This window comes from Pongo pygmaeus, chromosome 7 (assembly GCF_028885625.2).
Source record: "Pongo pygmaeus isolate AG05252 chromosome 7, NHGRI_mPonPyg2-v2.0_pri, whole genome shotgun sequence".
NCBI classification, from domain to species: domain Eukaryota; kingdom Metazoa; phylum Chordata; class Mammalia; order Primates; family Hominidae; genus Pongo; species Pongo pygmaeus.
In genome coordinates this window covers 43,996,959-44,141,137 of record NC_072380.2, presented here as the reverse complement: position 1 = coordinate 44,141,137, position 144,179 = coordinate 43,996,959, and the positions used below count along the sequence as shown (strand labels likewise).

General features: G+C 43.7%; 1 non-coding gene and 1 pseudogene across 1 annotated transcript; both read right to left on the bottom strand.

Annotated features, from left to right (window-relative positions):
- Positions 1-91,683: 91,683 nt before the first annotated feature.
- LOC129042064 (POTE ankyrin domain family member A-like) lies at positions 91,684-140,273 on the bottom strand (annotated as a pseudogene).
- On the bottom strand, positions 129,729-129,832 carry LOC129043255 (U6 spliceosomal RNA). Its single transcript, XR_008504360.1, has one exon. It is a non-coding gene; the product is annotated as a U6 spliceosomal RNA (small nuclear RNA).
- Positions 140,274-144,179: the final 3,906 nt, after the last annotated feature.

The following is a 144,179-nucleotide window of genomic DNA, read 5'->3' as shown; positions in this document are numbered from 1 at the left end:
TTGAATCAAAAGAAAGATTTATCTCTGTGAGATGAATCAACACATCACAAAGCAGTTTCACACCTAACTTTTTTCTAGTTTTTATTTGGGGATATTCTGTTTTTCAACATAAGACTTAATGGGCTCCCAAAAGTTTCTTTGCAGAATCTACACAAAGAGAGTTTCCAGCTAGATGAATCAAAACAAAGTTTTAACTCTGTAAGATGAATGAATGCATCACAGAGAAGCTTCACATATAGCTTCTTTCTAGTTTTTATGTGGCAATATTCTGTTTCTTATCTTAAACCTCAATGGGCTCCCAAATATTTCTTTGCAGATTATACAAAAAGAGAGTTTCCAACTAGATGAGTCAACATAAAGTTTTAACTGTGTAATATGAATTCACACATCACAGAACAGCTTCACATATAGCTTCTTTCCGTTTTTATCTGGGGATATTCTGCTTCTTATCCTATGCCTCAATGGGTTCCCATACATCTCTTTGCAGATTCAACAAAAAGAGTGTTTCCAACCTGCTGGATAAAAAGAAAGGTTTAAATCTCTTAGATGAATCCACACATCAAAGCAGTTTCCCAGATACCTTCTTTCTAGTTTTTACCAAGGGATGTTCAGTTTTCACCAAAGGCCTCAATGTGCTCCAAAATGTGTTTTTGAAGATGCTACAAAAGAACATAGTCATCCTGCTGAATCAGAAGAAAGATTTAACCCTGTGAGATGAATCTACACATCACAAAGCAGTTTCCCAGATAGTTTCTTTCTTGTTTTTATCTAGGGATATATGGTTTCTCATTTTAGGCTTCAATGGGCCCCCAGATGTTCCTTGGCAGATTCTACAAAAAGAGTGTTTCCAACCTGCTGAATCAAAAGAAAGGTTTAACACTGTGAGATGAATCCACACATCACAGATAGCTTCTTTCTAGTATTTATCTGGAGATATTTTGTTTTTCACCATAGGCCTCAATGGACTCGCAAATGTCCCTTCACAGATTCTACAAAAATAGTGTTTCCAACCTGCTGAATTAGAAGAAACTTTTAACTCTGTGAGATGAATCCACACATCACAAAGTAGTTTCACAAATATCTTCTTTCTAGTTTTTATCTAGGGATATTCTGTTTTACATCCTAGGCTTCAGTGGTCTTCCAAATGTCCCTTAGCAGATTCTACAATAAGAGTGTTTCCAACCTCCTGATTCATAACAAAGTTTTAAATCTGTAAGATGAATTCACACATCACAAAGCAGTTTCACAGATAGTTTCTTTCTAGTTTTTAACTTTTGATATTCAATTTTTTATTTTAGGCCACTTTGGGCTCTCAAATATCCCTTAGCAGATTCTACAAAAACAGTGTTTCCAACCTGTTGAATGAAAAGAAAGGTTTAATTCTGTGAAGTGATTTCACACATCACAAAGCAGTTTCACAGATAGCTTCTTTCTAGTTTTCATCTGGGAATATTCCGTTTTTCTCCATAGGCCTCAATGGACTCACAAATGTCCCTTCACAGATTCTACAAAAAAAAGTGTTTCCAACCTGCTGAATTTAAAGAAAGGTTTAACTCTGTGAGATAAATTGGCACATCACAAAGCCATTTCACATATAGCTGCTTTCTGGTTTTTTAGTGGAGATGTTCATTTTTTCACCATAGTTCTCAGTGGGATCTGAAATTTCCCTTCGCAGATCCTACAGAAGGAGTGTTTCCAACTCTGCTGTATCAAAAGAAAGGTTTAACTCTGTGAGATGATTCCACCCATCACAAAGCAGTTTCACAGATAGCTTCTTTCTAGTTTTTATCAGGGGATATTCAGTTTTTCACCATAGGCTTCAATGGGTACCCAAAGTTTCCTTCACAAATTCTACAAAAAGAAAGATTCCAACCAGCTGAATGAAAAGAAAGTAATCCTGCTGAATTTAAAGAAAGGTTTAAGTCTGTGAGATGAATCCACACATAACAAAGCCGTTTCACAGATAGCTTCTTTCTAGTTTTTATATATGGATATTCAATTTTTCATTCTAGGCCTCAATGGGACATGAAACATTTCTTCACAGATCCTACAAAAAGAGTGTTTTCAACTTGCTGATTGCAGAGAAAGGTATACAGATAGCTTCTTCCTAGCTTTCTTTTTTCTAGTTTTTCTCTGGGAATATTTGGTTTTTTATAAGAGGCCTCAATGGGCTCCCGAATGTTCCTTCACAGATTCTAGAAAAAAATGTTTCCAACCTGCTGAATCACAAGAAAGTTTTAACTGTATGAGATGAATCCACACATCACAAACTGTTCAAAGATAGCTTCTTTCTAGTTTTTAACAGGCAATATTCGATTTTTCATCCAGGGCTCATTGGGCTCCAGAATCTCACTTCGCAGATGCTACAAAAAGAGTGTTTTCAATTTGCTGAATCAAAAGTAAGGTTTAACTCTGTGAGCTGAATACACACATCACAAAGCGGTTTCACAGATAGCTTCTTTTTCGTTTTTATCTGGGGATATTTGGTTTTTCAAAATAAGCCTCAGTGGGCTTACAAGTGTCCCTCACAGATACTACAAAAAGAGTGTTTCCAACCTGCTGAACTAAAAGGAAGTCTTGACTCTGTAACATGAATCCACACATCATAAAGCAGTTTCACAGATAGCTTCTTTCTAGTTGTTATCTGGAAATATTGTGTTTTTCACCCTAGGCTTATATGGGGTCCAAAATGTCCCTTCATAGATTCTACAAAAAGAATGTTTCCCACCTGCTGAATCAAAAGAAAAGTTTACTTCTGTGAGATGAATCCACACATCAAAAAGCAGTTTGACTGATAGTTTCTTTCTAGTTTTTATCTGGGAATATTCGGGTTTTTTTTTTTTTACCATAAGCCTCAATGTGCTTCAAAATGACACTGCAGATTCTAGAAATAAAAGTTTCCAACTCGCTGAATCAAAAGAAGTTTTTACTCTGTAAGACCAATCCACACATCAGAAAGCAGATTCACAGATACCTTCTTTCTCGTTTTTATCTGGGGATATTCTGTTTTTCATAATAAGCTTCAATAAGCTTGCAAATGTCCCTTCACAGATACTATAAAAAGAGTGTTTTCAACCTGCTGAATCAAAAGAAAGGTTTAAATCTGTGACGTGAATCCTCACATCATAAAGCAGTTTCACAAAGAGCTTCTTTCTAGTTTTTATCTGCAGATATTCTGTTTTTTCACACTAGGCCTGAGTGGGCTTCCAAATGTCCCTTCACACATTCTACAAAGAGTGTTTCCAACCTGCTGAATCAAAAGAAAGTTTTTACTCTGTTAGATGAATCCAAACATCAAAAAGCAGTTTCACTGAAAGCTTCTTCCTAGTTTTTATTTGGGGATAAATTGTTTTTTTACCATAGGCCTCAATGGTCTTCCAAATGACCCTTCACAGATTCTAGATAAAGAATGTTTCCAACCTGCTGAATCAAAAGAATGTTTTAACTCTGTAAGGTGAATCCACTCATCAGAAAGCAGTTTTACAGATAGCTTCTTTCTAGTTTTTATCTGGGGATGTTCTGTTTTTCACTATAGGCCTCAATGGGCTCCCAAATGTCCCTTTGCAGATTCTACAAAAAAAGTGTTTCTAACCTGCTGAATAAGAGGAAAGGTTTATCTCTGTGAGATGAATTGGCACATCACAAAGCCATTTCACATATGACTTCTTTCTGTTTTTTATCTGGAGATATTCTTTTTTTAGCATAGGACTCAATGGGAACCGAAATTTCCCTTCACAGATTGTACAAAAGGAGTGTTTCCAACTCTGCTAATCAAAATAAAGGTTTAACTCTGTGAGATTAATCCACCCATCACAAAGCAGTTTCACAGATAGCTTTTTTTCTAATTTTTATCAGGGGATATTTGGTTTTTCACCAAAGGCTTCAATGGGCCCCCAAATACCTCTTCCCAGATTCTACAAAAAGAGATTTTCCAACCAGCTGAATAAAAAGAAAGGTTTAATTCTGTGAGATGAATCCACACATAAGAAAACCGTTTCATAGAGAGGTTTTTTCTAGTTTTTATATGGGGATATTCTGTTTTTCATTCCAGGCCTCAATGGGACCTGAAATGTTACTTTGCAGATTCTACAAAAAGAGTGTGTCCAACATCCTGAATGAAAAGAAAGGTTTAACTATTTGAGATGATTCCACACATGACAAGTCAGCTTCACAGATTTAGTATTTCTCTGGGGATATTTGGTTTTTCACCATAGGCCTTAATCCACTCCCAAATGTTGCTTCACAGATTCTACAAAAAAAGTGTTTCCAACCTGATGAATCAAAATAAAGGTTTAACTTTGTAGATGAATCCACCCATAACAAAGCAGTTTTGCAGATAGCTTCTTTCTAGTTTTTAACAAGGGTGTTCAGTTTTTCACTGTAGGCCTCAATGGGAACACAAATGTCCCTTCCGATTCTACAAAAAGAGTGTTTCCAAACTACTGAATCAAAAGAAAGGTTTAACTCTCTGAGATGAATCCACACATCACAAAGCAGTTTCAAAGATAGTTTCTTTCTAGTTTTTAATCTGGGAATATTCAGTTTTTCATTATAGGTTTCAATGGTCTCTCAAATTTCCCTTTGCAGGTTCCACAAAAAGAGTATTTCCAAACTGCTGAATCAAAAGAAAGATTTACCTTTGTGAGGTGAATCCACACATCACAAAGCAGTTTCACACATAGCTTCCTTCTAGTTTTTATCTGGGGATATTCTGTTTTACATCCTAGGCCTCAATGGGCTCCCAAATGTCCCTTTGCAGATTCTACAAAAAGAGTGTTTTCAACCTGTTGAATTAAAAGAAAGGCTTAACTCTGTAGATAAGTCCGCACATCACAAAGCAGTTTTACAGATAGCTTCTTTCTAGTTGTTGTCTGGGAATGTTCAGTTTTTCACTATAGACCTCAATGGGATTCCAAATATCCCTTTACATATTCTACAAAAAGTGATACCAACCTGCTGAATCAAAAGAAGGGGTTAACTCCATGAGATGAATCCAACCATCACAATGCAGTTTCAAACATAGCTTCTTTCTAGTTTTTATCTGGGGATATTCAGTTTTTCATTATAGGCCTCAATGGTTTCCCAAATTTCCCTTTGCTGATTCTACAAAAAAGTGTTTCCAACCTGTTGAATAAAAAGAAACGTTTAACTCTGTGAGGTTAATCCACACATCATAAAGCACTTTCATAAACAGCTTCTTTCTAGTTTTCATCTGTGGACGTTTGGTTTTTCACCATTCACCTCAATGGGCTCCCAAATGTCCCTTCACAGATGCTACAAAAAGAGTGTTTCCAAACTGCTGAATTAAAAGAAACTTTTAACTCTGTAAGATTAATCCACACATGTTAGAGCAGTTTCACAGATAGCTTCTTTCTAGTTTTTATCTAGAAATATTTGGTTTCCCACCATAGGCTTCCATGGGCTTCAAAATGTCCCTTCACAGATTCTACAAAACAAGTGTTTCCAACCTGCTTATTCAAAAAAAATTTGAACTCTTTGAGATGAATCCACACATCATAGAACACTTTTGCAGGTACCTTCTTTCTAGTTTTTATCTGGGAATAGTCAGTTTTTCACCATAAGCCTCACTGGGATGTCAAATGTCCCTACAGAGATTTTACAAAAAGAGTGTTTCCAACCTATGAATCCAAAAAAGAAAAAGGTTAAAATGTGAGTTGAATCCACATATTGCAAAGCAGCTTCAAAGATAGCTTCTTTCTAGTTTTTGTCAGGGGGTATTCTGGTTTTTATTATAGGCCTCAATGGTCTCCCAAATGTTTCTTGGCAGATTCTACAGAACAAGTGTTTCCAAAGTGCTGAATCAAAGGAAAGTTAAACTCTATGAGATAAATTCTCACTTGTGAATAGAAAGAAAGGTTTAATTCTGTGAGATTAATCCACACACCACAAAGCACTTTCACATATTGCTTCTTTCTAATTTTCATCTGTGGATGTTCCATTTTTCACCATAGGCCTCAATGGGCTTTGAAATGTCCCTTTGAAGATCCTGCTAAAAGAGTGTTTCCAAACGGCAGAATTAAAAGAAATATTTATCTCTGTGAGATCAATCCACACATCATAGAGTAGTTTCAAAGATAGTTTCTTTCTACTTTTTCTCTGGGGTTATTCAGTTTTTCACCATAGGCCTCCATGCACTCACAAATGTCCCTTCACAGAGTCTACAGAATAAGTTTTTCCACACTGCTGAATCAAAAGAAAGGTTAAACTCTATGAGATGAATTCTCACATCAAAAAGTAGTTTCACAGATAGTTTCCTTCTAGTTTTCATCTGGGGATATTCAGTTTTTCAGCATAGCCCTCAAGGGTCCCCTCAGTGTTCCTTTGCACATTCTACAGAGTGTTTCCAACATGCTCAATCAAAATAAATGTTTAAGTCTGTGACATGAATCCACACATTACAAAGCAGTTTCACAAATAACTTCTTTCTAGTTTTTATGTGTGGATATTCAGTTTTTCACCTTGGGTCTCAATGGGCTCCCAAATGTCCCTTTGCACATTTTATAAAAAAAGGTGTTTCCAACCTGCTGAATCAAAAGCAAGGTTTAACTCTGTGAGATAAATGCAAGCATCACAAGGTAGTTTCACAGATAGCTTCTTTCTAGTTTTTATCTGGGGATATTTAGTTTTCCTCAATGGGCTAAAAAATGTTTCTTCACAGATTCTACAATGAAAGTGTTTCCAACCTGGGATTCAAAACAAAAATTTAACTCTGTGAGATAAATACACACATCACAAGGCACTTTTGCAGATAGCTTCTTTCCTATTTTTATATAAAAATAGTTTTTCACCAGAGGCCTCAATAGGCTCTCAATGACCCTTTGCAGAATCTACAAAAAGAGTGTTTCCAACCAGCTGAATCAAAAGAAATGTTTACCTCTATGAGACGAGTCCACACATCCCAAAGCAGTTTCACACATAGCTTCTTTCTAGTTTTTATCTGTGGATATTCAGTTTTTCACCAGACCACAATGGGCTCCTAAATGTCCCTTCACAGATTCTACAAAAAGAGTTGTTCCAACCTGCTGAATGAAGAGAAAGCTTTAATTCTGTGAGATGAATCCACATATGACCGTACAGTTTCACAGATGGCTTCTTTCTAGTTTTATCTGTGGTTATTTCATCTTTCTTCATAGGCCTCAGTGGGCTCCCAAACTTTTCTTTGCAGATTCTAGAAAAAGAGTGTTTCCAACCTGCTGAATCAAAAGAAATGTTTAACTCTGTGAGATGAATCCACACATCAAAAGCATTTTCACAGATAGCTGCTTTCTAGTTTGTGTCTGGAAATATTCAGTTTTTCACCATAGGCTTCTATAGGCTCCAAAATATGCCTTCACAGATTTTACAAAAAGAATGTTTCTAACCTGCCAAATCAAAAGTAAAGTTTAACTCTGTTACATTAACCCACTCATCAAAATGCAGTTTTGCAGAAACATCCTTCCAATTTTTTTTTTCTGTTTCTTTTTGGTTTTTCACAACAGGTCTCAATGGACTCCAAAATGTCCCTTCACAGATTCTACCAAAAGAATGTTTCCAACCTGCTGAATCAAAAGAAAAGTTTAATTCTATGAGATGAATCCACACATCACAAAGCAATTTCACAGATAGCTTCTTTCTAGTTTTTATCTGGGGATATTCTGTTTTTCACTATAGGCCCCAAGGGTTCCCAATTGTCCCTTTGCAGATTCTACAACAAGAGAGTTTCCAACCTGCTAAATCAAAAGAAAGGTTTCACTCTATGTGGTTAATCCACACTTCCCAAACCAGCTTCACAGATAACTTCTTTCTAGTTTTTTCTGTTGCTATCCGATTTTTTACCATAGGACGCACTGGGCTTTCAAATGTCCCTTCACAGGTTCTACAAAAAGAGTGTTCCCAACCTCTTGAATCAAGAGAAAGTTTAGTCTCTGTGAGATGAATCAACACATCAAAAAGCAGTTTCACAGATAGCTTCTTTCTGTTTTTATCTGGTGATATTCTTTTTTTCACCATAGGCCAAATGTCCCTTGGTGGTTTCTACAAAAAGAATGTTTACAATCTGCTGAATCAAAGTAAATGTTTAACTCCGTGAACTAAATTGAAACATCATAAAGCAATTTCACAGATAGATTCTTTCTAGCTTTTATCTAAGGATATTCAGTTTTTCAACATTGACCTCAATGGGCTTCCCAATGTCCCCTCACAGATTCTACAAAAAGAGTGTTTCCAACATGCTGAATCAAAACAAATGTTTAGCTTTGTGAAATGAATCCACACATCACAAACCAGTTCCCAGATAACTTCTTTCTAGTTTTTATCTGGGGAGATTTGGTTTTTTAACATAGGCCTCAATGGGCTCCCAGGTATATTTTCTCAGATTCTATAAAAGAGTGTTTCCAACCTGCTGAATCAAAAGAAAGGGTTAACTTGGTGACACAACACAAAGCAATTTCACAGATAGCTTCTTTCTCGTTTTTATCTGAAGATATTCAGATTTCCACCCTCTATGGGCTCCCAAATGCCCCTTCACAGATTCTACAAAAGAGTTTTTCCAACGTGCTGAAACAAAAGAAATGTTGAACTCTCAGATGAATCCACAAATCACAAAGCACTTTTACAGATAGCTTCTTTCTAGTTTTTATCTGGGGATATTCTGTTTTTCACCATAGGCCTCACTGGGCTCCCAAATGTGCCTTCACAAATTCTACAAAAATGGTGTTTTCAACCTGCTGAATCAAAGGAAAAGTTTAACTCTGTGAGCTGAACTCACACATCACAAAGCTGTTTCACGGACAGGTTCTTTCAAGTTTTTATCTGAAGATATTCAATTTTTCACCATAGGCCTCAATGGGCTCCCAAATGCCTTTTCACAGATTCTACAAAAAGAGTGTTTCTAACCTGCTCAATCAAAAGAAAGTTTTAACTTTGTAAGATGAGTCCACTTGTCACAAATCAGTTTTATTGATAGTTTCTTTCTTGTTTTTATCCAGGGACATTCAGTTTTTCACCATAGGCCTCAATATTTCCCAAATGTCTTTTTGCACAGTCTATAAAAAGATTGTTTCCAACCTGTTGAATAAAAAGAAAGCTTCAACTCTGAGATGAATCCACACATCACAAAGCACTTTCACAGGTAGCTTCTTTCTAGTTTTTATCTGGGGATTTTCAGTTTTTCACCTTAGTTCTCAATAAGCTCTCAAATGTCCATTCACAGAGCCTACAAGGAGAGTGTTACTAACCTTATGAATCAAAAGAAAGTTTTAACTTTGTAAAGTGAATCCACACATCACAAAGCAGTTTCACAGATACCTTCTTCTCAGTTTTTATCTGGGAGTATCAGTTTTTCACCATAGGCATCAATGGGCTCCCAAATGTCCCTTTGCAGATTCTACAAATACAGTGTTTCCAACCTGTTGAATCAAAAGAAAGTTTCAATTCTGTGAGATGAATCCACAGGTCACAATACATTTTCACAGTTAACTTCTTTTTAGTTTCCATCTGGGGACATTCAGTTTTTCACCATATACCTCCAAGGGCTCCCAAATGTCCCTTCAAAGATTCTACAAAAGGAGTGTTTCCAACCTGCTGAATCAAAAGAAAGGTTTGCTTCTGTGTGGTGAGTCCACACATCACAAAGTAGTTTCACAGATAGGTTCTTTCTACTGTTTATTTGGGGATATATGATTTTTCAATATAGGCCTCAATGGGCTCTCAAATATCCCATCACAGATACCACAAAAAGAGTGTTTCCAACATACTGAATTAAAAGAAAGGTTTAATTCTTTGCATTGTATTTACACATCACAAATCCGTTTCACAGATAACTTCTTTCTAGTTTTTATCTGGGAATATTCAGTTTTTCAGCATAGGCTTCAATGGGCTTCTAAATGTCCCTATGTACATTGTACAAACAGAGTGTGTTAAACCTGCTGCATCAAAAGAAATGTTTCACTCCATGTGGTGAATCTACATATCACAGAGCAGTTTCACATATACATTTCTTCTAGTTTTTATCTTGGGCTCTTCTGTTTTTCACCATAGGCCTCAAAAGGCTCTCAAATGTTTCATCACAAATTCTACAAAAAGAGTGTTTCCAACCTGTGGAATAAAAACAAACTTTTAAATCTGTGAGATAAATCCACAAATCACAAACCAGTTTCACTGATAGCTTCTTTCTAGTTTTTACATAGGGATATTCAATTTTTCAACATAGGCATCAATGGGCTCCAAAATGTCCCTTTGCAGATTCTACAAAAAGAGTGTTTACAACCTGCTTAATAAAAAGAAAGGTTCAACTCTGTGGCATGAATTGACACATCACAACACAGTTTCACAGAAAGATTCTTTCTAGGTTTTAATTGGAGATATTCAGTTTTTCACCATTGGCCTCAAAGAGCTCCCAATGTCCCTTCACAGATTCTACAAAAAAAGTGTTTCCAACATGCTGAATGAAAGGAAACGTTGATCTCTGTGAGATCAATCCACACTTCACAAAGCAGTTTCACAAATGGCTTCTTTCTTGTTTTTACCTGGGGAGATTCAGTTTTTAACTGTAGGCCTCAATGAGCTCCAAAATGTCCCATCAGACAGTGTACAAAAACAGTGTTTCCAACGTGCTGAATCAAAAGAAAGATTTATCTATGGGAGATGAATCCACACGACACAAAGCAGTTTCACAGATAAGTTTTTTCTAGTTATTACCTGGGGATATTCAGTTTTTCACCATAAGCCTCAATGGGCTCCCAAATGTCCCTTTGCAGATTCTACAAAAAGAGTGTTTTCAACCTGCTGAATGAAAAGAAAGGTTTAACTCTGTTAGATGAATCCACACATCACAAAGCAGTTTCATGAATAACTTTCTAGTTTTTATCTTGAGATATTTGGTTTTTCACCATAGGCCTTAATGAGCTCCCAAATGTCCCCTCACAGAGCGTACAAAAACAGTGTTTCCAACCTTCTGAATCAAAAGAAATGTTTAAGTCTGTGTAATGAATCCACACATTGGAAAGCAGGTTCACAGAGCATTTCTTTCTAGTTTTTACGTGGGGATATTCAGTTTTTTACCACAGGCCTCAAAACATTCCCAAAAGTCCCATTGCCACTTGTATAAAGAGTTTTCCCAACAGGCTGAATCAAAAGAAAAGTTTAACTGTGTGAGATGAATCCACACATCACAAAGCAGTTTCACAGATGGCATCTTTCCAGTTTTTTTCTGGGAATATTCGGCTTTTCACCGCAGGCCCCAATTGGCTCCCAAATGTTCCTTCACAGATTCTACAAAAAGAGTGTTTCCCATGTGTTTAATCTAAAGAAAGTTTCAACTTTGTGAGATGAATCTCACACCTTACAAAGCAGTTTCACAAGTAGTGTCTTTCTAGTTTTTATCTGGAAATATTTGGTTTTTCACCATAGGCCTCAATGGGCTCCCAAATGTCTCTTCACAAATTCTACATGCAGAGTGTTTCCAACGTGCTGATTCAAAAGAAAGTTTTAACTGTGTGAGATGAATCCACACATCACAAACCAATTTCACACATAGCTTGTTTCTAGTTTTTATCTAGGGAAATTAGGTTTTTCACAATAGCCCTCAATAGGCTCCCAAATGTCCCTCGCAGATGCTACAAAAACAGTGTTTCCAACCTTCTGAAAAAAAAGTTTTAACTTTGTGAGATGAATCCACATATCACAAAGCAGTTTCATAGGTAGCTGCATTCTAGTTTTCATCTGTTTATATTAGGTTTTTTAACCATAAACCACATAGGGCTCCCAAATATCCCTTTGCAGATTCTACCAAAAAAAAGTGTTTTCAACCTGCTGAATGAAAAGAAAGGTTTAACTCTGTGATATAAATCCACACATCACAAAGCAGTTTCACAAATAACTTCTTTCTAGTTTTTATCTGGGGATATTCCATTTTTCCCCATAGGCCAAAATGGGCTCCAAAATGTCCCTTCACAGGTTCTACAAAAAGAATGTTTTCAAAGTTCTGAACTAAAAAAAAAAAGCTTAACTCTGTGAGAGGAATCCACACACAACAAAGAACATTCACTGATAGATTCTATCTAGTTTTTATCTGAAGAAATTGGTTTTGCACCAGAGGCCTCAATGGGCTTTCAAGTGTCCCTTCACAGATACTGCAAAAAGAGTGTTTACTACCTGCTGAGTAAAAAGAAAGATTTAACTCTGTGAGATGAATCAACACATCACAAAGCAGTTTCACAAATAGAATCTTTCTAGTTTTTAATTGGGGAAATTCAGTTCTTCACCATAGACCTCAATGAGCTCCCAAATGTCTCTTCATAGATTATACAAAAAGAGTGTGTCCAACCTGCTGAATGAAAAGAAAAATTTAACTCTGGGAGATGAATCCACACAACATAAAGCAGTTTCAAAATAAGTTATTTCCAGTTTTTCTCTAAGGATATTCAGTTTTTCACTGTAGGCCTCAATGGGTTCTCAAATGTCTTTTCACAGATTCTACAAAAAGAGTGTTTTCAACTTACTAAATTAAAAATTGTTTAACTCTGTGAGATGAATCCACACATCAAAAAGCAGTTTCACAAATAACTTTTTTCTAGTTTTTATCTGGGGATATTCAGTTTTTCACCAAAGGCCTCAATGGGCTCCCAAATGTTTTTTTGAAGATTCTACAAAAAAGTGTTTCCAACCTGCTGAATCAAAAGATTGTTTTAACTCTGTGAGATAAATCCAACATCACAAAGAAATTTCACAGACAGCTTCTTTTTCTTTGTATCTGGGAATTTTCTGTTTCTCAACATAGGCCTCAATGGGACCCCAAAGTCCCTTCACAGAATCTACAAAAAGAGTTTTTCCAACCTGCTGAATCAAAAGAAAGCTTTAACTCTGTCAGATGAATGCACATATCACAAAGCAGTTTCACAGATAGCTTTTTTCTAATTTTTATTTGGAAATATTCGGTTTTTCACCTTAGGCCTCAATGAGCTCCAAAATGTCCCTTTGCAAATTCTACAAGGAGAGTGTTACCAACCAGATGAATCGAAAGAAAGGTTTAACTCTGTAAGGTGAATCCACACATCACAAAGCAGTTTAACAGATAGCTTATTTCTAGTTTTGATCTGGGGATATTCAGTTTTTCACCTTAGGCCTTAATGAGCTCCAAAATGTCCCTTTGCAAATTCTACAAGGAGAGTATTACCAACCAGATGAATCAAAAGAAAGGTTTAACTCTGTAAGGTGAATCCACACATCACAAAGCAGTTTAACAGATAGCTTATTTCTAGTTTTGATCTGGGGATATTCAGTTTTTCACCTTAGGCCTCAATAGGCTCAAAAATGTCCCTTAGTAGATTCTATAAAAATCTTCCAACTTGCTGAATCAAAAAAATGGTTTAACTCAATGAGTTGAATCCACACATCATAAAGCAGTTTTACAGATAGGTTTGTTCGAGTTTTTATCTAAGGATACTCGGTTTTTCACCATAGGCATCAATGGGATCCCAAATGTCCCTTTGCAGATTCTGGAAAAAGAGTGTTTCCAACCTTTTGAATCAAAAGAAAGATTTAATTCTGTGACTTGAATCCACACAACACAAAGCTGTTTCACGAATAGCTCTTTCTTGTTTTTAATCTAGGGATATTCTGTTTTTCACCTTAGCCCTCAATGAGCTCCCAAAGGTCCCTTCACTGATTCTACAGGATGAGTGTTACCAACCTGATGAATCAAAAAAAGGTTTAAATTTTATGATGAATCCACACATCACAAAGTACTTTCACAGACAGCTTCTTCCTAGTTTTTCTCTGGGGATATTCAGCTTTTCACTGTAGGCCTCAACGGGCTCCCAAATGTCCCTTAGCAGATACTACAAATAGAATGTTTCAGGAAAGGTTTATCTCTGTGGTGAATCCACACATCACAAGGCAGTTTCACAGATAGCTTTTTTCTAGTTTTTTTTTTTTCAGGAAATATTTTGTTTTTCACCATAGACATCAATGGACTTACAAATGTACCTGCACAGATTCTACAAAAAGAGGGTTTGCAACGTGCTGAATAAAAAAAAAGTTTAACTCTGTGAGATAAATCCACACTTCACAAAGCAGTTTCACAGATAGCTTGTTTCTAGTTTTTATCTAAAGATTTTCCGTTTTTCATGATAGGTCTCAATAGGCTCCCACATGTCTCTTTGCAGATTCTACAAAAAGACCATTTCCAATCTCCTGAAATAAATGAAAGGTTTAACTCTGTGAGATGAATCCACACATCACAAACAACTTCACAGATGGCTTCATTCTAGTTTTTATCTTTTGATATTTGGTTTTTTAACTATAGCCCTCAAAGGGCCCCCAAATGTCTTTTTGCTGAGTCTACAAAAAGAGTGTTTCCAACTGCTAAATCTAAAGAAAGGTTTAATTTTGTGAGATGAATCCATTTAAACCAAAGCAGTTTTTCAGGTAGCCTCTTTCTAGTTTTTATTTAGGGATATTTTGGTTTTCATTATAGGCCTCAATGGGGTCCCAAATGTCCCTTCACAGATTCTACAGAAAGAGTATTTTCAACCTGCTGACTCAAAAGATTGGTGAATCCACACATCACAAAGCAGTTTAACAGATAACTTCTTTCTAGTTTTTATCAGGGAATATTTGGTTCACCATAGGCATGAACGTCTTTCCAAATATCACTTCACACATTCTGCAAAAAGAATGTTTCCTATCGTGCTAAATCAAAAGAAACATTTAACTCTGTGATATGAATCCAAGCATCACAAGGCTGTTTCACAAATAGCTTCCTTCTCATTTTCATCTAGTGATATCTGGTTTTCCACTGTAGGCCTCAATGGGCTTCCTATTGTCACTTCACAGATTCTACCAAAAGAGTGTTTCCAACCTATTGAATCAAAAAAAAAGTTAATTCTGTGAGAGGAATCCACACATTACAAACCCGTTTCACAGAGAGCTTCTTTCTACTTTTTAACAGTGGATATCATTTTTTTCACCATAGTCCTCAATGGGCTCCAAAATGTTTCTTCACAGATTCCACAAAACAAGAGTCTCCAACTGGCTGAACCAAAAGAAAGGTTTAACTCTGTGAGATGAATCCACACATCATGAAGCACTTCCGCAGATAGCTTCTTTCTAGTTTTTATCTGGGGAGATTCAGTTTTTCACCCTAGGCCTCAATGGGCTCCCATCTAATGTCCCTTTGCAGATTCTACAAAATAGGGTTTCCAACCTGCTGAATCAAAAGACATGTTTAATTCTGTGAGATGAATCCAAACAACACAAAGCAGTTTCACACAAAACTTCTTCCTACTTTTTATGTATGGATATTCAGTTTTTCACTAAAGGCCTCAATGGGCTCCCAAATGTCCCTTTGCAGATTCTGCAAAAGGAGAGTTTCCAATCTGCTGAATGCACACATCAAAAAGCAGTTTCACAGATAGCTTCTTTTTAGTTTTAATCTGGGGATATTCTGTTTTTCACTGTAGGTTTAAATTGTCTCCCAAACATCCCATCACAGATTCTACAAAAAGAATGTTACCAACCTGATGAATTGCAAGAAAATTTTACTCTGTGAGATGAATTGACACATCACAAAGCAGTTTCACAGATGGCTTTTTTCCAGTTTTTATCTGGAGATACTCAGTTTTTCACCATAGGCCCCAGTGGACTCCAAAATGACCCTTCGCAAATTCTACAAAAAGAATGATTCCAACCTGCAGAATCTAAAGAAACGTTTAACTCTGTGACATGAATCCACACATCACAAAGCAGATTCTTTGATAACTTCTTTCTAGTTTTTATCTAGTGATATCCATTTTTCAATGTAGGCCTCAATGGGCCCCCAAATGTCCCTTTGCAAATTCTACAAAAAGAGTCTTTCCCATTTGCTGAATAAAAAGAAAGGTTTAACTCTGTAACATCAATCCACACAGCCTAAAACAGTTTCACAGATAGCTACCTTCTCATTTTTATCTGGAATATTTGATTTTTCACCATTGGCCCCAATAGGCTCTGAAAAGTCCCTTTGCAGATTCTACAAGAAGAGTATTTCCAACCTTCTAAATCAAAAGTAAGAATTAACTCTGTAAGATGAATCCACACATCACAAAGCAGTTTCACTGGTAGCTTCTTTCTAGTTTTTCCCTGGAAATATTTTTTTTTTACCATAGGCCTCAGTGGGCTTCCAAATGTCCCCTCAGAGATTCTACAGAAGAAGTGTTTCCAAACTGATGAATTAAAAGAAAGGTTTAACTCTGTGAGATGGATCCACACATCACAAAGGAGTTTCACAGACAGTTCTTTCCAGTGTTTATCTGGGGATATTCAGTTTTTCACAATAGACCTCAACATGCTCCCAAATGTCTCTTCACTGATTCTACAAAAAGAATGTTCCAAATCTGCTGAAATGAACAAAAGGTTTAACTCTGTTAGATGAATACAGGCATCACAAAACAGTTTCACATATAGCTTCATTCTAGATTTTGTCTGTTGATATTGGGTTTTTCAACCATAAGCATTAAAAAGCTCCCAGATATCCCTTCATGGATTCTACAAAAAGAGTGTTTCCAATCTCCCAAACCAAAAGAAAGGTTGAACTCTGAGAGATAAACCCACACATCACAAAGCAATTTTACAGGTGTCTTCTTTCTAGTTTTTATCTGCGGATATTCAGTTTTTCACAGTAGGCCTCAAGGGGCTCACAAATGTCCCTTCACAAATTCTACAGGAGAGTGTTCCCAACTTGCTGAATCAAAAGAAAGGTTTAACTCTGGATAAAAATCCACACATCACAATATGGTTTCACAGATGGCTTCTTTTTAGTTTTTATCTGCAGATATTTGGTTTTTCTCTCTATGCTTCAATTGGCTCCCAAATGTCCCTTCATGGTTTCTACCAAAAAAAAAGTTTCTGAACTGCTGAATCAAAAGAAAGACTTAACTCTGGGAGATGAGTCCACATATCCCAAAGTGGTTTCACAGATAACTTCTTTCTAGTTTTCATTCACAGATATTCAGTTTTTCTCTCTATACCTCAATGGGCTTCCAAATGTCCTTTCATGGTTTCTACAAAAAAAGTGTTTCTGAACTGCTGAGTCAAAAGAAAGACTTAACTCTGGGATATGAGTCCACATATTGCAAAGTGGTTTCACAGATAGCTTCTTTCTAGTTTTTATTCGTGGATATTTTGTTTTTCACTATAGACCTCAATGGGCTCCCAGATGTCCCTTTGCAAATTCTACAAAAAGAGTATTTTCAACCTGCTGAATCAATGGAAAGGTTTAACTCTCTGAGATTAATCCACGTGTCACAAAGTGGTTTCACAGATAGCTTCTTTCTAGTTTTTATATGGTGATATTCAGTTTTCCTGTAAAGCCCTCAATGGGCTTCTATTTGTTCCTTAGCAGCTTCGACAAAAAGAGTGTTTCCTACCTTAGTGAATCAAAGGAAAGTTTTAACTCTGTGGGAAGAATCCACACATTGCAAAGCAATTTCACTGATAGATTTATCCTAGCTTTTATCTGTGGATATTTGATTTTTCATTATAGGCCTAATGGGTAACAAATGTCCATTCCCAGATTCTATAAAAAAGAGCATTTCCAACCTGAGGATTCAAAAGAAAGGTTTACCTCTCTGGAATAAATCAACACATCACAAAGTAGTTTCACAGATAGCTTCTTTCCAGTATTTATTGGGGGGTAATCAGTTTTTCACTATAGGCCTCAGTGGGCTCCCAAAAGTCCCTTTACAGTTTCTACAAAAGGAGTGTTTCCAACCTGCTGAATCAAAAGAAAGTTTTAACTCCATGAGATGAATCCACACATCATAAAGTGGTTTCACTGTTAGCTTCCTTCTATTTTTTTCTGCAGATATTCAGTTATTCATTCTAGGCCTCAATGGGTTCCCAAATGTCTCTTATCAGATTCTACAAAAAGAATATTTCCATCCTGCTGAATTAAAAGAAAGGTTTAACTCTCTGAGAAGCATCCACACATCAGAAAGCAGTTTCACAGATAGCTTTTTTCTGGTTTTTATCTGTGAATAATTAGTTTTTCAGTATAAGTCTGAATGTTCTCCAAAATGCCCCTTCTCAGTTTCTACCTTCTGAATCAAAAGAAAGGTTTAACGCTGTGCAATGAATCCACACATCACAAGGTGGTTTCTCAGAGAGGTTCTTCTAGTTTTTATCCAAGCATATGTCATTTTTCACTATAGGACTCAATTTGCTCCCAAATGCCCCTTCACAGGATTTACTTGTGAAATCAAAAGAAAGGTTTAACTCTGTGAGATAAATCCACACATCACAAAGCAGTTTCACAGACTCCTTCTTTGTATTTTTTTTTGAGAGGGATACTCAGTCTTTTCACTGTGGACCTCAATGGGTGCCAGGATTTTCTTTTGCAGTTTCTTAAAAAAGTATGTTTCCAACTTGCTATATCAAAAGAATGATTTACCTCTGGGAAATGAATCCACACATCACAAAGTGGTTTCACAGATAGCTTCATTCTAGTTTTATCTGGAAATATCTCATTTTTCTCTATAGGTTTTAATGAACTTTCAAATGTCCCTTCATAGATTCTACAAAAAAAGTGTTTCTAAGGTGTTGAATAAAAAGAAAGGTTAAACTCTGTGAGATGAATCCACGCATCACAAAGCAGTTTCACAGATAGCTTTTTTCTAGTTTTGATCTGGGAATATTCTGCTTTTTTCCCATAGGCCTCAATGGGCTCTGAAATATCCCTTTGCAAATTCTACAAAAAGACGGTTTTTAATCTGGAGCATAAAAAAATTATACTTTTGTGAGATGATTCCACACATCACAAAGTGGTTTCACTGAAAGTTTAATTCTAGTTTTTACCTGCAGATATTCAGTTTTTTACTTTAGGCCTCAGTGGTCTCCCAAAGGGTTTGTAAAACCCTTTGCAGGTTTTACAAAAAGAGTGTTTCCAATCTGCTTAGTCAAAAAAAGGTTTATCTCTGTGAGATGACTCCACACATTGCAAAGCACTTTCACAGATAGATTCTTTCTAGTTTTTATGTAGGAATATTCAGTATTTCAGTATAGGCATGATTGGGCTTCCAATGTCCCTTCACATATTCTACAAAAAGAGTGTTTCAACCTGCTGAATGGGTAGAAAAGTGTAACTCTGTGAGGTGAATACACACATCATAAAGTGGTTTAACAGACTGCTTCTTTCTAGTTTTTATTCACGATTATTCTGTTTTTCACTATAGGAATCAATGGGCTTCCAAATGTCTATTCACAATTTCTACAAATGGAGAGTTTCAAACCTGCTGAATCAAAAGAAAGATTTAAGTCTGGGAGATGAATCCACATATCACAAAAATGTTTCATAGATTGCTTCTTTATAGTTTTTATCTAGGAACATTCAGCTTTTTACTACAGGCCTCAGTGGGCTTCCAACTGTCCTTTCACAGATTCTACAAAGAGAGTGTCTCCAACTTGTGAAATCAAAGAAAAGTTTTAAGTCTGTGAGATGCATCCACACATCACAAAGCAGTTTCACAGATGCCTTCTTTCTACATTTTATCCTTGGATATTTGGATTTTCACTATAGGCCTCAATGAGCTCCCAAATATCCCTTTGCAGATTCCACAAAAAAAGTTATTCCAACCTGCTGAATCAAAATAAGATTTAACACTATGAGATGAATACACACATCACAGAGCAGTTTCACAGATAGCTTCTTTTGAGGTTTTATTGGAAGGTATATGGGTTTTCACAATAAGCCACAATGGGGTCCCAAATGTCCCTTTACAGTTTCTACAAAAAGAGTGTTTCCAACCTATTGAATCAAAAGAAAGGCTTAAATCTGTAAGGTGAATCCACACATAGCAAAGCCCTTTCACAGATAGCTTCTTTCTAGTTTTTATCCATGGATATTTGGTTTTTCACTATAGGTCTCATTGGACTCCCAAACGTCCCTTTGCAGATTCTACAAAAATGGTGTTTCCAACCTGAGGAATCAAAAGAAAGGTTTAACTTTCTGAGATAAATACACATATCACAAAGCAGTTTCAAAGACAGTTTCTTTCTAGTTTTTTTCTGGGGATATTCAGTTTTTCACTACAGGCCTCAGTGATCTCCCAAATGCCTTTTTGCAGTTTCCACAGAAAAAAAAAGTGTTTCCAACCTGAGAAATCAAAAGAAAGTTTTTACACTCTGAGATTAACACACAGATCACAAAGCAGTTTCACAATAGCTTCTTTCTGTTTTTATCAGTGGATATTCTGTTTTTTATTATAGAAATCAAAGGGCTCCCAAATGTCTCTTTGCAGTTTCTACAAAAAAGAGTGGTTTTAACAAGTGGAATCAAAAGAAAGTTTTATGTCTGTGAGATGACTACACACATACCAAAGCAGTTTCACACAGTTTCTTTCTAGTTTTTATTGGCAAATATTCGGTTTTTCACTATAGGCCTCAGTGGGCTCCCAAATGTCCCTTCGTAGTTTCTACAAATAGTGTTTACATCCTGCTGAATCAAAAGAAAGGTTTAACTCTGTGAGATGAATCCACACATCACAAAACAGTTTCACAATACTTTCTTGCTAGTTTTTACATGGGTTTTTTCAGCTTGTCAGTATAAGCCTCAATGGGCTTCCAAATATACCTTTGCAGATTCTACAAAAAAACTGTTTAAAACCCACTGAAACAAATAAAGGTTTAACTCTGTGAGATGAAACCACACATTCCAAAGCAGTTTCACAGACAGGTTTTTTCTATTTTTTATTTGCAGATATTGGGTTTTTCACTCTAGACCACAATGGGCTCCCAAATATTCCTTTGCAGATTCTACAAAAAAAGTGTTTCCAACCTGCTGAATGAAAATAAAGTTTTCACCCTGTGAGATGAATCCACACGTTGCATATTGGCTTCACAGATAGCTTCTTACTTGTTTTAAACTGGCAATAATCAGTTATTCACTATAGTCCTCCATGGACTCCCAAAAGTCCCTTTGCACTTTCTACAAAAACAGTGTTTCCAACTTCTGAATCAAAAGAAAGATTTAAATCTAGGAGATGAATCCACTTTTTCTAAGGTGGTTTCAGAGATAGCTACTATCTGGTTTGTATCTGAGACTATTCGGTTTTTCACTATTGGCCTCAATGAGCTCCCAAATGTCACTTTACAGATTCTACAAAAAGAGTGTTTCCAACCTGCAGAATCAAAAAAATGTTTAACTCTCTGAGATGAATCCACACATCACAAAGCAGTTTCACAAATAGCTTCTTTCTAATTTTTGTCATGGGATATTCAGTTATTCACCATAGGCCTCTATCAGATTCCAAATGTCGATTCACAGATTCTGCTAAAAGAGTGTTTCCAACCTGCTGAATCAAAAGACAGGTTTAATTCTGTCAGATGAATCCACACATCACAAAGTGCATTCACAGATAGCTTTTTTCCAGTTTTTATCCACAGATATTCAGTTTTTCACTATAGGTTTCAATGGGCTCTTAAATGTCCCTTCGCAGTTTCTACAAAAAGAGTGTTTTTCACCTGTTGAATCAAAAGAAAATTTTAGGTCTGTGAGATTAATCCACACATTGCAAAGTGGTTACACAAATGCATTCTTTCTAGTTTTTATTTGTAGATATTCAGTTTTTCACTCTAGGCCTCAATGGGCTCCCCAATGTCCCTTTGTAATTTCTGCAAAAAGAGTGTTCCCAACCACTGAAACAAAAGAAAGAAAGGTTATCTCTGTGATATGAATCTGCACATCGCAAATTGCTTTCAAAGGTAGCTTCTTTCTAGTTTTTATTCGAGGATATTCAGTTTTTCAATCTAGGCCTCAATGGGCTTCCAAATGTCCCTTTACAGTTTCTACAAAAAGAGTGATTCTAACTCCTGAATCAAAAGAAAGATTTAACTCTGGTAGATGTATCTACCCATTGCAAAGCAGTTTCAGAGATAGCTACTATCTGATTTCTATCTGGGATTATTCAGTTTTTCACTGTAGGCCTCAAAGAGCTCCCAAATGTCACTTTGCAGATTCTACAAAAAGAGTGTTTCCAACCTGTTCAATCAAAAGAAAAGTTTAACTCTGTGAGATGAATCCACACATCACAAATTGGTTTCAAAGGTAGCTTCTTTCTAGTTTTTATCTGCACATATTCAGTTTTTCACTCTAGACCTCAATGGGCTCCCAAATGTTCCTTTGCAGTTTCTACAAAAACAGTGTTTCCAACTTCTGAATCAAAAGAAAAATTTAACTCTGGGAGATGAATCCATCTTTTGCAAAGCAGTTCCAGAGATAGCTACTATCTGGTTTCTATCTGGGAATATTCAGTTTTTCACTATAGGCCTCAATGAGCTCCAAAATGTCCCTTTGCTGATTCTACAAAAATAGTGTTTCCAACCTGCTGAATCAAAAGAAAGGTTTAATTGTCTTAGATGAATCCACACATCACAAAGCAGTTTCACAGATAGATTCTTTCTAATTTTTATCAGGGGATATTCACTATAGGCCTTAATGGGCCCCTAAATGTCCCTTCGCAATTTCTAAAAAAGAATGTTTCCAACCTGCTGAATCAAAAGAATAGTTTAACTATGTGAGATGAATCTAGACATTTCAAAGACATTTCACAGGTAGTTTGTTTCCAATTTTTATTTGGAGATGTTAAATTTTCTTACTATAAGCCTCAATGAGCTCCCAAATGTAACTTCACAGATCTTACAAAAAGAGTGTTTCCAATCTGTTTAATCAATGGAAAGGTTTAACACTGTGAGATAAATCCACACATGTTAAAACCATTTCACAGATAGCTTCTTTCTTGTTTTTATCTGTGGATATTCAGTTTTTCACTATAGGCTTCAATGGACTCCCAAATGTGCCTTCACAGATTCTTCAAAAAGAGTGTTCCCAAACTGCAGAATCAAAAGAAATGTTTAACTCTCTGAGATGAATCCACATATCACAAAGCAGTTTCACAGATAGCTTCTTTCTAGCTTTTATCAAGGAATATTCGGTTATTCACTATAAGGCCTGAATGGGCTCCCAAATGTCTTTTTGCAGCTTCCACAAAAAGAATGTTACCAACCTGCTGAATCAAAAGAAAAGTTTAATTCTGTGAGATGAATCCACACATCACAATGCAGTTTCACAGACAGCTTCTTTCTAGTTTTCATCTGCGTATATTCTTTTTTCACTATAGGCCTCAATGGGCTCCCAAATGTCCCACAGCAGATTCTACAGAAAAGGTGTTTCCAATCTGCTGAATCAAAATGAAGGTTTAACTCTCTGAGATGAATCCAGACATCATAAAGCAATTCCACAAATAGCTTCTTTCTAGTTTTTATTGAGGTATATTCAGTTTTTCACTATAGGCCTCAATAGGCTTCCAAATGTCCCTCTGCAGTTTCTAAAAAAGAGTACTTTCAATTGCTGAATCAAAAGAAAGGTTTAGTTCTCTGAGATGAATCCACACATCATAAAGCGGTTTCACAGATAGCTTCTTTCTAGTTTACATCGGGGATATTCAATTTTTCATTATAGGCCTCAATGGGCTCCCAAAAGTCCCTTCACAGTGTCTACAGAAATAGTATTTCCAACCTGCTGAATAAAGAGAAAGGTTTAACTTTGTGAGATGATTCTACACATCACAAAGACGTTTCTCAAATAGCTTCTTTCCAATATTTATCTGGAGATATTACTTTTTTTTTTTTTTACTATAGGCCTCAATGAGCTTCCAAATGTCCCTTTGCAGATTCTACAAAAAGAGTGTTTCCAAACTTTTCAGTCAAAAGAAGTGTTGAACTCTGTGAGTTAAATCCACACATGCAAGGTGGTTTCACAAATAGCTTCTTTCTAGTTTTTATTGGTGGATATTTGGTGTTTCCCAATAGGCTCCCAAATGTTTCCTTGCAGTTTCTACAAAAAGAGAGTTTCCAACTTGCTGAATCAAAAGACAGTTTTAACTCTGTGCAATGAATCCACCCATCACAAAGCAGTTTCACAGATAGCTTCTATCTAGTTTGTATCTGGGGACATTCTGTTTTTCACTGTAGGCCTCAATGAGCTCCCACCTGTAACTTCACAAATTCTACAAGAAATGTTTTCAACCTCCTGAATCAAAACAAAGGTTTAATTCTGTGAAATGAATAAACACATAAGAAAGCTGTTTCACAGATAGCTTCTTTCTAGTTTTTATCTGGGGATATTTGATTTTTCACTATAGGCATCGATGATTTTTCAAATGTCTTTTCGCAGATTCTACAAAGAGTTTTTCCAGCCTGCTGAATCAAGAGAAAGTTTTAACTGTGTGAGATGAATTCACACCTCACAAAGCGGCAAAAAGTCCCCCAGGGAATGGGGACAGGTGGCCAGACCTTAAGAGGGAGGTTGAAGAACGCCTGGGAAAATAGTGGTGAGGCTGAAAATGAGGCCAAGGTCCCCCAACTGAGATCAGTGCTTTCCCTGTGTCCCCCAGGCCAGAATCAAGGGGGACGTGGAGTCTCTGGCTTCCAACCAGGGTGTATGTCTCTCCCACTGGGGACACTCCAATGAGGCAAGAATTCCCTAGTGTGATGGGGACAGCCTGTCTGGAGTTCAAGAGGAGGTTAAGGGAGGCCTGGGAAAAAGGTGGCAAGGCCAAAGAGGAGGCCAGGTTCCCCTGCCAGAGATCTGTCTTCCAGGCAGCACCTGTTCCCAAACCAGGGGAGTCGTGGAGTCCCTGGTTCCCACTCAGGGTGCTTGTCTGCCCCCCGGGGGCACCCTAAAGCAGCAAGAAGTCCCCTGGGGGAATGGGACAGGCAGCCAGACTTTTAGGGGGAGGTTGAAGCAGGTGCATGAAGAAAGTGGCGAAGCCAAAATGGAGGCTGGGATCCCCTGCTGAAGGTCAGTGCCTTCCCTGCAGGCCCCACTCCCTACCCAGGGGGTTCGTGGAGTCCCTGTTTCTCACCCAGGGTGTGTGTCTGCCCTCTGGAGGCACCCCAATGTAGCAAGAAGTCCCCCGGGGGACAGGGACAGGCAGCCAGGGCTTCAGGGGTAGATTGAGGCAGGTCTGTGAAGAAAGTGGAGAGGCCGAAGAAGCGGCTGGGTTCCACCCCCGGCGGTCCGGGTCTTCTTGGCAGCCCCTGTGCCCAATCCATGGGATTCGTCGAGTCCCTGGCTCCCAACCAGGGTGCATGTGTCTCCCCACGGGGGCATCCCAAAGTGCAAGAAGTACCCTGACAGACATTGACAGGTGGCCAGGCATTCTGGAGGAGGTTGAGGCAGTCCTGGAAGAAAAGCAGTGACGCCAAAGAAAAGGCCAGGGTCCCCTGCCAGAATTCAGTGCCTGCCCGGCAGCCCTTGCACCCAAACCGGTGGTGTCGTGGAGTTCCTGGCTCCCACCCTGCGTGCGTGTCTCTTCTCCGGGGGCACAACAAAGAGGGAAGAAGTCTTCCAGGGGAAGAGGACAAGCAACCAGGCCTTCAGGGGGAGGTTGAGGCAGGCTGGGGGTGAAAGCGGCAAGGCTGAAGAGGAGGCAAAGGTCCCCTGCTAAGAGTCGGTGCCTTCCCGGCAGCCCCCGTGGCCAACACGGGGGGTTCTTGAAGTCCTTCTCTCCCATTCAGGGTACGTGTCTCTCCTCCTGGGGTACCCAAAAGTGGCAGGAAGTCTCCCAGGGGACGGGGACAGGCAGCCAGGCCTTCAGGGAGAGGTTGGGGCAGACCCAGGAAGAAAGCATCGAGGCCGAAGAGGAAGCATGATTCCCCCGCCGGAGGTCTGGACCTTCCGGGTAGTCCTCATGCTCAACGTGGGGGGATCTGCCTTCCCAGAAACACTGCACCCAACCCAGGGGGTTCGTAGAGACCCTGGCTCCCATCCAGAGTGCTTGTCTCCCCTTCCGGGTCACCACAAAGTGGCAATAAGTCCCCCAGGGGATGAGGACAGGTGGCCAGGCCTTCACAGGGAGGTTGAGGCAGGCCTGGGAAGAAAGCAGCAGGCCAAAAAGGAGGCCGAGGTCCCCCGCCACAGGTCAATGCCTTCCCAGCAGACCCCGAGCCCAACCTGGAGGGGTCGTGGAGTCCCTGGCTTCCAACCAGGGTTTGTGTCTCTCCCCCCGGGGACATCCCAAAGTGGCAAAAGTCCCCAGGGGGACGGAGACAGGGAGCCAGACCTTCAGGGGAGGTTGAGGCAGGCCTGGGAAGAAAGCAGCAAGGCCAAAGAGGAGGCCGGGGTTTCCCACCTAAAGTCAGTGCCTTCCCAGCAGTCCCCACGCCCAAACCTGGGGGATCATGGAGTTTCTGGCTCTCAACCAGGGTGCCTGTCTCTCCACCCAGGGGCACCACAAAGCGGCAAGAAGTCCCCCTGGGGATGGGGAAAGGCGGCCAGTCATTCAGGGGGAGGTTGAGGCAGGCCCGGGATAAAAGCAGCGAGGCCGAAGAGGAGGCCGGCGTCCCCCATCGAAGGTCAGTGCCTTTCCAGCAGACTTTGCACCTGACTCGAGTGGGTAGTGGAGTTCCTGGCTCCCAACCAGGGTAGGTATCTCTCCACCTGGGGGAACCCCAAAGTGACAAAAAGATTTTCAGAAGACGGGGACAGGCAGACAGGTATTCAGGGGAAGGTTGAGTCTGTCCCAGGAAAAAAGCAGCCATGCCGAAGAGGAGGCCGGGGTCCCCCGTCAGATGTCAGTGCCTTCTAGGCAGCCCCCATGCCTGATCTGTGGGGTCGTGGAGTCCCTGGCTCCCATCTAGGGTGTGTGTCTCCCCTCCGTGGGCACTGTAATGTGGCAAGAAGTACCCCGGGGGAAAAGGACAGGCGGCCAGGCCTCCAGGGGGAGGTTGAGGCAGGCATGAGAAAAAAGTGGCGAGGCCGAAGAGGAGACCGGGGTCCCCCGTCGGAGGTCAGTGCCTTCCTGGCAGCACCCGCGCCTGACTCAGGTGGGTAGTGGAGTCCCTGGCTCCCACCCAGGTGCGTGTCTCTCCTCCTGGGGCACCCCAAAGAGACAAGAAGTCCCCCAGGGCACGGGGACAGGCGGCCAAGATTTCAGGGAAAGTTTGAGGCAGGCCTAGAAAAAAAGCGGTAAGGCCAAAGAGGAGACTGGGGTCCTCCCCCAAAGGTAAGTGCCTTTTCAGCATGCCTTGCATCTGAACCGGGGGGGGGGGAGGGCAAAGGAGTCTCTGGCTCCCACCCCAGGGTGAGTGGGGGGCACCCCAAAGCGGCAAGAAGTGCCCCCCGGGTGATGGGAACAGGACGCCAGGCTTTCAGTTTTCAGGAGGTCGTTGAGGCAGTCTGGGGAAAAAAAGCGGCGAGGCCAAAGAGGAGGCTGGAGTCTTGGATGCCAGTGCCTTTCCGGCAGGCCCTGCGCCAGATCCTGGGGGGGCCGTGGAGTGCCTGGCTTCCACCCCACGGTGCATGTCTCTCCCAAATGGGGCACCTGAAAGCAGGAAGAACACTCAGGTGTCAGGACAGGACACCAGGCCTGCAGGCTTTCCAGGTGACGTTGAGGCAGGTCGGGAAAAAAAGCAGCCAGGCCTAAGAGGAGGCTGGGGTTGTCCCCCGGAGGCCAGTGCCTTTCTGGCAGACCCTATGCCAGACCCGGAAGGGCCATGGTGTTTCTGGCTCCCACCGCAGGATGCGTGTCTCTCCCACAAGGGCAACCCAAAGCGGCAAGAAGTCCCCCTGCATAAAGGAAACAGGACACCAGGCTTGCAGGCTTTCAGGGGGATGTTGAGGCAGGCCGGGGGAAAAGCAGTGAGGCCGAAGAGGAGGCAGGGGTGCTCCCCTGGAGGCCAGTTCTTTCCCGGCAGGCCCTGCGCCGGACTCGAGGGGGACATGGAGTCCCTGACCTCCACAGCAGGGTAAGTGGCGGGGGCACACCAAAGCGTCAAGAAGTCCCCCGGGTGATAGGGACAGGACACAAGGCCAGCAGGCTTTCAGGGGGACTTTGAGACAGACCGGGGTAAAAAAAATCAGTGGGGCCAAAGAGAAGGCTGGGGTCGTCCCCCGGAGGACAGTGCCTTTCCGGCAAGCCCTTTGCCGGACCCATGGGGGCCGTGGAGTCCCTGGCTCCTACCCCAGGTTACAAGGGGGGCAACCCAAAGTGGCAAGAAGTTCACCCAAGGGACAGGGATGGGACCCCAGTCTACCAGGATTTCAGGGGGACGTTGCGGCAGGCCGGGGGAAAAAAGCGGCAAGGCCGAATGGGAGGCTGGGGTCCTCCCCGGGAGGCCAGTGCATTCCTGGCAGACCCTGCACCAAACCCGGGAACCCGTGAAGTCCCTGGCTCTCACCCCAGGGTTAGTGGGGGGCACCCCAACACAGCAGAAAGTTCTTCCCCACCCCCAACCCGGGGAAGAGAATAGGAGTCCAGGCCTGCAGTCTCTCCAGGGGACGTTGAGGCAGGTCGGGGAAAAAAGTGGGGAAGCCAAAAATGACGCTGGGGTCCTCATTTGGAGGCCAGTGCTTTTTCAGCAGTCCCGGCGCCAGATTCGGGGGTGCTGTGGAGTCCCTTGTTCCCACCCCAGGGTCCGTGGGGGGCAACCCAAAGCGGCAATAATTCCTCCCACAATAAAGGGACATGACGACAGGCTTGGAGACTTTCAAGGGAACGTTGAGGCAGGCGGGGGAAAAAAAGCAGCAAGGCAGAAGAGAAGGCTGAGGTCGTCCCCCAAAGGCCAGTGCCTTCCCAGCAGACCCTGAGCCTGAACAAGGGGGCCTTGGAGTCCATGGCTCCGACCCGAGGGTGCGTGGGGGGCACACCAAAGAAGCAAGAAGTTTTCCCGGGTCATGGCGACAGGATGACAGGCTTGCAGGCTTTCAGGGGGACGTTGAAGCAGGCTGGGGGGAGAAAAGGGGCAAGGCCAAAGAGGAGCCTGGGGTCCTGGAGGCCAGTGCCTTCCCGGAAGGTCCTGCACCAGACCTGGGGGGTCCGTGGAGTCCCAGGCTCCCACCCCACGGTGCGTGTCTCTCCCACGTGGGGCACTTCGAAGTGGCGAGAAGTCCACCTGGGTGATGGGGAAGGGACGCCAGGCTTTCAGTGGGACATTGAGGCAGACCAGGGAAAACAAGCTGCGAGGCCAAAGTGGAGGCTTGGTTTTTTCCCAGAGGCCAGTGCCTTCCCGTCAAGCCCTGGGCTGGATCCATGGAGGCCACGGAGTTCCTGCTTTCCACCCAAGGGTAGGTGTCTCTCCCACGGTTGGCACCCCAAAGCAGCAAGAATTCCCTCCGAGGGACGGGGTCAGGACTCCAGGCTTGCAGGCTTTCAGGGGGAAGTTGAGGCGAGCTGTGGGAAAAACGTGGAGAATCCGACGAGGAGGCTGGGGTCTTCCTCTGGACACCAATGCCTTCCCGGCAGGCCTTGCGCCGGACCCTAAGGGGATGTGGAGTTCCTGGCTCCCACTCCAGAGTGGGAAAGGGGGAACCCAAAGTGGCAAGAAGTCTCCCAGGTGACGGGGACAGGACGCCAGGCTTGCAGGCTTTCAGGGGGACGTTGAGGCAGGCCAGGGAGAAAAAGCAGCGAGGCCGAAGAGGAGGCTGATGTCCTCCTCCGGAAGCCAGTGCCTTCACGGCAGGCCTTGCGCTGGACCCGCAGGGGACGTGGAGGCCCTGGCTCCACCCCAGTATGCGTGTCACTACCACGGGGAGCACCCAACAACGACAAGACGTCCCCCCGGGTGACGGGGAAGGAAAGCCAGGCTTGCAGGCTTTCAGGGGGACATTGAGGCAGGCCAGGGAATAAAAGCGGCCAGGCTGAAGAGGAGTCTGGGGTACTTTATGGAGGCCAGTGCCTTCTTGGCAGGCCCTGCACTGGACCCACAGGTGCCGTGGAGTTTCTGGCTTACAACCCAGGATGCGTGGGGGCCACCCCAAAGCGGCAAGAAGTCCCCCCGGGTAACGAGGACAAGACACCAAGCTTGCAGGCTTTCAGGGGTACGTTGAGGCAGGCCGGGGAAAAAGAACAGCGAGGCCTAACAGGAGGCTGGAGTCCTCCCCCGGAGCCCCGTGTCTTCGTCAGGCCCTGTGCCGGACCCAGGGTGGCCGTAAAGTCACTGGCTCCCACCCCAGGTTACATGGGGCGCACACCAAAGTGGCAACAAGTCTCCCCTTGTGACGGGGACAGGAGGTCAAGCTTGCAGAATTTCAGGGGGTCGTAGAGGCAGGCCGGGGAAAAAAGTGATGAAGTCGAAGAGGAGGCTGGGTTCCTCTCTGGGAGGCTAGTGCCTTCCTCTCAGACACTGGGCTGGACTGGGGGGTGGGGGTGGGTGTGAAGTCCCTGTCTCCCACCCCAGGGTAAGTGGGGGGCACACCAAAGCGGCAAAAATTCCCACCCCCCTCCCATGCCCCCAGTGATGGGGACAGGATGCCAGGATTGCAGGCTTTCAGGGTGATGTTGAGGCAAGCAGAGGAAAAAAAGTGGTGAGGCAGAAGAGGATGGGGTCCTGCCCCAGAGGCCAGTGCCTTCCCAGCAGGCCCTGTGCTGGACTCAGGGGGGATTTGGAGTCTCTGGCTCCCACACCAGCATGCATTGGGGGCACCACAAAGCAGCAAGATGTCCTCCCAGGTGACGGGGACAGGATGCCAGGCTTGCAGGGTTTCAGGGGGATGTTGAGGCAGGCTGAGGAGAAAAAGCGACAAGGCTGAAGAGGCTGGGATCCTCTCCAGTGGCCAGTGTCTTCCTGGCAGGCACTGTGCTGGACCCAGGGGTGATGTGGAGTTTCTTGCTCTCACCATAGGGTGCATGGGCAGTGCCCCTAAGTGGCAGGATGTCCCCCCAGATGACAGGAACAGGTTGCAATGCTTGCAGGCTTTCAGGGTTGTTGAGGTGATCAAATCCAACACCCAACTATGGGGGCAATGAGGTCCGGCCAAATCAAAGGAATGAGAAAAGACAAGTAAAGGCATAAAGTGGGATCAGAGGGCCAACGCTAGTATGGAGGATGTGAAGGCCCCTAGCTCTGGGATCCCACCCTATTCATTGGTGATCAAACAAAGAAACAGGTGGCGAGGATGTAGGGTGTTGCACATGATCTACATCTGTGACGATTTAGCATTTTCTTTGAAGCATATGGAACAAGTTCTGCTGCTTGAGATAATAGCGGTTCTAGAAGCAAGGAGCCAGCAAGTTTAGACACATTCCAGAGGCCAGGAGGGGTTTTATGCCCTAAGTCCTGGATTCTATGCAAGCCATGAGTAGTTTTATGCCCACGGCTTAGATTATGGTGTGGCAGGGCAGGCTTCCACCGTTTGGCACAAAGCTTGGTGTTCCAAAGGCCATGAGGGGTTTTAGACCCTGGACCCCGGACATGTTCCAAGACTCTTTTACATTATGTCACACATGCAAGCCCTGCCTCAGTTTTTTTCCCAACACTCAGATTTTCCCCAACACAGGGACATTGAGGCAGGCTGGGGAAAAACTGGTGAGAACAAAGAGGAGGCTGGGGTCCTCCCCTGGAGGCCAGTGCCTGTATGGCAGGGCCTGCTTTGGACCCAGGGGGCCGTGGAGTTCCTGGCTCCCACCCCAGGGTGCATGTCTCTCCCTGAGGGGCACCCCAAAGTGGCAAGAAGTCCCTGTGGGTGACAGGCACAGGAAGCCAGATTTGCAAACTTTCAGGGGAACATTGAGGCAGGCCGGACAGAAAAAGCAGCAAGGCCAAAAAGGAGGCAGGATTCATCCCCCGGAAGCCAGTGCCTTCCCATTAGGAACTGCACTAGACCCGGGAGGACCGTGGAGTCCCTGCCTCCCACCTCAGGGTTTGGGGGAACACCCCAAAACGGCAAGAATTTTCACTGTGTGACAGGTACAGGATGCTAGCCTTGCAGGGTTTCAGGGGGACGCTGAGGCAGGCCGAGGAAAAAAAGTGGCAAGGCTGAAGAGGAGGCTGGGATCCTTCCCTGGAGGCCAGTGCCTTTTCAACAGGTCCTGCCCCAGACCCAGGATGGCTGTGGAGTCCCTGATTCTCATGCCATGGTGCATGGGGGCACCCCAAAACAGCAAGACGTCCCCCCGTGTGATGACAGAATGCCAGGCTTGCAGCCTTTCAAAGGGACATTGAGGCAGGCCACGGAAAAATGTAGTGATGCCAAAGAGGAGGTTGGGGGTCCTCTCCCAGAGGCCAGTACCTTTTCCGCAGGCTGTTCAACTCAACCGGGGTGGCCGAGGATTCCTGGCTTCCACACCAGGGTGCTTGGGGGCAACCCAAAGTAGCAAGCAGTGGCCCTGGGTGACAGGGACAGGATGCCAGGCTTTCAGGCTTTCTGAGGACATTGAGGCAGTCCAGGGAAAAAAAGGGGCAAAACCGAAGAAGAGGCTAAGGTCCTGGAGGCCAGTGCCTTCCCAGAAGGCCCTGTGCCGGACCCAGGGCGGGCGTGGGGGGTGGTGGTGTGAATTCCCTGGTACCTACCCCAAGGTGCGTGTCTGTTCCACGGGGTGCAACTCAAAGCAGAAAGAAGTCCACCCAGGTAACAGGGACAGGACGCCAGGCTTGCAGGCTTTCAGTGGGCCATTGATTCAGGCCGGAGAACAAAGGTGGCGAGGCCAAAGAGGAGGCTGGGTTCATCCCCTGGAGGTCTGTGCCTTCCCGGCAGGCCCTGCACCGGATACCTGAGGGCTGTGGAGTTCCTGGTTTCCACCCCAGAGTACGTGTCTCTCCCATGGGTGGCACCCCAAAGCGGCAAGAAGTCCCCCCTGGGTGATTGGGACAGGATGCCAGGCTTGCAGGCTTTCAAGGGGACATTGAGACAGGCCAGGAGAAAAAAGGAGTGAATAAGAAGAAGAAGCTAAACCCTTCCCCTGGAGGCCAGTGCCTTCCTGGCAGACCTTGCACCGGACCCAGCAGGGCTGTTGAGTCCCTGTCTCACACCCTAGAGTGCGTGGGGGGCACCCCAAAGCAGCAATAATACCTATGTGTGATGAAGACAGGACATCAGGCTTGCAGACTTTCAGGGGGAGGTTGAGGGAGGCTGAGTAAAAAAAAAAGCAGCGAGGCCAAAGAGGAAGCTGGGGTCCTCCACCCGAGGCCAGTGCCTTCCCAGCAGGCACTGCACCGGACCCGGGGGTGCTGTGGTGTCCCTGGCTTTGACCCCAGGGTGCATGGTGGTCATCCCAAAGTGGCAAAAATTCTCCCCTTGTGAAGGGGACAGGATGCTAGACTTGCAGGCTTTTAGGAGGACATTCAGGCAGGCTGAGAAAAGAAAGTGGCGAGACCAAAGAGGAGGCTGGGGTTGTCCCTCAAAGGCCAGTACCTTCCCGTCAAGCCCTGTGCTGGATCCTGGTGGACCGTGGAGTTCCTGGCTCCAACCCCAAGGTGCGTTGAGGGCAACCCAAAGCTGCAAGAAGTTCCCCTGCTTTACACGGACGGGACATCAGGCTTGCAGGCCTTCAGGCGGGTGATGAGGCAGGCGAGGTAAAAAAGCGGCAACGCTTAAGAGGGGTCTGGGGTCGACCCAGGGAGGCCAGTGCCTTCCCGGCAGACCCTGCGTCGGACCCGGGGGACCGTGGAGTCCCTGCTTCTAACACCAGGGTGGGAGGGGGCACTCCGAAGCAGCAAAAAGTCCTCCCGGGTGACAGGGACAGGGCGCCAGGCTTGCAGGCTTTCAGGGGGGCGTTGAGACAAGCGGGGGGAAAAGAGCGGCCAGGCCAAAGAGGAGGCTGGGGTCGTCCCTTGGAGGCCAGTGCCTTCCCGGCAGGCCTTGCGCCAGATCCGGGGTGGGGGCAGTAGCGTGGAGTCCCTGGATCCCACGCCAGGGTGCGTGGGCGGCACCCCAAAGCGGCAAGAAGTCCCTCTGGGTGATAGGGACAGGACGCCAGGCTTGCAGGCTTGCAGGGGTACATTGAGGCAGGCCATAGACGAAAAGTGGCTAGGCCAAAGAGAAGGGTCGGGTCATCATCCGGAGGCCAGTGCCTTCCCTGCAGGCCCTGGGCTGGACCTGGGGGTGGCGTGAAGTCCCTGGATCACACCCCAGGGTGCACGTGGGGCACACAAAAGCAGCAAGAAGTCCCATGGGTGACGGTGACAGGAAGCCAGGCTTGCAGGCTTTCAGCGGGACGTTGAGGCAGGCCGGGTAAAAAAAACCGGCCAGGCTGAAGAGGAGGTTGGGGTCATCTCCCGGAGGCCAGTGCCTTCCAGTCAGGCCCCGCGCCGGACCCAGAAGGGCCTTGGAGTTTCTGGCTCCCACCCCACCGTGCGTGGGGGGCACCGCACAGTGGCAAAAATTCCCCCACAGTGATGGGGACAGAACACCAGGCTTGCAGGCTTTCAAAGCCTGCAAGGGACTTTGAGGTAGGCCGGGGAAAAGCGGCGAGGCTGAAGGGGAGGCTTGGATTCTCCACAAAAGGCCAGTACCTTCCCGGTAGCCCCGGCACTGGACCCGGGGGAGCCGAGAAGTCCCTGGCCACCACCCTAGGGAGCGCAGGGGACAGCCAAAAGCGGCAAGGTGCCCCCCTCGTTATGGGGACAGTACGCCAGGCTTGCAGGCTTTCAAAGGGACGTTGAGGCAGGCAAGGGAAAAAATGCGGCTGGAGTCGACCCAGGGAGGACAGTGCCTTCCCAGCAGGCACTGCGCCAGACCCAGGAGGCCGTGGAGTCCCTGGCTTTGACTCCAGGGTTCTTAAGAGGGAACCCAAAGTGGCCAGAATTCCCTTCGGGTGATGTGGACAAGAAGCCACGCTTGCAGGATTTCAAGGGGATGTTGAGGCAGGCCAGGGAAAAAAAAGCTGCGAGGCCAAAGAGGAGGGTGTGGTCCTCCCCCAGAAGGCAGTGCCTTTTCAGCAGGCCCTGAGCCGGACCCGGAGGGACTATGGAGTCCCTGGTTTCCACCCCAGGATGGGTGGGTGGCACCCCAAAGTGGCAAGAAGTCCCCCCAGGTGACGGGGACAGGATGCCAGGCTTTCAGGCTTTCTGGAAGACGTTGAGTCAGGCCGGGGAAACAAAGTGGCGAAGCCAAGGAGGAGGCTGGGGTCGACCCAGGGAGGCCAGTGCCGTCCCAGCAGGCCCTGCGCTAAACGCGGTGGTGCCATGGAGACCCTGGCTCCCACAACAGGGTGCATGTCTCTCCCACGGGGGGCACCTCCAAGCGGCAAGAAGTCCCTCCGGGTGATGGGGACAGGATGCCAGGCTTCCAGGCTTTCAGTGGGATATTGAGGCATGTAGGGGAAAAAAGTGGCGAGGCTGAACAGGAGACTGGGATTTTCCCTCAAAGACCAGTGCCTTCCTGGCAGGCCCTGTGCCGGACCCGCAGTGTCCTTGGAGTGCCTGGCTCCCACCCCTGGGTTTGTGTCTCTCCCAAGGGGGCACCCCAAAGCAGAAAAAACTCCCCCTGGGTGACGGGGACAGGAAGCGAGGATTCCAGGATATCAGGGGGACGTCGAGGCAGGCTGGGGTAGAAAAGTGGTGAGAACGAAGAGGAGGCTGGGGTCATCCAATGGAGGCCAGTGCCTTCACGGCAAGCCCTGCGCCAAACCCAGGGGGAACCTGGAGTCCCGGGCTCCCACCCCAGACTGTGTGAGGGGCACCCAAAGCGGCAAGAAGCCCCCCGTGTGACGGGGACATCGCCCAAGGCTTGCAGGCTTTCAGCGGAACACTGAGGCAGGCCGGGCGAAAAAAGCGGTGAAGCTGAAGAGGAGGCTGGGCTTCTCCCCCAGAGGCCAGTGCCTTTTCCGCAGGCCCTGCACCAAACGCGGGGGGGTGGGGGGCCGTGGTGTCCCTGGCTCCAACACCACGGTGCGTGTCTTTCCTATGTGGAGCACCCCAAAGCGGCAAGAAGATCCCCCCCCCCCCCCGGTGACAGGGACAGGAAGCCAGGCTTTCAAGCTTTCAGAGGGAAGTTGAGGCAGGCCGGAGAAAAAAACCGACGAGGCCAAAGAGGAGGCTGGGGTCCTCCTCTGGAGGCCAGTGCCTTCCCAACAAGCACTGTGCGGGACCCAAGAAGGTAGTGCATACCCTGGTTCCAACCCCAAGATGGGTGTGGGGCACCCAAAAGCGGCAAGAAGTGCCCCTGGGTGACGGGGACAAGATGCCAGGTTTGCAGGCTTTCAGAGGGACGTTGAGGCAGGCAGGGGAAACAAAAGTGGCGAGAATGAAGAGGAGGCTGGGTTGCTCCCCAAAGTCCAGTGCCTTCCCGGAAGGCCCTTAACCAGACCCGCGGGGGTGTGGAGTTTCTGGCTCCCAACCCAGCGTGTGTGGGGGGCACCCCAAAGCGGCAAGAATTTTTGCCAGGTGACAGCGACAGGACGCCAGGTTTGCAGGCTTTCAGGCGGACGTTGAGGCAGGCCGGAAAAAAAAAGCGGCGAGGCCAAGAAGGAGGCTGGGGTCCTCCCGCAGAGGCCCCTGCCTTTCCGGCGGGCCCCGCTGGGGACACAGTGGGCGGGGGGAGGGCGTGCAATCCCTGGTTTCCACACCAGGGTGCGTGGGGGGCACCCCAAAGCGGCAAGAAGGCCCCCCGGGTGACGGGGACAGGACTCCAGGCTTGCAGACTTTCACGGGGACGTTAAAGCAGTTCAGGGATAAAAAGCCGCGAGGCTGAATAGGAGGCTGGGGTCCTTTCCTGGAGGCCCTTGCCTTCCCAGCAGGCCCTGCGCCGGACCTGGGAAGGCCGTGGAGTCCCTGGATCCCACCCCAGGGAGCGTGGGAAGCACCCCAAAGTGGCAAGAATTCCACCCCCCTCCCCTCCCCCGCCGTGTGACTCGGACTAAAGGCCAAACTTGCAGGCCTTCAGAGGGACCTTGAGGCAGTTTGGGAAAAAAAGTGGCAAGGTCAAAGAGGAGGCTAGGGTCATCCCCCGGAGGCCAGTGCCTTCCCGGAAGGCCCTGAATCGGAACAGTTGGGGGGCCGTGGAGTCGCTGCCTCCCACCCCAGGGTGTGTGTCTCTCCCTCAGGGGGCACCCCAAAGCGGCAAGAAGTCTTCCCGAGTGACGAGGGCAGAATGCCAGGCTTGCAGACTTTCAGGGGGACGTTGAGGCAGGTGGGAGAAAAAAGTGGTGAGGCCGAACAGGAGGCTGGGATTGTCCCCCAAAGGACAGTGCCTTCCCGGCAGGCCCTGCTCCAGACCCGGGGGGGGGTCTTTGGATTCCCTGGCTCCCACCCCTTTGTTCATGTCCTTCCCAAAGGGGCACCTTAAAGCGACAAAAACTCCCCCGGGTGACAGACAGGATGCCATGCTTCCAGGCTATCACGGGGACATTGAGGCAGGCTGGGGGAAAAAGCAGCGAAGCCAAAGAGGAGGCTGCGGTCGTCCAACGGAGTCCAGTGCCTTCCCGGCAAGACCTGCGCCAAACTTCGGGTGCTGTGGATTCCCTGACTGCCACTCCATAGTGCGTGGGAGGCACCTCAAAGTGGCAAGAAGTCCCCCCGTGTGACAGGGACAGGACGCCAGGCTTGTAGGCTTTCAGAGGGACTTTGAGGCAGGCTGAAGAAAAAGAGTGGTGAAGCTGAAGAGGAGGCTGGACTCCTCCCCCAGAGGCCAATGCCTGTTCCGCAGGCCCTGCGCCAAACGCGGGGGGGAGGGGGGAGGCGTGGTATCCCTGGCTCCCACCCCAGAGTGCGTGTCTCTCCCACGGGTGGCACCCCAAAGCGTCAAGAATTCCTCCCCGGGTGACAGGGATAGGACGCCAGGCATGCAGGCTTTCAGGGGTAAGTTGAGGCAGGCCAAAGTAAAAAAACAGTGAGGCCGAAGAGGAGGCTGGGGTCGTCCCCCGGAAGCCAATGTCTTTCCCGCAGGCCCTCGCCAGATTAAGGGGGGTGCCGTGGAGTTCCTGGCTCCCACCCCAGGTTGCGTGGCTCTTTCACGAGGTCACCCCAAAGCGTCAAGAAGTCCCCCCAGGTGAGGGGGACAGGCCCTCGGGGGGACGTTGAGGCAGGACAGAGAAAAAAGGCGTCAAGGCTGAAGAAGAGGATGGGGTCTTCCCCAGTGGCCAGTGCCTTCCCAGCAGGCACTATGCCGGACCTGGTGGTGCTGTGGATTTTCTTGCTCCCAACCCAGGGTGCGTGGGCGGCACCCCAAAGTGGCAAGACGTCCCCCCGGTGATGCAGACAGGACTCAAGGCTTGCAGGCTTTCAGGGGGACATTGAGGCAGGCCAGCGTTAAAAAGCGGCCAGGCCGAAAAGGAGGCTGGGGTCCTCCCCCGGAAGACAGTGCCTTTCCAGCAGGGCCTGCTCCGGACCCGGGGTGGGTGGGGCATGGAGTCCCTGGCTCCCACACAGGGTGCGTGTCTCTCCCACGGAGTGCACCAAAAAGCGGCAAGAAGTCCCCCCGGGTGACGGGGACAAGACGCCAGGCTTGCGTGCTATCAGGGGGGGTGTTGAGGCAGGCCGGGGTAAAAAAGTGGCGAGGCCCAAGAGGAGGCTAGGGCCCTCCCCTGGAGGCCAGTGCCTTCCTGGCAGGCCCTACGCCGAACCCGGAGGGCCGTGGGGGTTCTGGCTCCGATTCCAGGGTGCGTGGGGGGCACCCCAAAGTGGCAAGAAGTCCCCCCCGGTGACAGGGACAGGACGCCAGGCTTGCAGGGTTTCAGGGGGATGTTCAGGGAGGCCAGGGAAAAAAAGCGGTGAGGCCGAAGAGGAGGCTGGTGTCATCCACCGGATGACAGTGCCTTCCCGGCAGGCCCTGCCATGGACCCGGGAAGGCCGTGGAGTTTCTAGCTCCCACCCCAGGGTGCGTAGGAAGAACCCCAAAGAGGCAAGATGTCACCCCGGGTGATGGAAACAGGACTCCAGGCTTGCAGTCTTTCAGGAGGACGTTGAGGCAGGCTGAGGAATAAAAGCGGTGAGGCCAAAGAGGAGGCCGGGGTCCTCCCCCGGAGGCCAGTGCCTTCCCAAAAGACCCTGCGCGGAACACCGGGAGGCTTTGGAGTCTCTGGCTCCCACCCCACAGTGGGTGTCTCTCCCACAGCGGGCACTCCAAAGCGGCAAGGAGTCTCCATTAATGATGGTGGCAGGACGCCAGGCTTGCAGGCTTTCACAGAAAAGTTAAGGCAGGCCGAGGAAGAGAAGTGGAGAGCCCGAAGAGGAGGCTGGGGTTCTCCCCCAAAAGCCAGTGCCTTTGTGGCAGGCCCTGCGCCAGACCCGGGGGGGCCTTGGAGTCCAAGTCTCCCACCCCAGGGTGCGTGTCTCTCCCACGGAAGCACCCCAAAACGGCAGGAACGTCTCCTGCGTGACAGGGAAAAGATGCCAAGCTTGCAGGCTTTCAGGGAAACATTGAGGCAGGCCGGGGAAAAAAAGCAGCAAGGCCGAAGAGGAAGCTGGGGTTATCCCTGGAGGCCAGTGCCTTCCCAGCAGGCCCTGTGCCGCACCCGGAGGGGCCGTGGAGACCCTGGCTCCCATTCCACTGTGCGTGTCTCTCCCACAGGGGCAACCCACGGCGGCAAGAACTCCCCCCTGGTGACGGGGACAGGACACCAGGCTAGCAGGCTTTCAGGGGGACACTGAGCCAGGCCAGGGAAAAAAAGCGGCGAGGCCGAAGAGGAGGCTGGGGTCGTCTCCCAGAGGCCAGTGCCTTCCTGGCCGTCCCTTCGCCAAACCCGGGGAGCCGAGGAGCACCTGACCACCACCCCAGGGTGAGTGTCTCTCCCACAGGGGCACCGCAAAGTAGCAGAGTCCTCTCGAATGACAGGGACAGGACACCAAGCTTGCAGGCTTTCAGGGGGACATTGAGGCAGGCCAGGGAAAAAAAGCGGCGAGGCTGAAGAGGAGGCTTGGGTCATCCCCTAGAGGCCAGTGTCTTCCCGTCAGGTCCTGCGGCAGACTCGGTGGGGCCATGGAGTCCCTGGCTCCCATCCCAGAGTGCGTGGGGGGCACCCCAAAAAGACAAGAAGTCCCCCGCTTGATGGGGACAGGATGCCAGGCCTTCAGGCTTTCAGGGGGACGTTGAGGCAGGCTGGGGAAAAAAAGCGGCAAGGCTGAAAAGGAGGCTGGGGGTCCTCCCCCGGAGGCCAGTGCTTTCCCGGAAGGCCCTTCGCCGGTCCCTGGGGAGCCGTGGAGTCCCTGGCTCCCACCCCAGGGTGCGTGGGGGGCATTACAAAGCAGCAAGAAGTCCCTCTGTATGAAGGAGACAGGACGCCAGGTTTGCAGGCTTTCAGGGGGGACGTTGAGGCAGGTCAGGGGAAAAAAGCGGGGAGGCTGAAGAAGAGGCTGCGTTCCTCCCTTGGAGGGCAGTGCTTTCCCAGCAGGCGCGGCGCTGAACCCGGAGTGGCCGTGGATACCCTGGCTCCCAGCCCAGGGTGTGTGGGGGGCACACCAAAGCGGCAAGAAGTCCTGCGGGTGAAGGGGACAGGATGCCAGGCTTGCAGGCTTTAAGGGGGACGTTGAGGCAGGCCAGCAAAAAAAAGTGGCGAGACCGAAGAGGAAGATGTGGTCCCCCAGAGGCCAGTGCCTTCCCAGCAGGCCCTGCGCCAGACGCGGAGGGGCGGTGGAGTCCCTGGCTCCACGGGTGCATGTTGGGCACCCCAAAGCAGCAAAAAGTTTCCCTGGGTGACAGTGACAGGATGCCAGGTTTACAGGCTTTCAGGGGGAGGTTGAGGCAGGCCGGGAAAAAAGCGGCAAGCCTGAAGAGAAAGCTGGGGTTCTCCCCGGAAGCCAGTGCCTTCCCGACAGGCCTTGCACCAGACACGCGGGTGCAGTTGATTATTTGGCTCCCAACCCAGAGTTCATGGGAGGCAACCCAAAGCAGCAAGAAGTCCCCCCGGGTGACGGGGACAGGACCCCAAGCTTGCAGACTTTCAGGGGGACGTTGAGGCGGGCTGGGGAGAAAAAGCGGAGGCCGAAAAGGAGGCTGGGGTTTTCCCCCGGAGGTGTGTGCCTTCTTGGCAGTCTGTGTGACGGAACATGCGGGGCCGTAGAGTCCCTGGCTTTCACCCCAGTGCGCGTCTCTCTCACCGGGGGCACCCCAAAGCCGCAAGAAGTCTCCCCGGGTGACAGACAGGACGCCAGGCTTGCAGGCTTTCAGGCGGACATTGAGGCAGGCCAGGGATAAAAAGCGGCGAGGCCGAAGAGGAGGTTGGAGTTTTCCGCCTGAGGCCAGTGCCGTCCCGGGAGGCCCTGCATTGGTCCCTGGGAAGCCGGAAAGTCCCTGGTTTCCTCCTCAGGGTGTGTGAGGGGCACCCAAAACCGGCAAAATGTCTCAACGGATGACAAGGACAGGACGCCAAGCTTGCAGGCTTTCAGAGGGACGTTGAGACAGGCCTGGATAAAAAAGCAGCGAGGCCCAAGAGGAGGCTGGGGTCTTCCCCTGGAGGGCATTGCCTTCTGGGCATGCTGTGCCATACTTGGGGGGTTCGTGGGGTCCCTGGCTCCCACCCCAAGGTACGTAGTAGGGGCAACAAAAAGCGGCAAGAAGTCCACCCGAGTGACGCGGACAGGAAGCCAGGCTTGCAGGCTTTCAGGGGGACGTTGAGGCAGGCCAGGGAAGAAAAGAGGCGAGGCCGAAGAGGAGGTTGGGGTCCCCCCTCAGAGGCCAGTGCCTTTCCAGCAGGCCCTGCACCAGACTCAGGAAGGCCGTGGAGTCTCTGTCTTCCACCCCAGGGTGCGTGGGAGGTAACCCAAAGAGGCAAGAAGTCACCCCCTGTTACAGGGACAGGAGGCCAGATTGCAGACTTTCAGGGGGACGGTGAGGCAGGTGGGGGAATAAAAGCAGCGAGGCCGAAGAGGAGGCTGGGGTCGACCAAGGGAGGCCAGTGCCTTCCCAATAGGCCCTGTGCTGGACCTGGGGGGGCCGTGGAGTTCCTGGCTCTGACCCCAGGGTGCGTTATGGGCACCCCAAAGAGACAAAAATTCCCCCAGGTGACAGGGAGAGGACGCGAGGTTTGCAGGCTTTCAGGGGGACGTTGAGGCAGGCAGGGGAAAAAAAGTGGCGAGGCCGAATAGGAGGCTGGGGTTGTCCACTGGAGGCCAGTGCCTTCCCGGCGGGCCCTGCGCCAAACCCGGGAGGGCCGTGGAGTCCCTGGATCCTACCCCAGGGTGGGTGGGGGGCACCCCAAAGTGGCAATAATTCCCCGCGTGTGACAAGGACAGGACGCCAGGCTTGCAGGCTTTCATAAGGACATTGAGGCAAGCCAGGGAAAAAAAGCAGCGAGGCAGAAAAGGAGGCTGGTGTCGTCCCGATGAGGCCAGTGACTCCAGCAGGCCCTGCACTGGAACCGGGGTTGTCCGTGGAGTTTCTGGCTCTCAAACCAGGGTGCATGAGGAGCACCCCAAAGCGTCAAGAAGTCCCCCTGGGTGACAGGGGCAGGATGCCAGGCTCCTAGGCTTTCAGGGGAACGTTAGGAAGGCCAGGGAAAAAAAAGCGTTGAGGGTGAAAAGGAGGCTGGAGTCATCTCCTGGAGGCCAGTGCCTTCCCAGCAGGTCCTGGGCCAGATCCGGGGGCCATGGAGTCCCTGGCTTCCATGCCAGGGTATGTGTCTTTCCTATGGGTGGTACCCAAAAGTGGCAAGAAATTTCCCCGGATTGATGGGTCAGGACACCAGGCTTGCAGGCTTTCAAGGGGATGTTGAGGCAGGCCGAGAAAAAAAGCAACGAATCTGAAGAGGAGGGTTGGGTCCTCCCTTGGAGGCCAGTGCCTTTCTGGCAGGCCCTGCGCTGGACCCAGGGGTGCCATGTAGTGCATAGCTCCCACCCCAAGGTGCGTGGCGGGCACCCCAAAGTGACAAGAAGTCACCCCTCATGACGGGGACAAGACGCAAGCCTTGCAGGCTTTCAGGGGGACGTTGTGGCAGGCTGGGGGGAAAAAAGCAGCGAGGCAGAAGAGGAGGCTGGGTTCATCCCCCCGAGGCCAGTGCCTTCCCGGCAGGCCCTGCGCTAAACATGGGCAGGCTGTGGAGTCCCTGGCTTTCACCCCAGGGTGCATGTCTCTCTCCCGGAGGTGGGGGGGGGGGTACTCCACAGCACGAAGTCCCACAAGGTGATAGGTACAGGACGATAGGCCTGCAGACTTTCAGGGGAACGTTGAGGCAGCCCAAGGAAAAAAAGCAGCGAGACTGAAGAGGAGGCTGGGGTCCTTCCCAGGATGTCAGTGCCTTCCCGGTAGGCCCTGCACCAGACCCTGGAGGGCCGTGGAGTACCTGGCTCCCACACCAGGGTGCGTGGGGGGCACTCCATGCAGCAAGAAGTTCCCCCCTCCGAGTGATGGGGCAGGATGCCAGGCTTTCAGGCTTTCAGGGGGACGTTGAGGCTGTGATACCCTACCTTGTTTTAAACTGAGTGACTCTCTCCTAGCCGAGAGAGAGCCAAACAGACTCCATTTTAGTTTCTTCACTTGCAGCCCCCTTTCACCTCCCTCCCTTAAGGCATAACTAGTGTAAAACTGACTCAAAGCATGTCCAGGAATGTATCTACTGATAAGATATTGAGGCAAGCTGCACCAGCAGCTCCTGGGGATGCGCTCAGGTGGATGGCACCCAAGACCCCTGCATTTATCTCTTTGTGATAGTTTAAGCCCCTGCACCTGGAACTGTTTATTTTTTGTAACTGCATTTGTAACCAATTAATTTTTTAACTTTTTGTCAGTTCTGGTTCTGTAAAAAATTGCTTCAACTAAAATCCCCCCTCCCCTATTTAGACCATGGTATAAAAACAAAACTAGCCCCTTCCTCAGGGCCGAGAGAATTTTGAGCATTAGCTGCCTCTTGGTCACTGGCTAATAAAGGATTCTAATTTGTCTCAAAGTGTGGCGTTTCTCTATAACTCGCTTGGTCACAACATTTGGAGGCCCCAGTGAGATATTCGCCACTGGGCAAGAGCCGGACTCATTCCAGGCTCTCCCGGACAGACAGTGGACTCATAGGGGAGGCGCCCCCTGAAGATGTTCCAGGGCCCCATAAGACCCTGTCTTCTGGAGGGGAATGGATCGACCACTGGTGTGTGCCCATAAAAATTCAACTCCTGAGTCCTCTGGTCCCAGGAAGGTAAGTCAGATCTGACTCTGTTTCTCTGGGAGGGAAGTGGCTCTGACGGGGCCCTCCCTCTTTGACTGTGCCCGCATTCCAGGACATTGGAGGACAGAGTCCTGGTTTTCTGTTAGGTTCCTCTGTGTCTCTCTGGGAGGGAAGCGGCCCTGACGGGGGCCCTCCCTTGACTCAATCCATATTCCAGGATGCTGGAGGACTGAGTCCTGGTTTCTGGCAGGTTGGCCTCTCCATTAAAGACTAGTCTCTCTCTCTCTCTCCCTCTCTCTCTCTCTGCTCTCTCTTTCTCTATCTCTCCTCCCTTTCACGTTCAGGTCTCCAGAAGACTTCTGTTTTAGGGCCAAAAAAAAAAAAACTATTATAAACTCTGTGTGAATGGTGAGTGGATGGGGAAGTCAAGAGCTTGCGCTTGAACTTCCAGTTTGTAGCTCCACGGCGAAAGCCACGGAGTTCGAGTGGGCCCTCACCTGCAGTTCCATGGCGACCTCATAAGGCTTAAGGCAGCATTGGGCATAGTTTGATCTGAGCCGGGGGTTTATACCAGCCTGCCAATGCTAAGAGGATCCCAAGTCCCCTCAGGGAGAGCGGCCAGGCAGGCATCTGACTGATCCCATCACCGGACCCCCTCCCCTTGTCTGTTTAATAAAAACTGCCATAATTGTTTTTATACCCTAGGGTCTGTTGTTTGTTTTATGTTTATTGTCCTGCTCAGTGTCTGTTGTCTTGTTTAGTGTCAGTCTAAGTTTCATATATCAGGTCACCGATGCTGTCCAAGGCAACTAGGAAAGAACTTCTTCAAGGTTCTCAGTGCTGATTTTCTTCCACAGGAGGTCAAATACCTCATCAGTCATTTGGGCTGGCCGTCCCAGTTCTGCCTTTTCTGTCAGAAAGAAATCAAGTGTTGTTACGGGAAGAAGTGTGGGAAACACTCGCCCATTTGGAATTTCTGGCACCATAAAATCTGCTGGAATTTAGATTGCCACATCCCACGCCCTAGTGACTGGACAGCCTCCACGTTAGATCAGTGGTGGATCCAAAATAGTCACCCTGCAGGCCTCCTTGCCCACATTTTCTGTCATCCTGTGATGTTTCCCGTGCCTTTGAATAGAAGACTGTGCAGAGAAGCCTACACTCATCCTGCTTTACTCCATCTGGACTCCTATTCTGTTCCCCAGTGGCTACTCTCCTACCTTAGGAGAGATCCAAGTGGGTCGTTTCCTCCTCATCCTTATCCCTTCCCCACACATCTCATTTTCCTGTGTCACAGCAAGTCCAAAGCCTCCAAGATTTAGCCCTGCTCTCCCTCCCAAAACCCTTGAAAGAAAGTGCCGAGTTTGAACTTTTTGTCTTTGAATCATGGAGACACAAAAATACTTGGGCTATATGTCAAGGGAAGGAAGGAGGTCATCTAGGTCCTGACAGCAAAGGAGGCCTCAGGTTGGCTGCTAATCCTCCCCCCTAAATCTTGAAGCTTAAGAAAACCTACTTCATATGGCAGGAAGTATTAGCTGTAGTGGTTTTCCTGCTCTTTCTGGTTGTGTTATTTCTGTTCTTCCGATATGCCAGTCCCCCAGGTTGTGAATCTCTCTGTCCATGCTGGGTTTAATATCTCTGTTCAACCTTGTTAAACTGCCTCCAAAATAGGAAACTCCTCTTCCTGGCCCTGTAAAGAGTCGAGTCCTCTCCAATGTATGTTGCAGAATTTCTCTCTAGGCTTCTCAGAAGATTACGGAGTCCGCCTGAAGAAAGGCAAACTCTGGACACTCTGTGAAGTAGAATAGCCACAGTTTGGAACCAGATGGCCCACAGAAGGGTCATTTAACCCCACAGCTGTTCAGGCTGTGTGGCAGGTCATTACTGGAAGTCCCGGTCACCCCGATCAGTTTCCCTACATTGATCAACGGCTGGATTTTGTACAGAGCCCTCCTCCCTGGCTCCACTCATGTGCCATTCACGATCCCACTTCCAGGGTCCTTTTGAGCCGGTCCACATTTTTACCCTGACCCTCAGTCCCCTCAGCTCCTCCTGTACTGCCTCCTTCTGAGGAAGAGGAAAGTTTTCGTCTCCCAGTTCTGCCCCCCTATAACCCTCCTTCTCCCCTGGATTCTTCCCTTGTTTCCTCGACTACATCTCCTGTTGGCTCTCCGCCCATAGCCTCCCGATTGTGGCCAAGGCAGGAGGAGGTAGCCCCCTTCCTCCCACTGAGAGAGACCCAAAATATTTGGGAGAGAGCACTCAGCTCCCTTCTTAGTTTATGTCCCTTTCTCTACCTCTGACGTGTACAACTGGAAGGCTCATAATCCCCCCTTTTCTGAAAAGCCCTAGGTTTTTGACCTCACTAATGGAGTCCATGCTCCAGACTCACTGCCCCACCTGGGATGACTGTCAGCAACTCCTTTTAACCCTTTTCACCTCTGAAGAGAGGGAGTGTATCTGAAGGGAGGCCAGAAAGTATTACCTTACATCAGCTGGTGGGCCAGAAGAGGAAGCCTGAGACCAAATTGAAGAGGTTTTTCCCTCTACCCAGCCTAATTAGGACCCAAATTCCTCAGGTGGAAGGAGAGCCTTAGACGATTTTCACCGGTATCTCCTTGTGGGTATCAAAGGAGCCACTCGAAAACCCATAAATTTGTCTAAGACAACTGAAGTTGTCCAGGGGCCCAACAAGTCACCAGGAGTGTTTTTGGAAAGCCTAATGGAGGCCTATTGGACTTACATCCCTTTTGACCCAACGGCTCCCGAAAATAGCCGTGCTCTTAATTTGGCATTTGTGGCTCAGGCAGCCCCTGACATTAAAAGAAAATTGCAAAAGCTAGAGGGATTTGCTGGAATGAACATCAGTCAGCTTTTAGAGATAGCCCAAAAGGTTTTTGACAACCGAGAGTTTGAAAAGCAGAAACAGGCAACTCAGGCAGCTGAAAAGGCTGCTGACAAAGCATCAAAAAGACAGGCAAAAATCATAGTGGCTGCCATTCATGAAGTCAAGAAAGAAAGGCCCCTGTCACAGAAAAATGGTCAGGGAACCCCAGGTCCCCACCAAAAAAGACAGAAAGGGGACTGGGCTCCCCTGGAGAAAAACCAATGTGCTTATTGCAAGCAGATAGGATACCGGAAAAAAGGAATGCCCATTAAGACCAGAGGAAAAACCAGAAGAGAAAAAAGTCCTCACCCTTCCTGCTGTGGAGGAATCTGATGAGTGACGGGGCCAGGGCTCCCTTCCACTTGGCCCCTGGGAGCCCATGGTGACTGCCACAGTAGAGGGCCAGCCTGTACACTTCCTAATTGACACTGGGGTGGAACACTTGGTATTGCAGATTCTGCTAGGCAGTGTCTCTAATAAGAAAGTGGCTGTACAAGGGGCTACTGGAGTTATTCAAGAATATCCTGTCACCCACTCACAAGAGGTGAGTTTAGGACAGAAAGGAGTAACCCACTCATTCCTCATGGTCCCAGAGTGTCCCTTTCCCCTCCTAGGAAGAGACATGCTCCACAAGCAGCAGGCGTCTATTTCCTTCTCAGCCCAACAAGCTCACCTCATGCTAAGAGACACAACATCTCCCACTGCTCAGCTCCTGCTAACCACCCCTCTGTCAGAAGAATATCTCTTAATTTCACCTTCACAACTGCTGGAGAATAAAACTAATCCTCTCTTACTGGACTTACAGACTCTCTTTCCTCAGGTCTGGGCTGAGTCAAACCCCCTGGGACTGGCTAAGCATCACTTCCAGTGGTAGTAGAACTCCTGGCCACTGCCTTGCCAGTCCAGGTAAAGCATATTCTATGAGTCAACGGGCTAGGGAAGGAATCAACCCCCACATTCAGTGACTGTTACAGGCTGGCATACTTACACCATGTCAGTCCACCTGGAATACTCCATTGTTGCTGGTCCAAAAACCCAGAACAAATGACTACCGGCCTGTACAGGATTTAAAGGCAGTTAACAGATGGACAGTCACTGTCCACCCTACAGTCCCTAACCATTATACTTTACTCAGCCTGCTCCCACCAGAACACACAGTGTACACTGTCCTTGACTTAAAAGATGCTTTCTTTGCTATTCCTTTGGCCCCTAAAAGCCAACTTATATTTTCCTTTGAATGGACAGATCCTGGCTTAGGAGACACCACCCAATTGACATGGACTCAGTTACCTCAAGGTTTTAAAAATTCCCCCACCCTTTTTGGGGAAGCCATCCAACAGGATCTTGTACCATTTTGAGCCAGACACCATAATTGCACTCTTCTTCAGTACATAGATGACCTTTTATTGGCTACTGAAACCACTGACAGCTGCCTGCAACATACTAGAGACCTACTTTACCTCCTTCAGGAACTCGGGTATCGAGTCTCAGCCAAAAAGGCCCAGCTTTTTCTTCCCAGAGTCTCCTACCTAGGTATGAGATAAACAAAGGAAAATGGGCACTCACCAGTGCTCATAAGGAAGCCATTCTGTGAATCCCTACTCCCACCACCAAAAGACAGGTACGTGAATTCCTGGGGGCCGTGGGATACTGTCGCCTGTAGATATTAGGGTTTGCAGAAATTGACAAAGTCCTGTACACTGCTACTGGAAGGAATGGCCCACTAGTTTGGACTGATACTGAAGAACAGGCTTTCAAAAACCTGAAAAAGGCACTAACTGAGGCCCCCACTCTAGCCCTCCCTAATATCTCAAAACCATTTCACCTTTTTATTCATGAAAGCCAGGGAGTTGCTAAGGGGATGCTCACTCAGACTTTAGGACCCTGGAGACACCCAGTAGCCTATTTGTCTAAGAGACTGGACCCTGTGGCCTCTGGATGGCCAAGCTGTCTGTGAGTCATGGCAGCAACAGCAAGCCTAGTCCAAGAGGCTGACAAATTGACTCTAGGCCAAAATTTAACGCTTACAGCTCCACATGCTGTAGAGACTTTGCTACAAAGTGCTTCTAGTAAATGGATGTCAAATGCTCATATCCTGCAGTATCAGAATTTACTGTTAGAACAGCCTCATTTGACTTCTCTCCCACAAGGTGTTTAAATCCAGTTACTTTATTTCCTGATCCAGAGTTCACTACACCTGTCCATGACTGCAAGGAACTGTTAGGAACCACGGAAACTGGCTGATCTGATCTCCAAGATATGCCCCTAAAGAAGGTGGATGCCACCTTATTTACAGATGATAGCAGCGTCCTCGAACAAGGAGTATGGAAGGCTGGTGTGGCCATTACCACAGAGTCGGATGCACTATGGGCCCAGGCATTGCCAGCAAATACTTCAGCCCAGAAGGCTGAATTGATGGTCCTCACTCAGGCTCTCCCATGGGGTAAGGACAAATGTATTAACATTTACACTGACAGCAGGTATGCTTTTGCTACTGTACATGTACATGGAGCCATCTATCAAGAGCACGGGCTACTCACCTCAGCAGGAAAGTCTATTAAAAACAAAGAAGAAATTTTAGCCCTTCTTGAAGCTGTTTTGCTTCCTCAGCAAGTAGCTGTAATTCACTGCAAAGGACATCAAAGAGAAAACACAGCCATTGCCCATGGTAACCAAAGCAGACTCTGCAGCCCCGAGAAGCTGCTCAGCTCTCAGTCGTGCCCTTGGTCCTACTGCCCGCCATGTCTTTTCTGCAGCCTGACTTGCCAAATCACCCAAAATACTCCACAGAAGAAGACAAACAGGCTTCAGATCTTTAGGATAATAAAAATCAGGAAGGTTGGTGGATTCTTCCTGATTCCAGAATCTTCATACCCCAAGCCCTTGGGAAAACTCTAGTCAATCATCTAAATTCTACCACCCATTTGGGAGGAGTAAAATTGGCCCAGCTTCTAAGGAGCTGTTTCAAGATCCCCCACCCTCAGGACTTAGCTAACCAAGCAGCTCTCCGGCGTATGGCTTGTGCTCAGGTAAATGCCAAGCAAGGTCCCAAACCCAGCCCAGGCCACCATCTCTGTGGAGACTCACCAGGAGAAAGGTGGGAAATTGACTTTACAGAGATAAAACCTCACTGGGCAGGGTATAAGTACTTCCTGGTGCTAGTAGACATCTTTTCTGGGTGGACTGAGGTGTTTGCCACCAGAAACAAAACTGCCACTAGGGTAGTTAAGTTTTTACTAAATGAAATCATCCCAAGACATGGGTTGCCTGTTGCCATAGGGTCTGATAATGGGCCAGCCTTCACCTCGTCCATAGATCAGTCGGTCAGCAAGGCATTAAACATCAAATGGAAACTCCATTGTGCCTACCGACCCCAGAGTTCTGGATAGATAGTACGCATGAACCATACCCTAAAAAATACTCTTACAAAATTAATTCTAGAAATGGATGAGAATTGGGTGAGACTCCTTCGTTTAGCCCTTCTTAGAGTAACATGCACCCCTTACTGAGCTGGGTTTACACCTTTTGAAATTATGTATGGAAGGGCTCCACCTATCCTGCCTAGGTTGAGAGACACTAATTTAGCAGAAATCTCTCCAGCTAATTTATTACAATACATGCAGTCTCTCCAACAGGTACAAGACATCATCCAGCCACTTGTCTGGGGAGCACACCCAAATCCAGTTCCTGACCAGATGGGACCCTGCCACTCTTTCCAGCTGGGTGACCTGGTATATGATAAAAAGTTCCAGAAAGAAGGATTCATTCCTGCCTGGAAAGGACCTCATACTGTCATCCTCACCACGCTGACAGCTCTAAAGGTGGACAGCATTCCTGCCTGGATTCGTCACTCTCTCATCAAAAAGGCTAGCAAAGCACAGCAAGAAACATGGATCCCCAAGCCTGGGCCAGGCCCCTTAAAACTGCACCTAAGTCACTTGAAGCCATCAAATTAATTCCTTTTATTTACCTCTTTTGTGTGTTGCTGCCTGTCATGCCCTCTGCTCCATCCTACTCTTTTCTCCTTACTTCTTTCACGACAGGACGTGTATTTGCAAACACTACTTGGAAGGCAGGAAGCTCCAAAGAAATCTCTTTTGCAGTTGATTTATGTGCTTTATTCCTAGAGCCTGCCCGTGCCCACGAAGAGCAATTCAATCTGCTGGTCATAGGAACAGGAAACATTGATCTGGCTGCAGGATTCGGACACACAGGAAACCAGACTGGATGCAGGAGCTCTAAAGGTGCAGAAAAAGGACCCAAGAGTGTTGATTTTTACCTCTGTACTGGAAATCACCCTGACTCAGTTGTTGAGATTCCTATCAGTTTTTCTGCCCTAACTGGTTGTGTGTAACCCTGGCCACTTACTCTGGAGGATCAACCCAGTCCTCAACCCTCTCCATAACTCACTCTTCCTGTCCTAGACCATGCACTCTAAGGAACTGCAACCCTCTTCCTATAACTGTCTGTAACCCTAATTCACCTCAATGGTATTATGGCATGTAATGGGGATTAAAACTTTATATCTCAGGATTTGATGTTGGAACTCTGTTCACCATTCAGAAAAATGTCCTGGTCCCATGGAGCCCTCCTAAGCCAATCGGACCTCTAACTGATTTAGGCAACACTATGTTCCAAAAACACCCAGACAGAGTCGATTAAACCGTCCCAACACTCTTGGTTCCTAAATCCCAATTACAGTGACAGCATCTCCAAACCAGCCTGATGTCCATTCTGGATGGGGTGCATCACCTCCTTAACCTCACCCAGCCAAAACTAGCCCAAGATTGTTGGTTGTGCCTGAAAGCAAAATCCCCATATTATGTTGGTTTAGGAGTAGAGGCCATGTTCAAGGTTAACTCTCTCTTTTGTCATACACGACCCCATGCCCTTACATTAGGAGACATGTAGGGGAATGCCTCCTGTCTAATTAGCAATGGGTATAACTTATCTGCTTTTCCCTTTCAGGCCACCTGTAATCAATCTCTACTTACTTCCTTAAACACCTCAGTTTCCTACCAGGCACCTAACAACACCTGCTTGGCTTGTACTTCAGGCCTCACTCACTGCATCAATGGGACTGAACCTAGACCTCTCCTGTGTGTGTCAGTTCATGTACTCCCCCAGGTCTATGTGTACAGTGGGCCAGAAGGAGAACTTCTTATTGCTCCCCCCGAATTGCCTTCCAAGTTTCACCAAGCTGCCCCACTCCTAGTACCCCTCCTAGCCGGCCTTAGCATAGCTGGGTCAGCAGCCATTGGCATGGCTGCCCTACTTCAGGGAGAAACTGGACTAATGGCCCTGTCTCAGCAAGTAGATGCTGATTTAAGCAATCTACAGTCAGCCATAAATATGCTACATACCCAGGTAGAGTCTCTAGCTAAAGTAGTTCTTCAAAAACCACCAAGGCTTAGATCTACTATTTCCTTCCCAAGGAGAATTATATGCAGCCCTAGGAGAGTGTTGCTGTTTCTATGCCAATCAGTCTGGAGTCATAAAAGATACCCTCCAAAGAGTTTGAGAAAATATAGATGCCAACAAGAACAAAAAAGTAACATCCCCTGGTATCAAAGCATGTTCAACTGGAATCCATGGCTAACTATTCTGATTATTGGACTGGCAGGACCCCTTCTCCTCCTCTTGTTAAGTTTAATCTTCAGGCCTTGTATATTAAATTGGTTCCTTAACTTTGTAAAACAGCGCATAGCTTCTGTCAAACTTATGTATCTCAGAACCCAGTATAACCCCCTTGGTATAACTGAAGAATCAATGATTTGATTCCCCAAAACATGAGTGGGGAATGTGATACCCTACCTTGTTTTAAACTGAGTGACTCTCTCCTAGCCAAGAGAGAGCCGAACAGATTTTGGTTTAGTTTCTTCATTTGCAACCCCCTTTCACCTCCCTCCCATAAGGCATAACTAGTGTAAAACTGACTCAAAGCACGTCCAGGAATGCATCTACTGATAAGATATAGAGGCAAGCTGCACCAGCAGCTCCTGGGGATGCGCTCGGTGGATGGCACCCAAAACTCCTGCATTTATCTCTTTGTGGTAGTTTAAGCCTCTGCACCTGGAACTGTTTATTTTTTGTAACTGGATTTGTAACCAATTAATTTTTTAACTTTTTGCCAGTTCTCCTCTAAAAATTGCTTCAGCTAAAATTCCCCATCCCCTATTTAGACCACGGTATAAAAACAAAACTAGCCCCTTCCTCGGGGCCAAGAGAATTTTGAAAGTTAGCTGCCTCTCGGTCGCCGGCTATTAAAGGACTCTTTAATTTGTCTCAAGCTGTAGCGTTTCTCTATAACTCGCTTGGTCACAACAAGGCAGGGTGGAGAAAAAAAGCGGTGAGGCCAAAGAGGTTGGGGTCTTCCCCCGGAAGCCAGTGCCTTCCCAGCAGGCCCTGCGCCTGAACCTGGGGTGCTGTGGAGTTGCTGGCTTTCAACCCAGGGCGCGTCGTGGGCACCACAAAGCGGCAAGAAGTCCCTTCAAGAGACAGGGACAGGACGCCAGGCTTGCAGGCTTTCAGGGGATCGCTGAGGCAGGCCAAGAAAAAAAAAGCAGCGAGGCCGAAGAGGAGGCTGGGGTCCTTCCCCAGAGGCCAATGCCTTCCCGGCAGGAACTGCACTGGATCCAAAGGGAGAGGGGAGCTTGGAGTCCTTGGCTCCTACACCGGGGTTACGTGTCTTTCCCACAGGTTGCACCCCAAAGCGGCAAGAAGTCCCCCCGAGTGATGGGGCAGGACGTCAGGCTTGCAGGCTTTCAGGGAAAGGTTGAGGCAGGCTGGGGGGGAAAAAGCAGTGAATCCGAAGAGGAGGCTGGGATCTTTCCCTGGAGGCCAGTTCCTTCCTGGCATTCCCTGCGCCAGACCCTGTGGTACCGTGGAGTCCCTGGCTTCCACCCTTCCACCCCAGGGTGCGTGGGGGGCACCCCAGAGAGGCAAGAAATACCCCCGGGTGAAGGGGACAGGATGCCAGGCTTGCAGGCTTTCGGGGGACGTTAAGGCAGGCCGGGAAACAAAGCAGCGAGGCCAAAGAGGAGGCTGGGTTCATCTCCTGTAGGCCAGTGCCTTCCCAGCAGGCCCTGCGCTGCACCTGGGAATTGGTGGAGTTTCCGGCTTCCACCCCAGGATGCGTGTCTCTGCTGCGTGGGGCACCCCTCGGCGTCAAAAATTCCCCCTGAGTGACGGAGACAGGACGCCAGGCTTGCAGGCTTGCAGGAAAACATTGAGGCAGGCCTCGGAAAAATAGTGGCGAGACTGAAGAGGAGGCTGGGGTCCTCCCCCGGATGCCAGTGTCTTCCTGGTAGGCCCTGTGCCGGACTGGGGGCGGGGGGGCGTGGAGTCCCTGGCTCCCACCCCAGGGTGCGTGGGAGGCAACCCAAAGTGGCAAGAAGTCCCCCTGGGTGACAGGGACAGGACTCCAGGCTTGCAAGCTTTCAGGGGAACATTGAGAGGGGCCACGGAAAACAAGGGTCAAGGCCAAAGAGGAGGTTGGGGTCCTCCCTCGGAGGCCAGTGCCTTATTGCCAGGCCCTGCGCGGGACCCTGGGGGGCTGTAGAGTTTCTGGCTTTTACCCCAGGGTGCGTGGGGTCCACCCAAAAGCGGGAAGAACTCCCCCCGCCTGACCAGGACAGGACGCCAGCCTTGCCACCTTTCAGGGGGACGTTGAGGCAGGCTGGGGAATAAAAGCAGCAAGGCCGAAGAGGAGGCTGGAGTCCTCCCCCGGAGACCAGTGCCTTTTCAGCACGCCTTGCACCTTAACGGGGGGGGGGGGTGCGGGGCTGTGGATTCCTTGGCTCCCACTCCTGAGTGCTAGTCTCTCCCATAAGGTACCCCAAAGCAGCTAGAAGTCCCCTGGGGTGACAAATACAGGACGCCAGGCTTCCAGGGGGACGCTGAGGCAAGCCGAGGGAAAAAAGCAACGAGGCAGAAGAGGAAGCTGGGATTGTCCCCCGGAGGCCAGTGCTTTCCTGGGAGGCCCTGTGCCGTTCCCTGAGGAGCCGTGTAGTCCCTCGCTCCCACCCCAGTGTGTGTGGGGGGCACCCAAAAGCGGCAAGAAATCTTCCTGGATGATGGGGACAGGACGCCAAGCTTGCAGGCTTTCAGAAGGATGTTGAGGCAGGCCAGGGAAAAAAAGCTGCGAGGCCAAAGAGGAGGCTGGGGTTGTCCTCCAGGGGCCAGTGCCTTCGTGGCAGGCCCAGCGGCAGATTCGGGGGGCCGTGGAGGCCCTGGCTCCCACTCCAGCATACGTGTCTTTCCCACGGGTGGTATCCCAAGGCGGCAAGAAGTCCCCCCATGGTGACGGTGCAGGACACTAGGCTTGCAGGATTTCAAGGAAACGTTGAGGCAGGCAGGAGAAAAAAAGTGGAGAAGCCGAAGAGGAGGCTGGGATCTTTCCCTAGAGGCCAGTGCCTTCCCAGCAGGCCCTGCCCCAGACTCGGGAAGGCCGTGGAGTTTCTGGCTTCCACCCCAGGGTGCGTGGAGTGCACCCCAAAGTGGCAAGAAGTCTTCCCGAATGGCAGGGACAGGACCCCAGGCTTGCCGGCTTTCAGAGGGACGTTGAGGCAGGCCTGGGGAAAAAAGCGGCGAGGCCGAAATGGAAGCTGGGGTCGCTCACCGGAGGCCAGTGCCTTCTCGGCTGGCCCTGCGCCGGTCTCTGGGGAGCCTTGGAGTTCCTCTCTCTGACCCCACGGTCCGTGGTGGGCACCCAAAAGCGGCAGGAAGTGTCACCGGGTGACGGGGATAAGAGGCCAGACTTGCAGGCTTTCAGAGGGACACTGAGGCGGACCGGAGAAAGAAAGTGGTGAGGCCGAACAGGAGGCTGGGGTCATCCCCTAGAGGCCAGTGCCTTCCCAGCAGGCCCTGCGCGGTCCCTGAGGAGCCGTGGAGTCCCTCGCTCCCACCCCAGGCTGCATGGGGGGCACCCAAAATGGGCAAGAAGTCTCCCCGGGTGACGGGGACAGGACACCAAGCTTGCAGGCTTCCAGAGGGAAGTTGAGGCAGGCCTGGGGAAAAAAGCAGCGAGACGGATGACGAGACTAGGGTCGTCTTCTGGATGTAATTTCCTTCCCAGCAGGCGCTGTGCCATACCTGGGGGAGCCGTGGAGACCCTGGCTCTCACCCAGGGTGTTTGGGGGGCAACCGAAAGTGGAAAGAAGACCCCCCCAGGTGACGGGGACAGGACGCCAGGCTTTCAGACTTGCAGGGGGACGTTGAGGCAGGCCGAGGAAGAAAAGCAGGGAGGCTGAAGACGTGGCTGGGGTCCCCCCAGAGGCCAGTGCCTTCCCGGCAGGAACTGCACTAGATCTGGGGTGGCTGTGGAGTCCTTGGCTCCCACACCAGGGTACGTGTCTTTCCCACACGTTGCACCCCAAAGCAGCAAGAAGTCCCCCAGAGTGACGGGGCAGGATGTCAGCCTGCACCCCAAAGCAGCAAGAAGTCCCCCAGAGTGACGGGGCAGGATGTCAGCCTTGCAGGCTTTCAGGGAAATGTTGAGGCAGGCCAGGGGAAGAAAAGCAGCGAATCTGAAGAGGAGGCTAGGGTTTTTCCACGGAGGCCACTTCCTTCCTGGCAGGCCCTACGCCGGACCTTGGGGTACAGTGGAGTCCTTGGCTTCCACCCCAGGGTGCGTGGGGGGCGCCCCAGAGCGACAAGAAGTCCCCTTGTGTGACAGGGACAGAACACCAGGCTTGCAGGCTTGCAGGGGGACGTTAAGGGAGGCCGAAGAGGAGGCTGGGATCCTCCCTTGGAGGCCAGTGCCTTCCTGGCAGGCCCTGCGTCGGACCCGGGGATCGGTGGAGTTTCCGGCTCCCACCCCAGGGTGCGTGTCTCTCCCAAGCGGGGCACCCCTTGGCGGCAAGAATTACCCCCAAGTGAGGGGGACTGGACTCCAAGCTCGCAGGCTTTCAGGAAAACGGTAACACAGGCCGCGGAAAAATAGTGGCGCGACCAAAGAGGAGGCTGCAGTCCTCCCCTGGATGCCAGTGCCTTCCTGGTAGGCCCTGCGCCAGACTCGAGGGGGAATGTGGAGTCCCTGGCTCCGACCCCAGGGTGCGTTGTGGTCACCCCAAAGCGGCAAAAAGTCTCCCGGTGTGACGGGGACAGGATGCCAGGCTTGCAGGTTTTCAGGGGGACATTGAGGCCGACCGAGAAAAAAAAGCAGCAAGGCCGTAGAGGAGGCTGGGGTCCTCCCCCGGAAGCTAGTGCCTTTTCAACAGGCCCTGCGCCGGACCGGAGGGGAAGAGGGACGTGGAATCCCTGGCTCTCACCTCAGGGTGCATGAGGGGCACCCCAAAGCGACAAGAAGTCCCCCCAGGTGACAGCAACAGGAGGCCAGGCTTGCAGGCTTTCACCGGAACATTGAGGCAGGCCGGAGAAAAAAAGCGGTGTTGCTGAATAGGAGGCTGGGGTCATACCCCGGAGGCCAGTGCCTTCCCGACAGGCCCTGCGCTGGGCCCGGTGTGGCTGTAGAGTCCCTAGCTCCCAGGGAAGCGTACCAGGCTGGGAAGGGGTCTCCTATTAAAGATTCCCGGTGCCTGTGGCAGGAGACCAAGGTTCTCAGGTAGGGGTAGAAGAAACTGACCCACCAGACCTGGATGCTATATAAACAGCAACCCAGATCCTCCAGCAGCCACAAGTCCTTCTACTGTTCTGGGTGTGGGGACTGGAAATGCTGATGTTAGTCCTGGCAGGGGGCCTGGGACACTAATGATGCCCGTGGAATCACCCTGCCTTCTGATTTAACAATTCCTACTCATCATTCCAGACCCTGCTCCAGCAACCGTTCCTCCAAAAAGCCTTCCAGCCTGCCCCCACAGAGACCTTATTCTCCTCTGGGCTCTCAGAGCCCATCTCCCTTAGCTCCATTTCTGACCCCCATGAAATTGGAGATGTCTTTGTCCAGCTTCACCTTCTCAGACTTAGGAGTTCCTCCAGGATGGGGCCTTGGATTCAGGCCACTTAGGACCCAGCAGTACCCAGAACACGAGGGCAGGGGATGATAGCAGTGGATGGGGGAGCCATGGAGTTGGAGGTTGCCGAATACACAGGAAAGAGGAAGACAGCTGAGAGAGGAGAGGAAAGGAGGGGTGGGGCACTGCAGGGGCCTCACAAAAGCTTGAGATTGAAAGAACTAGAAGCCCTCTTATGTGCCATGGTGCCCACCACCACAAGCTCTGCATGGGCACCTGGAGCATTGATGGCCAATGTCGGGGGCACAAACTGATGATAGGGAAGATGAGGCCTGGCCACCTCAAAAAGCCTCATGTGGAGGTGGCCACCAGCTGAGTCAGAATCCTCAAGCCTTGCTCTGTGGGGGTGACCTGCATGCAAAGCAGGGACAGTCACATTCTGTGATGGTTAATTTCAGGTGTCAACTTGCCTGGGCTGAGGGATACCCACATCACTGGTCAAACACAATCTTTGGGTGTGTCTAGGATGGTGTTTCAGAAACGCTTCACATTTAAATTAGTAAACTAAGGAAGATTTGCCCTCCCCAATGCGGGCACACATCATCCAATCCACTGAGAAGCTGAATATAACAAAAAGTTGGAGGAAGGGAGAACTCACTCTCTTCTGGAGCTGGGGCATCCATCTTCTGCCTTTGGACATCAAAAGTCCAGATTCTCAGGCCCCTGGATTCAGACTGAATTACACCCCCAGCATCCCTGGTCCTGCAGCCCACAGATGGTATATCGTGGGACTTCTCTACTTCCATGATCACATGAGCCCATTTCCGCAGTCAATTCTCTTTTCTCTCTTCTTCTTTTTTTTTTTTTTTTTTTTTGTCTCTCCATAGATAGATACAGATAGATAGGTAGATAGGTATAGAGATGGATGGGTAGTTGACAAATGATAGACAGGTAGTAGATATAAATATATCCTATTGATTCTGGATTAAGGAAAACCCTGAGTAATGCACAGGTTCCCTCTGCAGCCTCTATAGAAGGACCAGACTCCGAGTGAACAGCAGGTCTGGATTGTGTAGAAATCCAGGGAATCTCTGCTTCCTCCTACTTCTTTTCTCTCAGGGACACCTCCAATACCTAAGGATACAGCCAAGAACAGTGAAAGAAGACTCTTCCAACAGGGAGACACATCTTGGCTACAGGAAAAGATTTTCTTATTCTGGGGTTGGTTTCAACCCAGGGACAGCCATATGAGACTGTGATAAGCAGTGTGGCCTCAGGATGTGAACCCAAATCCTTTCATGTTTTTGTGGGTGTCCACGAGCTCTGATTCCTGAGGGAGCAGGGTCTATACACCAGGGACCTTCCCTTCTCAGCAGCCTCCAGTGGAGACAATTTGATTGTAACTGTCCCTCAGGATGGCAGCTCCCACCTGGGAGCAGTTTCTGCGTGCCAGGCTCTGCACTAGTGCATGCTGTGCACCCTCCCACCGCAACTGGCATGCCCATCAATCCTGCCATTTACAACTAGGCTGAGGCCACACCCCCCAAATGGGAGCACAGATGTGACTCAGAGGTCTGAGGAGGGAAGAAAGACTAAACAAGGCTCTGAAAGGGGAAGAGAGTGGCCAGCTTTCATTCAGCCTCTGCAACAGGACACACGGGGACATCTTAGTGAGCAGAGGCAAGATAAGAGCTTGATGCCCTGGGAGGGAGGGTGGAGACCACACACACTGCTCTTCCAGCCCATGTGTCCCATAACAGAAAATGGGCCAGGGCACTGGACCATGCCCCTCAGGAGGCTTCAAGTCCAGTAGTGATCAATGTAGAAACGCCAGGGGTTCCATGCTCTATGCAGAACCATGGAGCCCCTCAGGGGTATAAGAATGTGAGGAACATGGGCAGGAAGGGAGTGATATGGGCCAGGATGAGAGGGCAAGGAGGTGACAAAGGTGTTGAGTGGCACAGCAGAGGAATGAATAAGCCACCTTCCTCACTTCTCTGCCATCCCAGACCCCAGCCCATGCCCTCACCCCAACTCCCAGAGCTCCACTCCTGGCCCCTCAGGAAGTCCATCTACTCTGAGACCTTAGAGCCAGCCTGCTGCCACAGTCACCAGGCCCAGGTGACCTCCAAACCAGTTCCAAATCAGAGGCTACAGAAAACACCAGAGATACCAGCAGTTGTCATAGAAAGTGTAGGTCCAAACCAGGAGCCAGCAGGAGCAGTCAAGGGGATGCTGCCACTCACCTGAGACCCATCCAGGACAGGTTCAGTAGTGACATTCTTCAGGGAAGATGAGATAGAAGGTGAGTTCCTGAGGCTCAAGAAAGGACCCAGGGAGCTGCAGGGCTGGTGGAGAGGGGCAGAGGAGAAGGTGCTGGGGCAGGGCAGGAAGAACTCAGGGATGGAAAATGGGCTGAGAGCAGATAGAAGACCCAGGGACAACCAGGGGAAGAGGCAGAATGGAAAAGGCTGAGAGAGACTGAGTCGGAAATGGCTTCTGCTATGGAAAGGTCTCTCTCCTGCTCCAGGACTTCTTTGCCCTGGTCTGTTCTTGTACCCTGGGGAAGGCTGGGAGGGTGTGGGAAGAGCCTCTAATTCTTGTCCACCTCCTCCCTACCAAGCAGCCAGCCCAAAATAGAAAATGTGGTGTCCAAACACCCTGAGACACCTGTTCCAGGTCAAATAGGAAGGGCACTGGGCCACCATGACTTCACCATTCCATTTGCCCTTTCAGATACTCAGATTTTTCAACAGCAAATTGAGGCAAAACTGTAGACCTACCAGAGCTGCTTCTGCAGTATGATGTTCACTGAGCACCTACTATGTTGGGGTGTGGTGTGTGAGGGTGTACATCCCTACATATGCATACATGCATATATGACTTTCACCTACTTAGATCCTGGTGAATCCATGGAATAGACTATAAGGTGGGAATCAGAGGTAAGAGAAAAATTAGGGAGAGTGAAGGTCTTGAGAAGAAAATGCAAACCTAGGCAGAAAAGCAAGGGGGAAGAGCAGTGGCTGGACACCGAATGCCTGCCAGGTGGCACCTGCTGTACACACACCATCACCAATTAGCCAAGCAACCCCATGGGGTAGAAAAATCTCACCCCAATTTAAGATGGCAGAAATGTAGTTCATAAAAGAAAACTGATTTTACTCATGTCTCGTAGCAAGTTAGTGGGACAACAGATATGGACTCCCAGATCTTTCTGTCCACAAAGCCTACAAATTCTCCCTTGTTAGCCCGGGTGGGTACCAGGCCCTGCTTCTGGCCTCTGCTCCTTTTTCTGCAAGGCAATAATGGTAGAATTGACAAACACTTTTTCCCGCTTCCCCACCTGGAGCAGAGCCAATGAGAAGGGATGGGAAACAGGACATAAGGCCCTGCAGCCACCATTCAATGTCTTCAGGATTGTGGTCCCTCAGAACTCCTGCACCACATGCTGGCAGCACTCCTGATGTCTGCTTGTCTTGTGAAGCTGTACAGGACCCAGAAGAGGCCACTGGCTGTGCTGTCATATCCTGCGAGGCCACCAGCAGGCTTGAGACTCGAGGCTGCTTCAGCACCAGAGGATGAACAGTGCCTTTGCACTGAGGCCGTCGGGAGAATGGGAGAGGGGGAAAGGAAGCATAGAGGATGGAGTAATCCAGGGCCCATCCACCACATCCCTGGGATTGAGAGATCCCTGTTCCCACAGTAGGCCCACACCAGGACCCCCACCAGCACTCATGAAGATGTTAGCTTCCACTTTTATGTGCTTATCTGACAACTTCCCAATTTCACCCTGGAGACAAGACCAATGAACACACTAGCTCTGAAGACACCTGAAGACATGAGACAGCCTCTGAAGACCTATCATCCAAGCAGGACCCCTCCCTTGCTATCTCGAGATTTGCCCCACAAGCTCCCTCCCTGGTTTCCTGACTCTTGTTTATTCCTTCCAGACAGCCTTCTACAGTCATCACTAAAGCTTATCTGAGTTTTCCCACCTTTCTTCCAGCAACTTCCATGGCTCCCCAGAGCCCTCCAAATGAAGCCCTCAAGTTCTTTTATCTGAATTTGATGTCAAGCTCCATCCTACCTCTGGAATTAAGATCCCATAGGAGCCCACCTTGTCCAGCACAAGCACATCAATGAAGTCCAAAGTCTTGAATGTGGCTGTGACCTTGAGGAAGTCATTAACTCCCTGGCTAGTGAGGGTGCAGTGCTGCTCCAGGATGATGGTGTCTGAAGTTGTGCACCACATCACAGGCCCTGCAGAAGCACCACCCCTCAGCAGTGATGTAGTACAGGAAGTCCATGTGCAGGAAGATCTGCTGGTGCCGTTACATTATGAGGGCACTGAGCTCCAAGATGGTGGCAATATAGTCACTGGGATTCCTGCAGGGTGAGGCTGGGGAGAGGAAGCAACTCCGTAACATATGAAACTGTGGAAGCACTTCCCATACAGAATCTCAAGACCATATTATACCCGGAAACGGTGCCCTCTGAGCACACTTCTCTCTCTGCCTCCCAATCTGAGCTGCCTCCTAGCTCCACATGCCCCAGCCTGGCCCAGGGCTTGAAGCCCAGCAGGTGTTCAATCCATGATGTTGACTGCTCCCAGGGCCAAGAGAGCCCTTGGTGGCCCTGTGATTCCCTCCTCTGGAACCCCTGCCTCTCCCAATTCCCAGGGAAGCCCCCACTGCTCTGGACTGCCCCACCTACCCTGGGATCCTCCAGTCCAATATGATTTACTTGATGCCTTAGCCTTCTCAGAACATGACATGTTTCTCAGAATGTGGCTTATGTCCAGGGCTATCTGCACATTTTTACTGGGGACCTCTTTCACTTTTCCTTTATGCTCTGTAGGGCAGGGCCAATCAGAGAAACCAGCCCAGCCCCAGAACAGACAAAAACTCACTGCCACAAATAGCAATCACCAAAAATTCAGGGGTGCTTCTGGAAGGAAAAGAGGTTTCATTCTCCAGAAAGCTCCTTGTTTGGCTTATTTCCAAAGCCAGGGAGGGCTACCAAGCCCAGCTTACCTGCAGTACATTACCATCTGTACCTAGGATGTGCAATGGACCCCTCCTTCCACAGCAAGTTTGACATTCGCACCAACTGGATACTTGGGCTCCTGACACAGCCTGGCCTGTTTGTCCTGCTCTGGATGACCGTGGAAACACTGTACCCTGTGTTCTTGGCTTTCAGCTTCTCGACATGCAGCAGGAGTGACCATGCCCAGCCCCAAACCTGCAGGGGGACTCCCTTACAGAGCAGCCAAAACATCTACAGATAGAAGAGTGTGCTGGTGGGACAGGCCACAGGAGGACAGGGAGGATTAGGGCCTGAGGATTCTAGAAATTTCCAGAATCTTGGGATCTTCAGTTCCTCAAAGATCTTAGGTATACCTAGGACCAGGCCTCCCCTTTTATAATTCAAAGAGTGGATGAGTGCTCAGCATTAGGAACTCTGATCTGGACCTATTTTTTTCATTTAGATTACCAAGGGGCAACCCCTAACCCCTGAGCCAGGTGTGTTCCAGGCCCTGGCATGAGATTCTCTTCCAAAAACGTGATGCTTACAGGACAGGCAGAAAAGCTGGTGACCAGGCCTGATGTTCTCCGGGTAATGACAGTGTGCCACACACCCTCTGAGAGGCAGGTGGCATCAGGCCTCAGCACTGGGTGCCTGTACCCCTGGCTCTACAGAGAGTGATCATGGAGGTCCCTCCCTCTCCACATTACCTTCTTGCTTCTCCCAGATTTCTTCTAGTCATTAAGCAACTTAAGCCATTTTTCTATGCATCTGTTCTGTCATTTTTGCTCTAAGATGAAACACGACAAAGTGAACCAAGTGGCCAGGATTCCTGGAGGGGATGTTTGATGATGGGATTTGGGCTCCAGGGCCTTGATGGGACTGAACCAGAAGGAGCCAGGGAAGGACAAACACTGGGGCTGAGACCGTCTGACCCAATGGCCATTGGTGGCCAGTTGGGTCAGACGGTCTCAGCCCCAGTGTTTGTCTCAGCCCCAAGACACCCTGTCCTCAGGCCAGACACCATGGGGTTTGGTAAGGTCCCAAACTCCCAGTAGTGTCTTGGCACTAGCAGGTGCTGACCCCTGAGCCACAACCACAGTTCTGAGTTTAGGGTTTAGTAAAACCACCTCAGGGACAGAGTTCTGGGGTTGGATTTGGCAGGAACCATGGTGCCTCCCAGGGAGTGTGTGTTACTCCTACTTCCACAAAATGTGCACACAGGCTGCCCCCCTGTCCAGCCCATCCTGCTGGACACCACAGAGAAAGTCAGGGAAGAGGCAGAGTGGGCTGCTGAGGAGCAGGGAAAGGCAAGTGCATGCTGGGAGAGAAGAACCTGTGAGACTGTGGGAGTGTCAGATGGGGTGGGCTCCAGGTGCACACTCAGCACACTGGGCAGGTCTCAGCTCAGGCTCCCTGGACCCCAGCCGGGTGATGTGGTCACTCCCTGGGGTACTGCTGTCAGGCCCTGGCCACCCACCCTGGGCAGCACAGTGCCGTCTCAGGGCTGGACTTTCTGAGTCCTGAGATTGGATAGTGCTGCCCAAGCCTGACAGCCTGGGAGGACCTGCCAAGTCCTCCATCCCTAGACCAGCCTCCTGCACAGCAGGGACCATCTCTCACCTTCACCTTGAGGGTACTAAAAGGGGGCAGATCCATCTCATTCTAAGGCAACCAAGGTAAAGCTGACTACCTTCACAAGGCTGGGAGTAAGTTCCCTCCCCAAGTGGGCCTGAGGAAGTACTATCCCTGTCCCCATCCACCACAGGTCTCAGCCTAGGAGACACATAGGGAATGGAGGATGGGGCCTTCCTGCTGGGTGACACTGGAAAAGCGAGACCTGGGAGAAGAGAAAGCACAGCGCTAGCAGGGGATGCTTCAGGCTCGTGGAGAACTCGAGCTGCACCCTGGGACTGCCCCTCCTGGGCTGCAAGCTGTGCCCTCTGCAGGATCAGAGAAAGGCCAGTCCTGAGATAAGACAGTGCTGCCCAGGGTGGGTGGCCAGGGCATGACAGCAGTCTCCCAGGGAGTGACCACATCACCCAGTCAGGGTCCCGGGAGCCTGGGCTGAGACCTGCCCAGTGCACTGATGGTGCATAGAGCCTGTGGGTGGCAAGCCACCCAGATGCCGAGGCAAGAGACTGAGGACACGAGCTGTTCCAGTATAATAAAATATAAAACAAGAATAGTTATACCAGATATAGATCTTAGATATGATTATATATGAATATCATTAATCATTAGTTTGTAGCAATTACTCTTTATTCCAATATTATAATAATCCTCTCTCTATAATCATAACCTAGGAAAAACCAGGCCATACAGAGATAGGAGCTGAGGGGACATAGTGAGGAGTGACCAGAAGACAAGAGTGCGAGCCTTCTGTTATGCCCAGACAGGGCCACCAGAGTGCTCCTTGGTCTAGCAGTAATGCCAGCTTCTGGGAAGACGCCCGTTGCCAGGCAGACCATGGTCTAGCGGTAGCGTAAGTGTCAAGGGAAAACACCCACTACTTAGCAGACTGGGAAAGGGAGTCTCCCTTTCCCCAGGGGAGTTTAGAGAAGACTGTATTCCTCCACCTCTTGTGGAGGGCCTGACATTAGTCAGGCTTGCACGCAGTTATCCGGAGGCCTAACCGTCTCCCTGTGATGCTGTGCTTCAGTGGTCACACTCCTAGTCCGCCTTCATGTTCCATCCTGTACACCTGGCTCTGCCTGCTAGCTAGCAGTAGTAAATTAGTGAAAGTACTAAAAGTCTCTGATATGCAGAAATAATGGCATAAGCTGTCTTTCTCTTTGTCTCCTCTCTCTCTCTGCCTCAGCTGCCAGGCAGGGAAAGGCCCCCTGTCCAGTGGACACGTGACCCACGTGGCCTTACCTGTGATTGGAGATGGCTCACTCTCCTTATCCTGCCCCTTTGTATTGTATCCAATAAATATCAGTGCAGCCTGGCATTCAGGGCCATTACCGGTCTCCGCAACTTGGTGGTAGTGGTCCCCTGGGCTCAGCTGCCTTTTCTTTTATCTCTTTGTCTTGTGTCTTTATTTCTACACTGTCTCGTCTCTGCACATGGGGAGAGACCCACAGACCCTGTGGGGATGGACCCTACAATAGCCCATCCCACCTGATGCCCCCAGAGCCCTCGCAGAGTCTGACCTCTCAGCATCCACCTGCCTCTCCCTGCATCCCAGCTACCCACCCTGCCTGGGAACACCCTGACTTCCTCCATCCTGTGTAGCCCACAGACTGTGACCATCTCTCCAGCCACTCTGGCCCTTCATTTACCTTTGTCCTGTTGGAATCTCTGAGCAAGACCTCCCAAGTCCATCCAAACACCTGCCTTGTCCACTTTTAACTGGGCCGTTGGGCACCACTGGGCCATCCCAGGTGTCCACAGGACCATCAATAACACACGTTACACCTGACATCTCCCAACAGTGCTCAGCAGCCCCACTGACCAGGTCCCTGCTGACCAGACCCTGCACAGCCAGTCCTCCCTAGCCATGCCCTCACTGATTATACCCCACCCACAAGGCCACACTTACCAGACCCCCATTGCCAGGCCCACAATGACCAGAACCCACTGACCAGGACCCCCTGCCAAGGACCTTACTGACAAGGCCTAACTGACCAGGACTCCACTGACCAGGTCCTTACTGACAAGGCCTCAGTCACAATCATGATTGGTCATGATTCCACCAATCATGACCCCATTGCCTGGTCCCATAGATGAGGCCCCTACTGGCCAGGCCTGAGGTGGCCAGATGCCCATGACTAGAACCCTAGTGAGTAGGCCCCACTGAACAGGCACCCACTGCTCAGATCCCTGCTGACCAGGTCACCACTGATTAGACCAGCGCTACAAAAGCCACCACTGACCAAGTCCCCTCTGACTAATTCTCTTCTGACCAGGCCCCTGCTGATTATGATCCACTGACCAGGCTGCCCTGACCAGGGACCCACTGACAAGGGCTTCACTGATGAGGACATGCCCACCAGGCCCTGCTAACTGGGTCCCATATGACCAGGCCTCCACTGAATAGTGCCCCATGACCTGGTCATCAGTGACCCAGCCCATGGTGACCAGGACCCCACTAAATAGACCTCACTGACCATGTCCCAAATGACTAGGTCCACTAAGCAGGCCCACACTGATCAGGCCCTTCTTACCAAGCCCCCACTGGCAAGGCCAAAGTGACCAGGTGCTCACTGTCAGGTCAAAAGTGACTAACCCCACTGAGTAGGCCTTCACTGACAAGGTCCCCGCTCATCAGGACCTCACTCATTAGGCCATCACTGACCAGGTTTCTATTAACCAGGTCCCCAGTGACCACGCTCCCACCGATCAGGTTGCCACTGACCAGGTCTCGCTGATCAGGCTCCCACTGTCTAGGTCCCACTGAGGGGGACCACAGTGAAAACATCTCCACTGAGCAGGTCCCCACTGAACAGGCCCCGATGCCCAGGTCCCACTGACCAGTCCGTCGCTCACCAGGTCTTCACTGACCTGGTCCCCACTGACTGATCCCTCTGAAAATGTTCCCACTGACCAAGGTCCCACTGACCAGGTCCTCCCTAACCATGTCCCCACAGAATAGGCCACACTGATCAATAGTCCGCTGACCACAGTCCCACTGACCAGGCCCCTGCTGACAAGGCAAACACTGGGTCCCAGTGACCAGGCACCTGAGCAGCGGTGCTCAAAGTTCCCTTCCAATGCCCTGCCTCAGCCCACAGACCCTTCACTCCTGTCTTAATTGACAGGGCCAGGCCCAGAGGGTCTTCTCCAGACAGGGCCTCTCCTCCAGGACACAGGGAGAAAGAGTCGTAGAGCCAGAGTAAAGGGGGGACATTTGGCACACAAGGTACCCCATTCTGCTGGGCCTCCCAGGGTCTTTCCCACAGAGCCCAGATCTAGGGACACAGCACAGAGGCCATAAGGTGACTAGACCAGGGCCCTGGAGGCTGGGCCAGGGACCATATGAAGACTGTCCCCACAGAGCCAGGAGACTCCTACGATGACATCATTTCTTATTAGCTACCTTTCCCCAACCCAGATGTCCCTTCATGAAAAATCACTAAGAGTAAGAAGGTAGTAAAACCATGGATGAAAAAAAGAAAATAAAACAACAATAGAACATCTTTCTGACCTACCTGAAAGCCTACTGGGAGACTATTGGGATCTGACACCCCCAGGTCCCTGAGGAAAGTGTCACACAGTGCAATTCCCACCAGCAGGAGCTGTGCTTGATCCCTGAACATGACATCGAGAGCACACCTGGGGTCCTCTGGAGTTATGGACACAAACTTAGAGAAGACACGGGGGTCAACAGGCATTCACAGGCACACACATGCACTTGTGCATACTCACACACATGTACCCATGCATTTGCACCATCATAGTCACTTCTAGAACAGCTGCCCAGGATGAACTGATGAAAGCCCCTCCTATACATCCTGTCTGAGTTCATCAGACTCACCCAGCACAGGCTCAGGACATGGGTCTGCCAGATACTGGGAGGAGGCATAGATGTGAAGGAAGAAAAAGGGAAAACAGGAGGGAAGAAAAGACAGAAGGAGAGAGAGGAGGAGAGAGGGAGGGAGGAAATGGAGGGAGGGAGGGCAGGGAAGAAGAGAGGAAAGAAAGGCCACTGGAGCCTGGCAATCCAGGGACGGTGGACAGGGTTGACAACAGATCCTGCCATGGATGCTTTGCACTAACTGTCATGAACATCCCAAATGCCACAAGAACCCCAGCCATTTGCTCCCCTCCCAGGCCTCTGCAGGTCCATGTTGGCACTCAGCCCTGCTATAGCCTTTAGGAAGGAAAGGCTGGGAGAAGCTGATCAGGGGCCTGGGCTGCAAAGCCCTCTCCTCATGCTTGCCACAGAGTGTCCAGGGTTTCCTGCAGAGCTCTGTGCAAGTCAAAAAACAGGCAGGTGATAATGATGAAGAATTAATTGTGTTTAACCAACAAGAATGAGGACTTCAGGCCAAGGAAGGGGTCTTTGTCTTTGAGAGGGAGGCCTTCTTAGGGATTAAGGAATCTAAACTGGTACCTCTGGTTCCCAACTTGGAGCCTCCTTTCAGTGAGTGGTGCCATCTTTCTTGATGCTTTCTTACCATAAAATGCAACTGCCAAGGATGGCAGAGGTAGGCACCTGGCCTCCTGAGCCTCACTTGCCCAGTTTTCTTCAGTCCTAGGAGCTGAATTAGTTTTTGATGGTTGTTCAATCTTGTTTTTAGAGAATGATATTTCTGGTTACAGTCCACATGTCTGTAGTAAAGACAATGCCACCTGATGTTAAATCTGGCTCTAAGTAACCTAAGGTATGAAGTTTTGAGCAAATATCAAAATTATGAGAATCTGATCTTAAAATTCAACCCATAAGAAATAACTTTTGAGAGTCAATGTGCTGCTGCATGATGATTTTAGTAATCTCTTCTTTTCATGACTATCAGCAAATGGATCATTTTATTTCATCATTGTTACTCATCAATGTTTCAATTTGACTTGTCACAATTTCAGTACCCAGGGATTTGGGGCAGCATAAGTTGGACTTCATATAAATAGTAGAGACTTTAACTTTTCAGCCACAGTTTTTAAATCTGTAAACTCAACATCAAATTATTTAGCCCAGGAACTATAAAAATATTGAGATTTCAGCAATGCAAGACAATCTCTTTGTGCTTTTTAAATTAGCTCCTTTTGAATCTTCATATTTATCAGCTATTTTTATTTCCATTATAATCATTTTAAAATTTAAAATATTTTCAAGATTAAATGTTCTGGGGACTTATCAATACTTTTTAAAAATCAAACTATAAATCAATTATTCTTTTCTTCAGTATTGGAAATAAATTATTTCTGGTTCCTCCTTACATCAACCAATATTAGTTTTCATGACATAGAACCCTGAGATTTACAGACAACCTTGCAAACTTTTTAATTCAATGAGTGACTTACATAGTAGAGTCTTTATCAGTTACCAGTATAGATTCATTTTAAAAACACTACTGAAGGAAAATCTTCAAGCTAAAACATCAAAAACAAAACTCTCTTAAGAACTGAAACCAAGTGTGTGTCATCACTGCTTCCACATTTTAATTCTCTGACTGAAGAGAATCCTCCTTCTCATGCCAGAAGACACATTTGCTGAAATTATCAAGCCAGGTTTCAGGACACTTGCATGACGAGATGATGCTACCGCTGCCTCTAAGGGAACACAGTGCATTGTTTCTTTTCTAATAGACTTCATATAAAAGATGCGCACTGAATCTCACACCTCTGCATGTCCCAGCATTTTAAGAGATCATAATACCAGCTGTCCAATTTGTTGGCAGCTGATCCTCGATCCCACAACCTCCACTGCCAATATATGATCATCACTCTGTTTTACGTGTACTCACCTTTCAGCCTTTCACTAAGAAAAAAAAAAAAGGTGTGCAGATAAATTAAAAAGCAAGATTTAAAAGCACAGAGTGGCAATGCTGCTCTAGGACCTAAATAGAGAACAGACTGAATTTAGGTAATTTCAATTGTATAGTATGTTCTCACATTGCTATAAAGAAATACCTGAGACTAGGTAACATATAAAGAAAAGAGGTTTAATTGGCTCATGCTATAGAGGAAGTACAGCAGCTTCTACTTCTGGGGAAACCTCAGGAACCTTCCAAACATGGCAGAAGGCAAAGGAGAACTAAGATGTCTCATATGGTGGGAGCAGGAGCAAGACAGAAACAAAGATGGTAGACCATTAATAAAGCATCCACCCCTATGATTCAGTCACCTCCCACCAGGCCCCACCTCCAACATTAGGGATTACATGAGTTCGACACAAGTTTTGGGAGAGGCACAGAGCCAAATCATATTATCCTGCCCCGACCCCTCAATCTCATGTCCTTCTCACATTGAAAAATACAATCATGCCTTCCCAATAGTCTCCCAAATTCTTAACTCATTCCAAAATTAACTCAAAGGTCCAAAGTTCAAAGTCTTATCTGAGACAAGGCTAGACTTCCATTCTCTTATGAAACTGTAAAATAAAAAATGAGTTAGTTACTTCCATGATATAATAAGGGTACAGGCAGTGGCTAAACATTCCTAATCCAAAAGGAAAAAATTTGCTGAAAAAAAACCACAGGACTACAGGCCCCATGCAAGTCTAAATCCTAGCAGGGCCGTCATAAAATGTTGAAGTTCCAAAATAATCTGGACTCCGTGTTCCACTTTGAGGACACACTGGTGTAAGGGGTGGGCTCCCAAGGGCTTGGGCCACTCTGCTCCTGTTGCTTTGCAGGGTTCCACCCCCATGTCTGCAGTAACAAGCTGAGCAGGCATTAAGTGCCAGTGGCTTTTCCACACTCAGGGTGCAGGTTGCTGGTGCAACTACCATTCTGGGATGTGGAGGATGGTAGCTCCTTCCTCACAGCGTCACTAGGCAGTGCCCCAGTGGAAACTCTGTGTTGGGGGCTCAACCCAGCATGTTCCCTCTGCACTGCCCTAGAAGAGATTCTCGATAACAGACACATCCCTAGAGTCGGCTCTTACCTGGACACTCAGTCTTTTGCATACATCCTCTAAAATCTAGGTGGAGGTTCCGAGTGGAGGCTCCAAGCCTCTGTGCACCTGCAGACTCTGTGCACCTGCAGACTTAAAACCACATAGAGGGCCGGGCGCAGTGGCCCATGCCTGTAATCCCTGCACTTTGGGAGGCCGAGGCGGGTGGATCACGAGGTCAGGAGATCGAGACCATCCCAGCTAACATGGTGAAACCCCGTCTCTACTAAAAAATACAAAAAATTAGCTGGGTGTGGTGGTGGGCACCTGTAGTCCCAGCTACTCAGGAGGCTGAGGCAGGAGAATGGCATGAACTCAGGAGACAGAGCTTGCAATGAGCCAAGATCATGCCACCACACTCCAGCCCGGGCAACAGAACGAGACTCCATCTCAAAAAAAGAAAAAAAAAAAACCATAGATGGCACCAAGGCTTCTGGCTTTAAACATCTGATGAAGTAAACTGAGCCATACCTGGGCCCCTTTGACATATGTCTTGAGCTGGAGAGAAAGCAGATGAAATGCAAGAAGCGGTTTCTTGAGGCTGTGCAGGGATGTAAGGCCCTGGGCCTGGCCCATGAAACCAGTCTTTCCTCAGAACCTGTGATGAAAGCAGATGCTGCAAAGCTCTCTGAAATGCCTTGGAAGCCTTTTCCCCATTGTCTTGGCTATTACCACTTGGCTCCTTTTTACATATGCCAATTTCTGAAGTCATCCAAAATTACTCCCCTAAAAATGGGCTTTCTGTTCTACCACATGTCCAGACTACATATATTCCAAACTTTTAATCTCTGCTTTCTCTTTAAATATAAATTCACACTTTAGGTCATTTCTATGCTCACTCATATGAAGACAGGCAATTAGAAGCAGACATACAACCTCTTGAATGCTTCACTGCTTATAAATTTATTATGCTAGATATTCTAAATTATCACACTTAAGTTTAAAGTTTTAAACATCCCTATAAAATGGGCACAAAGCAGCCACATTTTTGGCTAAGGCAAGACAAAAGTGACCTTTGTTCCAATTCCCACTAAATTCCTCATTTCCCTATGAGACCACCTAACCTGGCCTTCACTGTCAGCATTTCTGTCAACATTTTGATCATAATCATTTAAACAATCTCAAAGATGTTCCAAAATTCCCCTTAAATCCCCATCTCCTACTGAGCATGCCAAACTCTAACCTCTGCCCACTACCCAGACCCAAACCTCTTCCCACATTGTCAGGTATCTTTAGTCAAGTGTTTCACTCCTCAGCACCTATTTTCAGTGTTATCATATGAAAATAACTTTTAACTGCCTCATAGTTATGCAGCTCGTATAAAAAGCATAGTAGTTTCCACTTCTGAGAGGCCTCATGAAACTTCAAGTCAGAAAGGAGGGCAAAAAAAGACTGAGACATCTCATATAACAAGCACAGAAGCAAAACAGAAAAAGAGGTACAACCTACTTATAAACAACCAGATCTCATAAAAACTCACTCACTATCATGAAAACAGCATCAAGGGGATGGTGCTATACCATTCATTAATAACCCACCCACATGAGTCCATCAACACCTACCTGTCCAAACTTCATCATTAAAAATTAAAATTTGACATCAGTTTTGGCAGGGACATGAAGCCAAACCATATTACCCTGCCCTTGTCCCTCCAAATCTCATGTCATTCTAAAAATGCATAACTTGAGAAAAAATGCTGCAAATTTACCAAACTTTTAAGCTCCACTTCTCATTTAAAGGTAAGTTCTGACTTGAAGTTATGTTTTGGTCACACATAAGAGCACAGGCTGTTTGACACAGGCGGGACATATCTACAGCTTTCCTAGTTAGAAGTTCATTCCACCGAATACACCCTAAATCATCACCCTCAAGTTCAGAGTTTCACAGATCTCCAGGGCAGGGCCACCATGCAGTAACTTTCTTTGTTAATGCCAAGCAAAAGTAACTTTGGCTCCTGTTGCCAGTAAGTTCCTGATTTCCATCTGAGACCTCCTCACTCTGGCCTTCATTGTCCATTCTTCTGTCGACCTTTTAATCACAACTATTTAACAAGTCTCTACAATGGTCTAAACTTTCTTTTATCTTCTTCTGTTCTTCTAAGACCTCCAAACTCTCTGCCTCTGTCTGTTACCCACTTCTAAACTGTCTTCTACATTTTCAGGTATATTTGTCAAAGCCAGGTAATGAGGTAAAAGAAGAAAATTCCATTTTCAGAAGTAAAATTCAAGAAGGCTTAAGATATATGCATAAAACCAAACCTGAGTGCTAATAGCCAAGACAATGGAAAAAGGGCCTTGAAGGCATTTCATAGCTCCACTCCACAGTACCAATTTTCTGTATGATCATAAAGAAAAGAGGTTTAATTTCCTCATGGTTCTGAAGACTGTAAAGGAGGCAAAGTGGGTTCTACATCTGGCAGGACTCAGGAAGCTTCCCAATTATCCCAGAAGGCCAAGGAGCAAAGAGATGTCCCATATGGCCAAAGTAAGAGCAAGAGAGAGAGGAAAGTGGTGCCACACACTATAAAACAAACAAACAAAAAAACCCACAAATCTCATAAGAACTCAATATCACGAGGACAGCATCAAGGAGATGGTGCTTAACCATTGGTAAAGAATCTGCACCCCACCCCCATGCCCTGAAAACGTACAATACCCCTCTCTCCAAATAAGCTCCGAGCCCACCACTCTAGTCCTGCAAACTCTGAACACCATCCCCACCTTTCACCTCTCCTCACCTTGGCATCCAGACCCAACCACCAACATGAAATATTATGATATGATGTCAGTTTTAGTAGGAAAACACAGCCAAATTATATGATTCTGCCCCTGGTCCCCCTCAAATTATACCCTGTGAAGCAGTAACCCAAGCTGTACCTTTACATCTTTGAACCACGACTGGAGCTGGAGTTGCAGCTGGAGCTGGAGCTGCAGGATGCAGGCAGCAGTGTCCTCAGGCTACACACAGAAGCAGGGCCAGGGGTCTGGTAGAGGAAACCATTCTTCTCTCATAGGTCCCAGGCTCAGTGATACCAAGGGCTGCTGCAAAGGTCTCTGAAATGCCTTCAAGCCTTTTCCCCCATGGTCTTGGCTATTAGCACTGGGCTCCTTTTTATGCAAATTTCTGAAGCCTTCTTTAATTTCCTCCCTGAAAATCAGCTTTTTTTTTTTTTGCCACTTGGCCAGGCTGCAAATTTTCCAAACTTTTAAGCTCAACTTTTCATTTAAACACAAATTTCAACTTGAGGTCATTTCTTTGGTCACACATAAGAGCATAGGCAGTTCAATGCAGGCAGGACACCTCTTGAGCTTTGCTCCTTAGAAGTTCATTTCACCACATACTACCTAAGTCATCACCCTCAAGTTCAAAGTTTCACACATCTCCAGGGCAAGGGCACCATGCAGCCACATTCTTTGCTATGGCAAAACAAACTAACCTTGACCTCTGTTCCCAGTAACTCTCTCATTTTCATCTAAGACCTTCTAATCCTGGCCTTTACTGTCTATTCTTCAGTCAGCCTTTCGATCACAACTATTTAACAAGTCTACAGTGGTTCAAAGTTTTCCCCATTTCACCATATTCTCTTAAGCCCTTCAAACTCTCCATTGTCTGTCCTTTACCCACTTCTGAACCTGCAAGGTATCTTTGCCACAGCCTCACAATGTGGCAAAAGAAGAAACATCCATTTTCAGGGGGAAAATTCAACAAGGTTTCAGATATTTGAATAAGAAAGGAGGCAAGTGCTGATGCAAAAGAAGGAGGAAAAGGCCGTGAGGGAATTTCATAGCTTCACTCTACAGTACCAGTTTTCTGCCATGTTATTTTAAAAAGAGGTTTAACTGGCTCGGGGTTCTGCAGGCTGTAAAGAAAGCATGGTGACTTCTGCTTCTGGGAGGGCTCAGGAAGCCTCCCAATCATAACAGAAGGCCAAGAGCAAAGAGAGATCTCATATGGCAAAAGGAGGAGCAGGACAGAGAGATGAAAGTGGTGCCACATCCTATTATACAAGCAAATCTCATGAGAACTCACTCTCACGAGGTCAGCATCAAGAAGATGGTGCTCAACCATTGGTGAAGAATGCAACCCCCATCCCACCCCCTGCTCTTTCCAGGCAGAGGCTGGCTGCAGACACAGAGCCTCTTGAAAAACCTCTACTAAGGCAATGCATAAAAAATATGGACTTGGAGCCCCCACGTGGGAGACCACCATCCTCTAGACCCCAGATACATAGACCGACCACCAGCTTGCACCCTAAGTGTGGAAAACTTACAGGCACTCAACACCAGCCCAGCCCATGAGAGCAGCCATGGGGGTTAAACTCTGAAAAGCCACAGGTGCATTGCCCTAGTAGAGGTTTTCCATGAGCCTCTGCCTCTGCAGCAGGCTAGTCCCTCTTTCTACTAACCCCTACCTTCCCACCACCCTACTACCAACCTACTCCTCTCTGCTTTATCCACTCTTGTTTCCTTCCAGGTCCACCATCCTCCTGTCCATGATTAAATCACCCCCCACCAGGCCCCACCTCCAACATTTGAGATTACAATTCCACATGAGTTTTGGTAGGATCACACAGCCAAACTACATTATTCTGTCCTTGGCCCCGAAAATCTCATGGTTTCCTCACAATGGAAAACAAAATCATGCCTTTTCAAGTGTTTTCCAAATTCTTAACTCATTTCAGCATTAACTCAAATGTATAGAGTACAAAATCTCATCTCAGACAAGGCTACAGTCCCTTCTGCCAAGGAACCTCTGAATTAAAAACAAAGTTCTCTTCCTTCAAGATACAATGATGATATAGGCATTGGGTAAGCATTCCCAATCCAAAAAGAAAACATTTGCCAGAAAAATAACACAAATGCGACCACAGAACCAATGCAAGTCCAAAATCTGGCAGGACAGTATTCATTCAATCTTAAAGCTCCAAAATCATCACAAGAACTCACTTATGTGAGGACAGCATTAAGGAAATGGTATTTAACACCCATGAAGGATCTGGATCCCATCCCCACATTTCACTCCCCACCACCCACCATACTCCTCACAATGCTCCTCATTCCTTCCCCACTTTCCACCCCACACTCCAGAACATGATTAAATCACCTTCCACTAGGTCCCACCTCCAACATCCAGGATGACAATTCCACATGAGATTTGGAAGGGACCCACAGCAAAACCATATTATTCTGCCACTGGCCCCCAAATCTCATGTTCTCATTACATTGTCAAGTATAATGATGCCTTCCATACAATCCCCCAAATCTTAACTCATTCCAGCATTTACTCAAATGTCCAAAGCATTTACTCAAATGTCCAAAGCATCTGAGACAGTGCTACAGTTCTTTCTGCCCATGAGTCTCTGAAATATAAAGCAAGTTAACTACTGCCAAGACACAATGACTGCAGGGATTGGGAAAGCATTCCAAATTCAAAAGGAAGAATTTTGGAGAAAGTAGAACAAAACACAGCTGAGATTTACAGGCCCCTTCCAAGTCCAAAACCCAGCAGGCCAGTCATTCAATCCTACTAAGGGAGGAGACCACCCCTCGTATCGTCTTATGCCCAGTTTCTGCCTCCAAAGAAAAAAGAAGTAAAAACTAAAAGGCAGAAATGAAATCCACAAGCAGACAGCCCGGTGCCACATCCTGGGCCTGGTAGTTAAAGATCGACCCCTGACCTAATCAGTTATTGCATTAAAAATGTACTGTGAAGATCCCAGTCCTGTTCTGTTCCATTCTACTCACCAGTGTATGCAGCCCCCAGTCACGTACTCCCTGCTTGCTCAATCAATCACGACCTTCTCATGCGGACCCCCTTAGAGTCATGAGCCCTTAAAAGGGACAGGAATTGCTCACTCGGGGAGCTCAGTTGTTGGAGACATGAATCTTGCTGAAGCTCCTGGCCAAATAAATCCCTTCCTTCTTTAACTTGGTATCTGAGGGGTTTTGTCTGAGGCTTGTCCTACTACACTACAACTCCAAAATCATCTTCTTTGAACCTATGTCCCACACCCAAGGCACACAGGACTGAGAGTGGGACTCCCAGGGCCTTGGGTAGCTTTGCACCTGTGGCTTTGCAGGGTTTAGCTCCTGTGGCTGCTCTCAGACTGGGGTTGGTGTTGAGTGTCTGTAGCTTTCCCACATTGAGGGTGCAAGCTGTTGGTGGGTCTATGAATCTGGGATCTGGAAGATGGTGGCCTGCTTCCAGACCCCAGGGTCTGGGGGTGGCTCCAACCCCATATTTTCCATCTGCACTGCTCTGGCAGAGGTTTCCCATGAGGCTCTGCCTCTTGGAAAGGCTTCTGCCTGGATATCTAGGCTTTTCTGTACATTTTCTGAAATCTAGATGGAGGCTCCTAAGCCTGTAGACTCATGCATTGTGTGCCTGCTGGCTTAACACTATGCAAAAGGCAATAAGGCTTATAGAATACATCCTCTGAAGCAGTAACACAAGTTGTACCTGCGCCTCTTTGAGCCATGGCTGGAGCTGGAACTGAGGCTGCACACAGCAGTGGGGCCATAGGTCTGGCCCAGGAAACAATTCTTCTCTCATAGACCGCAGGGCCTGTGACAGTAAGGGCGGCTGCAAAGATCTCTGAATTGCCTTCAAGGCGTTTTCCTCATTGCCCTGGCTGTTAGCACTGGGATCCTTTTTATGCAAATTTCTGAAGCCTTCTTGAATTTTCCCTCCTGGAAATCAGCTTTTCTTTTTGACTACTTGGCCAGACTACAAATTTTCCAAAGTTTTAAGTTCAGCTTCTCATATAAATATGAGTTCCAACTTGAGGTCATTTCTTCAGTCATGTATAAGAGCACAGGCTGTTTGACACAGACAGGACACCTCTTGAGCTTTGCTGCCTAGAAGTTCATTTCACCAGATACATCCTATATCATCACCCTCAAGTTCAAAGAGTGACAGATCTCAAGGGCAGGGTCACTGTGGAGCCACATTCTTTGCTGCGGCAAAACAAAAGTGACCTTGGCTCCTGTTCCCAGTAAGTTCCTCATTTTCATCTGAGACCTTCTAAGCCTGGCTTCACTGTATGTCCTTCTGTCAGCCTTTTAATTACAATTATTTAACAAGTCTCTACAATGGGTCAAACTTTCCCTCATGTTCCTGTCTTCTTCCAAGCCCTCCAAACTCTCTGACCTCTGGCCATTACTCACTTCTTGTGGGATATGATGAGGTTTCTCTTCAAATAGCCTGATCAATCCTTTATTCTTTCATTCATATTACCCATGCTCACCCCCTTTTCCTTTTTATCTTTTTTCCTTTCTGCCTTTGTTACATGCCCAGACACACCACAGTACCAGGCTTATCAGTACAAGGTCACATTCCTTTCCTTATTTGGAAAAAAGACTACCTCTCTAGGTCATTGCAGACACCCCTTCCCCTTTTTCCCTCTCTCCCTTACATGCCCACTTTATCTAAAGAAAGTTCAAATGTTTAGCCAACTGGGATTAGTTCAGATTGTGTGACCTGACCCTGGCCAATGGGGAAAGGGTACAGGGGCAGGACTTGCATCAGGAATAAAGGCTCTCATGTCCCTTTGTTCAGATGTGCTCTCATGGTGACTGGCCAACGAGAAGTACCCCTCTGTGCAGAAGTAAAATTGCTTTGCTAAGAGTCCTTTATTTGAGTGTTCAATTTCCTTAGGATTTTGAACATTATTACCAACATTCTGAACCTGCTTCTACATTTTCAGTGATCTTTGTCGCAACCTGGCAATGTGGTGAAAGAAGAAAAGTTCACTTTCAGGGGGAAAATTCAAGGGTTCATATATTTGCATATAAAAGCAGCCCAGTGCTAATAGCCAAGACAATGGGGAAAAGGCCATGAAGGCATTTTATAGCTCCACTTCCCAATACTAATTTTTTGTATGATCATAAAGAAAAGAGTTTTTAATTTTTATTTATTTATTTTTTGAGATGGAATCTCCCTCTGTCACCAGGCTGGAGTACAGTGGTCCTATCTTGGCTCACTGCAACCTCCACCTCCCAGGTTCAAGCGATTCTGTTGCCTCAGTCTGCTGAGTATCTGGGAATACAGGTGCACACCACCAGGCCCAGCTTTTTTTTTTTTTTTTTTTTTTTGTATTTTTAGTAGAGACAAGGTTTCACCCTGTTTGCCAGGATGGTCTTGATCTCTTGACCTCATGATCTGCCCACCTCAGCCTCCAAAAGTGCTGTGATTACAGGCATGAACCACCACGCCAGGCCAAGAAAAGAGGTTTAATTTGCTCAGGGTTCTACAGGCTGTAAAAACAGCAGAGTGGTTTCTGCTTCTGAGAGGACTCAGGAAGCCTGCCAATCTTATCAGAAGGCCAAGAGGCAATGAGAAGTTTCATTTGGTAGAAGTAGGAGCAAGACAGAGAGAGGAAAAAGGTGCCACATGTTGTTATACAACCAGATATCATGAGAACTCACTATCATGAGGTTAGCATCTAGAAGGCGGTGCTTAACCATAGGTGAAAGATATACCCCCCACCCTCAACCAACACTGTTTCCAGGCAAAAGCCTATGGAAGAGGCAGAGCCTCTTGGAGAACCTCTATTTGGGCACTACAGAAGGAAAATATGGGTTTGGAGCCCCCGCACAGGACACAATCCTCCAGACACCAGATTCACAGACCCACCAATGGCTTGCACCCTCAGTGTGGGGAAGCTGCAGGCACTCAACACCAGTTCAGCCCTTGAGGGCAGCTGCGGGAGCTAAACTCCGCAAAGCCACAGGTGCATTGCCCTAGTAGAGGTTTTCCATGAGGCTCTGCCTCTGCAGCAGGCTACTCCCACTTCCTACAACCCCCCACCCTCCCACCACCCTACTGAAAACCTACTCTTCCTCACCCCACCTACCACTTTTTCATTCCACCCCCACCCCACTCCCATCCATGATCAAATCACCGTCCACCAGAGCCCACCTCAGGGGTTTGAGATTACAATTCCACATGAGGTTTGGTAGGAACACACAGACAAACCATGTTATTCTGACCTTGACCCCTGGAAATCCCATGTTCTTCTCACAGAGCAAAATGCAATCATGCCTTTTCAAAAGTTTCCTAAGTCTTAATTCATTCCAGCATGAACTCAAATGTTAAAATCTCAAAGTCTCATCTGAGACAAAGTTACAGTCCCTTCTGTTGATGAGTCCCTGAATTCAAAAGGAGTTATTTTCTTTCAAGGTGCAATGATGGTACAGTCATTGGGTAAGCTTTCTCAATCAAAAGGAAGAAATTTCCCACAGAAATAACACAAAAGCGACCACTGGTGCAATGCAAGTCCAGAACCCAGCAAGACAGTATTCATTCGATCTAACAGCTCCAAAATAATCATGAGAAATCACTATCATGAGGACAGCATTAAGGAAATGGTGTTTAACCATTTTTGAAGGATCCACCCCACACTTCCAAATTTCACCCCCCATCCCCACCATAATCCCTCCCATTCTCCTCACCCCCGACCTTCCAGTCCCCACTCTCATCCATGATTAAATCATTTTCCACCAGGCCCTACCTTTAACATTCCCAGTGACAAACCAGTGTGGGGGATCCAACCCCATATTTTCCTCCTGCACTTCCATAGTAGAGGTTTCCCATGAGGTTCTTCCTTTTGGGCAGGCTTCTGCCTGGACACACAGGCATTCCCACACATCTTCTGAAGTCTTTGAGGAGGCTCCCAAGGCTCTAGTCATGGGCTCTGTGCACCCAATGGGTTAATACTATGCAGAAGCCACCAAGGCTTGTAGCTTGTACCCTCTGAAGCAGTGACTCAAGTTGTACCTGTGCATCTTTGAGCCATGGCTGACGCTGGAGCTGGAGCTGCAGGGATGCAAGGCTCAGTGTCCTGAGGCTGCACACAGCAGCAGGGCCATGGGTCTGGCCCAGGAAACCATTCTTCTCTCTTAGGCCCCAGGGCCTGTGACACTAAGGGCTGCTGCAAAGGTCTCTGAAATGCCTTCAAGGCTTTTTTCTCATTGTCTTGGCTATTAGCACTGCGCTCCTTTTTATGCAAATTTCTGAAGACTTCTTGAATTTTCCCTCCTGAAAATCAGCTTTTCTTTTTGACCACTTGGCCAGCAGCAAATTTTCCAAACTTTTAAGCTCAGCTTCTCATTTAAATATGAGTTCCAACTTGAGGTCATTTCCTCAGTCACATCTAAGAGCACAGGCTGTTTGACACAGACAGGACACCTCTTGAGCTTTGCTGCCTAGAAGTTCATTCCACCCAGATACACCCTAAATCTTTACCCTTGGGATCAAAGATTCACATATCTTGAGGGCAGAGTCACCAGGCAGCTACATTCTTTGCTATGGTAAGACAAATGTGACCTGGGCTTTTATTCCCAGTATAAGTTCCTCATTTTCAACTGAGACCTTCTAAGCCTGGCCTTCACTATACATCTGTCAGCCTTTTAATCACAATTATTTAAAACATTTCTACAATAGGCCCAACTTTCTGTCATGTTCCTATCTTCTTCAAAGCCCTCCAAACTCTCTGACCTTTGGCTGTTACCCACTTCTGAACCTGCTTCTACATTTTCAGCTAATTTAGTCACACCTGGCAATGCAGTAAAAGAAGAAAACTCCATTTTCAGGGAGAAAATTCAAGAAAGCTTCAGATGTTTGCATAAAAAAGGTAGGCCAATGATAACTGGCAAGATAATGAAGAAAAGGCCTTGAAGGCATTTCATAGCTCCACTTTGCAGTACTAATTTTCTGTGTGATCATAAAGAAAAGAGGTTAAATTGGCTCTGGTTTCTGTAGGATGTAAAGGAAGCACAGTGGCTTCTGTTTCTGGGAGGACCCAGGAAGCCTCCCAATCATACCAGAAGGCTGAGGAGCAATGAGATGTTTCAAATGGCAGGAGTAGGAGAAAGACAGAGAGAGGAAAGAGGTGCCACATGCTTTTATACAACCAGATCTCATGAGAACTATCATGAGGTCCGCATCAAGAAGATGGTGGTTAACCATGGGTGAGGGATCTTCTCCCACCCTCACCCACAACTGTTTTCAGGCAGAAGCCTGCTGCAGAGGCAGACCCTCTTGGAAAACCGCTACTCGGGCACTGCAGAAGGAAACTATGAGTGTGGAGCCCCCATACAGGGGGCCACCATCCTCCAGACCCCAGATTCATAGACCCACCAACAGCTTGCACCCTCAATGTGAAAAAGCTACAGGCACTCAACACCAGCCCAGCCCATGAGAGCAGCCACGGGGGCTAAACTCTGTGAATCCATGGTGCACTGCCCTAGTAGAGGTTTTCTATGAGGCTCTGTCTCTACAGCAGGCTACTCTGCTTCCTACTACCCTTCATCCTTCACCCTCTCACCACCCTACTAAAAACCTACTTTTCCCCACCCTACCCACCCCTTTTCCTTCCACCCCCACACCCCTCCCTTCCATTATTATATCATCTCCCACCAGGCCCTACCTCAAGCATTTGAGATTTCAATTCCACATGAGTTATGGGAGGGATAAATACCATAACCGTATTATTCTGACCTCAACCCTTCTGAATCTCATGTCCTTCTCACAGAGCAAAATACAATCATTCCTTTTCAAAAGTTTCCAAAAACCTTAACTGATTTCAGCATTAATTCAAATGTAAAAAGTTCACTGTCTCATGTAAGACAAGGCTGCCGATGAGTCCCTGAATTTAAAAAGGAGTTCTTTTCTTCCAAGATACAATGATGGTACAGGTATTGGGTAAGCTTTCTCAATCCAAAGGGAAGAAATTTCCCAGGAAAATAACACAAATGGGACCACAGGCCCAATGCAAGCCCAAAATCCAGCCAGCCACTATTCGTTCAATCTTACAGCTCCAAAATCATCATGAGAATCACTATCATGAGGACAGCATGAAGGAGATGGTGTTTAACCATTTGTGAAGGATTCACACCACCCCGACCTTTCACTCCCCCACCACCATAATCCCCGCCATTCTCCCAACCACCTCCCAACTTCCAACCCCCACTCTCATCCATGATTACATCACCTTCCACCAGGCCCCACCTTTAACATTCCCGATGACAATTCCATATGAGTTTTGGTAGGGACACAGAGAAAAATCATATTATTTTGCCCTGGCCCCCCATATCTCATGTCCTCCTCACATTGTACAATACAATATTGCCTTCCCCACATTCCCCCAAATCTTAACCCTTTCCAGCATTTACATAAATGTTTATAGCTTAAAATCTCATCTGACACAGGCTACAGTCCCTTCTGCCCATGAGCCTCTGAAATATAAAGCAAGTTATCTACTTCCAAGGTACAATGGTTGCACAGGCAATGGGTAAGCATTCCCAGCCAAAAGGAAGAATTTTGCCAGAAAGAAGAGCAAAAGCAGATGAGACTTATAGGCCTCATGAAATTCCAGAACACAGCAGTCAGGTCATTCAATCCTACAGCTCCAAAATCATCCTTTTTGCTTCACTGTCCCACATCCAGGGCACAGGGGTGTGAGGGCTGGGCTCCCAAGGCCTTGGGCAGACCTGCACCTGTGGCTTTGCGCTGTTTAGTGACCATGGCTGCTCTCATGGGCTAGGCTGGTGTTGAGTGCCTGTAGCTTTTCCCCTCTGAGGGTACAAGCTGTTGGGGGTGTATGAATCTGAGGTTTTGAGAATGGTGGCCTCCAGTGTGGGGGCTCCAACCCCATATTTTCCTTCTGTACTGCCCTAGTGGAGGTTTTCCATGAGCATCTCCTTCTTTGGCAGTCTTCTGGCTGGACACCCAGGCATTTCCATACATCTTCCAAAATCTATACAAAGGCTCCAAAGCCTCTTCTCTTATGCTTTACACACCCGTTGGCCGAACACTATGTGGAAGCCACCAAAGCTTATAGCTTGCAGGCCCCAAAGTAGTGACCCAAGCTGAATATGTGCATCTTTCAGTCATTGCTAGAGCTGGAGCTGGCACTGCAGGGATGCAGGCAGCAGTGTCCTGAGGCTGCACACAGTAGTGAGGCCATGTGGCTGTTTCAGGAAACCATTATTCTTTCACAGTCCTCAGGGCCAGTGACAGCAATGGCTGCTACAGAGGTCTCTGAAATGCTTTCAGGGCCATTTCCCCATTGTCTTGGCTATTAGCACTGGACTCCATTTTATGTAAATTTCTACAGCCTTCTTGGATTTTCCCTCTGCAAATCAGCTTTCATTTTTGACCACTTAAGGAGGCTGCAGATTTTTCTAACTTTGAAGCTCTGCTTCTTATTTAAGTACAATTTCCAACTTGAAGTCATTTCTTTGATCACACCTAAGAGCACAGGCTGTTCGATGCAGACAGGATACCTCTTGAGCTTTGCTGCTTAGAAGGTCATTCTACTAGATACACCCCAAATGATCACCAGCAAGTTCAAACTTTCACTGATCTCCAGGGCAGGTTCACCTAGCAGACACCTTCTTTGCTAAGGCAAACAAAAGTGACCTTGGCTCCTGTTCCCAGTAAGCTTTTCATATTCATCTGAGATTTTCAAAGTCTGGCCTTCACTATCGATGCTTCTGTCAGCCTTCTGAACATGACTAGTAAAATGCTCTACAGTGGTGCAAACTTTTCCTCATCTTCCTGTCTTCTAAACTCTCCAAATTCTCCCAACCTCTGTTCATTACCCACTTCTGAGCCTGCTTCTACATTTCAGCTTTGTCGCAGCCCGGGAATGTCATAAAAAAAGAAACATCCATTTTCAGGGAGAAAATTCGAGCAGGCTTCAGACATTTGCATGAAAACAAGCTGACTGCTGAGAAAATGGGGAAAAGGCCTTGAAGTCATTTCATAGGTCCACTTCAAGGTACTATATTTTCTGTATGATCATAAAGAAAAGAGGTTTAATTGGCTCACGGTTCTGCAAGCTGTAAAGGATGCATGGTGGCTTCTACTTCTGGAGGGAGTCAGGAAACCTCCCAATCATACCAAAAGGTCAAGGGGCAAGGAGATGTGTCACATAGCAGGAAAAGGAGCAAGACAGAGAGAGGAAAGTGGTGCCACACCCTGTAATCCAACCAGATCTCATGAGAACTCTATATCATGAGGAGAGCATCAAGAAGATGATGCTTACCCATTAGTAAAGGATCCACCCTCCACCCTCACCCACCACGGTTTCTAGGCAGAAGCCTGTTGCAGAGGCAGAGCCTCTTGGAAAACCTCTACTAGGGCAGTGTGGAAGGAAAATAGTGGGCTTTGAGCTTCCACAAAGGGGATCAGCATCCTCCAGATTCCAGATTCATACACCCACCAGCAGCTTGTACCCTCAGTCTGGAAAAGCTACAGGCACTCAACAGCAACCCCATCCATGAGAGCAGCCATGGAGGCTAAACGCTGCAAAATCACAGGTGCACTGTCCTAATAGAGGTTTTCCATGAGGCTCTGCCTCTGCAGCAGACTACTCCCCCTTCCTACTACCCTCCACCCTCCCACCACCCTACTGCCAACCTACTTCTCCCCATCCTACCCACCCCTTTTTTCTTCCACTCTCACCCCCCTCCTGTTCATGATCAAATCATTCCCACCAGGCCCTCATCTTTCTGTCATCCCCTAAGCCCTCCAAACTCTCCCATTCTTTGTTACCCACTTCTGAACGTGCTTCTACATTTTCAGATATCTCTGTAACAGCTTGACTATTTAGCAATAACACAAAACCCCATTTAAGGGGAAAAATTCAAGAAGTCTTCAGAAATTTGCATATAAAGAAGCCCAGTGCTGATAGCCAAGTCAAAGGGGAAAAGGCCTTGAAGACATTTCACAGCTGCTCTCTGCAGCACCAAATTTCTGTATTATCATAAATAATAGAGGTTTAATTTAATTAGGCTTCTGCAGGCTGTAAAGGAAGCATTGTGTCTTCTGTTTCTGGGAAGAGTCAGGAAGCTTCCCAATCACACCAGACAGCTTAGGGGCAATGAGATGTCTCCTACAACAAGAGTGGGAGCCACCACTGACCAGGTCCCCACTAACCAGGCTTCCAATGACTAGGTCTCCAGGTCCCCATTGATGAGGCCTTCACTGAGGAGGCCACCACTAACCAGGTCCCTGATCCTGCCCCGACTGGCCAGGTCCTGATGACCAGGTCATCACTGACCATGGGCCACTGACCAGGCCCCTGAGCAACAGTGCTCAAAGTCTCGTTCCAATGCCCCGGTCAGCCCACAGACCATCCCTCCCTGCATGTGTGACCACAGATCAGGCCCTGCGGGTCTTCTTGGGACAAGTCCTCTCCTCCAAGACACAGGGAGGGACAGTCAGCCTCAGGCTCCATGTGCCCAGCTTCTCACTCACCCCCCAAGGTCCTCTGGGCCCATCTCAAAGGAGACAGTGAGGTGGCCTGGCACTGCCTGGATGCATCATCTAGCCTATTCCTGAGTCTCAGAGTGGGAGGAAGGGAGAGACATTTGGCAGATGAGACACCCTGTGCTGCTTGGTCTCCCAGGGCCCTTCCTGCAGAGCCCAGGTCTAGAGACAAAGCACAGAGGCTTCAGGGAGATCAATCCAGAACCTTTCAGGCTGAGCCAGGGACCACGTGAGGACTGTCCCCAGACAGTCAGAAGGTTCTTTGCTAGTTTCTTGGTACCTCAGTGGATGCGGCAATGGTTCTTCCTACTGGGGACCAGTAAGTGCGAGCTGGGGAATGCTCATCCTGTGCTTCCTCAGTGGCTCCACCTCTGCTTCTAAGAAAAATCACTCATTCCAGGGCTAGGGCAGAGAAAATACAAGATAAGCTTGGAGCATCTTGTGCCAGAAAGTAAAAAAGTGCTGACAGACTAATGGGGACAAATAAAAAAGAGATAAAGTGAGCTTGAAATGTCTACCACTGGCCTAATCTTGGAGCATTTGAGGACCAGAATCATAAGCTTTCCCTTCTCTGTTATGTATTGGTTTTATTTCTCCATGTAGAACAAAGGAGAGAATAAGAAAATAATCATTTGGCAATCATTACATTAATAATTGCTCAAATACAAGTCATCCATGAAATGCTAAATCTAGTGGGTTTTGAGGAGTAACCAGATATTTGCAGAGCCTCAAAGTATCGCCACACAAAATACTGTTGAACTACAGAAAGGAAATAGTAACACTCTGGGAGGCTGAGGTGGGTGGATCACCTGAAGTCAGTTCGAGACCAGCCTGACCAACATGATGAAACCCCGTCTCTACTAAAAATAAAAAAAAAAATTAGCTGGGTGTGGTGGCGGGTGATTGTAATCTCAGCTACTCAGGAGACTAAGGCAGGAGAGTCACTTGAACTTAGGAGGCAGAGGTTGCAGTGAGCCGAGATCACGCCATTACACTCCAGCCTGGGTGACAAGAGCAAAACTTCATTTCAAAAAAAGAAAAAAAGGAAATAGTAACATTAGCATGAACACACCCGGCTGGTACTCCTCAAGTCTCCTATTATATATAGTAGTAAAAGCTGTAAAATGCCAATAAGCCATCAATGACCTCTACTGAAGTATCATTGATGACTTGATTGTTTGGCTGTTTAAACAGCTGAAATCTGGGCAATTTGAGTATGTCAAACTCAACAACACTGGTTTTCATTTACAAGATCAACTTAAAACTTAAAGAGGCTGAAAAATCATTTAAAATACCATATACATTTTCATCACACGTATGATACAAACATATTCTACTTTAGTGAAGATCGTGATGTTACATATTTTATGAGAAGCAATTAAAATGTCATGTACACAGATCAGTAATAAAGTTTTAAGATGTTTTTGGTCTTTTAAATCATAAACTTTTTCCTTAAGATTTTATGGTTTAGATATTCTCTTCATTAGTTGTCACTCATCATCAGTGGATTCTAAAGAAGAAACCAGATGGGAGAAAATGTCCAACACAGCAACAGCTGGAAAGAAAAATAAAGAATTATGTTCCTTACCTAAAACATTTCAGTTAACTATGTGTAAGTTTAAAAACTAAAGAGTTGGCCAGGTGCAGTCACTCACACCTGTAATCCCCACACTTGGGGAGGCTGAGATGGGCAGATCACCTGAGGTTAGGAGTTCGAGACCAGCCTGACCAACATGCAGAAACCCCATCTCTACTAAAAATACAAAATTAGCCAGGCATGGTGGCACACTCCTGTAATCCCAGCTACTCGAAGGGCTTAGGCAGGAGAATCATTTGAACCTGGGAGGAGGAGGTTGCAGTGAACCAAGACATACCATTGCACTCTAGCCTAGACAAAAAGAGCAAAACTCCATCTCAAAATAAATAAATAAATAAAGAGAACTTTATCAGGGTTAATAAGAATGAGAAATATGTATGTACAATTATAATACAAAATTACTATTAAATAGAATTTGCTTGTATTTACACATGGAATTAATTACAATTGTGGTTAAATACGAGCGCTTTTTTATTTTTCATTCACATACTCAACAGCCATGTACTAAGGTACTAGAACCAGCACTGGAATTACAAGATGAAGATAGTACGGTCCACCTCTCAACAATCATATCCTATAATCTGAAAACACAGACAGGCAGGCAATGTCCACATAGAGTCATAGATGCCATGACAGGTATACAGCAGGGCACTACTGGAACACACTGAAGGGTCATCTATTCCAGGTTTGTGTCAATATCATAGGCTTTCTGGTGGAGAAGATAGGTAGGTTGATGCCTGAAGGACGTGGAAAAGATTGCCAGATAGAGGAATGAGATGAAGGCAAAGAGCCTGAGATGAGGAAGAACCCTGTGGAGTTCCACTCCATCCAGTTTGGTGCTAGAGCAAAGGGCAGAGTGTGATAAGTGGCTAGAGACAAGGCTGAGTAACTTGATGAGAATCACATTGATGTGGGTGTTTTTATTCCATGGTGAAAAATTTGGAACTTTTCCTGAGAACAAAAGTAAGCCAATGACAAAGTAAATGACAGAAAATTTAAAATGTCCCGTCAAGTGACTGCTTATGAATGGTTATGGCTCAGCTGAGTATTTCTAAATGAGCATGAGGTCTGTTGGTCTTAAATCTCTACCAGAACCCTGAGAACCTGATGATGCCTTTGTTTGCTGAGAATTGTTTCAGTGTGCTGGCTGACAGTTCCATGAGGATGGTAAAAGTGAATAAAGTGTAGAGCCAGTAAAAAAGGGATGCATAGACTTCTTGGGAATTTTTTAAGCTATGGAACATGATGAATTAATGGTGCATAAGTATACTCTTCATTGTGAAAGTTTTTGTTTTCACATCTGTCGTTAGATGTATGTAAGAAAAGAATAACATAGTATCTACTAACCCAACAATGAAAAGGAATGCCATTTGCTATTTACAGTTTATTTCTAAAATAAGTCTAAATTTAATTAATAAATTTTGGCAACATACTTTTCTTTGTTTCTCTAATTATTTGTTCTACACAGTCCAACTCCATCTAAAGTAAAAATAATAATAATGTTTAAGTTAAACAAGAGACATTATCGTGAGAATAATCTCACTTACAAAATGTGGCCTTTCGTATATTTAGTGACTACACATAACCTGAACACTTGTTTAAATAGAAAAATAATCATATAAATAAAATAAAATTTCTACTTATTTTAAGTTTAGATAATAGAGGATATATCTGTGTAATGCTGTTTAGATTTATCTGATTAAAATTAATATTGGTCTATTGTATATAAATAATTTTAGAAAGGTGGTGTTTTATTAGTACAAAGGTTAAACAATTAAAATCATGTTTTGCAATGAATACATTGCTTCAAAACTCTTAGCAAAACTCTACCCTTTATAAAAGTTTAATCCAATTTTTACTTCAGTAAACTTTTCCTTAAAAAGAAATTTCTATTCTCCACTTACAGTAACCTTTTTTATAGTAAATTTTTTTCTAGATTGTATTCTAAATTAAGGTGGTACCTGTGTAGGTTTCTTCCAAAGGTATATTGAGGAATGCTGAGGTTTGGGGTCCAACTGAACCCATCACTCAGGTAGTGAGCATAGGACCCAATAAGTAGTTTTTCAACCCTGGCCTACTCTGTCCCTCCCTGTTCTTATTTCCCAGTGTCTACTATTCCCACGTTTATGACAGTGTGCACCCAATGCGTATCTCCCACATTATGAGTAAGAACATGACATATTTGGTTTTCTGTTTCTATGATAGTTTGCTTAGGATAATAGATTCCAGCTGTATCCATGTTGGACATGATTTTATTGTTTCTATGGCTACATAGTAATCCACGGTGTATGTGAAATTTTCCAATCTACTTTGGATTTTCAGTCTACCTTGGATGCACCTTGGTTGACTCCATGTCTTTGCTATTGTGAACAGTGCTGCAAGGAACATACATGTGCATGCATCTTTTTGTTACGATGATTTATTTTCCTTTAGGTATACCCCTAGCATAGTAATGGGGTTGCTGCATCCAATGATCATTCTTAGTTCTTAACTTCCAAACTGCTCTCCATAGTAGCTGAACTAATTTTTTATTGCCACCAACAGTGTGTAATTTTTCCCTTTTCTCCAATCCTCCCAACACCAGTTTTTTTTTTTTTGACTTTTTAACAATATTCATTCTGATGCTGTGAGATGGTATCTTATTGATGTTTTGTTTTGCATTTCTCTGATGATTAGTGATAAGCAATTGTTAATATGTTTGTTGGCTACTTATATGTGTTCTTTTGAAAAGTGTCTGTTCATGTCCTTTGCCCAGTTTTTAATGGAGTTATTTTTTGCTTGTTTATTTGTTTAGGTCCCTTATGGATTCTGGATAATAGGCCTTTGCTGTATGCATAGTTTGTGAATATTTTCTTCCATTCTGTAGGCTGCCTGTTCCATCCCTTGATAGTTTCTCTTGCTGTGTAGAAGCTCTTCAGTTTAATTTGATCACACTTGTCAATTTTTGTTATCCTTGCAATTGCTTTTCAGGACTTAGCCATACATTCATTGCCAAGCACTATGTCCAGAAGAATATTTCCTAGGATTTTTATAGTCAGAGGATGTACTCTTATGTAAGAAGAGCACAAGGCTTTTAAAACAAAAATGGAAATGAATCTTTTAGTAATTTATGTTTATTTAATTCATAAAATGCACTTATTTTGGATTCTATTAAATAATAAATACCCATGTGTGATTAAGTGTTTGGATGCCAATCATTCCCTCGTGAGTATGGGTGGGAAGAGGTGAGATGGTACAAAGAAACCTTAAAAGTGGCATGAACCACAGCCAAACTACAATCAATTAGAGCATAAGCCAAAGCATCTCAAAGTATACCTTCAGTTATTAGGCAATAACATGCAATTTCTAAAATCTAACTTAAATGCAGCCTTTAAAGAAAGTTAAAATGTGTCAGTTTATTTACATTTACTGAATAAAGTTAGCAAATGGGTGTCTCTTGAAAATTAGAGCTCTGGGGAATTAAAAAAAAAAAAGTAAAGTTCCCATTTCCTTTCTGTGTTAATACAGCTAACTATAATCTTTACTTAACATGCATAAGTCAACTGAACAACTCAGTATTTCACAAAATTAAAAACAAGAATTTTATTAGTGAAATAAAACCCAAAAGAGAAAAGGTAATATAACTAATCTCAGTCAAGTGGTTCATGCAGTTATTTGAAGTCTGTGGGTTTGAAGTAGGAATTCTTACAGGTGTTTTGGGAATACATTTTCTGTTGAGTCCTATACTATTAAGATTTTCAACACGAGGTGACTCTGAGCCTGGCCTCGTAGAAAGAGCACTGAGAAAAGCTTTCATCCACTCTTTCTCCATATGGAGCTTCGTGCTGATCACTGTTATTTCCTTATTCAATCTGTGAAGATAGCAAAGACAAATGCTTAGTATTTCATTTTTCCTTAAATAAGTCTTAATGACTTCCACTTTTTTAAAAGTTGCCGAGAGAGTAAACCAAATTACCCACTAAACAGTGTTTTCTCACCGAAGATGTGTGAGAGCATATCTGTTGTAACCAATTATAATTTTAAAATCATTCAAAAGAAGTACATGTGTTTCTAGGGTGATTTCTACTGAATAAGCAATTCAAACAAAGTAGAGGGGGAAGAGAAATGGCTATCAGTAATGTGGGGCTGAACAGGTAACACTTGCTGCTTTCTAAAATGACTCTACTTGTAAGATTTGGAAAATTCTATTAGAAATACTTGTATTTAAAGGGTAACTATGTGACAAAATGAATATGTTAAGTTGTTTGACTATAAGAACCACTTCACTATAAATACATCAAAACGTCTTGTTGTACTCCTTAAATAACATACATTTAAGAAATCTAAAATGAATCAAAAAAAAAAACCGCTTGAAATACTTGTGTTTAGTAAATCAGTTTCAGGTTTCACCTTTGTACACTTCACCCATTATCTAGGAACAATTAAGCATTTGGCACTGATGAATAATTCTGAGCAACAACTCATAGTAGAGAAGTAGATGGCTCGGTTGGTGATCGAAAAGAACTAAAGCATCTCTGAAGACAATTAGCCCCTAACATTGTGACCAATGCACTGGAGATGGGATTTTTTCTTTCTATCTTCCACACACCCCTTCAGGCTGAACAAGGTGTTATTTTAAACCACTTTGTGAATTACACTTCCTTTCATTCCTGTAATAATTATTCCCTATTTCACAAGAATGCCTTTCTGTAGTTTGAAAATGTTACAAAGAATAGTCTTTCTTAAGGTGCCCTATAGTGATAATACTAAAGATCACAATCAAGGACAGTTCCATGCCTGAGGGCCAGGATGTACCCAGAGTAGCAGTAGTACTTGACACTTTGGGTTTAGATTGTGATGTACCAAAAAGTAAATTAAACTCATTAATATTTTTACTTAGGGAAATTCTGACAAGTAATTTTATAACAAGATCACTTTATTAATTATAATGATTCAAAAATACTTAGTGAAAAAAACTAATAGATCAAGTTAACTACATGAGATTTTTTCAGGAAAAAAAAGCCATACAAAAGAAAGAGAGAGAGAGAGGAAGGAGACACAGAAACTGTCCTTGACTAACATTTTAAAGGTAAGATTATTTACTGACATTATTTTCCAAAATTATATTGTCAAGTTAGCATTCACTTTCCACTAATCTCCTGAAGGCATCTCACTAAATTGTGCTTTCAAAACAAATTAATAAGCTTATTCCATTTTCTATGAGTGTATGTTTAGTAGTGTTAGTATTAATGCAATCTGGTCATTTAAAAAGTAATAGAATCCATTTATAATTTTAAAAACTGAACAATGAACAATATAGCTTAAGACCAATTCAAAAGTATCATTTAATTTCTAAATCACAATCTTCTCTTTTCCTAATAGTCTTATGCCTACAGGTATTAATAATCAAGTGAGTCTATAGTGAGAATCATTACCCTGAAAGATCAATTTTGTTATAATAATGATGGAAGTTTAAATATTTAAAAGAAAAACACAGATGCCACCTGTTTCTAGAACTCTACAAATTGCTATGAGAGGCAGAGTAAACACAATACATATAATATCTAAAATGTAATTTGCAGTGAAATAAATGAAAGCACATTACAGATAAACTTACCTAATTTAAAAACTAACCTGTTAATGGATTTCTTCTATTTTTTTTCTATTGCTGGCATTGCTTTTTCTTCTAGCTCCAATTTATATTCTTGTACTTTACTAAGTTCTACCATATTTTTCCATATGTGTCATAAGATTTGCTATTCCTTCTTCCAACATCTTTTTATTTTCCTCAAGTTTTTCACATTCCTGTTGTACTTTTTTCATAGATAACTCCTGTTGAGTAACTTGTTTTCAGCCATAGACACATTGTAAAGATACAGCTTCCAGTTCTGCTGTGAGATTATCAAACTGCATGAATGAAATAATACAGCTTGATAATGAAGTAGCTGAGAATAATCTAATAAAACCAATAAAAATTTTGGTTTAATAATAAACCAATAAAACTTTTGAAATACATGTACTTGGAATAAAATATTACCTGTAATGTAGCAGATTCCTCAAATGTTAACCCTTAAATTACTCAGAAATTCAAGAACAAAATTAGACCACCATGAGTCACAAAAATATATTCTTTACTATCATCATATTTGATGCAGAATTTTTGCACTTGATCTTTCATTATTCTGATTGTTTCTTTTTGTTCCTCCTTAAGTGGCTCTAAGTTCTCTCTTAGGAGAAAGTTTATAAACCTCTTCCCTCATCATCATTCCCCATAATTTGTCAAAAAAAGTTTCAGAGATATCATATTAAGATATTTAGGCCAACATCAATAAATGGCTCTCAGAATAAGACACTGAAAATAATATAATACTCTGTGCTAGGCATGGTGGCTCATGCCTGTAATCCTAGCAGTTTAGGAGTCTGTGGCAGAAAGATCACTTGAGGCCAGGAATTCGAGAGCAGCCACAGAAACATAGTGAGACCCCACATCTCTACAGAAAAAATTATTTTTAATTATCCAGGCATGGTGGTTCATGCCTGTACATCCAGCTCGTTGGGAGAATGAGGCAAAAGGATGGCTTGGACACAGGGTTCAGGGCTGCAGTGAATTATGACCACACCACTGCACTTCTGCCTGGATAACAGACAAAGACCATATCTCAAAAAAAAGAGACAAAATAATGAATCCTGTAAATAAGGATTCTAATGTCATAAGCCTTTCCCTAAACTGCAAATGTTTTATGCTAATTTGAATTGCATTTTAAGAAGTAATGATTCTTAGGGTAAAGTCTATGGCATACAGCACCCAGAAATAAATCCACATATTTACAGCCAACTGATTTTGGACTAAGATGCCAAGAACACACATTGGGGAAAGGACACCCTCTTCAAATGAATGCCACTGGGAAAACTGAATATCCATATGGAGAACAATGATAATAGATTCCTATCTAACATCAATACCAAAATAAACTCAGAATGGATTGAAGACTTAAATGTCAGGCCCAAAATTATCAAACTAGTAGTAGTAAATATAGGAAAAATGCTTCAGGACATTAGTCTGCACAAAGATTTTTATGGATAAGACATCAGAAGCATAGGCCAAAAACAAATGATAGACAAATGGTACCACATTAAGCTAAAGAGCTTTTGCCCAGCAAACAACTGAGTAAAGAGAAAACCTGTAGAATGGGAGAAAATACTTTCAAACTATTCATCTAATAAAGGACTAATATCCAAAATATACAAGAACGCAAACACTTGACATTAAAAAAATAATCTGAATTCAAAATAAGGCAAAAGATCTGAATAGACATTTCTTTTTTAAAGAAAGAAATACACATGGCAAATAAATACATTTAAAAATGCTCGGTATCACTAATCATCAGGGAAACACAAATCAAACCTACAACGAGATATAATCTCACTCCAGTTCAAATAAATGACTATCATTGAAAAGACAAAAAATAACAAATGCAGGTGAGGTTTCAGAGAACAGTAAACTCTTATATGCTGGTGGTAGGAAGGTAAATTAGTGCAGCCACTACAGAAAACAACATGAGATTTTCTCAAAAAACTAGTATTGGAACTGCTGAGGGATCCAGCAAACCCACTACTGAGTATTCAGCCAATAGAAAACAAAAGATCAAAAGGATAACTGTACTCATACATTTATTGTAGCACTATTTACAACAGCTAATGTATGGAATCAACCCATACATCCATCAACAAATGGACAAAAAAATGTAGTATACATACAAAATGGAATAGTATTCTACATACAGAGGAATGAAATCTTGTTATTTGTGGCCACGTGGATGAGTCTGGAGAATGTTAAGTGCAGGCACAGAAAGAAAAATACTGCACATTCTCACTCGTGTGTGGGAGCTAAAGGAAAATTGAAGGCTGGACAACATGGTTCATGCCTGCAATTTCCTAGCACTTTAAAAGACCAAGGCAGGAGAACTGCTTGAGGCCAAAAGTTCCAGACCAGCCTGGGCAACATCGTGAGACCTCATCTCTACAAAGTAAAAAATCAGACAGGTGCAGTGGTGCACACCCATAATCCTGGCTGCTCAGGAGGCTGAGGTGGGGTGATCACATAAGCCCAAGAGTTTGAGGCTGCAGTGAGCTATGATCAAATCATTGTCTCTAGTCTGGGTGACTGCAGTTGCCCAGAGCCCAGACTAGACTAGCAAGACCCTGTCTCTTAACAACAACAAAAAAGCTCAAGGAAGTAAGGGAGGGGAGGCTGGTTAATAGATACAGAATTACAGTTATATAAAAGGAATGAGTTCTGGTGTCCTATAGCATTGTAGGGTGAATATGCTTAACTATGATTTATTGTATATTTTCAAAAAGCTGGAAGACTTTTTGAAAAATGATTGAGGTAATAAATATGCTAGTAATACCTTGATCATTACACACTATATACATGTATCAAAATATAACTCTATAGCTCATAATTTTGTATATACATGTCAATTAAAAACAAAAGAGAAGATAAATTCATCCCACTAAAAAAATAGAATATGGAGCAAACTTACTGACTTCCTTCTAATGAAAAGAATGCAGTAAAAGGGATTCCATGTGGCTTCTCTATCTCCAACTGCTTTCCCTTCAAACCCAGCCCCCAGACCAAGAGAGAGCTCAGGCCACAAAGAGAGCCTGAGCGTGCCAGTGTCAGTGTTCATGCTGCCTGCCCAAACCAAGGTTCCAGCCAATGGCCAGCATTAACCATCAAACACATGGTTGAGCAAAGCATCTGACGATTCCATTTCCCCAGTCGTTCAGCTGTTCCTAGGGAAGCTGAGGGGAGCAGAGACAAGCTGTCCTGGCCAAGCTTTTTCCAAGCCACAGATTCATGAGCAAAATAAATGTTGTTCTTTTTTAGTATTTTTATTAGAGACGGGGTTTCACCATCTTGGCCAGGCTGGTCTTGAACTTCTGACCTCGTTATCCATCCACCTCTGCCTCACAAAGTGCTGGGATTACAAGCATGAGCCACCGCGCCCAGCCCTAAATGTTTCTCTTTTAAGCCACTAAACTCTGGGTAATTGTTAGAAAAAAATGATTTTAAAAAAGAGACAACAGGAAACATAACTTACGCAGCAGAAAAGAGTCTCCTTTAAAGTAGAATCAAATAAATGTTGAGATTAATTTATTGATGACAAGCATTATTGAGAAGCAGCAGGTAACTGGGAGAGAGACATAAGTTCCTGAGGATGAACCTTTCCCTAAAACTCCCTTCAATTATGAACTCTGATAACAAGGCAAGGGTGTCTCCTTAGAATTTACCCTCAAGTTAGGAAATAAGACTGGAAAGCAAGAAGACGTGATTTGGAAAAACAACTAGAACTACTTGGTTAAATAACCAAAATCAGACAGTTTACCTGATTTCAATTAACTAAAAATTCTAAAAGTAAGCAGCTTTGAGTATTTATTAATCAATCTAGTATTCCATTTTCATTTTCCTTTACTCAGTGAGGAAATAAGGAGAACGCGATGGAATTATTTTTAATCTTTACAGAAGTAAAATAAACGTAGTGTGCCTTGAGTGTTAAGAAATCAAATGCGATTTCTCCTTCATCCTTACTTCAAGCTTGTTTGTATGGAGAAGTTAAGACCATCCAATCTCTATGTTATACCACAACGCTTCTCTATAGCACACAAGTTGACTCTGAAATTTTAAAATTCAAATTACTAATCTACTATTTGTCTCTGATAAATTTCCTGAACATTACCAGATTTTTAAGCGCTGCACTCCTAAAAATTTTTCTTGGAATGAGTTAAACTTTTTATTCCAAAAATCTTCTAAGCTAGAAAGCACAGCTGTACATCTGTTTCAGTAAAACGAGGTCAATACAGGGAACTGTGGTTTCTGAGAATGGAGGATCTGCACCAAGAAAAGGATTAGCCATAGTGCTACACAAGAGAACCAGCTACCAGGTGGAAAAAGGATCTGCATATTGAAAGATGATAACTTCACTTGATTTCCACTGAGGAAAGCTGGCAGCTCAGACGTAAACTTCTCCTTCCTAGATGGTAAGCATCTATGGATGATTCTATGAATTATAATGAGTTAATAAGACATAATGCACTAAATAGTAGGCTATGTCAGCGGATCCTGTGACCAAAATTTACTGAAAATGAAACAATAGAGGGAGGCACTGGATAAGAGACTAAAGGCTTGAATGGAGGAAAAAAAAGAAATGAATTGTGTCTTGTAAGCCTGACTTCTCATCATGTCTTAGGATAAGTAAAGTATAAGCTGGCCACAGACTCTCTGGAGATGCAGAAGGTGAAGTTAAAGATGTTCCACTATATTTAATTTTTATTATGACATAAGATAACTGGTAATATGCAACATGATTGAAAAAAACTTATTAAATTCAATTTGGCCCTGGCATAAGAATAGACAAACAAAGAACTGATCATTAAAAAATAAACCTGCATATTTACAGTCAATTGATTTTTCACAAGGTTAACAAAACAATGAAATGAGAAAAGAATAGTCTTTTAGACAAATGGTGCTGGGACAACTGGGTATTCATATGCAAAAAAATAATAAAGTTGGACTCTCACTAAATACCATACTTAAAAATTAACTCAAAATAAAACAGCTAACTGTAACAGCTAAAACTCTAAAACTTTCAGAAGAAAACACTGGCATAAATCTTTGTAACTACATTTGGCAGTGTTTTCTTAGCTCTGACTCCAAAGGAAAAATGGATTCAATGGACTTCAAAACTGAAGAATGCTGTGTGTGAGATAACAGTCAAGAAAGTGAAAAGTCAAGTCAATGAGTAGAAGAAAATATTTGGAAAGTATATATCTGATAAGGGACTTATACCTAGGATATATAAAGAACCCTTTCAATTCATAAATAACAAGATAACCCAATTAAAAATGGGCAAAGATTTTGAATAGAAATTTTGCAAAGAAGATATGAAGATGGATATAAGCACATTAATAGATGCTTAATGTAATTGGTCATTAGGAAAATATAAATAAAATCCACCATGTGGTATCACTTCACACCACAGAATGAAATATTTGTTCAATAAAAAAGATAGAAAATAAGTGTTAGCAAAAATGTAAAGAAATTAAAGCCCTTATACAATGCTGCTGGAAATGTAAAGTGGTGCAGCCACTTTGGAAAACAAACTGGCAGCTCCTCAAAAGGTTAAGCATGAAGTTACCATAATGTAAGCTGACCACATGTTCCTTCAAGAAGCAAACAGTGAAATTAAAGGCAACCTAGTACTTGAATTTCTATTCTTACTTTAAGCAATTGGTAATAATAAGTAACATGATTGGAAAAAAATTCTAAAATTTGCTTTGGTAATGGCATAACAGTAGACATAAAACAACATATTAGAATTGAGAATCCAAAAATAAACTCACATTTATGGTCAATTGATTTTCAACAAGGGTGCCAAAAAGAACAACACTTAAAAAAGAATATTAATTTGTTTAAAAGAATAGTCTTTTCAGCAAATGGTGTTGGGAAAACTGGGTATCTACATGCAAAAGAATAAAAATAGACTCCTAGCATATGCTGTATCTAAAATTAACTCAAAATAGAATCACTAAATATAAGAGCTAAAACTATAAAATTTTTAGAAGAAAACATAGACATAAATCTTTGTGACTGCAAAAAAAGATTAATGACTTTATCAAAATTTGAAATGTCTGCACGTGAACAGACATCATCAAGAAAGTTTTAAAAAAGCCTATTGAGTGAAAGAAAATACTTGAGAATCATATCTGTTAAGGATCTTATGGATTCACAAACAAAAAGGCAACCACATTTAAAAATAGGCTGCATTTTAATAGACATTTCTCCAAAGAAGATACACAAGTCACTCCGAAGCACATAAAAAGATGATTAAAGTAATTAGTCATTAGGGAAATGCAAATCGAACCAGAATGAGGTATCATAGGGAATTAGGGAAATGCAAATTGAACCAGAATATGGTATCATTTCATGCCACTAAGATGAAATCTTTTCTTAATAAAAAATGTGAAAATGTTGGCAAAGATATAGAGAAGTTAGAACCCTTACACAATTCTGATAGGAATGTAAAATAATACAGCCACTCTGGAAAACAGACTGGCAGCTCCTCAAAAGGTTACATATAGAGTTACAATATGACCCAGCAATTCCACTTGTATGTATACACCCAAGAGAAATGAAAATACAAAAACTTGTACATAAAAGCAGACATGATTAATAGCCAAAGAATGGAAACAATTCAAAGGTCTACAACTGAGGAATGAGTAAATAAAATGACTGATATATCCATCCAGTGGAATATTACTCAGCAATAAGAGGGAACTGAGTACTGATACATGTTACAACACAGATGACCCTTAAAACCTTACGCTATGTGAAAGAACCCAATCACAAAAGACCACCACATATTGTGTGGTTCAACTGATATGAAATGTCCAGAATAGGCAACTCTATAAAGACAAAGTACGCTGGTGGTTCCCTAGAGCTGAGGAAGGGCAAACTGGTGGATAATAGCAAAATGATGCACTGTTTCTTTTTAGGGTCATGAAAATGTTCTAAAATTGATGGTGGTGATGGCTATACAACTCTGTGAATATACTAAGAGACCATGTGAACTGTATGGTGTTCAAATTATACATCAATACAATTGTCTTTTAAAATCCCAATGGTAGGATCTAGATACATTTCTTAATCCTCTAATTTGGATGTATATACTCTACACGAACTGAGCATTTCCATGCTTTTACAATATACTTAAAATGAAAGAAAAAAGAAGGGAATGCCTAACATCTCAAGTACTTTGTAAATTAACCTAAAACATCTGCATTTTGGAGAAAAGTATAATGGCCTTTCTGTACAAGTTATCCTAAAATTCATGCAATAAATATACAAAGATTCTGCACCCATTCAAGAAAGTAAGATAAGCAATAAGATGCTTTTCTGGAACATTCTATTAAACATTATCCTCTGATGTAATCTGGCTTGCCTCAACATGACAACAGAGAAATCCCTGAAAAATACTGTTTCACACACACAAAAAACCTCCCTCAACTTCTGTGAGGAATGATGTATAATTCCCAGCTTTCCTAAGGGTAAATATTATCTTTAAAATGTACATACTTACGAGAAAAACATGACAGACTGAAAAGTTAGAAGAAATAAGTGCATGATAAAGATAATAAAATTAATTATAATGAAAATACAAAAGAAATCTATCCACTGCAATTAGCATCCTAAAACATTATATATTCCTCCACCACCTACAGATGAACTGTTGACATGTTACATTTCATACATACTTGACTCTGATTTTACCTAATTCCTTCTTTGAATCTTGTGTCTCTTCTAAATTAATGTGACAATGTGGTGTAGCCTCTAGGGAAGGCTCTGACGTAGGTTTTTTTTAGGGTATCAGCCAGTTCTTGTAGAAGTTGTCTCATAATTACCTGTTAAGATATTTTTGTTACTGATATCATATATCACCTTATTATTAAATAATGATCATAACATTCAACATATACTTTGAAAAATAGCACCACATACATGGATTCACCTTCTTTTCCCCATGAGTACACATTATTACTGAATTCAGTCAAGGACACAGGTGTTATGTTCCTTCCAAATAAGTATTCTGCTAGATGACAGAATCATTAATCCCTGATACATTTACAATGCTTAACAACCTACTGAAGTCCCAAAAATTCGGTATGTGGGTGGGACTAGTGGTGGAAAATGCTAGAGTGTAAAATGTCTTTCCTCTTTTTTATTAGAACCTCAAAAAAACCTCCCCACTCCTCACATATTCAATTGCCTGCTCAGATCCTTCTAATAGATTTCTACCTCAGAATAAAAGTAAAATTCCAATGACGTTTGGAGGCCCTAGGTAACCTGGCCTCCACCTCCCTCCCTTACCTCAGTTCCTATAACTCTCTCCCCTACTCACTCCATTCCAAATATATGTGAATTCTGCCAACCTTTATTAGTTTGAAAATGGAAACCCAATGCTAAACAAAGCAACCGCAGACAACCACAATTATCTTTGTACTGGACAAGGTTATATCCAAATGGCAGTCATTGAGCCATAAGATAAAAATCATGAGCAAATTACTTTTAAGAACATTAAAATTATAAATACCAGAGGTAAGACTAAATCAAATATGGTTTTGCTGGAAATTCACATCTGTTCCAAATAATGATTTTATAAAAAGTAAATGCCTTTAAATAATTGAGAGGTCATAACAATAATGTGAGACTTAAAGTCTCAGATTTAAGTCAAATCAGTATAAATAAAAATAAAACTACACCAACATAAATACATAAAAAGCTACTTTAAAAAAGTACTATGAGATACAGCAGTATATTTCAGTTCACCTGGGAAATCTGGAATTAACTGTCAAAGTAACCCACATAATTGAATCTTAATTTCAAAAAACTCATTTCAGGTAAAAGGCATTTCTGTTTATCTGCCTCATCATGGTCTTAAAATTAGTCCACAGAGAGATATTAAAATTATTTCAGCAGAATTCTACATTAGAACTATTAGTCTATATATAGTAACAATTTGTAAATTAAAGTCTTAAAATTTCAAAGGTGATACAATTTCATTATTCAAAATAAGCATCTTTCAGGTCTACCTTTTTTTGCTGGTATGTTTCTAGGCCATACAGCAAATATATTTTATGGTCTACATATTTTTATATTCAAATACACATAACATTTACCATAACCAAATATTACTTTAAATTTTCTTTCAGGAAGTTTGAAAAATATCTTTGTTAATACTTACTTTTTTCCCACTTTCTCTTTTTCACATTGATATATTCTTTCTTTCAAGGGATTATGTAAATTGATTAACTCCTTGTTTTCCTCTTCCAGCAGAAGACTTTATACTCTCAGCTAGAAGTTTTCTGACAACAGCATGGAATTGCTCTTGGATAGTACTGATTGTCTTTTCTTGACTCTCAGCTTTCTTGTCAGTATCATCCAGTTGCTGTCACAGCAAATTATTTTCACTTTGTAGTTGAGAAAATCTGTCTTCATAGGTTTCTGCTCTCCAGTATATTTATTTACTCTGCTTTGTTCATTTTGACATATTTCTTCAATTTCTTTCTTTTGACACTGTCTGTATTTGGCATAGATCTCTTTGGAAATGTTCTAAAACTGAACTCTTTTCTCTGAGCATTTATCTTGCGTGATGGAGCTTAATTTTTAGGCAGTTAATTTTACTGTTAGCATTAGAGAGTTGTTCAGAAAGAACTTCACTGTTACCTTTTAGGGTAAGCATATCAAACTTCATTTTCTCCTGTAAATGAACCTATTTATGTCTTATTCTCTGGAAAGAGGTCTCTTTTTGCTGACTGACTTTGGTCACAATAATATACAGTAGTAGCCAGTCTACAGTTATATGATTGAATTTCTGTTTCCAGTCTTTCCTCGTGGTGCTTTACATCCCCCAGTTTAAAACCAAGCATTTTATTCTCAGCTGTCAAAATGCTAAGCTGTTCATTGTAGTGAAATACTGCTTTTGTTAACGTTTCCTCATTCAATTTTATAGCTTTTAGAAGATTGTCATTCTTTTTTTCATATTTTCAATGTTATCAAAATATTTCTTTTCCTTTAGCTGGTTTTGATGTTTTATTGTGTCTAGTTCCAGTCTTACCACGGCAATTTCTTCCTGCAACATGCTATTTTCATGCAACAGATCTTTTTCTTTCTTATGCCTAAGACAAATCTAAGTAAACAAAGGAAACTTTTAGTTAGCCCTCAATACAATGACATATCACGATTTCTTAAGAAATTTTAAAAAAATAACGCGTATATCTGTACAATGAAAGGATTCCTATAAGTGAATATTTAACTGGAAAAAAAATTGGATCAAAACTTCAAACCTAATAGAGTGTAAATTCTCGAAAGTTTGAAAATTTATTTCAAGACAATGAATCCATAAATGTAAAAAATAAAACACTAACTAGAGGATTTTTATGGATCTCAGAATTGAAAAAGCCTTTCTCTGAATTACAAAAAGACCAGAGGTGTAAACTATAAGAAGAATAAATTTGAGAATATTTTAAAAATTGGTTTACACTCTGAGATCTAACCTATAAACCACACCATGTTAAGAGCCTTAGCCCTGCATATATTTAGACAGAGTACATTTCTCAAAGATTTTTCTGTTCCTTTTTCCTGAGAAGGTTCTATAGAGAGAGAGTCTACTTTTCTAACATTTTTATTGTCAGTTATAAGAATTACACTTATTCATAAATGTTAAATCTAAGCATTGTACACTTCTACATTGTACACATCTACATCTAAGTATTGCACTTCTACATACATCACTGAGCTCATTTAAGATCACAATTCTGAAAAGGAGAAGTCAAAAAATATGCAAGATGCAGGTTTTCCCTAGGTCTTCTGATATTACTTCTACTGCTCCTCCACTAAATCACAGTTACTTCTGTGGTATAAATATACAAATACAAAAGAAGGCTTTCATTTCAAAATAAGATTGCTAAACAAAATAAAATTTATAGAGCTTTTCTTAGAAAATCATGAGATTATCTGCTATTGCAACAACTTTTATTTCCCCTTTGTAATGTTTGAAACAGTAATAAGTATGAAATAGGGGAAATACACTGCATTCGTGTTCTAGGAACAAAAGACTTATATATAAATTATCACAAAATATATATTATGGGGTGCCATTGCTTTCAAAGCTCTTTGCGTTGAAATGAGATGCTACTTGGAATAAACTGTTTACTCTCCTCAAAAGTAAGGAGAATGGCATCCACAATATGGCCTCTGAACCAGCAATATATTTCCTCTTTACCTACCAGTGAAAATAATAAATTGACTTCTCCATTAATATTTTAAGAAGATAAAATAATGTCCAAAAACTACAACATCTGTTGTTAGTAGCCAAACTTCTGCGATTAAGGAAGTATCATCAATTCTTATGAAAAAATATCAAATGCTTCTCCTTTGGTTTGAGGCCATGGTAGATGTTACTGCTGGCTTGTTGCAGGCAAACAGAGTTGAATTAAGAATATGACTTTATCTATATAGGGTAGGATCCTATATAGGGTAGGATAATGCCATTTTTTTAATTATTATAAGTTTTAGGGTACATGTGCACAACGTGCAAGTTTGTTACATATGTATACTTGTGCCATGTTGGTGTGCTGCACCCAGTAACTCGTCATTTAGCATTAGGTATATCTCCTAATGCTATCCCTTCCCCCTCCCCCCACCCCACAACAGTCCTCGGTGTGTGATGTTCCCCTTCCTGTGTCCATGTGTTCTCATTGTTCAATTCCCACCTATGAGTGAGAACATGAGGTGTTTGGTTTTTTGTCCTTGTGATAGTTTGCTGAGAATGATGGTTTCCAGCTTCATCCATGTCCCTACAAAGGACATGAACTCATCCTTTGTTATGGCTGCATAGTATTCCATGGTATATATATGCCACATTTTCTTAATCCAGTCTATTGTTGTTGGACATTTGGGTTGGTTCCAAGTCTTTGCTATTGCGAATAATGCCGCAATAAACATACGTGTGCATGTGTCTTTATAGCAGCATGATTTATAATCCTTTGGGTATATACCCAGTAATGGGATGGCTGGGTCAAATGGTATTTCTAGTTCTAGAAGCCTCAGGAATTGCCACATGGACTTCCACAATGGTTGAACTAGTTTACAGTCCCACCAACAGTGTAAAAGTGTTCCTATTTCTCCACATCCTCTCCAGCACCTGTTGTTCCCTGGCTTTTCAATGATCGCCATTCTAACTGGTGTGACATGGTATCTCACTGTGGTTTTCATTTGCATTTCTCTGATGGCCAGTGATGATGAGCATTTTTTCATGTGTCTGTTAGCTGCATAAATGTCTTCTTTTGAGAAGTGTCTGTTCATATCCTTCGCCCACTTTTTTTTTTTAATTTTTGTATTTTTATTTATTTTTTTTTCTTTTATTATTATTATTATTATTATTATTATTATTATACTTTAGGTTTTATGGTACATGTGCCCAATGTGCAGGTAAGTTACATATGTATACATGTGCCATGCTGGTGCGCTGCACCCACCAACTCGTCATCTAGCATTAGGTATATCTCCCAATGCTATCCCTCCCCCCTCCCCCCAACCCACAACAGTCCCCGAAGTGTGATGTTCCCCTTCCTGTGTCCATGTGTTCTCATTGTTCAATTCCCACCTATGAGTGAGAATATGCGGTGTTTGGTTTTTTGTTCTTGCGATAGTTTACTGAGAATGATGATTTCCAATTTCATCCATGTCCCTACAAAGGACGTGAACTCATCATTTTTTATGGCTGCCTAGTATTCCATGGTGTATATGTGCCACATTTTCTTAATCCAGTCTATCACTGTTGGACATTTGGGTTGGTTCCAAGTCTTTGCTATTGTGAATAATGCTGCAATAAACATACGTGTGCATATGTCTTTATAGAAGCATGATTTATAGTCCTTTGGGTATATACCCAGTAATGGGATGGCTGGGTCGAATGGAATTTCTAGTTCTAGATCCCTGAGTAATCGCCACACTGACTTCCACAAGGGTTGAACTAGTTTACAGTCCCACCAACAGTGTAAAAGTGTTCCTATTTCTCCACATCCTCTCCAGCACCTGTTGTTTCCTGACTTTTTAATGATTGCCATTCTAACTGGTGTGAGATGGTATCTCATTGTGGTTTTGATTTGCATTTCTCTGATCCTTTGCCCACTTTTTGATGGGGTTGTTTGCTTTTTTCTTGTAAATTTCTTTGAGTTCATTGTAGATTCTGGATATTAGCCCTTTGTCAGATGAGTAGGTTGCAAAAATTTTCTCCCATTTTGTAGGTTGCCTGTTCACTCTGATGCTGGTTTCTTTTGCTGTGCAGAAGCTCTTTAGTTTAGTTAGATCCCATTTGTCAATTTTGGCTTTTGTTGCCATTGCTTTTGGTATTTTAAACATAAAGTTCTTGCCCATGCCTATGTCCTGAATGGCATTGCCTAGGTTTTCTTCTAGGGATTTTATGGTTTTAGGTCTAACATGTAAGTCTTTAATCCATCTTGAATTACTTTTTGTATAAGGTGTAAGGAAGGGATCCAGTTTCAGCTTTCTACATACGGCTAGCCAGTTTTCCCAGCACCATTTATTAAATAGGGAATCCTTTCCCCATTGCTTGTTTTTGTCAGGTTTGTCAAAGATCAGATACTTTAGATATGCAGCATTATTTCTGAGGGCTCTGTTCTGTTCCATTGGTCTATATCTCTGTTTTGGTACCAGTACCATGCTGTTTTGGTTACTGTAGCCTTGTAGTATAGTTTGAAGTCAGGTGGCATGATGTCTCCAGCTTTGTTCTTTTGGCTTAGGATTGACTTGGTGAAGCAGGCTCTTTTTTGGTTCCATATGAACTTTAAAGTAGTTTTTTCCAATTCTGTGAAGAAAGTCATTGGTAGTTTGATGGGGATGGCATTGAATCTATTAATTAACTTGGGCAGTATGGCCATTTTCAGGATATTGATTCTTCCTACCCATGAGCATGGAATGTTCTTCCATTTTTTGTATCCTCTTTTATTTCATTGAGCAGTGGTTTGTAGCTCTCCTTGAAGAGGTCCTTCACATCCCTTGTAAGTTGGATTCCTAGTATTTTATTCTCTTTGAAGAAATTGTGAATGGGAGTTCACTCATGATTTGGCTCTCTGTTTGTCTGTTATTGGTGTATAAGAATGCTTGTGATTTTTATACATGGATTTTGTATCCTGAGACATTGCTGAAGTTGCTTATCAGCTTAAGGAGATTTTGGGCTGAGATGATGGGGTTTTCTAGATATACAATCATGTCATCTGCAAACAGGGACAATCTGACTTCCTCTTTTCCTAATTGAATGCCCTTTATTTCCTTCTCCTGCCTGATTGCCCTGGCCAGAACTTCCAACACTATGTTGAATAGGAGTGGTGAGAGAGGGCATCCCTGTCTTGTGCCAGTTTTCAAAGGAATGCTTCCAGTTTTTGTCCATTCAGTATGATATTGGCTATGGGTTTGTCATAGATAGCTCTTATTATTTTGAGATACGTCCTATCAATACCTAATTTATTGAGAGTTTTTAGCATGACGGGTTGTTGAATTTTGTCAAAGGCCTTTTCTGCATCTATTGAGATAATCATGTGGTTTTTGTCTTTGGTTCTGTTTATATGCTGGATTACATTTACTGATTTTTGTATGTTGAACCAGCCTTGCATCCCAGGGATGAAGCAACTTGATCATGGTGGATAAGCTTTTTGATGTGTTGCTGGATTTGGTTTGCCATTATTTTATTGAGGATTTTTGCATCAATGTTCATCAAGGATATTAGTCTAAAATTATCTTTTCTTGTTTCCCTGCCAGGCTTTGGTATCAGGATGATGCTGGTCTCATAAAATGAGTTAGGGAGGATTCCCTCCTTTTCTATTGATTGGAATAGTTTCAGAAGGTATGGCACCAGCCCCTCCTTGTACCTCTGGTAGATTTCAGCTGTGAATCCATCTGGTCCTGGACTTTTTTTGGTTGGTAAGCTATTAATTATTGTCTCAATTTCAGAGCCTGTTATTGGTCTATTCAGAGATTCAACTTCTTCCTGGTTTAGTCTTGGGAGGGTGTATGTGTGGAGGAATTTATCCATTTCTTCCAGATTTTCTAGTTTATTTGCGTAGAGGTGTTTATAGTATTCTCTGATGGTAGTTTGTATTTCTGTGGGATCGGTGATGATATCCCCTTTGTCATTGTCTATTGTGTCTATTTGATTCTTCTCTCTTTTCTTATTAGTCTTGCTAGCAGTCTATCAATTTTGTTGATCTTTTCAAAAAACCAGCTCCTGGATTCATTGATTTTTTGAAGGGTTTTTTGTGTCTCTATCTCCTTCAGTTCTGCTCTGATCTTAGTTATTTCTTGCCTTCTGCTAGCTTTTGAATGTTCTTGCTCTTGCTTCTCTAGTTCTTTTAATTGTGATGTTAGTGTGTCAATTTTAGATCTTTCCCGCTTTCTCTTGATGGCATTTAGTGCTATAAATTTCCCTCTACACACTGCTTTTAATGTGTCCCAGAGATTCTGGTATGTTGTGTCTTTGTTCTCGTTGGTTACAAAGAACATCTTTATTTCTGCCTTCATTTCGTTATGCACCCAGTAGTCATTCAGGAGCAGGTTGTTCAGTTTCCATGTAGTTGAGCAGTTTTGAGTGAGTTTCTTAATCCTGATTTCCAGTTTGATTGCACTGTGGTCTGAGAGACAGTTTGTTATAATTTCTGTTCTTTTACATTTGCTGAGGAGTGCTTTACTTCCAACTATGTGGTCAGTTTTGGAATAGGTGTGGTGTGGTGCTAAGAAGAATGTATATTCTGTTGATTTTGGGTGGAGAGTTCTGTAGATGTCTATTAGGTCTGCTTGGTGCAGAGCTGAGTTCAATACCTGGATATCCTTGTTAACTTTCTGTCTCGTTCATCTGTCTAATGTTGACAGTGGGGTTTTTAAGTCTCGCATTATTATTGTGTGGGAGTCTAAGTCTCTTTGTAGGTCACTAAGGACTTGCTTTATGAATCTGGGTGCTCCTGTATTGGGTGCATATATATTTAGGATAGTTAGCTCTTCTTGTTGAATTGATCCCTTTACCATTATGTAATTGCCTTCTTTGTCTCTTTTGATCTTTGTTGGTTTAAATCTGTTTTATCCGAGACTAGGATTGCAACCCCTGCCTTTTTTTGTTTTCCATTTGCTTGGTAGATCTTCCTCCATCCCTTTATTTTGAGCCTATGTGTGTCTCTGCACATGAGATGGGTTTCCTGAATATAGCACACTGATGGGTTTTGACTCTTTATCCAATTTGCCAGTCTGTGCCTTTTAATTGAAGCATTTAGCCCATTTACATTTAAGGTTAGTATTGTTATGTGTGAATTTGATCCTGTCATTATGATGTTAGCTGGTTATTTTGCTCGTTAGTTGATGCAGCTTATTCCTAGCCTTGAAGGTCTTTACAATTTGGCATGTTTTTGCAGTGGCTGGTACCAGTTGTTCCTTTGCATGTTTAGCACTTCCTTCAGGATCTCTTGTAGGGCAGGCCTGGTGGTGACAAAATCTCTCAGCATTTGCTTGTCTGTAAAGTATTTTATTTCTCCTTCACTTATGAAGCTTAGTTTGGCTGGATATGAAATTCTGGGTTGAAAATTCTTTTCTTTAAGAATGTTGAATATTGAACCCCACTCTCTTCTGGCTTGTAGAGTTTCTGCCATAGTAGTAGTAGTGTAGTGTAGTTTGATCTTCTGAAGGCTTCCTCTCAATTCGTCAAAGTCATTCTCTGTCCAGCTTTGTTCCATTGCTGGTGAGGAGCTGTGTTCCTTTGGAGGAGAAGAGGCACTCTGATTTTTAGAGTTTCCGGTTTTCTGCTCTGTTTTTTCCCCATCTTTGTTGTTTTATCTGCATTTGGTCTTTGATGATGGTGATGTACAAATGGGTTTTTGGTGTGGATGTCCTTTCTGTTTGTTAGTTTTCCTTCTAACAGTCAGGACTCTCAGCTGCAGGTCTGTTGGAGTTTACTGGAAGTCCACTCCAGACCCTGTTTGCTTGGGTATCAGCAGTGGTGGCTGCAGAACAGCGGATATTGGTGAACCACAAATGCTGCTGCCTGATTGTTCCTCTGGAAGTTTTGTCTCAGAAGAGCACCCAGCCATGTGACGTGTCAGTCCGCCCCTACTGGGGGCTGCCTCCCATTTAGGCTACTCAGCAGTCAGGGACCCACTTGAGGAGGCAGTCTGCCCATTCTCAGATCTCAAGCTGTGTACTGGGACAAGCACTACTCTCTTCAAAGCTGTCAGACAGGGACATTTAAGTCTGCAGAGGTTATTGCTGTCTTTTGTCTGTGCCCTGCCCCTAGAGGTGGAGCCTACAGAGGCAGGCAGGCCTCCTTGAGCTGTGGTGGGCTCTACCCAGTTCAAGCTTCCCAGCCGCTTTGTTTACCTACTCAAGCCTGAGCAATGGCGGGCGCCCCTCCCCCAGCCTCACTGCTGCCTTGCAGCTTGATTTCAGACTGCTGTGCTAGCAATGAGTGAGGCTCCGTGGGTGTAGAACCCTCTGATCCAGGTGTGGGATATAATCTCCTGGTGTGCCATTTGTTAAGCCTGTTGGAAAAGCTCAGTATTAGGGTGGGAGTGACCTGATTTTCCAGGTGCCGTCTGTCACCCCTTTCTTTGACTAGGAAGGGGAATTCCCTGACCCCTTGCACTTCCCGAGTGAGGCAATGCTCGCCCTGCTTTGGCTCATGCACGGTGCACTGCACCCAATGTCCTGCACCCACTGTCTGGCACTCCCCAGTGAGATGAACCTGGTACCTCAGTTGGAAATGCAGAAATCACCCATCTTCTGTGTCGCTCATGCTGGGAGCTGTAGACTAGAGCTGTTCCTATTCGGCCATCTTGGCTCCACTCCCTGCCATATTCTTAATTCAACTCTGATTGTCTGCAACAATTGAGTAGTGACATTCACAATGGCCTCATTCCAAAGGACAAGCATGCATATATATATATATATATATACACACACACACTCATATATATGTATATGTATATACATATATGTATATATATATGTATATACATATATGTATATATATATATATGCATATATGGATACATAGGATACACACAGACACACACACCTATGATTTTAAAATCCTTTATACTTTCCAAAATACATAGAATTGGTTTTTCAAATACATACACATACAAAAATATATCTGAAAATGAGTAAGGAAAATAGCTCAGAATTCATTTTCTTTTCAGCCACTTGTATCTCCTTTTGCTTATTACTCAGAATCTCATTTTGTAATATTCTGGCATTCTGTTCTTCGGGAAGTTGCTTCTGGGTATCATTTTGCTCCTACACAACTTAGAGATACATTACACTTGTGGTCTAATAGCATTGAAAAATAAAGTCTAAAAGAGCAGAACCTCTTTTATAAATCTGTTAAAAAAAGTAGCCTATTAAAACACAATCCCAGTTATCCTTCAAGAATCACTCAAATTTTAATTACATACATGACAGCTAAATTTCTCTAAGAGGATAAACAGTTCCTACCTACAGAAAAATATAGCATTGTGTAATAAGATTTCTTTCAAAACATTTAATGAGTTTCATTATAGTTTCAAAGCTATTTAGCCTGTATTTTAACATAAAAATGCATCAACGAATATTTATGTTAGTGATTAAACTCAATTTATCCTCCATTCCTTCATTCAGAAAACACAGACTGAGTTTTTAAGACTGAGCTTCACAGGTTGAGATGCTATTGTTTACAATAAATAACTCTAGCTATAAATGTCAAAGCTCATTTGTAAAATTAGCTAACAGTTTTGGTGTGTTTTAAACCTGAATAATGCACATTAAATCAAAGGAATATTATGAGTAATACTGATAAAATATAAAGTTAGAAATATAAAGTTTTCACCAAAAATTAATTTACCTGATGCACATTCATTCTTACTCTCCTCAATTCTGTGACCGCAGTTTTCAGAATCTGTTTGAGTTGTTGGTTCATTTCAACTTCTTTCTCATATTCCTTTTGTTTTCTTTTTAACTCTTCACTATCTTTTTTGTACAACATCTCAGCATCTCTTCTCTTCTCCTCTTCTTGTTTTAAGGTCAATCTACAGTTACATATAATTATATTAAAATTTGTTTTGTTAGAAAATAAAAAGTTTGTGATCTGGCTCACCCTATGTAGGTTTATTATCCAAATAAAATTTCTGTGTTCTTGACTACTTTTCCTTTCCAGTTCTCATGCTGTTAATTTCTCACTTCAATCTCTTCCAAGTGACAAATATACTTGAAAAGTAGTGACAAAAGAACATCCTGCTAATTGGTGAGTTTCTGTTATTAGTAACTCTGATAAATATTATGGAAAAGAATAATAGAAATTATGCAGTAAAATTACAAGTTGAAAATTACCTTTTTTTAATACAGTCATAAGAACATCTCAATTAGGACAGATCACTTCAAATTAACTAATTAAGAAGAACACACTACTTATAAACAAGTTTATAAATTAACTAAAAATAAATTTTAATTTTTATGAAATACTGCAGGTATCCCTAAAATGATTTACAGTGCAAGATAGCACCTTCAGATGTCATTCACACAATGCATATCTGCAGATTACTATAATCCAAGACAGGGTGAAGGGGTCCTATTATCTATTAACCTAGCTGTCATCAACCAATTTGGCACCAGCGACAAGTTTTGTTGAAGACAATTTTTCCATGGACCTAGGAAGGGGGATAGTTTCAGGATGATTCAGGCACATTACATTTATTGTGTACTTTATTTCTATTAATATTACGTAATAGCTAATGAAATAATTATATAACTCACCATAATGTAGAACCAGTGGAAGCCCTGAGCTTGCTTTCCTGAGGGAGGCTGGAGATAGTGATAAATCATCAGGCACTAGATTCTCACAAAAATTGCCCAACACAGGACCCTTGCATGAGCAGCTTACAATAGTGTTCAGGTCACTCTCCTATGACAATCTAATGCCACCGCTGATCTGACAGGAGGTGGAGCTTAGGCAGTAATATGAGCAGTGGAGAGTGGCTGTAAACAGAGATGAAGCTTCTCTTGCTCACTCATCTCCTGCTGTGTGACTCAATTCCTAACAGGCCACAAACGGATACTGGTCATTGGCCTGGGGACTGGGGACCCTTGTGTTAACTATACTTCTTATGTTTATTGTTTTGGTAACACTTTCCACTTATCTTCTTGATTCCTATGTATTTAATACACAATTTAAAATTCCTTTTGGAACAAGACAGGATCTATATTTGAACAATAAAAAATAACGTGTTTTCAACATGGAACTTTGAATTAATTTTATTTGTGTATGAGAGAGTGATGTGAAATAAAACATTAATTACTTTCCATTTTACTTTTTGTTTCATACATAGTAAGAATAAAACTGGGAAGTCCTAGGCAGAGCAATTGGGCAAGAGAAAGAAATAAAGGGCATCCAAATTGGGAAAGAGGAAGTCAAACTATCTCTGTTTGCCAATGATATGATCTTATACTTAAAAAACCCTAAAGACTCCTAGAAAACACTCCTAGGTTTGAAAAATTAATTCAGTAAAGTCTCAGAGGTTACAAAGTTAGTGAATACGAATCAGTAGCACCACTATACACCAACTACGATCAAGCTGAGAATCAAATCAAGAACCCAATCTTTTTACAATGGCTGCAAAAGTATAAAATACCTAGAAGCAGACTTAATGAAGAAGGTGAATGATCTATATAAGGATAACTTGAAAACACCACTGAAGGAAATAATAGATGACACAAACAAATGAAAATATATTCTATGTTCATGGATGGAAAGAATTGATATTGCAAAAATGACCATAGTGCCCAAAGCAGTCTACATATACAATACAATTCTTATCAAAATATCAATGTCATTCTTTCCATAATTAGAAAAAAAATGCTGACATTCATGTAGAACCACAAAGGGCCACAATAGCAAAAAATATACCAAGCAAAAAGAACAAATATATTGGCATCACATTACCTGACTTCAAATTAAACAAGGCCATGGTAAGAAAAACAGCATAATACTGGTATAGAAGTAGATACACAGATTAATGGAACACAATAGAAAACCCAGAAATAAAGCCACTTACAACCAAATGATCTCTGAAAAAGGATACAAAAACATACACTGGAGAAAGGACACCTTATTGAATAAATGGTGCTGGGAAAATAGGATAGCCACATATAGAAGAATGAAACTGGATTCCTATCACTCACAATATACAAAAATTAATTCAAGATGGATTAAAGGCCTAAATCTAAGACTTGAAAACATTGGCCTATGCAAAGAATGTATGATGAAGACCCCAAAAGCAAATGCAACAAAAAGGAAAATAAATAAGATCTAATTAAACTAAATAGCTTCTACACAGCAAAGGAAATAATCACCAGAGTTAATGAAAAACATATAGAATGGGAGAAAATGTTTGCAAATTATAAATGTGATGAAGGACTAATATCCAGAATCTCCAAGAAACTCAAACAAATCAGCAGGAAAAATACAAATAATTCCATTAAGAAGTGGGTACATTACCTGAATAGACATTTCTCAAAAGATGTACAAATGGTTTACAAGCATATAAAAACATGCCAAATATCACTAATCATCAGGAAAATGAAAAACAAAACAACAAGACATCACCTCACTGCAGCCAGAATGGCTATTATTATTAAGACAGAGTTTTGCACTTGTCACCCAGGCTGGAGTGCAATGGCACAATCGCGGCTCACAGCAATCTCCACCTCGTGAGCTCAAGCGATTCTCCTGCCTCAGCCTCAGCCTCCCAAGTAGCTGGGACTACCAGCACCTGCCAACCCGCCAGCATGCCCAGTTAATTTTTTTTTTTTAAGTAGTGACGGGGTTTCACCATGTTGGCCAGGCTGGTCACGAACTCCTGACCCCAGATGATCTGCCCTCCTCGGCCTCCCAAAGTGCTGGGATTACAGGCATGAGCTACCAAGCCAGCCCATAATGGCCATTATTAAAAATAAAAAAACAATAGATGTTGGTGTGGATATGGTGAAAACGGAACAGTTATACACTGCTGGTGGGAATGCAAATTAGTACAACAAACAGTATGGAGATTTATCAAAGAACTAAAAGTAGATACTACCATTCAACCCAGCATTCCCATTTCTGGGTATCAACCCAAAAGAAAAGAAATCATTATCTCAAAAAGACACCTGCATGCATATGTTTATTGCAGTACAATTCACAATATGCGAAGATATGGAATCAACTAGTGTCCATCAACTGATGAGTGGAATAAAGAAAAATGAGATATACACACCACAGAATACTACTCAGCCACAAAAAAAAAAAAAAAAAAAAGATGCTTTTTGCAGCAAATTGGATGGAGCTGGAGGCCATTATTCTAAGTAACTCAGGAATGGAACAACAAATACCACATGTTCTCACTTTTAAGTAGGAGCTATTCTATGGGTATGCAAAGGCAGACAGAGTGGTATAAAGGCATTGGAGATTCAGAAGGAAGACAGGTAGAAGGGAGATGAGAGATTAAAAACTACCTATTGGGTAATGGGTACACTAAAATCCCAGACTTCACCACTATACAATTCATCCATGTAACCAAAAACCCACTTGTGCCCCTAAAGCTATTGAAATAAATAAAAATACATTTAAAGAGAGTAAAAAAAAAAGAATAAAACTGTGTATTCTGGGTTGAGACAAATGGCCATTTCACGCTCTGTTGGTTGAACTGTAAATTAATACAAATATTCTTTCTTTTAAAATTTTAAGTTCCAGAGTACATGTGAAGAATGTGCAGGTTTGTTACATAGGTAAATGTGGGTCATGGTGCTTTGCTGTACATATCAACCCAGCACCTAGGTATTAACCAGTGTTCCATTATTGATATGCTAAGCACGTGGGAGTTATTTATATCCTACTGCTCAAGGTCATCACCAAGGTCTGATTGCTAAAATTCAAGAAATTGCAGGACCTTTTTAAAAATTTTTCTATATTTTAATTAAAAAATTATATATTGAAGACTTTCTTGAAAATAAATAATTAGAAATGTAGAAAACGATTTATATAGAAGATGTTCTGGGCTGGGTAAGAGGGCTCACACCTGTAATCCCAATGCTTTAGGAGGCCAAGGCAGGAGGACTGTTTGAGTCCAGGAGTTGGAGATTATCCTGGGCAACAGAGTGAGACCGTGTCTCCATGAAAAATTTAAACAGTTAGCCAGGCATGGGGGTGTGTGCCTATAGTCCTTGCCACTTAGGAAATTGAAGTGAGAGGATCCCTTTAGGCCAAAAGTTCATAGTTGCAGTGAGTTATGATTGCAACACTGCACTCCAGCCTCAGTGACAGAGCAAAACCCTATGTCTGACAATAATAACAATAGTAACAATAAAAGGTGTTTCTTGCAGCATTAATTCTAATACAAAATAATTTAAAACCCCAAATTCAGTTTGTTAAATAATGAGGTTTCTATAGAGCAGACTTCTATGCAGCCATTAAAATCATGAATTAATATGCCATTAATTATTTGTAGAAAAATTCACTGTTAAGAATTTCTTATATTATTTCCAAGAATTTAATATTTCACAAGAGCAAGATGTTTTTACCCGTTAATCCTCAGAATGTTAGCAATAACAATTCTTACATATATCTTTAGTAAAAATATTTCTTTCAACTAGAATGTCATACCTCAAATTGCAGCATTCTTCTTCCCATTCACCTTTTTATGCTCGATCTGTAGCTGTGTTTCTTTTGCTTCATATAGCTCCTTTTGTAGTACATGAACCATATTTTCCGTTTGTTTAACTTCTACTGTAAGTTGTTCACAGTGATATTTTTAAGTTCTAGTAAGAGTTCTTTGGAAAGAACAGCATCCTGGATTTTTGATAGGCTAACAGAATCTGCATTGGGGGAAAACAAGGTGGAAATAAAATACATGAGTACTTTTTGGATATAAAGGCCTGTATATTTTAACCTTTACCCATCCATACACCAAACAAATATGCACTGAGTTTCTACCATGTGGAAGACCATCTACTGAGCTCTGCAGATAAAACAGACAATGCCTCTTCTCTTGTTTAGCTTTAAGTGTAGTGAAGAACAAATATAATAAATGTGAAAATTACAAATTCAGATAGACGCTGCAAGAAAACAGTTCTGTGATCACATAGAATTTGATCTATACTGGGATCAGAAAGATCTCCCTGAGGAAGAGATGGCTACACTGAGAAATGAAGGGTGAGAAGGAAGCAGTTAAGTAAAGAGCATAGAAAGGCATTCTAGCCAGTCTACGGCATGGGCTGAAGCTCTGCTGCAGTCTGCTTCTGGCCACGATGGAGCAGCAGATACTGATTTACCTTCTTACCTAAAACAACCAAAAACAAAAAGACAAAATACATACTGCAGTAATTGTCAAGAACTTGAACTTCAGGTAATGAAGACAACGATCCATGTAAAACAGGAAACAAATGAATAAGCCTTACAAACACCCCAGCTCCCTGACTTGACAAAGTTTCCAGGATATGACACAGTAAGAAAAAAACTGATGAGTTCACCAGATTCCCTGACTTGGAACAATGAAGCTGAGAGTCTCAAAAAACCAAAACAGACAAAAATTACAAAACAGAATACTAGAAAGGAGAAAGCAGTACAGGAAAAGAACACTGAGGACCTGCAAAAATACCCTTTTGGGTATTTATTTAGCAGAGTAATGAACAGTACATGTGTGCTAGAAATCTACCTGAGACCGGGGGAAAATCATTAAAAAAATTAGAAAAAACAGTGCCTGTTGCTCACAATGTGCCAGGAAGTGTCCATTCCTGTGAGCTATACTGGAAAAACTCAGACTTCACAGGGCAATGAATAGACTTATCAAAAATACCTTGCCTCAGGAGTGGAAAGTTTGATCAAATCATGAAGCAAGACCAGAAAGATCAAGTTGTTTATAAGTAAGTCACCTGTGTCCCCAAATAAATCTCAAGTAGAAGCATGGAAGATATTTTCTGAAAGCAAACAGCACTTGTAGGAATTCAAATTAAAATGTCAGGGCTGGGCCAGGCACAGTGGCTCACATCTGTAATCCCAGCACTTTGGGAGGTTAAGGTGGGTGGATAATTGAGGTCGGGAGTTCAAGACCAGCCTGGCCAACATGGCAAAAACCTGTCTTCACTATAAATACAAAAAAATAAGCTGGGTGTAATGGTTTGCACCTGTAATCCCAGGTATTTTGGAAGCTGAGGCAGGAGAATCACTTGAACCTGGAAGCTGGGGGTTGCAGTGAATGGTGATCGAGCCACTGCACTCCAGCCTGGATGACAGAGCAAGACTTAGTGTTGAAAAAAAAGAAAAAAATAGTCAGGACTGAAAAACAGCACTGGGTGGAAGCGAATAAAGACTAGACATCACGAAAGAGAAAATTCATAAATTTGAGACATCACAGAACTCTGAGAAAACTTTAAGCAATAATTATGTAAGTCTCCAAAAAGGGAGAGAGAAAGACAAAACATAAAGAGAAAACAGCTGGAAACTTTCTAAACTCAATGAAAACTATATTCACACAAATCCAGGAAGGATCTGGCTCAGCGAGAGAAAAATCAAAGTATACTATTCTAATTTTCTTATGCCATTTATGATATGGTATAATATTGCCAAAGGTGGACTGCAGTAAGTTAAAATCATATATTACAAATTGAAATGCAATCACTAAGATAGCAATAAAAGAGTTATAGCCAATAAGCCAAAAAGAAGAGAGAGAAAACTAAATTCATAAAAATTACAGAACTAACTGAAAAGAAAGCAGAGAAAGAAGAAAAAGCAAAGAACAGCTGGGACTAATGAAAATCAAAAAGTATAATGACTGATAAACTTAACTATTAATATATAAATAATTACATTATAAATGAAACCAGTCTAAAAACCCAAATTAAAAGGCAGATTGTCAAACTGTATAAAAAAGCAAGATCCTACTCCATGCTACCTATAAGAAACACACTTTAAATGTAAAGATGTGAATTGGCTAAAAGGATGAAAAAATATATCCTGTGCAAACAGTCGACAAAAGAAAGCTGAACAGGAATGGCTATATTAATACCAAAGCAGATTTCACAGCAAAAAATATTACTAGCTATCAACAAAATCATTTCATAATGAAAAAAAGTTAAATTAATAAAGAACACATAATCTTGAATGCTTATGTACCTAGTAGCATAACAGCTTCAAAATACATGAGGCACAAACAGAAGAAATTGACAAATTCACAGGTATAGCGTGAGATTTCAATATCGCTTACTCAATACATGCTAGAACAAGGAGGCAGAAAATCAGCAAGATGAGAGTAGACTTGAAGAACACTATGCTTCTCAAGTACCCTTGGAATACTTAGCGAAACAGACCATATTCTAGGCCATACAATAAATCTTCATAAAAGAATTAAGTCAAAAGGATTTAAGTCATACAAAGTATGCACTGACCATAAAGGAATCAAATTAGAAATCCCTAACAAAATATCTCATCAAAATACTCAAAAATTTAAAACAAAGTAACTCACATCTAAATGATCCTAGGTTGAAGAGGTGATGCAAAGAGAAATCAGAAACTATTTTGAGCTGAATGAAAATGAAAATACTACTTGTCAGAATTTGTGGAATGTAGCCTCAACAATACTTAAATAAAAAGCACTGAATGTCTACATTAGAAGACACTCAAATCAACAGCCTTGACTTCTATCTTAAGAAAGTAAAATAGAAGAAACAACAAAAAAGGGAGCAAATTAAACCCAAAGGAAGAAGAGAAAATAATAATCATTTGCTATGATGTGAACATTTGTGTTCCCCCAAAACTCATATGCTGAAACTTAATCACAGAGGTGATGTTATTAGAAACTGCAGCTTTGTGGAGGCAATTAGCTCTTGGAATTCAAGCCCTCATGAATGAGATCAGTGCCCTTATATAAGAGACCCCAGAGAGCTCATTCACCCCTTCTGCCATATGAAGCACACGGGGAAAAAAGGGACCTAGGAACCAGGAATTGGTCCCTCTCCAGACACCAAATCTGCCATCACCTTGATCTTGGACTTTGAAGCCTCCAGGAATGTAAGAAATCAGTTTCTGGCCAGGTGCAGTGGCTCATGCCTGTAATCCCAGCACTTTGGGAGGCCAAGGCAGACGGATCACCTGAGGTCAAGAGATGGAGCCCATCCTGGCCAACATGGTGAAACCCCATCCCTACAAAAATACAAAAATTAGCCAGCTGTGGTGGCAGGCACCAGTAGTCCCAGCTACTCAGGAGGCTGAGGCAGGAGATTTGCTTGAACCCAGGAGGCGAAGGTTGCAGTGAGCTGAGATCCCACCACTGCACTCCATCCTGGTGGACACAGCAAGACTCCATTTCAAAAAAAAAATCAGTTTCTGTTGTTTATAAGCTACCCAGTCTACAGTATTTTGTGACAGGAGGCAAAACAGACAATGATATCAAAGATGAAACCAATAAAACAGAAAAACCATAAAGAAAATCAGTAAAACTGAACATTTTGAGGTGGTTAATGAAAGTGATCAACTTTGATGTAGCCATCCTGATCATAAAGAAGAAAACATACAAATTACCAATTTCAGAAATAAGTAATGTGACATTTTTATAGATTCTACAGATACTAAAAGAATAGCAAGATAATAGTGTGAGCTTTATGTAACTAAACATGACAACTTAGATTAAATGGACACATTCCTTGGAAAATAAAAATTGCCAAAGCTCAATCAAGAAGAAATGGATAACTTGAATCACCCTATATTTACAAAAGAAAATAAAGTTGTAGGTAAAACCTTCCTACCAAGAAAACCCCAGGCCCAGATAGCTATGCTGGTGAATTCTATCAAGCATTTTAGGAAAATGTAATACAATTTTACATAAACTCTCCCCCCAAAAATACAACACAACTCATTCTATAATGCTAGCATTACCCTGAACCAAACAATAATATAACAAAAAAGAAAACTCCCTCATGAATGTTGATGTAAAAATTTAATCAATTTCTGAAGACACCAAGATATCCTGCAATAGGTGAATGAACAACCTCTGGTACAGTCACACAATGAGCTATTCAGTGCTAAACAGAAATGAGCTATCAAGTCACAAGAAGACATAAAGGAACTGTAAAGTGCATATTACCAAGTGAAAGACACCACTCTGAAGGCTACGTACTATATGATTTCAACTATATGACATTCTAGAAGAGGCAAAACTGTGGATACAGTAAATAGATCTGTGGTTGCCCAAGGTTTGGAAGGGCACAGGAGGACAGGAAAGGGCAGATAGGTGAAACACAAAGAAATTTTAGAGCAGTGAAAATACTTTGTGAAATACTATAATGACAAATACAAGTCCTTATACCTTTGTCCAAACCCACAGAATGTAAAACACCAAGAGTGAAGACTAATATAAACTGTATACTTTGGATGATTTTGACATGTCATTTCTGGTTCATCAATCGTATCAGCTGTACCACTCTGGTGAGGGATACTGGTAATGGCAGAGGCTATGCATATGTCTGAGGAGAGGGAGCACATGAATATTTCTGTACCTTACTCTCAATTTTGCTGTGAACCTGAAACTGCACTAAAAATAGTCATTTAAAAATTTCTAAACAAAATTTTCGCACACTGAATACAAAATACACTGAAACAGGGTCTCGCTCTTTTGCCCAGGTTGGTCTCGAACTCCTACATTAGGTGTCCACATCCAGGTAGCATACTAGCATATTTTGTTGTTGTGAAACATTTTTGTACTTTTATTATAATCTGCTGAGCCTAGAGTTGAGCAACTTGAATATTATGATAATCTTTTGGCCAATGGTAGCAGAGCATCTTGTTCTAAGAAAATTACTGTTATCATGACAGTTAACCAGCAGGTAGAAGAATACATCTTCTTCCAACAAAGTAAATACATCTCTTTCAATTTCAAATTAGGAGGAATGAAGTCAATAATAGTGAGACCTTGTTGGTATAACGATATGTAACATGACCTGTGCTTCTCAACAAGGAAGTGCTTTCCTGATGTCTGCACTCTGTAGGTATCTTTAAAAAAATAATTTCCCATTGGTGTTGCTGCACACTGACTAAGTCTTGCAGTTCTCATTCTCATTTGCTTATGGTATTAGAAAGGTATTGCTGAGTTACCACTTTTAAAGATAGTTACTTTTTTAGTGACACAAACCACAGTGTAATATAGCTGACCTTTGACCAACACAGGCTTGAACTGCAGGGATCTACTACTCATATGCAGATTTTCTTCTACCTCTGTCACCTCAGACAACAAGCCCAACCTCCCTCTTTCTCCTCTTCAGCCTATTCAACTTGAAGATTAAGGATGAAGACATTTATGATGATCCACTTCCACTTGATATTAAATATATTTTTTCTTCCTGACAGTTTCTTTTCTCCGCTTGATTGTACAAATACAATATATAATACTTATAACACACCAAATATCATCTTAACTGACTGTGTTACCAATAAGGCTTCTGGTCAACAGTAGGCTATTAGTAGGTAAGTTGTGAGGGAAGTCAAAAGTTATACATAGATTTTTGGCTGCATGGAGGATTGGTACCCCTAAGTCCTACACTGTTCAAGGGTCAACTGTAATTAACATTCATTTGCTCAAAGCAAACCATTTATTTAAAAAATTACATAGAAGATTCAATTTTATAACAAGTCCAATTTGTTATCATATGAACGTAAAAAAGATATACCATATACTAACTTGTGTTTTTCTTATTTATATAAAAATATTATATAAGATTTTAGAGACCATAATTAAATTTTTCACATATTTGAAATTATAAATCACCTAAAATGAAATTTTTAAATAGTTCTGAGATCGAACCTACTCTCAAAAAAAATTTAAATATATACATGCAATTTATACACAGTGATTTTTCAAACTGTTTTATTTTTGTGATAAAAACTTCCTTACTTTTACTTTCTTATCTATGGTAGGACCACCTAGAGCAGGGGTCCACAACTCCTGGGCCACAGACTGGTGTCAGCCCATGGCCTGTTAGGAACCAGGCCACAGAGCAAGAGGTGAGTGGCAGGTAAGCCAGCAAAGCTTTATCTGTATGTACAGCCACACCCCATTTCTCCTATTCCCACTTGAGCTCCACCTCCTGTCAGATCAGTGGTAGAATTAGATACTCATTGGAGCATGAACCCTGCTGTAAACTGCACATGCTAGGGATCTAGGTTGTGTGCTTCTTATGAGAATCCAATGTCTGATGATCTGTCACTTTCTCCCATTGCCTCAAGATGAGACCATCCAGTGACAGGAAAACAAGTTCAGGGATCTCACTAATTCTACATTATGGAGAGTTGTATCATTATTTTATCACATATTACAATATAATAATATACAGTAGCACAATAAATGTAACGTGCTGGAATCATCCCAAGACCATCCCCTCCTTCCTCCAGTCCATGGAAAAATTGTCTTCCACAAAACCGGTCCCTGGTGCCAAAAAGGGTGGGAACTACTGACCTAAAGTAATTCACTGTCAGAAGTCTTACCTGGATTGCTGTTGAGATAACTGCTTTTTCATATCTGTTTGTCTTTGTAGTCAGAAAGTAATTGAAAAATTCTATGTATAAAAATATAATAAGTAAAATTACTATTTTAATACTCACATGAAAAATACTTACCAAATGTTAAATTCTTCAAGTATTTCCAAAAATATCAGAATATCAAAACTTTAATTATCCAATACACTTATGCATATATTCCACAAACTTCTCAATAAGCTTCTAATTAAAGAGAAAAAAAGGTGAAATACTCATAAATCGAGTGCACTGTGACTCAGTAAATTAAATTGCATTAGCTTGACATAATAGAAAGTGCAGGAGAAAGAAATAAAGGGCATTCAATTAGGAAGAGGAAGTCAAATTGTCCCTGTTTGCAGATGACATGATTCTTATGTCTAGAAAACCCCATCGTTCCAGCCCAAAATCTCCTTAAGCTGATAAGCAACTTCAGCAAAATCTCAGGATACAAAATCAATGTGCAAAAATCACAAGCATTCTTTTTTTTTAATTTTATTATTCTTATACTTTAAGTTTTAGGGTACATGTGCACAATGTGCAGGTTAGTTACACATGTATACATATGCCATGCTGGTGTGCTGCACCCAGTAACTCGTCATTTAGCATTAGGTATATCTCCTAATGCTATCCCTCCTCCCGCCCCCCACCCCACAACAGTCCCCAGAGTGTGATGTTCCCCTTCCTGTGTCCATGGGTTCTCATTGTTCAATTCCCACCTATGAGTGAGAATATGCTGTGTTTCGTTTTTTGTTCTTGTGATAGTTTACTGAGAATGATGATTTCCAATTTCATCCATGTCCCTACAAAGGACATGAACTCATCATTTTTTATGGCTGCATAGTATTCCATGGTGTATATGTGCCACATTTTCTTAATCCAGTCTATCATTGTTGGACATTTGGGTTGGTTCCAAGTCTTTGCTATCGTGAATAGTGCTGCAATAAACATAGGTGTGCATGTGTCTTTATAGCAGCATGATTTAAAATCCTTTGGGTATATACCCAGTAATGGGATGGCTGGGTCAAATGGTATTTCTAGTTCTAGATCCCTGAGTAATCGCCACACTGACTTCCACAATGGTTGAACTAGTTTACAGTCCCATCAACAGTGTAAAAGTGTTCCTATTTCTCCACATCCTCTCCAACACCTGTTGTTTCCTGACTTTTTAACGATTGCCATTCTAACTGGTGTGAAATGGTATCTCATTGTAGTTTTGATTTGCATTTCTCTGATGGCCAGTGATGATGAGCATTTTTTCATGTGTCTTTTGGCTGCATAAATGTCTTCTTTTGAGAAATGTCTGTTCATGTCCTTCGCCCACTTTTTGATGGGGTTGTTTGTTTTTTTCTTGTAAATTTGTTTGAGTTCATTGTAGATTCTGGATATTAGCCCTCTGTCACATGAGTAGGTTGCAAAAATTTTCTCCCACTTTGTAGGTTGCCTGTTCACTCTGACGGTAGTTTCTTTTGCTGTGCAGAAGCTCTTTAGTTTAATCAGATCCCATTTGTCAATTTTGGCTTTTGTTGCCATTGCTTTTGGTGTTTTAGACATGAAGTCCTTGCCCATGCCTATGTCCTGAATGGTAATGCCTAGGTTTTCTTCTAGGGTTTTTATGCTTTTAGGTCTAATATTTAAGTCTTTAATCCATCTTGAATTAATTTTTGTATAAGGTGTAAGGAATGGATCCAGTTTCAGCTTTCTACATATGGCTAGCCAGTTTTCCCAGCACCATTTATTAAATAGGGAATCCTTTCCCCATTGCTTGTTTTTCTCAGGTTTGTCAAAGATCAGATACTTTAGATATGCAGCATAATTTCTGAGGGCTCTGTTCTGTTCCATTGACCTATATCTCTGTTTTGGTACCAGTACCATGTTGTTTCGGTTACTGTAGCCTTGTAGTATAGTTTGAAGTCAGGTAGTGTGATGCCTCTAGCTTTGTTCTTTTGGCTTAGGATTGACTTGGTGAAGCAGGCTCTTTTTTGGTTCCATATGAACTTTAAAGTAGTTTTTTCCAATTCTGTGAACAAAGTCATTGGTAGCTTGATGGGGATGGCATTGAATCTATAAATTACCTTGGGCAGTATGGCCAATTTCACGATATTGATTCTTCCCACCCATGAGCATGGAATGCTCTTCCATTTTTTGTATCCTCTTTTATTTCATTGAGCAGTGTTTGAAGAGGTCCTTCATGTCCATTGTAAGTTGGATTCCTAGGTATTTTATTCTCTTTGAAGCAATTGTGAATGGGAGTTCACTCATGATTTGGCTCTCTGTTTGTCTGTTATTGGTGTATAAGAATGCTTGTGATTTTTATACATTGATTTTGTATCCTGAGACTTGGCTGAAGTTGCTTATCAGCTTAAGGAGATTTTGGGCTGAGATGATGGGGTTTTTAGATATACAATCATGTCATCTGCAAACAGGGACAATCTGACTTCCTCTTTTCCTAATTGAATACACTTTATTTCCTTCTCCTGCCTAATTGCCCTGGCCAGAACTTCCAACACTATGTTGAAAAGGAGTGGTGAGAGAGGGCACCCCTGTCTTGTGCCAGTTTTCAAAGGGAATGCTTCCAGTTTTTGCCCGTTCAGTATGATATTGGCTGTGGGTTTGTCATAGATAGCTCTTATTATTTTGAGATACATCCCATCAATACCTAATTTATTGAGAGTTTTTAGCATGACGGGTTGTTGAATTTTGTCAAAGGCCTTTTCTGCATCTATTGAGATAATCATGTGGTTTTTGTCTTTGGTTCTGTTTATATGCTGGATTACGTTTATTCATTTGTGTATGTTGAACCAGCCTTGCATCCCAGGGATGAAGCGACTTGATCATGGTGGATAAGCTTTTTGCTGTGCTGCTGGATTCTGTTTGCCGGAATTTTATTGAGGATTTCTGTATGGATGTTCATCAGGGATATTGGTCTAAAATTATCTTTTTTTGTTGTGTCTCTACCAGGCTTTGGTATCAGGATGATGCTGGTCTCATAAAATGAGTTAGGGAGGATTCCCTCTTTTTCTATTGATTGGAATAGTTTCAGAAGGAATGATACCAGCTCCTCCTTGTACTTCTGGTAGAATTCAGGTGTGAATCCATCTGGTCCTGGAATTTTTTTGGTTGGTAAGCTATTAATTATTGCCTCAATTTCACAGCCTGTTATTGGTCTATTCAGAGATTCACCTTCTTCCTGGTTTAGTCTTGGGAGGGTGTATGTGTGGAGGAATTTATCCATTTCTTCTAGATTTTCTAGTTTGTTTGCATAGCGGTGTTTATAGTATTCTCTGATGGTAGTTTGTATTTCTGTGGGATTGGTGGTGATATCCCCTTTGTCATTGTTTATTGTGTCTATTTGATTCTTCTCTCTTTTCTTCTTTATTATTCTTGCTAGCAGTCTATCAATTTTGTTGATCTTTTCAAAAAACCAGCTCCTGGATTCATCGATTTTTTGAAAGGTTTTTTGTGTCTCTATTTCTTTCAGTTCTGCTCTGATTTTAGTTATTTCTTGCCTTCTGCTAGCTTTTGAATGTGTTTGCTCTTGCTTTTCTAGTTCTTTTCGTTGTGATGTTAGGGTGTCAATTTTAGATCTTTCCTGCTTTCTCTTGTGGGCATCTAGTGCTATAAATTTCCCTTTACACACTGAATATGTCCCAGAGATTCTGGTATGTTGTGTCTTTGTTCTCATTGGTTTCAAAGAACATCTTTGTTTCTGCCTTCATTTTGTTATGTACCCAGTAGTCATTCAGGGGCAGGTTGTTCAGTTTCCATGTAGTTGAGCAGTTTTGAGTGAGTTTCTTAATCCTGAGTTCCAGTTTGATTGCACTGTGGTCTGAGAGACAGTTTGCTATAATTTCTGTTCTTTTACATTTGCTGAGGAGTGCTTTACTTCCAACTATGTGGTCAATTTTGGAATAGGTATTGTGTGGTGCTGAAAAGAATGTATATTCTGTTGATTTGGGGTGGAGAGTTCTGTAGATGTCTATTAGGTCCACTTGGTGCAGAGCTGAGTTCAATTCCTGGATATCCTTTTTAGCTTTCTGTCTCGTTCATCTGTCTAATGTTGACAGTGGGGTGTTAAATTCTCCCATTATTATTGTGTGGGAGTCTAAGTCTCTTTGTAGGTCTCTAAGGACCTGCTTTATGAATCTGGGTGCTCCTGTATTGGGTGCATATATATTTAGGATAGTTAGTTCTTCTCGTTGAATTGATCCCTTTACCATTATGTAATGGCCTTGTCTCTTTTGATCTTTGCTGATTTAAAGTCTGTTTTATTAGAGACTAGGATTGCAACCCTGCCTTTTTTTGTTTTCCATTTGCTTGGTAGATCTTCCTCCATCCCTTTATTTTGAGCCTATGTGTGTCTCTGCACGTGAGATGGGTTTCCTGCATACAGCACACTGATGGGTCTTGACTCTTTATCCAATTTGCCAGTCTGTGCCTTTTAATTGGAGCATTTAGCCCATTTACATTTAAGGTTAGTATTGTTATGTGTGAATTTGATCCTGTCATTATGATGTTAGCTGGTTATTTTGCTCATTAGTTGATGCAGTTACTTCCTAGCCTCGATAGTCTTTACAATTTGGCATGTTTTTGCAGTGGCTGCTACCGGTTGTTCCTTTGCATGTTTAGTGCTTCCTTCAGGAGCTCTTTTATGGCTGGCCTGTTGGTGACAAAATCTCTCAGCATTTGCTTGTCTGTAATGTATTTTATTTCTCCTTCACTTATGAAGCTTAGTTTAGCTGGATATGAAATTCTGGGTTGAAAATTCTTTTCTTTGAGAATGTTGAATACTGGCCCCCACTCTCTTCTAGCTTGTGGAGTTTCAGAGAAATAGTGAAGCAATTGAATAATCTGTTCCTAAACTTTATGGCTGAAATTATCCTGGAATCCCAAATAAAACCCAATTTGTATTTTGTTCACAGGTTTTAACAGGCAAATGTGGTATTCAGAAAATACTATTAAGTCTTAATTTTGCTTACTAGTTGTCCTACTTTTAGGGCTTATACTTCAGAATTCAGGGCATCTCAACTATTTCATAGTTTGTAACTAAATTTATTTATAAATATATTATTTCATTGAAGTAGATAATGTGATTGTCTACTATTATGGAGCTCATCAATAACATCAAGGGCAGAAAACCAATGGAGGACAAGACCTGTCTTGGACCATGGTTTCTTCTCTACAGACTCAAGCTCTGAACCAGCAGATGTTTGTTAGAATGATGCTTTATGTCCAACTAACATTGGAGAGAAAACACTTGTTTTTTAGGTTCCATAAAGGAGTTGCAAGTTGATATTCTCTCATTTTCTATACATATTAATAATATATTCTGCACACAACATCCCATGTGTTATTCAGCTCCATTCTTATCTCAGAGACCACCTCTGAGATAAGAATGAATATTTTATGAATATTTTCATACTGTAAATCACAATTTCACTACTAGGTGACACCCGTTTTGCTTTGACTAACATTGTTTCCTTAGAGCTAGTCAACAAACAGTCAAATAACCATCCAGTGACTGCACAAAATATGGAAGGCTTCAAAAATTTGTGTAGCCTTATGCAGAGGCCATGCTAATTTTCTCTGTATTGTTCCAGTTTTAGAATATGTGCTGCCAAAGCAAGTACAAAGCCCTCCTTTTATACTTTTACACATGATTAGTGATGAGCCATGGACAAGGCTTGATTCTTTTACGTACAACTACTCTATCTGAGATTCTGAGAATTCTGTTCAATGGCTTCCCGTGAGGTAAAATTTGAAAATATTTTTAAATCTTGACATAGAGATGCAAGTAGCTTGAGAGATTTTCATTATTATGGAAAACAGATCATTCAAGGGGCCAACCACAAATGGGTTTCCACTGCTCTGGGGTAGATTAATGTGTGACTTTCTACTGCCTAAGAAAAGGCACTATACAGGATGTCAAGATGCCTCATGGTACAGATCTGGTAGCAAAGAAGAAGAAACAAACACTGATCTCTTTCTGTCACTTTATTTTAACCTCTCTGGCTGTTTAGAATAAGCCCAACTAATATCTGCTAGAGAAAAACACCAATGAGGGCCTCATTGGATTAACTCATTGCCACTCTAAAACTACCTGAACCAAATTATGACATCTTACCTTATATATAAAAGGCAGTTAATAATGATTTTAAACCTCTATTTAGTGTTAACTAGTCTTTTAATGTAAACACTTACATATTATGATGACTAGAAATGACATAACCTTCTGCAGTCTGTCCAGATCTATCTTGCAAAAAGACATCAATATTTTGCTGAAGAAGAAGGTTGACTATACTTGCTGATCCACAACATACAGCAAGTATGAGGACAGTTCTAAAAAGACAGGGATAACTTCTCCATTAGGAACTTTAATAAAGTTATTTTAAGAGCTAATCAATACACTTTACCAATTTAATATCTTGCCTGTCCATGCAGAACTAAACATTTACATGTACTAAAAGATATAAATAACTTGGGTGCTTAAGTGTTTGTCTTTGTAAAATACCACCAAGGTTAAAAGGAAGGGACATAAAGGAAACCTCTTATCCCAGTGGGGTACTAAATAGGAGAAACTACTAATTTAAAGTCCTATGATAGGCAAGAAACTGTGCTAGGTCTACTTATCCGAAGGGGACAAAAATTTAAGTGAAGATTTCTTTCCTGCTTCCCTGGAATGATATACCATAATAGAAAATCAGCCAGAGGGTCAGACAAATAAGAGCTATCTGCATGCTGAAAGCAGTAATATTAGTAATGGTGAGAAGAGCAGTCACAGTAGTTTCAGTTAATGATACCAATAAGCATGTGCTAGGCACTGAATTAAATGTTATATATCTTTCCTACATATGCACAGCTAACTTTGAAGGATATATTATTATCCTCCTTTTCATATATGACAACATATTTGGTGATAAATAATAGTTCCCAAAATCACACAGCTAGCGAGTGGAAAAGCTAGGAATTAAACTCAGTCTTTTGTGAATCTAAAGCCTTGCTCTTCTCTCTTTATCACACACCTACGGCTTGCCTTCTTTAAAGGAAAAGTGTACCCACTTAAAACTCTTCACTCCCTCTGTCCATACCAATCAAAAATAAAACATCAAAATACACTGGAAAATAAAAGAAAAAAAAGTTGATGAACCCACAGTACCTGGGAATAGCAATTAATTGTCCTGTAGGAATAAGCTAACATTAATATTATTTAAGAAAGCAACTTAAGGCCAGTCACAGTGGCTTATGTCTGTAATCCCAGCTCTTTGGGAGGCTGAGGCAGGCAAATCACAAGGTCAGGAGATCAAGACCATCCTGGCTAACATGGTGAAACCCTGTCTCTACTAAAAATACAAAAATTAGCCAGGCGTGGCGGCATGCGCCCGTAGTCCCAGCTGCTGGGGAGACTGAGGCAGGAGAATGGCGTAAACCCAGCAGATGGAGCTTGCATTGAGCTGAGATTGCGCCACTGCACTCCAGCCTGAGCAACAGAGCGAGACTCCGTCTCAAAAAAAGAAAGCAACTTAAAGCAGAGTCATCACAAAGACAAATGACTTTCAACTTCTATTTATGTTTAATATAGCATGTTTGGTGGAAAAGCATATAAAAAGTGCAAGTTAAAAGCACCATAAAGGGTTAAGAAATTCAATATTAAGTCATAAACTAAAAGTTAAAGTCACACGTCATACAGCTAATATGAAATCCCTTTAGCTAACGTAAGATCACATGAGCAAAACCATCACATATCAGATAACATCAGTCAATATAATAAGAGAAGATGAATCCTACTAAAACTGCTCTTTATGTTGCCCAGTCCAAATAATTGTTTTTCTACTTAATTGATGATTTGTGTTGATACTGTTCGCTATATTCCAATGAGTATAAGTTAATCTTATTAATATTTATGACTTGAGTGACTGCTATCACTCTAGAACAAAACACAGGTTAAAAAAATAACTATACCTTCCAAACTTATCGAGTGCATTTAAATTAGCTTTTTTCTTGATTAGAAATTCCACCATTTGCTGTTTTTGTCCATGTACACCAAGTAAAAGTGGTGTGAGGCCACCCTGTAAAATGGCAAAAACAATTCATAATTTTAAAAATTACATATTTCTCAACTGAACTGGAAACCTTATTAAAATTCTGTGAACTTAAGCTCATATAAAGTAAATAAAATGTAGTCACTTCCTTCTCACTCTTCTGTGCTTTCCCACACACTCTTCCTTCCCTTGGAAACACTCCTCTCTGCCTCACTGCATTAACTCTTCTCATCTCAAAAACTCACTTTAAACAAAAGAATCTTGCTTCTATTCCAGCATTTGTCACGCTATATTGTATGATAATATTGTTTCCCATCTCAACCATGAGTTTCTTGAGGGCAGGGGCTATATCTTTTATCTCTATATCCTCAAACCCTAAGATAAATCATTGTGTATAAAGCAAGAATTTGCATGTAAAATATTTATTTTCAGATGTTTTACCAAAAAAAATCAAGCTCCAACACGCAACAAAAATTGCTATTAAGACTCATGCTACCCATTTCAAGAATTTTTCCTATAATTATTCACTTAAAAATATTTCTATCTAATTTTTTCAGATTGTTAACTAAATAGACAATCAGTTCACAGGACTGCTGAAACTAAATCATTAGCAGAATTCCTATCTGTATTCTTAATGACTTCATGGTTTTTAGTGTTTAAAACTGCCACCCTGATTAAGCCAAAGCATCAAAAACTTAACAGACATACTGAGATAGTTCAAAATACAGCTGCAACTGACAAAAAAGTTTAGAATTTGCCACAATTCTAATTAAGAGAACTCGCTTTTAATAAAGACACACTGACTTAAGCACTTGAATAACAAAGAGATGCAAAATCCTGAGAAGGCAAGCCTCAACTTATTGAAAGACTATTCATTGCGAATTTCTAAAGACCCTCTGAATGGCAGTGAATAACTGATGTTAGGAAGAAAAAGTTATTATGCTGTAAGCTGATAGATACTGCCAATAATATTCATTTTAATGTCCCCACCAGAGATAAAAGTCAGACTAGGCCAGGCATGGTGGCTCACACCTGCAATCCTAGTACTTTGGGAGGCGGAGGAAGGTGAACTGCTTGAGCCCAGGAGTTCAAAGACCAGCCTGGGAAACATGGCAAAACCCCATCTCTACTAAAAAAATACAAAAACTGAGGTGGGAGGATCACCTGAGCTTGGGGAGGTTGAGGCTCCAGTGAGAGTGACTGTACCACTGCACTCCAACCTGCGAAACAGAGACCTTGTCTCAAAAAAAAAAAAATTGGACTAATATTATTGGAAAGACTTAAAAGAACTAGTATGCATCCCACTCCAACTCTTCTAGAGATATCTTAAGTTGCTGAGATATGAGAATTTACATATTAAACTTATCTATTCAGTGGTTCTTAACCAGGACTGTATCTGGATTTTGAGAAATTTGTTGCTGTTATTGTTAGAGACAGGGTCTCATTATGTTGCCCAGGCTACACTCAAACTCCCAAGCTCAAGCGATCCTCCCACCTTAGCCTCCCAAGGAGCTGGCACTACAGCCATGCACCACCATGGCTAGCTTCAAGGAAGTAATTTTAAACATACACGTCTAGGCTTTATTAGACTTACTCTATCAAAATCTTCAGGGGACAGCCTAGACTTGTAGATTTTTAAAAAGTCTTCCTCAGGTTACTGTGTTGCACAATTGTAGCTGAGAAGTAGTGCAATAGACAATTTCTTCAGTCTCATCTCTCACCGACATGAACAATTCCCTTTATCATTTGAAGATTTGGCCAAAAAGAGGAAAGAGTAGGAGAGAGAATTACTTGATGAAAACATCACTTAATTTTCCTGCTTAGGGGTAGAACAGGGTACAGTAAACTCAAAATCCAACTTGAAATTGCTACTTATAAGCTCCCCATCTCCCACCTTCCCATCAAGACAGTCTAGATTTGAAAGCAGAGTTTAGGTTCATAAGGCGGCCATTTTTATCAGACTAGGATAAGTCAGTGAAATTCTTGTTATTCCCTCTGCTCAAGCATTTCCCACTACATCATCACCTATTCATTGCCAATCTGTTCCTCAGAGTCCTCCTAAAATTGATCTCTAGGCAGTTTACAACTCACTAACTCCCTCCCCCAAACTGAAAACTGTCATTCTCTAAAACTCAAGAGAACCTTGTCTAAACATACAAAGGGAAAAAATGAATGAAAAACAACAACAAAAAACACACACATGGAATCTCTTCATGGTCTTTTCCCTCCATTACCTAATTTCCAAATTGGCCTTGATATTTCTGATTGTTCTCTTTTTTGCTTTCCATTTCTGCCTTATAAGCAATCAGAAATATCTTAAGCTTTAGCATTGAGAGATACATTATTTTTATGTCTAATACTTTTTTTAGGAAGCTGCCACAGCAGCAAGATTTCTACTCATTGTAACATGTTTCAGTGTTCTTGGAGTTTTAATGTAAAACCTATTTCCAGGGCAAATTTTGTCATTTTACATTGATTAGGGAAAAGAAAAACCTGAGAGGAAAAATTTGAAAAAAAAAAGTATTACGTTTCAAAAATTCAGCGTTTTCAAAAATGTTTATCACAAGTACATCAAAAAGCTGCACCCTCTAATGCTTCTTTGAAAGTAATAATATTTAAAATAAAATCTTAGATAATTAAATCATTTCAAAATATTTTCATTCAGGTTATGCTTGAGCTTCCAAATATGGAAAACTGACCCTTACATAGGTCAATGTTAAAACAAATACATTTCAATATTTCAAAAATAAAACTGGTTGATCTACACCTTGTTTTTAAAGTCAATACCTGCACCATATAGAAGCAGTTTTTCAGCCATTGATTTATCCTCATTGTAGACAGGATAGTGCAGGGTGGCATTGCCATACACATCAGGAAGATTTGGATCAGTGTCATGTTGTAGCAAAAGCATCACACATTCCTCTTCCTGGCATTGTATGGCCTGTCAGTATTAGACAAAAAGGTAAATTGTAAATCCCAGTAATTCAAAATAAAACATTCCACAGCTTTCACCCACTACTTATATTTAAATGAGATAAACTCATTCTTATTCTCTCAAATCCATCTCATGCTGATATAGTTGACTACTGCATACCTTTATCAGAGCTGTCCTCTTTTTGCTGTCAAAGACATGAAGTTGACATTTTCTGTCCAGCAGGATTTTTACCACTTCTGAATTGCCTTTGGCACAGGGCAAGTGTAGAGCAGTCCTATGAGAGTGAGAGAACTTTTTAGGAAATTGTAGTGCACTATCTAAAGCCATATAAATGACTCATATAATTGCAAACACTGAATAGCATGCTATTCCTCTGCCTTCAAAATGAACATTTAATTTTCCTGTGAAGAAAGCACACTATTTATTACCTCTCATTTCTCACTGTATTAATGAAATAGCAACCTATTTGAATAGAAACAGCATAGCCCTTGGAATACATTCAGCTGGGGCTGGAATCCTGCTTTAAGCTCTGTCACTTCCTAGCCGTTGCTTAGCTTGTGTCTCAATTTCTCACCAATAAAATGGGAATGAAAATAGTAGCTTTCTCACAGGAAACCACTGTAATACTTAAATGAGACTTTATGCAAAATATATAGAATAATTCCTAACACAAATAACCACTCAATAATTGTTAGATATTTTTTGCTAATACTACTAAAGACAACATTTGAATTATGTGAGATGATACAATTATATCTACACTTTGAGGAATGTTTTAAAGATTACAGGTTACATTGTATTTTGATGATTGTAAGATGCTTACTGTCTCCATGTTTTGACATTCCTTACATTGGAATACCACTCATAATTCATGATTTACTGTAACTATAATTGGTGGCATTTAAATAATTCTCTTATTGACACATGAAACAACAGGTGCATCATACAATCCATCATCCCTTACATTAAGTAGAATATGGTATGTATAACAGTTCTGGGGCAGTTCTAACCAGATGACTGGCATTTAGATTAATTTTAGTTCTTAAAAGTACTATGGAATGAGAGGGCTGAGGTAAAAACAACAAATGTCTAAACTAAACTAATTCTTACTTTAATTTTCAAACAACTTTAAGCCAAAGGAAACTTGGAATTCAAATGAATAGGTGTGGCTTTCTTTTAATACCTAGATTTATAGAATGTATATAAATCAGATATTTCCAATCAATATTATGATTTAAGACAATTATAAATTTTCTATTTTTAATGGATTTATGAAACTATTTGTGGAGTTTTTTCAACTTTTACACTCAGGGGTATATGTGCAGGATGTACAGGTTTGTTACATAAGTAAATGTGTGCCAAGGGGGTTGGCTGTACAGATTATTTCATCACCCAGGTATTAAGCCCAGTACCCATTAGTTATATTTTCTCCTTCTTTCCCTCCCCCAACCCTCCTCCCTCCAATAGGCCCCAGTGTGTGTTGCTCCCCTCTAGGTGTCTGTGTGTTCTCATCATTTAGCTCCCACCTATAAGTGAAAATATGTGGTATTTGGTTTTCTGTTCTTGTGTTAGTGTGCTAAGGATAACGGCCTCCAATACAATCCATGTCCATGCAAAGGCTATGCTGTCATTCATTTTTTATGGCAGCATAGTATTCCATGATGTTTATGTACCACATTTTAGTTCTTAAAGGTACTAAAACAGGCCAGGTGGGGTGACTCACGTCTGTAATCCCAGCACTTTGGCGGGCGGAGGTGCGCGGATCACAAGGTCAGGAGTTCGAGACCAGCCTGACCAACATGGTGAAACCCTGTCTCTACTAAAAATACAAAAATTAGCTGGGCATGGTGACATGCACCTGTAATCCCAGCTACTCAGGAGGCTGAGGCAGAAGGAGAATTGCTTGAACCTGGGAGGCGGAGGTTGCAGTGAGCCGAGATTGCACCACTGCACTCCAGCCTGGGCATCAGAGGGAGACTCCATCTAAAAAATAAAAAAATTAAAAATTTTTAAAAAGCACTAAAACAGTCTTTATCGAAGACTGTAACAAATTTTCAAAAGGGCAGTTAAAGGTTATCTTTTACTATTTTCTGCCTTCAGAAATGCTTTTGTTTGAAAGGAGGGAGAAAAATCTTTGATTAAGATTAAGTCCTCTTACTCCACTTTTAAATCTCTCACTTTGCTCAGGCTGGGCAGGAAAGCATGAAGTTTTCAAGATGGAAGGATACTGCACAATAGTAGGATATGCCTGCCACATAATAGGTATCTGGCTTATGTTTGATGAATAAATGGATTTAAAGAATGGATAAACACAGTTGGGGAGCTCAATATTTTTGAAGAAAACTCCTGTAGAGCAATCCATTTGCAATAGTAATGATCATTTATATTTGCTCTTTTAATTTTCATAAAGATATAACTAAACTACAATGATTAATCCATACTTCTTGCACATGTTAATCTATATATAATAAAAACTTACATAACAAAATATATACATGATAAAATCTACAGGCAGAGGTAAAAAGATTCCCTCAACTTCTGAAGAGGCTAAAGTTCACAGAAGATACCTAGCCACAGAAATAAAAATAAATAATTGAAACTGAGAATTTATCTATGCGAGTATCATATTCCTCCTGTTCCCAAGGATTATTTCATTCATAATGAAACTTAATTAGAACTTTTCAGATGTTCATTGCAGAAATCACAGATAAGACAAAGGGAAAAACTTCACTTACAATACAAATGCCCACAAATAAATTTTATCATAATTTCACCTAACACAAGAGCATATTCTGTTTGTGTCTATGTATAACCAAACTGTTTTATTCTCACTTGATATATACCAAAGTACATCTTTGCATGTCATGTATGTCTGTACCTATTGACACCCTCAGTGGTTACATATTATTCCATCCTGTAGGTGAGCTGAAATTTGTTCATAAAATCTGTTGAGTTCTTAATACACTGCTATTTTAAGCAATACTGAGAAAAACAGATGTTTCAATTTCCTAAAGATATTTCAGCACAATGGAATTAATGGATAAAAGGCATACACATTTTTAAAATGTGATTCTTACCACCAAAGTGTCTATTTGAAAAGGCACAGTAACTTAAACTTTAAGCAGCTGTGTAAGTACCACTGCTCTTCATCCTCACAAACTTTGTGGCTAGAAAACAGTATTTGATTCCCCTTCTAACTTAAATAGAAAACAGTATTTCATTAAATTCCTTCTCTCACCAGGAACACTAACTTTTTTTTAAGTGCATAGGTCACTGGTAGATCTGCCAAAAAGTAATTTTCCCAATTTTAAATTGAGCTTATTAAATTGTTTTCTTATTGATTTGAAAGAATTATCCGTAAAATGAAAATACACTTTTCATCTGATACATATATAATAAATATTTTGCTAGTATGTTGTCTTTTGTTAAATTTTTTCTTCTATACAGGATGTTTTAATTTTTAGTTTGCTGAAACAAACTTCAGAATGCTTCGTTGTGAGGTTCTTAGGAAGTCTTTGTCAAGGTAAAATATATCTGTATAAATAGGCTTTTGTGTTTTCTTCTGGCACTTTTCTCATCTTTTTATATTTAAAACTTTTAAATTATGTTCTATCAGAAACTTATTTTTGTGATATAAACATCTAGTTTTCTCCAAAGAGGCATTTAATTTATTAATAATTCATCTTTTTCTACTAATATAAAATGTCACAATTACCAAGTTCTAAATTCTTACAAATATTTGGGTAGTTCTGGATTTTCTATTCTGTTCTATTCATTTATCTCTTTTCAACTGTTAGTAAACAATTTGTAGAAATAGTACATTTTGATATCTAGAAAGGGAAGTCTGTTTCCATTCTGTTACAAAACATTAATTTATCACAATAGTAAAAGACAGCACGTGTAGCATAAAAATGTTAAAACTTTGATTTTTTTTTTTTTTTTTTTTTTTGAGAGACAGAGTCTTGCTCTGTCACCAGGGCTGGAGCACAGTGGCACCATCTCGGCTCACTGCAACCTCCACCTCCCAGGTTCAAGCGATTCTCCTGCCTCAGCCTCCCAAGTAGCTGGGATTACAGGCGCCCGCAACTACACCTGGCTAATTTTTGTATTTTTAGTAGAGACAGGGTTTCACCTTGTTAGGCTGGTCTCGAACTCCTGACCTCAAGTGGTCCACGTGCCTCGGCCTCCCAAAGTACTGGGAATACAGGCTTGAGCCACCACGCCCAAGCCAAAACTTTGATATTTTTATTTGGCTTAGGTAAAAGTGACGCAAAAATAGCTCACATATTGAGAAAAATGAATCTTCCTATTCAAGGACATGAACCATCTTCCCATTTCAGTTTTCTTCTAAGATCCTCAGTGAAGAACCTATTTATATACGGGTAAATTGACATAAAATGCATATTGGACTTTATTTGAAGAATATTTAGCCCGGAAGTTGATATATTATGGGATTTATTTCTCATTATACACCTTTCTATAATGTATATAGCATTGTTTTTAAATCTGTACATTAAAAATAATCCACTGCATCGACTTTGTGAGTTAAACCACTTTAAAACGGTCTATTAAGTATTCTATAAGGGAAATTATGATTGGATTGGAAATCAGCTAAAGTTTTGTTTTTGTGTTGCTGCTCATGAAGAGGCCTTTGCGCCAACTTCAACCTCTCCGAGGTTTCCACACCCAGGGTGCTGCGGGACCTGCAGAGGCGAGAAAGTCAGCCCTCCCCCCACCCCACAGGAGGGCACATCCCCACCCCATACCCCCACATCTGGCCTCCTCCAAGCCCCGGTTACTTCTTCTTCTTGTCCCTCTTGTCACACCAGGGCCCCTGAGCATGACGATGAGATCGGCTCTGGGGACTTTACCCCACCAGGCAGCTCTGTGGAGCTTGCCCAGATCTTCTCGACAGATGTGGTACCTTGGCTCCGTGAAGGTGCTGTCGTCGTGGTCTCCCCAAGTGCCCACGTTGTTTTTGCCACTCCCCCTGTAGCAGGGGAAGTAGTGGTAGCACCACCTACCCATCTTGCTCCTGAGGCCAAAAGGCTTCTTCATAGCAGAGGCAACTGGCTTTGGAGAAACCTCAGTCCCCATCAACTTTTACCAGCCTGCAGAGCGGGGTAGTAGCTAGCCAACTGCCTCTGCCAACAAGTTTCATCAACAAGCAGGAAACTCCGGGTTTCCAACCTGTTCGAGGAGAAAGATCAAGCCCAGCCAAAACCCATCAAGCCCAGCAGTGGAGCTCAGCCCAGCTGGGGAGAGGCCAAGCACAGCAGGGTTTGAAAGGCTACACCCACCTGGGGAAAGCCCACGCCCACCCAGGGAAAAGCCCACAACCACCCGGGGACAGCCCACACCCACCTGGGGAAAGGCCAAACACCCAGCCCAGCCAGGGCAAGGCCAAGCCCAGCAGAGAAAAAGTCAAACCCAGCAAAGGAATGACAAAGGAGAAAACGCTAATCTAAAGGAGGACCACCAAGCCAAGCGACCAATACGAAGCCAAGCAGTTACACGCGCGTGCGCGGAACACCAGGCCAAGCCACGCGTGGCATGCATGTGCGTATCTCAGTTGGTATCGCTGCATGTGGCACAGTGGCCAACGTGTGCAACCCGCGTGTGCAAGTCCTGGAGCCACAAATGTCAATGACAGCCTTGTGTTCCCACCAAACTTCATGGGAGCTGGCAAAGCTTTCAGGCCATTGAGAACCAGAGGCAGCCCATGGAAGAAAGCCTCTAGAAGCAGGGCTGGGGCTAGAGCGCCTGGAACTTGAGGATACTGACAGTCTCCTCTGAAGAAAGCCCCCAGGACACTCAGCGGTGCTGTTGCGGCTGGCTGCAGCTGCACCTCAGAGCTCAGGCTGGTAGACCTCGCTGCAAATGGCCTCAAAATCACACAGCACAAGCCACCCATGGAGCCCAGGGGCTGCCTGAGGCGCCTTCCCCACCCACTCCTTCTTCGTCTGCACCCAGTACACAGGGCCATCAGTGATGGGCCAGTTCCCGCCCCAGTCCCCCAACCTGGTGTCCAAGCCAGGGCCAACTGTGGGGCTTCTGGGCAGGGCTCGTCTCCACTGGCATGCAATAGGGGTGGGGTGCTGGCCGCTGTCTCCAGGCCAGCAGGCAGGGGACTTCGAGGAGCACCTACCTATGATGGGGAGATGCAGAAAGGCGCCCCTATGTGAATATCCTGGAACAAGATGTTGTAAGGCCCAGGGACCCAGACCGGGACAACCCTGGCAGTGGAGTTGAGCTGGACCAGGGCAGTGGCATCTTGACCCTACTGCCGGAACCCTCCTGCCATGCAGCCCCGAGCAGCCAGGCTCCAGGCCGCTCACACAAACAGCAGGGCATTTGGTGTGGATTGAAAAATGCATTCCAAGCCTGGGACACCGACCTGCTCTTTCCAACAAAAGTAGAGAGGAAGCCAATTACAAGTGCAAAAAGAATGTATTCTTTTGTAACTGAAGTTCTGTCTGATCGGCAGGGTTAACATAAGGCTCCTCTTGCTTCATACTAAATGAAATTTTGAATGAAACAGAAAAAAAGAAAGACACACACTCTAAATCTCTTGTCCCTCTGTGATCCCCTGAGCCAGCAAGCAAGGTGAGGCCTGGCCTCCTGGGCCTTCTCCCCAGCTGGGGGCAGAGAAGTTTACTCCAGGGTTGCAGAGAGTAGCTGGGCTCAGTGGGGCTGGGTCACCCTTCTTTCCTTCATGAGCATCCCCACACCTGGCATTCCCCCACACAGGGTTCCATGATCTGGGTTCAAATCCTGGCTCCAGCACTCGCCACCTGTGCCACCACCTGGCAAATGCTTTACCCCCAGGCACTTGCTGCCTGTGTCCTTCCCAACAGGAGGGATGGAAGCCCATGTCCCTGGCATGCAGCGCTGTGATACTCAAACACAAGTAGGGGCAGGCAGACACATTTTACTTAGACACTGCTGGTTGCTGGGGGTGCTCACCAGGGGGCACCTACCCATCTGCCCAGGTGGCATTGCAAGTCTCAGCACTAATTAGGTACCTGACTATGGTAGACACCTGAACAAAGCCCTGAGCTGCTCTGAGGAATGTGACCAGGGAAATGGACCAGGAAGGACAGTTAGGGTGCTTGACTAGAGTGAGGATGGGCCAGAGAAATGCCAGTCTCTTCCTACCAGCTATCGGTCCTGGGTCATCTGTATGGGGCACCCGCAATGGACTGAGAACCCAGAGATGCCACAAGGCTTGAGCTGCATCCTAGGCTTCCCGAGTTTCAGCCCAGCCATGGCCCAGGCCTGGGGATACTTTGGGCTCTCAGTTGGGATGAGGAGGGGCCACGTGACACTCCCCCTGTGTCCCAGGATCTGGTCAAGAAGGTGGTGTCCTATCACTGCCTGGCTCTATCTGGTCCCAGTGGAACAAAAAAGGCAGAAAGCCCCTACCATCCACCCTCTGGACCACCAACACCCAGGTCCACAGTGTGGCCACCTAAGTCAGCACCACTTGCCTTGGGGGCTAGAGCATGAAGGCCCAGACAGGACCAGCATGGTGGAGCAGTGGATGCAGGTGGGCAGGATGTGCTGTGTGGATCCAAAGCCCCTCTTTGAAGACTTGGGCATAGCCTCTCCATCTTAAAAAAATATTTTATTGACACCCATATTTTACCTATTTATAGGGTACATGTGAGTGTTTGTTACATGCAACAACTCTGTATTCTGGCTTCTTTGAAATATTGTTGCTTAGTCACCGTAGTCTGCTGTCAAACATTACAGCTTATTTCTTCTAACTGTACGTTTGACCCCAACAGCCACCCTCTCTTCATTTTCCCTTCCATACATCCAGCCTTCCTGGCCTCTGGTATCTGCCATTGTATTCTCTGTATCCATGAGATCAAGTTTTATAAGCTCCCACATGTGAGTGAGAACATGCAGTATTTGTCTTTCTGTGCCTGGCTTATTGCACTTAACGTAATGACTTCTAGATCTAGCCATGTTTCTGCAAATGACATGATTTTATTGCCTTTTATTGCCAAACACTATTCTATTGTGTACATTTCACACATTTTACTTGGCTATTCATTTGTTGATGGATACTTGGGTTGATTCCATATCTTTGCTATTGTGAATAGTGCTGTGATAAAACATGAGAATGCAGGTATCCCTTTGCTACACTGAATTTTTTTTTTTTTTTTGAGACAGAGTCTCACTCTGTTACCCAGCCTGGAGTTCAGTGGCACAATCTCAGCTCACTGCAAGCTCCACTTCATGGGTTCAACTTATTATCTTGCCTCAGCCTCCCCAAGTAGCTGGGATTACAAGCATGTGCCACGATGCCCGGCTAATTATTTTTTGTATTTTTAGTAGAGATAGAGTTTTGTCAGGTTAGCCAGGCTGGTCTCAAACTCCTGACCTCAAATGATCCACCTGCCTTGGCCTCCCAAAGTGCTGGGATTACAGGCATGACCCACCGTGTCTGGCATGAACTCTTTCCTTTGGATAAATACCCAGTAGTGGGATTGCTGGACCATGCAGTAGTTCTATTTTTAGGTTTTTTTAAATTCTCCATACTATTTCTCATCATGGTTGTGCTGATTTGCATTCCTACTGACAGTGTAACAGAGTTTCCATTTCTCTGCATTCTCACCAGTATCTGTTATTTTTTGTCTTTTTAATAATAGCCATTCTAACTGAGGTGAGATGATATCTTATTATGGTTTTGATTTGCATTTCCTGGATCAATGATATTGAGCATTTTCTCATATACCTGTTAGCCATTTGTATGTCTTTTGAGAAAAGTCTATTCCTGTCCTTGGCCCATTTTTCATGGGCTTGTTTTGTTACTTTTAAGGAATTTGAGTTCCTTGTATACTCTGCATATTATTACCCTGTCAGATGAGTAATTTCCAGTTATTTTCTCTCATTCAAGGGGTTGTCTCTTCACTGTGCTTCTTTTGCTGTGCAGAAGCCATATCTGACTTATCTACTTTTGCTTTTGTTGCCTGTATGTTTGAGATCTCATCC